The sequence below is a fragment of the Sapajus apella genome, unplaced genomic scaffold (assembly GCF_009761245.1).
Source record: "Sapajus apella isolate SASKATOON/1434 unplaced genomic scaffold, GSC_monkey_1.0 scaffold90, whole genome shotgun sequence".
In the NCBI taxonomy this organism is placed as follows: domain Eukaryota; kingdom Metazoa; phylum Chordata; class Mammalia; order Primates; family Cebidae; genus Sapajus; species Sapajus apella.
In genome coordinates this window covers 8611571-8755749 of record NW_022437030.1, presented here as the reverse complement: position 1 = coordinate 8755749, position 144179 = coordinate 8611571, and the positions used below count along the sequence as shown (strand labels likewise).

At 44.0% G+C, this 144179-nt stretch overlaps 1 protein-coding gene and 3 long non-coding RNA genes across 4 annotated transcripts in view; 2 read left to right on the top strand and 2 right to left on the bottom strand.

The window, feature by feature from the left end:
• Positions 1-13648, bottom strand: part of MMP2 (matrix metallopeptidase 2) — a 27260-nt gene extending 13612 nt beyond the window's left edge. Inside the window, exons 1-8 of the mRNA XM_032255748.1 lie at positions 12979-13648; positions 9539-9765; positions 8495-8643; positions 7247-7375; positions 6887-7060; positions 3976-4149; positions 2872-3045; positions 946-1101 (exon numbers count right to left, since the gene is read on the bottom strand). Of these exons, the coding sequence (XP_032111639.1) occupies positions 946-1101; positions 2872-3045; positions 3976-4149; positions 6887-7060; positions 7247-7375; positions 8495-8643; positions 9539-9765; positions 12979-13131 (1336 nt within the window). The 5' untranslated portion in view covers positions 13132-13648. The remainder of the gene's footprint in view (positions 1-945; positions 1102-2871; positions 3046-3975; positions 4150-6886; positions 7061-7246; positions 7376-8494; positions 8644-9538; positions 9766-12978) is intronic.
• Positions 13649-48897: 35249 nt separating this feature from the next.
• Positions 48898-131583, top strand: LOC116534943. Its single transcript, XR_004261962.1, has 4 exons — positions 48898-49101; positions 49504-49612; positions 129820-130599; positions 131033-131583. It is a non-coding gene; the product is annotated as an uncharacterized LOC116534943 (long non-coding RNA).
• LOC116534945 lies at positions 73469-95244 on the top strand. Its single transcript, XR_004261964.1, has 2 exons — positions 73469-76603; positions 93872-95244. It is a non-coding gene; the product is annotated as an uncharacterized LOC116534945 (long non-coding RNA).
• Positions 100566-107190, bottom strand: LOC116534944. The gene is made up of 3 exons (XR_004261963.1): positions 107053-107190; positions 103156-103248; positions 100566-100857 (listed from the first exon to the last, which is right to left on the bottom strand). It is a non-coding gene; the product is annotated as an uncharacterized LOC116534944 (long non-coding RNA).
• Positions 131584-144179: the final 12596 nt, after the last annotated feature.

Here is a 144179-nt window from a genome sequence, read left to right as displayed (position 1 = left end):
TCACCCAAATCAGTCCTCTCTATATCCCTGGGAGTGGGGTATCATTATTGCACCATTTCACAGGTGAAGAAACTGAGGCCTAGAAAAGTTGAGTGGCTTCCCCAAACTTTCAAACCCAAAGCTCAGATTCTTACACCCACAAGAGCAAAGGCAGTCAGGGGACCACTGATTTGTCCAGCATTGAGAGTGTGGCACTCTTCGTGATAAGCGATCATTTCAGAGATGAGGAAACCGTGTCCAAAGAGGTATAAAGACTTGTACAATCTCTTGCAGCCGGTGAGGGGCAGAGGCCACACTTGAACCCAGCACTCCTCACAGCAGACCCTGGGCTCTTTCCTGAGTCTAGTGATTCCCAAACATCGTCACTCAAGCACCACTTTCACCATTTTGACCTGGCTCAGTTATCACCAGGACCATTAAATATTTAATTTATTTTAAAAATGAACTGACTTTTTAAACTCTAGCCTCACTGTAAGCACTAACAATAAATAAATCATTGGCTTAAGGCACTGGTTGTTCTGCTTCTATTACATACTAAAATCAAAGCTTATTATGAAAACTAGAAACTTCCACCCCCGTATTGTTAAGGTCATTCCACATGATGGAAAATTCTGTCCTGTACTTGGCGACTCTCCTGGATTCTGAACCCCACTGGGTTGCTCAAACCTGTGTAACCTTGCACCAGGTGACCTTACTCACCTAGAAAACGGGAGACTCAGAAATGGAGAGCCAAGAGGGACACTGATATTAGCATTGTTTGGAGAGGGAAGGGTTAGCTGAGTATGCCCTTGGAGAGCTGCTGTGACTTTCCAGGACCAGGTCAACACTCCTGCTTCCTGCCCTAGTCTCCAGCAGTCCTGGCTGGATGAGATCTTGCTGGTCCCACCCCCTGGGCCTCCAGCCCAGGCTGCATTACCACGCCGAGCCCCCAGCTCTGAGGTTTACCATAGAGCTCCTGAATGCCCTTGATGTCATCCTGGGACAGGCGGAAGTTCTTGGTGTAGGTGTAAATGGGCGCCATCAGGGCTCCAGGGTCCTTGGAGTGCTCCAGCCCCATGGCGTGGCCAAACTCGTGGGCTGCCACGAGGAACAGGCTGTACCCTGAGGGTCGCAGGGAGGAGGGAGGGTTGAAAGGCAGGAAGAGAGATGAAAGAGAAGTCAGGACCTGATCCAGTGAGGCAGACTTTTGAGGACACAAAAATCCTGCTTCCTGGCTTTTTGTGTCTCTCTATAAAAGATGAGGGAAGAACCCCGCTTCTCAGGCTCTCTAAAGAGGTAAGAGAGTGGGGATCAGCTGGCCCCATATTACCACCATTTCTGCCCAAGCAAAAGCAGTAAAAACCATTCCCACTTAGCGTGGTTGCCCAGGCTGAGCCACAGCCAGTGAGTAAAAACTGTCACACCTGTCACACAGCAGGGTGTCACATCCTGTTATGGTTAAATGCATCCCCCCCAGAAAAGATTTGCCCAAGTCTTAACCTTAGGGACCTGCGAATGGAATCTTATTTGGAAACAGGGTCTTTGCACATGTTATTAAGATGCAAGTTACAATGTGGTCAGATTGGGCCCTTAATCCAATATGGCTTGTGACCTTATAAGAGGAGAGACAGGTAGAAGGGGAAGAAGGCCATGTCATGACAGAGGCAGAGACTGGAGGGACACATCCTTCAGAGGGAACATGGCCCTACTGACACACTGATTTTAGACTCCCAGCCTCCAGAAACATGAAAGAATACATTGGGTTTGTTTCAGGTCATCAGTTTGTGGCACTTTGTCATGGCAACGCTAAGACACAATAATATTTGCCCTGGGTGAGCCACTGAGCTCTGGATCCTGGAACCACTCAGCAAGCTGGAGAATCCCAACTTTAGGTAGAAGGTTGGTAAAATCAGAATGTGTCCTAGGAAGGAATTTAGCAGGGGATGAGAAAACCTTCTTCGGCCAGCCTCTGTCCACTGACATGGGCCAAGTTTCATCTCACAATGATGAAAAAGAATAAAAGTCACATAAGGACAGGCTGGCCTAATTCTGACTGGCCCTGGATCTTCCTACTGACCTGGCCATTGTGAACCATCAGGGAGCTTTAAGCCCTGTAACCCTGGGCCCTGAAGTCTGGAGTGGGTACAGGGCCCTAAACACCCTGCTCACTGCACGGAGCACACAGTAAGGTCACAAGCTGTCTCCTGGTCACTCTCGCCCCTGAGCTTGTGAGTCCTAGGGGGCAGAGAGCTGTCCCAGCCAGCTGCATCCTCAGAACCCAGGACTGATGAGGACCCACCATTTACACCCTGGTAACAGATGGTGCTGACTGATGGGGGAGAGAGGACTCTGAGGACTCCCCCAGGGCTGCATGGACTGTGGGGTCAGATGAAGCATGAGGCTGTTCCTTTTTTCCTTTCTTCTGCTGCCCACCAGCTCCTTGAAGGCCCCACTTTGCGTAGTGGGAAGATCTCTTAGAAGAATCGTCTCTCTGGTAACCTGTGCTCAGGACTCAGACATTTCTGGGTAGTCACAACCCTGCCTGGAGCGTGACTAAAGGGGAAGGGAAGAGCAGTGACCCCCTCAGGAGGGCCGGTTCTTACCCGGGAGGCAGGTAGCAGCATCTGGTCTACCAGGGTCTGGTCTTGGAGGCTGTGCCTCCACCTGGATGGGCAGGACCTAAGTAGGGACCTTGGCTCCACCAGAGATGGGCATTAGCTCAGCCCAGGCAGGCGGGTTTGGGAGGGACCACAGTGTTGCTATCAGGGCAGGTGAGTGTCTGGGGGGCAGTGTCTATGCTTGAAGTGGGTGAGGTCTCAGGGAGGTTTTTGGTGCAGGTTTAGGGGCAAGGGCAATGTCCAGGGTCTCCGTCCAATGGCCGGAGCCTCGTACCTTGGTCGGGGCAGAAGCCCCACTTGCGGTCGTCGTCGTAGCTGGCTGTGGTCGCACACCACATCTTTCCATCACTGCGGCCGGCGCTGGTACAGCTCTCATACTTATTGCCCAGGAAGGTGAAGGGGAAGACACAGGGGGCACCTTCTGAGTTCCCACCAACAGTGGACATAGCTGTGGGGTTAGGGGTATGGGTCAAGGAGCAGCAAAGAGTCTGAGGTTACCCAGAAAGCAGTGGCATGAAAGTGACCTTAACAAATTACACTTAAGGTAGACTCCATCCCAGGCCCTGTATCTTTAGAATCATCTCACCCTGCCCCTGGCAACAGCCCTGTGCAGGAGGGACCGAATGGTACCCGCAGTTTCATGGATGGGAAACTGGAGATCAGAGAGATGATGCAATTTCCCTGAGCCAACACTACTAGGAAGTATCAGAGCTGCAATTCAAACCCAGGGAGCCAGGTTTCAGAGTTCTAATGAGCCACCCATGGAGGGGGCAGATGGACTAGGGGCAAAGGGGGTTGGATGAAGCTGATAACACCAGCACATGGCCCTCAGTGGTGAGCCCTCTGGGCCGGGCTCTGCAGAGACCAACCTCTGTGTCTGCTGCACAAAGCAGGCACTCAGTAAATACCTGTTGGAGGAAGGGAAGAAGGAAAGGAGGGAGGGATGGAGAGAAGGAGGAAAGAAGGGGAACTGGGAGGCAAGCAGGGAGCTCTTAATGAAAAACAGACTAAGAGGAGATACAGACCAGGAGCAACAGGGAAGAGAGACTGCAAGGTCAGAGAGGAGGAGAGAGAAGCATCTGTCAGAGAGCCTGAGAGAAAAGGGATGCAGGTCGGTCAGAGGTCCTGAGTAGGCCTGAAATTTAGGTGTCGCCAATTCAGCTGTTGATGCCCACTGTCTGTTCTGATTTCAGTGCCCAGGCCACACCAGGTGTCACATATCCTGACTAGCTGCACAGGTGTTCTGGGTGTGGATCATTCGCACAGATGCCTTAGCACCCCTGTCTTGGGGAAAGGAGGTTGGCACAGGGAGTCTTGTGAGTTTTTCATCAGACAGCCAGTGCTGGGCCCTGATGGAGGGAGAGGGAGTGGCACCCACCAGTCTCAGGGCAGAAGCCATACTTCTTGTCACGGTCGTAGTCCTCAGTGGTGCCGCACCAGCGGTAGCCATCCGTGCGGCCCTCAGTGGTGCAGCTGTTATACGATGTGCCCTGGAAACGGAATGGGAACTTGCAGGGCTGTCCGTCAGCGTTGCCGCCCATGGTGAACAGGGCTAGGGGTGGGGGAGAGAGAGACGGATGTGAATGAGAGATACCTCCGTAGGCATAGGGCTGGCTGGCTGCCCACCTGCGGGTTCACACCAGCGAAGTTGGCGCATTGTTAAAATATTAAGACAACATCTCTATTGGTTGGTAAGGAGCTGCTTCTCTGAGCTCCCAGAGAGAATCCCTGCTTCCCTGGTTAATCCAATCCCTCCCCGGGACTTTATGGACCACCCGACAGCAAAATGGTTGACACCTGGTACACAACAAGGGCTTCGAGAACCCCGCCTCAGCCCCAAGGTCACTGTCCACTCTGCCTGGTCCATGCCTATATCATGCAAATTTCATGTAATAATGATATATGACATGAATATGTCAGTCATGGCAGGCAGGACCACAAGCGTCTCTCTCCACTTGATAGATGGAGAAATCAAGGCTAAGACAAAGCTGGTTCTCAAACTGCTCAGGGTCACATAAATGAAAGAAGTGAGTGAAGGTTGGAACTAAAAACTATAAAACACACGAATCTCAATCTCTCTTGCTCAGTCTCTCTGTCACTCTCAGGCATGTATGTGTGTGTGTGTGTGCACACACATGCACAGAAAGAAAGCTTTACCTCCTGTTAACCCCAGGCCCCTTCCTGGATGGCCTTGTTGCAGTCCCTGTAGGAGGGAGAGAAAGAGAGAAGAGGAGGAGGGAGGGAGAAGGAGGTGGTGCCTTCAGGTACCTTTTACTAAACACTCTGGGCTCTTACTTTGACATCCTTAAGACAGGGGCCATGGCTGGAGAGCTGGGGGAGGGAGCGGGGTTCAGAGCCTGGCCTGTCTGTCTTGGATTCTCCCCCTCCTCCCCTCATCCACCCAAAGCTAAAAAATGGTGTGTCTCTGGAATTGCCAACCAGCAAAACCACAAGTCCGTAACAAGGACCATCTGTGCACAACGGCGCCAGAGGTGACCTCACCAGCCCCCGTTAACTCCACGATGGCCAGAATGGAGCCCAGTCCCTGGCCTCCCACCACAGAACTTGGGACTCTGTATCCTCACTGCTCCCCTCTCTACCAAAAGACCGTGTCCTGCAATGCCAGAAACAATGGCACCTAGAGAAAAGGCAAGACGGAGTCCAGATACCTTTGTGGCCTCAGAGTTGAGAAAGGCAAAGTGTTAACTTAGACCAATGCCAGCCCCCTGCCTCTGACCTCCGATCAGATGATTTCTACCACCCAGGAAGCCCCCGTCTCCTCCCAAATCCACCCGACAAGGATGGCGAGAATCAGACACTGACTCAGCAGTCAGCAGGGGCTGAGTAACAAGAACCTCTGCCTCAAGACCCAGACACGTGTGTGTTGTGCGTACTTGCATCTGGCTAAGCACAAAGTAAATCGCTAATGTCCAATGCAGGGAATAACCCTTCCCAAACTTATGAAATACAGCTGTTTCCACTTCTATCATCAAAGGATTCTGTTCCTATCAGAGGGGTGACACAGGGAAAGGTTAATGCCACATGTAATCCCTACTGGGAAACACAAGACACAGAAAATATTTCTGTTTCAAAATTCTGACTTATTAATGGTGAATGGCTTGAACTCTTGCTTAATATAAAGCTTAGCTCTGGTAATAAAAGCGTAAACAGGAAGGCAATTAACTAGCTCTTTGTTTCTTTCATTCTGTCAAGATAGTGCCTAGTGCTTAGTTACAATGGGGTTAGAGAGATTCACAGACGTAAAATTACAGACAAAAAGACAGTCCTTAGTCTAGGTAGACTAAAGAATCTTTGCGAGATGGGAAAGAAGATAGTGTTTAGAAAAATTTTTGACTTGTTCCTATTTTTCCCAGGTTTTCTGGGCTTTCAATCTCCAGAATTATCAAACATGACGACTTCATAGAATATGAAGTTACTTACACATGGTCTTTTTGTGATTTATGACTATGAAGTGTGTCAAGGATATTTTTAAAAGGAATTGAGTGCATATGTCAATATCTGCACCCCTTTTTAAAAGGTTTTCCCCATGTAGCTTCAAAATCTCTGAAAATTTTGTGTCTTAGGCACTGATAAGCACACACACACAAATACTGAGTGATGCCTAACATCTTTATTAAGACACAGGGATGCAGACACAAGCTAGACTGGAGGCAGAAAAAGACAATGTCCAAGAGAGGTAGATGGCATAGCCCCTGTGCCCAGACACACGCACGTGCACACATTAGCAGAGGCAGCATCAGGACCAAGACCGGAGCAATAGCTGAAATTCCTGGGGTTGAAGTCCCCAAACCAGATTGGGTCCAGCCTTGGTCTGAGTCTTGCCTCCCAATCACACTGCTAGGTTTCCAGTTACCAGCAGGCCGTTCCTCATGCCCTTGAACTACCAATCTTGATTGAAGTGTAAAGACTGGTTCTAGAGAGAACCGCTGGGTATTTTAATAGTGCTAAGTTCACTCCAATATAGGTTAGAAATAAATAATTAACACATCAAATCTGTGACTTCATAAGTATGATTACTAATGGGGAAACTTTAAAAAAAACTACTGACTTGATTTAATTAAAGCATTAAGTTCACCATGGCATTGGTGGAAGAGAAACAGCAATGGCTCAGATCAGGATGGGGAAACTGAGCGAAGGGCGGTGGGGAGATTCTCATTGGCTGGCAGTGGCAGCCAGTCTTGGAGAATGTGGAGTGCGGAGCACAGTGGGGAGCCGGGGAAGCTGGAAGCTTGGGGTGGAAAGCCTTGAGGGCTAGAATGGATGCTCACCTTCGTGGGGACAGAAGCCGTACTTGCCGTCCTTTTCAAAGTTGTAGGTGGTGGAGCACCAGAGGAAGCCGTCGCTGCGGCCTATGTCAGTGCAGCTGTTGTACTCCTTGCCATTGAACAGGAAGGGGAACTTGCAGTACTCCCCGTCGGCGTTCCCATACTTCACACGGACCACTAAAGGGCAACATGGAAGGGGGAGGTTGGACTTCTCCAGGTCTTCTTTGGAGAGCAAGATTATGATGCACCCAGGTGTGTGACTTTCCTCCCCTTCCACCTCTCAGGTCTAAGCAGATGCAGTGGGTGGAGGTGTCCAGGGTTGCCAGGGAAGCCACAGCTCTTGGCTGCTAGGGGACAGCTCACCTTGTCCTTCTCCCAAGGTCCACAGCTCATCGTCATCAAAGTGGGAGTCTCCCCCAATACCAGGGCTTGGGGAGAAAGCATGAGCCAGGAGTCCGTCCTTACCATCAAAGGGGTATCCATCACCATGTTCTGAAACACACACCGGGTCTTAGCTTCTAGCTGTGCCAGCCAGACCCCTCCGCACCCCATCTACGTGTGGGGTCTGTCAGCCCACTCAGGATCTGCCCCTTCCCTCATCCCAGTAGGGTTATCCAGGACCGGAAACACAGGGGCTCAGTAGAGATCTGCTGACCTTGTTGTTACCATCCTATGGTCTACACTGCTCTCCCAGGTTTACATGACTCCCAGTCTCCACACTCCCTACCTTCATTGTCTACACTACCACCGTGACACTATATCAACCACATACTCACATTGTCACACTAGTGTCCTCACCCCTTACCCTCATCATTCCCAATGTCTATGCCATCCACCCTCCTGTCCATACTGCCCTCTTAACCACACTCTTGCCTTCATGTCACACTATCACCAATATCCACAATGCGAATCCTCATGCCCGCCTTGTCATGCACCACTCACTCACTTGTCTACACTGTTTCCCATGCTCCTTACCTTTACCACTTACCACTCAGTGTCTACACCACCTACCTTTCTGTCTGCGCTGCTTCCAGTGCTCACATCATAAACTCAAATGGCCACCTGACCCCGGTTTCTGTGACCCTTACTCTCATGTCTACGTTGCTCCACTGTTTTCAAATCACTCTCCTGTCTCTACAGTTCCTCGGTATCTACCAGCAGCATCCAACATAACTTTCTGTTATTAGAGGAATATTCTTTGTCTATGCTGTCCAAAATCAACAGCCACTAACCTCATGTGCCTTTTGAGCACTTGAAACGTGCCCAGAGTGACCAGGAAACCAATTTTAAACTTTTAACAAATTTAGATTTAAATAGCCGTATATATCATACCAATGGCTACCATATCGGACATCACAGTAGACCACTTGCTTCAGGTTTACATGGCCTCCAGGTTACACCACAGCACAGCATCTGCCCCCATGTCCACGTGACTCTCCAGTACCCACTCCATGTTGTGCTCTCCCTATCTACACCACCCCCAGGGTCTACACCAGCTACTCTCCTATCTAAGCTGCCCTCAGGATCCCCATGCCCCTCTAATGTCCATCTTGCCCCTTTGTCTCGACACTCACCCCTGCTGGCCACTCTTCTACCCACTCTTTTGCCTACCCCAGCGGCCAAAGTTGATCATGATATCTGCCTCTCCATCATGGATTCGTGAAAACCGCAGGGGGGTCACATCGCTCCAGACTTGGAAGGCACGAGCGAAGGCATCATCCACCGTCTCTGGGTCCAGATCAGGTGTGTAGCCAAGGATCCTGGAGGTGGTAGGAATGCATGTGAGTGTGTATGCACGTGCATATGTGTGTGTATATACAAAGATGTGTCTGTGCACAGATATGTGAAAAAGTTTGAGTGTGTGTGTATGCAAACGTACAAGTATATGCAAATGCATGGGAACGGTACACAAGTATGTGCACGTATATGTGAGCACGTGCCTGCATGTCTGTGTTAGCAGGTTGAGCAGGGGTCACTGCCAAGAGCAATTTTCCCAGAATGCCTTGAAGACCCAGGGAGTCCCAGACCAGCCAACATTTTCAGACCCTGACTCAAGAGTCACACCTCTCACTCTGGCTGGTGGGGGAGGGTCATAAGTAGTGCAGTAGTGCCTTATGGGGCACAGGGCAAAGATCTCACCATTGGAACCCAGCAGCAGCCATACAGAACACAGCTATATTGGCCCAATTATCAACCAATGATAACCCACTTGGGCTGCTAAACTCCTAATTAGCAACCAGTGACCATGTTCCTTCTGCCCATCCCAGTGACCTTATCAAAAACAGTAACAATCACTAGCATTACTACACTCTTGCTCTGTCAAACATCATCAAAGCCCTTTATACTAGTTCAGTCTAGCTTAGTTCCCCAACCAACCCTACGAGGAAGGGCATTTTTAAGTCCCATTTTATAGACTGGAAAGCCAACATTCACAGCATTGAAAAGTAACCCAGTGCCTCCTGGCTAGCAAGTGTGAAACTTAAGTTCAGGTCTGTCTGCCTTCATTTTCTAAGAACTGTGTATTGAAACTCCCTAAGATGCCAAGTCCTCACAAAAGACACCTCATGGGTCCCCCGAGTGGAGAGAATGCATGGCTCAAGGAGACTCGTGTCCCTCAGCCCAATGGCCCTGCGTCCCCAAGCCCTGCTCCAGCACCTGTATGTGATCTGGTTCTTGTCCCACTTGGGCTTGTTGGGGAAGAAGTTGTAGTTGGCCACATCTGGGTTGCCGCAGCGTGGCTTCCGCATGGTCTCGATGGTGTTCTGGTCAAGATCGCCTGTCTGGGGCAGTCCAAAGAACTTCTGCATCTTCTTCAGCGTGTCCTTCAGCACAAACAGGTTGCAACTCTCCTTGGGGCAGCCGTAGAAGGTGTTCAGGTATTGCTGAAAGGATGGCATAGCATTGACCAAGGCAGGCCGCAGCAGTCAGCCCCCCGACCCAGTGCCATAGTCCAGACAGGATATAAGCCAGGGGTCCCAGAGCACTGAGTGACAGGGCATACAGCTATAGAGAGCATGGCTACCCCTTGTTGGTGCTGGGTGCTGGCTATATGCCAGGAGCTAAAGTCAGAATATGTTAACTCACATATTCTATAATGTAGGTATACTATCATTATATAGAGGAGGAAACTGAAGCACAGAGAAGTTAAGAAACTTGCTTAAGATCACACAGTTCACAAATGGTAGATCTGGATTTGGGACAAAGCAATCTGACTCCAGAGCCTGTGATGGGAAACTGAATACTCCAGCATCCTTCCTTTACATCTATCAACTCATTTATCTACCTCACAGCTGGGGACTTAGGGGCTTTTTTCCTTCTTTTTTCTTATAAAGAGATTCAAGGACTACATGCATGGGCTCTGGCAGCAGACAGACCTGGGTTCAAATCCTGAATCGGCCATTTGCAAAAAGAAGGGAGTCCTGTCCTTCAGGTGCCATCCAACTGGCCCTGCCCAAACTGGGGCCAAAATCGAGCAGGTCCCTGCAGAGGTTCCGGGAGCAATCGACTCATTTACTTACTCAACAAATACTTTTTAACACCTACCATGTACCAAGCCTGGTGCTACTGCTGAGGATAAACTGGTGAACAAGATAGATGGTTCTGTCTCTAAGGTTCAAATCCTAGCAGGGAGGCTGACAGATCACAAATAAAAGCAAAATGAAGTATGTGGTAAGGGCTGTGTTGGAATGATGAAAGTAGCCAGGAGAGCTTAAGACAATGGTCCTAGCCTTGTTGGAAGTCGTTAGGAAAAAGGAAATCGAGGATATAACAATAATAATAATAATATAACAGGAATAATGGCTAATGCTTATTGAGTACTTACCACGTGCTAGGTAAGCACTTAAGATTCCCTCTCCTTTAACCCTGAGATAGGAAATTTCTCAGTTTGCAGATGAAGAAACTGAGAAGTTAAATCACTTGCCCAAGATCATCACTAGGCCAGCTTGTTGGCTCATGTACTCTTTGATTTGAAACCAAGTGATCTAAGTCTAGAACTAGCTTCCTAAGCCCCCAGAGCATTACCTCTTGACACAAAGAGTCCCATTTGTCAGAGGTGTTCAAACCAGAGTAGCCCCATCTTGAGTAGGGGCTAGGTAAGATGCGGCTGAGACCTGCTGTGGTGGATTCCCAGGAGAGCAGGCATTCTCAGTCAAAAAATAAGACAGAGGGTCGGCACGACTGATTTCACAACATACAGGTCACAAAGACTCCGATGATAAAACAAGACACAGTAAAGAAGCTGGACGAAGCCCACCCAAACCAAGACGGCAGTTAAAGTGACCTCTGGTTGTCTTCAGTGCTCATTATATGCTAATTATAATGTATTAGCATGCTAAATACATTAGAGGCTCCCATCAGTGCCATGACAGTTTATAAATGCCATAGCAACATCCAGAAGTTACCCTATAGGGTCTAAGAGGGAGAAGAACCCTCAGTTCCAGGAAATCCCCCTCCCTTTTCCTGAAAACTTATAAATAATCCAACCTTTGTTTAGCATGTAATCAAGAAATAACCATGTGTATACTCAGTCAAGCAGCCCATTCCCTGCTCTGCCTATGGAATAACCACCCTTTTATTCCTTTACTTTCTTAATAAATTTGTTTTCATTTTATTCTGTTGGCTCCCTCTTGAATTCCTTCCTGTTTGAAGCCAAGAACCCATGTGGCACCCTAGGCTGAACCCCAATTTAGAGGTTCATCCTGTGATCCATTGGCTGGAAAAGGTGTAGGAACCCAAGTAGCTTTGTCATTGTCCCAAAACTCCACTCTCATCCCCCACACAACAGCGACATCACTGTGCCAGCCAGCTCCAGACCCTTGAAAAAAGTAGCCCTCTAAACATGTGTGGAGGTCTCCGAAGCCATCTGTTCAGAGGGGGCTGAGACCTAGCGGCTTGGAAAAGGTGGGAGTTGGGAGAGGGTAGGTGTCACCTCCTGAAGGAGTTCCTAGAGTGACCAGAGGCCACGGGAGTCTTCTCCCGGACAGGTTGAGGGGGAGACTGGAGGGCAGGGTGGCTGAGCAGCAAGGGACAGAGATCCCCTGGGCTGGAAAGGACATCTTGAAGGGTCCCTGGCTTGCCTCTCTCCTTAGGCTCTACTTATGCAACACGGAGGCCAGGGTGCCCCTCCAGCCAGGCTTGCGCACGCTCACAAGACAACATCTGAACCGCAGTTTGGGAGCCGAACCAGGAAGGCGGGTTCGCTGGCCGCAGAGGGTAGCGCAGTCCGCCCCCGCCCCACGCGCCGGGCCCTCCTGCGCCTGCTCCCCTCCCCCTCCCTCCTGCCTGGCCAGCTCTCTCCTTCCCTCCGACCCTTTGGAGAAGTTCGTCCTCCGACCCTTTGGAGAAGTTCGAGGAAACTTTCCGAGGCCTAACCCTTGACCAACTTGTCCATTAAGCCAGGCGAAAAAGATGTGTTCTCTGCTTCCCTCCTGCCCCAATCACTTCTCAAATGGTCCCCTCCAGCTGTTTAAAGGCCCCTCTCCAGATGTGTGCCAAAGGCTTCTAGAAGTTTGCCAAACTCCGCTTTGGCCAAGCTCCTTCCCATCTTTATGCAAAAGTTTACCCAAATTGTGTGCCAGAGCGCCCCATTCGTTCCCAAAGCCCTATATTAGAAACACACACAAAAAACAAACAAAACAACAACCCTTTAGCTGTTTGCCAAAGGCCTACCAAGATGCTTGACGAGAGCCCTTAGCAACTGCCCAGATTTGTCCAAAAGTTGTTTACAAAGCCCGAACCCCCTAGCCAAACGTCCCATTTACTAGAGGAGGTGGTCCCCGCTATTTACATAAGAATCCCTTGCCAGTAGTTAGCCGGGTCACTCCTCTTCCACTCTGGCTTGTTTCTCGTCCCCCTGCTGTATCCTGAAGGTTGCCAAATTGTTTATTAAAGGTCTTCTCTGCTTACAAAAGATCCCTCACCGTTTGCCAGAGATCATTCCAACAGCTTGCCGAAGACCCCCCAAACTGTTTACCGAAGCCCCTCCCCCACGCTGTGTGTGGGACCACTGCCGACGGCAGGGGGAGAGACACCCCCGTCCTTTGCCTCCAAAGTTTGTCTAAACTTGGTTCCTTGAGGCCAGCGCGGCAACTCACCACTGCCAACTCTTTGTCCGTTTTGGGGGCGACATCGCCAGGGAACTTGATGATGGGCGACGGCGGGGCGGCGGCGTGGCCCAGCAGGCAGCCCAGGAGGCAGAGCGTCCTCAGGGGACCAGCGAGAGCGCCCTGGGCCTTTAGCGCCTCCATCGTTGCGCTCCCCGGCCCCGCGCGTCGCCCGGGGGTCGCTGGCTCGGTGCGTGCAGCCGCGACGCCGCCTGGTTGGAGCCTATTCCGCGGCGCAGGGCTGCGCTCCGAGGGTCCGCTAGGTCGGTCTCCTGGGCTTTGCCCGGCTCAGCGGCTCATGGTCCAGCCCTCGCGCCCCAGCCCCCGCCGCCACCGGCGCCGCAGGTCCTGGCAATCCCTTTGTATGTTTAAAGCCCCAGATGCGCAGTCTCCAGCCACCACCGGAGAAGTCTGGAAGCAGCGGAAACAAAGGAGGGCAGCCGCCAGATGTAGCCGGCTGGGCTGGGAGGGAGCTGGCAGTGCGGGGCTGGGGGCGGGGGGCGCGCTCGGACCCGCCCTCTCTGCCCCACCCCCTACTCTCGCTCCTCTTTTCTTTTTTCCTTTCTCCATCTCGTTTCCCCCGCCGCCTGCTACTCCTGGCCTCCGCGTCTACCCTCAGTGCACGACCTCGCCACCCCACTTCCCTTTCTCGCGATCTGGGCTCACAGCCTCAGACCCCCCTGCTGGGAAACATCTGCCGCTGTCGCTCTAGGCCCCTGAGTTTCTGACGTTAGAGAGCGGTACTCTGAGGTTGGAGGGACGCCGGCTGGGCCAGGACACCCTGCGCTCCCTGGGGTCAGGAACGGGAAGGAATGGTCAGAAAGAGATGATCCGCCACGTTGATAGACGGTCAGAGATAGAAATTTTAGATATTTAGAGATGGAGACAGAGAGGAGTGAGATGAACTGAGATGGAAAGAGATAGAGAGATGGAAACAGAGACAGTGGAAGGTCCCAGGTTGCTTCCTTACCTCTTTCCTTCTACGAATGTGTAAACCTTAACTTGGCCTTAGCATAGTGCTACATGCTAGATACACCTCGGGAAATAGAGCAGTCATGGGCCCCGTGTCAGAGGCGTCTGAACCAGAGCGACTCCATCTTGAACAGGGGCCTGGGTAAAATGAGACTGAGACTTGCTGAGGGCCAGCATTCTCAGTCACAGGATGAGATAGGAATTGGGCAAGACGGCTTTCATAAGAGAGAGGTCACAAAGACCCCATGGATAAAACAGGATGTAGTGAAGAAGCCAGCCAAAATCAAGATGGCAAAGAAATCGACCTCTGGTCATCCTCACTGCTCATTGAGTGTTAATTATAATGTATTAGCATATTAAAGGAAGTACCCACCTGTGGGAAGAAAGTTGCCCAGGTGCCAAGGCAAGAGACTGAAGGCACAAGCTGTCTCAGTATAATAAATGGTTACCCAGTTTTAGCAATGATACCAAATATATTTAGTAACAGTCACATAATCAATTACATAATCAACCTTATTAAATCATTATTCTTTATGAATCTTTGCTTTAGTATTATAGCATAAAAACATTCTAGTCTTATAGTATAGAAACAACCAGGTGAAATATAGTTAGGAACTGAAGGGACATTGTGAGACTGATCAGGAGGCAGGAGTGAGAGCTTTGCGGTAACGCCAGTGCCTGGGAAGGTGCCCGTTACTTAGCAGGCGGGCCTCGTGGTAACGCCAGTGCCTGGGAAGGTGCCCGTTACTTAGCAGGCCATGAAGGGGAGTTTCCCTTTCACTGGGGGAGTCCAGGGAATACTGCTCTGTCCGGCTCTTGAGGAAGGCCCGACATTAGCCAGGCCTGCCCACAGACATCCAGGGGCTTAAATGCCTCTCTGTGGTGCTGTGCTCCCACGGTCACCATCCTTGTCACTTTCATGTTCTGCTTTCTCACCCGGTGCTCTTTTTAAGTTCTTAGAAGTCATGAGAAGTAAGAATAGAGGAATCCTAAAAGCCTTTGATCTTTCTGATGAGTGCATAGAGAGATGCTGACCTAAGTGCCTCCCCTCCTTGCAGCGGCTCCCTGAGAGGGAGGGGTGCCCCGTACTGTAAGCATGTGATTTGCTTGACCCTATCCATCATGTCAGATGAGTCACTCTCCTTACCCTGCCCCCCACCCTGTATACAATAAATATCAGCGCGTCCAGGCATTCGGGGCCACTACTGGACTCTGCCCTTGGTAGTAGTGGTCCCCAGGGCCTGGCTGAGTTCTTCTCTTATCTCTGTGTCTTGTGTCTTTCTTTCCTGCGATCTATTGTTTCTGCACGCAAAAGAACACCCACTGGACCCTGCAGGGCTGGACCCTGCACCCACCAGTGCCATGGCAGTTTATAAATGCCACAGCAATATGAGGAAGTTTACCCTTTATGGTCTAAAAAGGGGAGGAGTCTTCAGTTCCAGGAACTCCCCACTCACTCTTGAATTCTTCCCTGTGCCAAGCCAAGAATCCATGTGGCCTCTCAGGCTGAATCTCAATTTCGAGTCTCTGAGGAATGTCCTCTCCCTCTCTCAGGAAAGACAATTAAGAGATAAACTGTGATGGGAAGCTCCAGCAGGCCATTGGAAACACCTAACTTCAGCCCCTAAACTAGTAAAGACAATTAGGGAAGGCTTCCTGGAAGAAGTGACTTCTGAGCTGAAACCTGAAGAGCTAAAGAGGTTGAGGGCTGGGAATATGGGAAATGTTTTAGGCCCAATCTAGGGAACACAGACAATGGCCCAGAGATGAAAAACAGCAAAAGGCACTGGAGAAGGAAGTTTTTCTATCTGAAAAAGGTGGGGCACAGGGTGAGGGGATGCAGCTGGAGGGGTCAGTAAGGACCAGCCTAGGAAGCGGGTAGATAGGACTGGAGGTCAGCAGGGAACAGTTTAAGAAGTAAGATGAGGGGCTGAAAGAGTCAGGAGCAATATGATTGTGGAGAGAACTGCAGGTCACGGTTATGAGTTGTGATCATCATGGCCGGAAAAGCCTGAGGCTTGGGTCTCAATGGGCTGCAGACAAGTTCAAGCTTGCCTGGTGGGTGTGTGCCACGGGCTTGCCGAGTCAGTTTAAAAGGAAACTCTTGGGAGGGACTTTGCCCCGCAGGAGGGAGCCAGGCCCTTCAGCCTGACCCAGTGAGAAACCTCGGCTGTTCTGGAGAGGGCGAGACTGAGGTCGGCTGGGGAGGGGGATTGCCTCCTGGCCCAGCCCCACTGGGCTCATGTCCACATCCTGTGGACAGCCAGAGAGCCAAGTTGGAGAGCTAAGAGTGAAAATGGAAAAAGTTGCCTCACTAAAGCAGGGGTTGCAAACTCGTGGCCTGTGGGCTGAATCCAGCCCGAACAGCATTTTGAAATTTGGGAAACTTCATGTAAAAATCTGACTTTCTGGTTTTCTTTTTTTTAAAAAAAAAACTTCCCTAAGATCTGGCAATACTGGATGCCAGTTTCCATATGGCAATAATTTGCCGAAGCTGAGTAGTGGCTGATCCTTTTAGAGGAGGCACATACTTCGGTTTGCCACAGTCCTCACCACTCTCTATTGTATTGCCTTGCATGTGGCTCCCTTCACTAGCTGTTGCTCACTTACACTTGCCCAATTTGAGTTTTAACCTTTTCTGAAAAGTCTTTGGGATCTACATAACATAGCTTTGGGGCCCCTGTGGCAGAGGGCAGCTTTGACTGCATCTCTTCAGAGCCTCTGTGGTTTTGGCATTCCTAGGGCATCGGTTTCCAGGGTACGGGCTTGGTGCCCATTCAGAATGGCAATGGCTGCAGAAGAGAGAGAGCACTCAGTGAGAGAGAGGCTTCTGTGCCCAGCAGTGGCTATGTCAGAGGCACTGGAACCAGAGCAACTCCATCTTGAACAGGGGTTAGGTAAAATAAGGCTAAGACCTGCTGGCCTGCATTTCCAGTAAGTTAAGGCATTCTTAATCACAAAATGAGATAGAAGGTTGGTACAAGGTACAGGTCATAAAGACCTTGCTGATAAAACAGGCTGCAGTAAAGAAGCTGGCCAAGACCCACCAAAACCGAGATGATGATGAGAAAAATCTCTGGTCAGCCTTACTGCCACACTCCCACCACCACCATGACAGTTGACAGATGCCATGGCAATGTCAGGAAGTTACCCTATGTGGTCTAAAAGGGGGAGGCATGAATAATTTACCCCTTGATTAGGATATGATCAAGAAATAACCATTAAAATGGGCAACCAGCAGCTCTTGGGGCTGCTCTGTCTATGGAATAGCCATTCTCTTATTCCCTCTTTTTTTTTTTTTTTTTTGAGACGGAGTTTCTCTCTTGTTACCCAGGCTGGAGTGCAATCGTGCGATCTCAGCTCACTGCAACCTCTGCCTCCCAGGTTCAAGTGATTCTCCTGCCTCAGCCTCCTGAGTAGCTGGGATTACAGGCATGCGCCACCATACCCAGCTAATTTTGTATTTTTAGTAGAGATGGGGTTTCTCCATGTTGGTCAGGCTGGTCTTTAACTCCCGACCTCAAATGATCTGTCTGCCTCGGCCTCCCAAAGTGCTGGGATTACAGGCATGAGCCACCGCACCTGGTCTATTCCCTTACTTTCTTAATAAACTTGCTTTCACGTTACTCTATGGACTCGCCTCAAATTCCTTCTTGTGCGAGATCCGAGAACCCTTGCTTGGAGTCTGGATTGGGACCCCTTTCCAGTAACAACCAGGGCCCGCCCAGGGGACTAGGAGAGAGCAGGCAGTATCTGATGATAATGGGCTTATTGGTGAGCACAGGTAATATGCCCCAGGGCCCCTGTGCACTCCTGTAAATCTCTCTTCCCTGCCTTGGTAACTGTGGGAGCCCTGTGTTGATCTGGCAAAGTCATACAATGAAAGCAACTAGACCCACTACTGACTTTGTAAGTGAAAAACAAACTGTTACACAAAGAACCACTGAGCCCTAGAGGTATGTGTGTAACTGCAGCATCTTTTAGTCAATCTTAATACAGATGCAAACATGCTGGTAAGTGGACAGAATTGTGTTTACCCAGAGATATGTTCAAGTCCTAATGCCTGTGACTGCGCCCTCACATGGAAATAGAGCCTTTGCAGACACAATCAAGTTAAGATGAGTGGGCTCTAATCCATTGCCTGTTGTCATTACAGGAAGACAAAAATTTGGACACAGAGACATGCAGCGAGAAGAACTCCATGTGACTGTGGAGGCAGAGGCTGGAGCAAAGCAGCTGCAAGACAAGGAATCCCTGCAAGACCACGAATTGCCTGCAACCCGGAAGCTGGAAGAGACAACAAAGAATTCTTCCCCAGAGGCTTCAGAGGGAGCATGGCCCTGCTGCCATGTTGATTTTGAACTTCTAGGCTCCAGAGCTGTGAGAGAATAAATTTCTGTTGTAAGCCACCCAGTCTGTAGTGCTTCGTTACAGCAGCTCTAGAAACCTACGCAGGCTGTGATTAGAAGACATCGCGATATGACACGAATTCCTTCATTCACTGAGGAAGTTTTTGATGCACACTGTTCTCCGTGCTGGGGTGCAGCAGCACTAAGGTGGTGTTTGTATTGATGAAGAGGCAGAAATGACAGTGTGGGACACTAAGCAGAGGACAGAGCCATGAGGGAGATAGCGGCCATCTGCCATGTAAGCCTTCCCAAGACCCTGTCCTCCTACTTTTGGTAGCTGCCCCTTAATTTCCCACTGGGAAGCCACTTCTCCCCAACTCTAGGTCTGAGTTCTGCAGATGTGACCCACGTCCTCGCTGCACAGTGGTGACATGACCCAGGTTAGGGTAAAAAGTCAGATGCAGACATCGTGGCAAGGTGATGTTTCAGTTACAGGCTTGAGAATCCACTGGAGCCAAGGAAAATTAATTTCTGGGACTTTCGCTGGTACAGCTTACCTCATTTTATTCACTCTTTGCCTTACTGTGCTGTGCAGATAGAGCATTTTTTTTTTTTTTCAAATTGAAGGTTTGTGGCCACCCTGCATCAAGCAAGTTGATTGATGTCATTTTTCCAACAGCATGGTCTCACTTCATGTCTTCGTGTCACATGTCGGTAATTCTTGACATATTTCCAAATTTCTCATTATTATTGTATCTGTTATAGTGATCTATGGTCAGTGATCTCTGATGTTACTATTTAATTGTTTTGGAGTGCCACAAACTGTGCCCATATGCAAGGATGAACCTAATCACCCTTGTAAATGTGTGTGTTCTGACTGCTCTACCAACTGACTGGTCATTCCTCACTTCCCTCCGTCTCTGTGGGCCTCACTCTACCTGCAATCAACAGTATCAAAATGAGGCCAATTAATAACTCCACAATGGCCTTTAAGTGTTCAGGTGAAAGGAATGGTTGCACATCTCTCACTTTATATCAAAAGCTAAAAATGATTAAGCTTAGTGAAAAAGGCATATCAAAAGACTGGAGAGGCCCAAATCTAGGTCTCTTGCACCAGGTAGCCAAGTTGTAAATGCAAAGGAAAGGTCTTAAAGAAAATTCAAAGTGCTATCCCAGTGAACACACAAATTATAAGAAAGTAAAACAGCCATATTGCTGATATGGAGAAAATTTGAGCGGTCTGGATAGAAGAACAAAGCAACCACAACATTCCCTTAAGATAAAGCTTAGTCCAGAGCAAGGCTGTAACTCTCTTCAACTCTGTGAAGGCTGAGAGAGGTGAGGAAGCTGCAGAAGAAAAGTTTAAAGCTAGCAGAGATCGGTTCATGAGATTTAAGAAAAGACGCTGTCTCCGTAAGATAAAAGTAAATGTGAGCAGCAAGTGCTGACGGAGAAGCTGCAGCAAGTTATCCAGAAGGTCTAGCTAAGATCATTGGTGAAGGTGGCTACACTGAACAACAGATTTTCCATGTAGGTGAAACAGCCTTCTACTGAAAGAAGATGCCGTCTAGTACTTTCATTTCTAGAGATGGGGAGTCAATGCCTGCTTCAAAGGACAGGCTGACTCTCTTGTCAGGTGTTAATGCAGCTAATGGCTTTCAGTTGAAGCCAATGCTTACTTGGTAATTCAAAAATCCTGGGCCCTTAGGAAAATTTCCTTCAGCCGGGCATGGTGGTTCATGCCCTTAATCCCAGCACTTTGGGGGGCTGAGGTGGGTGGATCACCTGAGGTCAGGAGTTCAAGATCAGCCAGACCAACATGGTGAAACCCCGCCTACTAAAAAAAAAAAAATTAGCTGGGCGTGGTGGTGGGTGCCTGTAATCCCAGCTACTTGGGAGGCTGAGGCTGGAGAATCTCTTGAACCTGGGAAATGGAGGTTGCAGTAAGCCGGATGGTGCCATTGCACTCTAGCCTAGGCAACGAGAGCAAATCTCTATCTCAAGGAAGAAAAAAAAAAAAAGAAAATTTCTTTCAAACAACTCCTGCTTATTGAGAAGGCACCTGGGCACCCAGGAGCTCTGATGGAGATGTATGAGATGAATATTGTTTTCTTGCCTGCTAACACAACACCCATTCTGCAGCCAGGGATCAAGGAGTAATTTTGACTTTCTAGTCTTATTATTTAAGAAATGTATTTCATAAGGCTATATCTATCATATGTAGTGATTCCTCTGATAGATCTGGGCAAATTAAATTGAAAATCTTCTGAAAAGGGTTCACCATTTTAGATGCCCATGGAAACATTCACGATTTCATGGGAGGAGGTCAAAATATCAACGTTAACAGGAGTTTGGAAGAAGTCAATTGCAACTCTCATGGATGACTTTGAGGGGTTCAAGACTTCAGTGGAGAAAGTAACTGCAGATGTGCTAGAAACAACAAGAGAATTAGAATTAAAAGTGGAGCCTGAAGCTGTGACTGAATTGCTATCATCTCATGATCAAACTTGAACAGATACAGAGTAGCTCATGTGAGCACAGAAAGTAGTTTCTTGAGACAAAAACCTACTCTTAGTGAAGATGCGGCGAACGTTGCTGAAATGACAATGAAGTATTTAGAATATTCCGTAAACTTAGTTGATAAAGGAGTGGGAGGGGTTCAGAGGATGTACTCCAATTTTGAAGGAAGTTCTAGTATGCTATCAAACAGTATTGCATGCTACAGAGAAATCTTTTAAGCAATTGCCACGGCCACCCCAATCTTCAGCAACCACCACCCCGACCAGTCAGCAGCCATCCACAATAAGGCAACACTCTTCACCAGCAAAAAGATCATGACTCACTGAAAGCTCAGATGATTGTTCGCATTTTATTTTTTTAGTGATCAAGTGTTTTTAAATTAGGGCATGTACATTGTTTTTTAAACATAATGCTATCACACACTTAATAGACTATAAGGTAATGTAACTGTAACTTTTCTTTTAATTAGGATCTCACTCTGTCACCCAGGCTAGAGTGCAGTGATACAATAATGGCTCACTGCAGCTTCTACCTCCCAGGTTCAAATGATACTCCCAAATCAGCCTCCTGAGTAGCTGGGACCACAGGTATGCACTACCATGCCCAGCTAATTATTTTTTATTTTTTATTTTTTGTGGTGATAGGGTCTCACTATGTTGCCCAGGCTGGTCTCAATTTCCTGGGCTTAAGCCATGCTTCCACGTCAGCTTTCCAAATTGCTGGGATTACAAGTGTGAGCCACTGCGCCCTGCCCATAACTTTTACATGCATTAGGAAACCAAAAACTGGGTGTGGCTTGCTTTATTGCAATACTTGCTTCACTGCGGCTGTCTGGAATTGAACTTGCAACATTTAGGAGTTATGCCTATATTTGGGATGCACCCACACTTTCACCTGTTAATGAAGTTTGTCTGACCTAAGGGTGGAGCTACCCTTTAAATTTAGAGGCTTCCTAACTTAACTCACCACTGTGAGCAGAGCCAAAAAATCAGTGGAACCCCTGGACCCAGCCGTGCCTGTCGCCAGAAGTATCCTTCACTTTTTAGTTTGTGTGCCAATAAATCTCCTCCTCTCAGCTTTGAGTTTTATTTTGTTTTTGTTTAAGACTCCGTGGGTTGAGTTTCTGTCACTTGCAACCTGAGAGTCTTGATTGAAACAGTGAAAGACTTTAGCTGAGAAACCTCTTAGCTAAGAAACACCCCCATCTTAAAGGTAAGAAACTTCAAAGCTTCTCATCTTTAAGGTCTCAGCTCCAGTGCTGCCTCCTCAGTGAAGACTTCCTTGACTGATCATCTCCTAAAATGAGGCACCTCTGTGTTATTTCGTTTCTGGCCGCTACTGCTGTCTTGAAACAATCTTGTTACTTTAATTTCTGACTTCTTTATTGACTTCTGAACTAGAATATCAGTTGTGTTTCCGATACTTAGAACAGGATTTTGCACATAGTAGGTGCTCAATGAATATCTGTTGAATAAATGAATGCTTGAAGAAATGAATGATTCTCCCTACCTATGGGAAGATAGAAGGTCAGGCCCAGTAACCAGAGTTGGGCTTGTGGGGTGGTCCCCAGGTAGAAGGAAAGATTAACCGGAACATGAAGGCTACAGAGACCCTCTGCCCGAGGTCCCTGTCCTCCTTTGTTTTGTCACAGGTCCCAGATACATCTGAGAAGCATTCAAGGGGCCAAAAGTGGGCTGGGACCTACAGCCGTTAAGCAGCAGAGGCAGGGCCTTCCCCAGGGCCAGAGACTCCCAGAAGATTTAGGTTCTCTGCTGGGTGCCTCAATCCCAGGCTCATGGATTCCAAGCTCCAGAGGCTCAGAAGTCCTGGATACTGTTCTTAAAACACCTTGCCAACTTTGGCTCACTCTTAGAATAAGACCACAACTCTTTGCCACGGCCTGCAGGACCTTCCACACCCTGCCATGACCTCTCTGCAGCAATCAGGATCCCAGGAGGGAGCAGATGGCTCTCCCGGATAAGGATAATTCGAGGCGAGCTTACTGACAGATGGATTAATTTCAAAGCACAGGGGCAGGGCATAAGGGAGGCCAAGGGGTGGCATGCAGGGACCTGGGCCAGAAGCGCCAGGCCCAGAGGGCTGACCAGAGGGAGCAGCTCCTGGAACCCAAAAGGAGGGAGAATTGCACACAGCAGAGGCCATGAACGAAGCAGCCAGCCCCAGGTGGCCTCCCAGGAGGAATCTGGAAATGAACACACTGACTTTATTCTCCTCTCTCCTTCTGATCTTTGTGCTCCCCGTTGGCAGAACTCAGCCCAGGACAGAGAGCACAGGAGCTGGGCAATGCAGCCTGAGGGTGGGAGGTGCAGAGCCACCTGGGGAGGCAAAGAGGAGGGCCCAGCTCTGGCCTCTATCCTCACATTCGTTCCCTTGCTCTTTCAGCCCAGGCCACAGGGCCCTTCTCTCTGTGCCTGAAAGATAGCAACCCTGTGGTGAGGGCCATAGGGGTGGTTGCTGGGGTCCTCTTTTAAGAAAGAACTTGCAGGCTGACCGGGCACGGTGGCTCATGCTTGTGGTCCCAGAACTTTGGGAGACCGAGGTGGGTGGATCAAGAGGTCAGGAGTTCAATACCAGCCTGACCGACATGGTGAAACCCTGTCTCCATTAAACATACAAAAATTATCCAGGAGTGGTGGCGCAGACCTAGAGACCCAGCTCTGCAGGAAGCTGAGGTGGGAGGATTGTTTGAATCCGGAGGCAGAGGTTGCAGTGAACCGAGATTGCGCCGCTGCACTCCAGCCTGGGAGACAGAATGAGATCCTGTCTCAAAAAAAAAAAAAAAAAAAGGAAAAGAAAGAACTTGGCACTTGCCATTCAGCAGCAGAATGCAGTAAAATGACAGCCTCAGCCTTTAAGTCTAAGCCATTTTCCTTTCGGTCAAGCCCCAGCCAATGATTATGCACTGCACAAGGCTGCAGCCTGGTGTATCTGCCTAAATGTGGGACTCTTATCTTTTCTCCACAGTTCCCCATTGGGTAGGAGGATACTTTTCAAAGTGTCGAGGACTGAGATTCTCTCTTTCCAAATCTGCTTCATCCCCCTTTTTCTTTCTTAACCCCCCAAACTTATAGCTTCGTTTCAGACTCTGCTTCCCAGAGGATCCAACTGACACGTCTGTCTCCACTGGATTTTGCATTCAATGTTCCCTTGAACTGCAAAGCGTCTCATCTTTAAGGCTTCAGCTCCAGTGCCACCTCCTCAGTGAAGCCTTCCTTGACTGATCATCCCCTAAACACCCTTGTGTTATTTCATTTCTGGCAGCTACTGCTGTCTTCCCAAACAATCTTGTTACTTTAATTTCTGACTTTTAAAAATTGACTGTTGCACTTGAATGTCAGCTGCATCTCCAGTACTTAGAACAGGGTTCCACGGCCGGGCACTGTGGCTTATGCCTATAATCACAGTACTTTGGGAGATTGAGGCTGGCAGATCACCTGAGGTCGGGAGTTCGAGACCAGTCTGACCAACATGGCAGAAACCCCGTCTCTACTAAAGATACAAAATTAGCTGTGCGTGGTGGCACATGCCTGTAATCCCAGCTACTTGGGAGGCTGAGGCAGAAGAATCGCTTGAACCCAGGAGGTAGAGGATGCAGTGAGCTGAGATTGCACCATTATACTCCAGCCTGGGCAACAAGAGCGAAACTCCTGCCCCCCACCAAAAAATAGAAGGAAAAAAAAAGAACAGGGTTTTGCACATAGTAAGTGCTCAATAAACATCTGTTAAATAAATACATGGTTGAAGAAATGAATGATTCTTCCCTAGATAAGGGGAGATATAAAGGCAGGCCCAGTAGCTGGAGTTGGGGATGGTAGGGTGGTCTCCAGGGTTGAAGGAAAGGCTAAACAGAGCACTGAGGGCTCTGCCCTGGGCTGCACAGGAGTCATTTGGCTGACTCAAAACTCTAGGACTTTTCTTGTCTTATAAAGGCACATCTTCTATCCTAGAGCTTCCCTTTGTGCCATTTGGAGGTAAGGTAAGGATAGATCACTTTAGACTTCAGAGTCTGAAGGTAGAATTGTTTATTTGTAACCAACAGCAGGAGAAATTTAAGGTAGGCTCTGGGTGGGACTTCCCAATAGCAAATAAAAAGAATGAGGCCTTAAAGCGTTCATTAGGTAGGCCTACTAACCTGAGGGACCTCAGTGAGACAGAGGACTGGTGAAACCCGGTTTGGCCTAGCATAGACTCAGGAGTGGACTCCAGAACCTTAAGACAGCTCAAAGATTCTGGATGGGCTGGGAAGGGCAAGTCAGCAGTTGGCTTCCTTCCTTGCCACCCCCACCTTGCTCACTGTTCCTCCCGTCCCATTTTTTCTCCATCACCCCCCCGGGGGTCTCTGAATCCCCGAGTCCCTGTGTTCTCCAAGGCTCTGCCACCACCTACTTCCTGGTTTCTCCCTGTTGTGTTCTTAGCCACAGCCTCTGACTTTGCTTTTGTCCAAGTGTGTGGCCTCTGGCTGGGATGGTCGGGACAGGACAGGGTGGGGTGCTTGTGCCTGCTTGCCCCCACTCCCTGTTCCTCTTCTCAAAGCATACTAGGCTGTCCTTGAGAAAGCGCATGTCCCTACCCGCATATGCCCCAGGCCAGTGGGAGACTTGAGCCCTCAGGGAGATGGTGCTAATTTCAGGAATGGGCATAGGACACTGTCGAATGTGTCTGTCTGGGGCAAGGGGCAGTGCCTGCCTCAGAGAGGAGCAGGGGAGTAGAGGCCATGGCCTCGCCATGCTGTTTGAGATACTGAATCCGGCTGCACTGTACCTAAAACCCATCTGGCTTTGGATTTGCAGTCCAGTGAGCCCTTAACGGAGTCCAATTTGAGTAACATTTCTATTCTTTGTACCTAAAGGCTCCCTGGGCAATAGAAGTGTTCCCTTGGAAAGGCCACCACTAAGCTTCTCCCCCGGGGAAGGAGTCCTCAGTGGATAAGGCTAGTGAATTGCCGTAGGTCCTGGTGTCTGTCTGTAGGTCACCAAGTGTGGAAAGTAAATGTTCCTCTTCAAAGTTTCTTTTCTTGTAAAAAAAAATAAATTTGCTAATAGCTCTTTGTTAAGCCCTACCCCATGTAGCTATCAAACATGCCATGCTTACAGGCACGTAGTATATTCTATGTCCTTTTTTCTCTAACCAAAATATCTGTGCTGGATGTGTTCACAGGCACGTCCCAGCTCACAGCCTATGCCTCTTACCTGCTTAAAGTTTTAAGTTATGAGCCAATTGGGTTTTAGTTTAGATCGTGAGGTGAGGTCTGGATCCAGGCAGCGGAAATCAGACACAGCAGTAATGATGACCCCAAATGCATAAGGGATAAATACGTCTGCTTTTCTTTGGTCATTGTACTCTCATGGCAAAATGGCTAGTAAGGGTATTCTTTTTACCGGAAGTAAAAATTGCTTGCTAAGAAATCCTTTGACTCACTGCTAATTTTTCTTTGGGGCACCGAGTGTCTGTTTCCAACACTAAGCCAGGCAGACGATTTGCCATTTTCTGTGCTCCTGAGGGTTGGGTCTTCCTCTCTTGGCACCATGAGGTGGAAGAGATCAGAGCAGAGATCTGGCCCCCACGGAGCACCAGGATGTCAGTGAGGAAGGGACCGCATTCCTCCTGCTGTTTGAGAAACCCCAGGAGACCCGGGCTGTGGGGAGCTAGATGGAAACCAGGCAGCGAGCTCCACGTGCAGTATTGGACAGTGCTTAAACTAGCTTGGGCTCCTCTACCTGGGGAGGCAGCAGAGAGGACGCTACCCATCCCGATCTGCCTCGGACTGGAGGACCTGTGCCCAGTGTGATGCTGGCCAGCTGTCAGCCCCTTGGGACTTGCCCTGGAGGAAGAGACCAGCCTCCCTGAAGGTTGTATCCCTTCCTGGGGCCGCAGGCATTCAAGGCTGGTTGGTGCAGGATTAGAATGGCTCCACTCCCTCCACTCTCTCCTTTTCCCAATTTGGAACACTTTTTTTTTTTAAGACAGAGTCTCACTCTGTTACCCAGGCTGGAGTGCAGTGGTGCAATCTCAGCTCACCGCAACCTCTGCCTCCCTGGTTCAAGTGATTCTCCTGCTTCAGGCTTCTGAGTAGCGGGGATTACAGGTGTGTGCTACCATGCCTGGCTAATTTTTGTATTTTTAGTAGATTCAGAGTTTCACCATATTGGCCAGGGTGGTCTCGAGCTCCTGACTTCAAGCGATCTGCCCACCTCTGTCTCTCAAAGTGCTGGGATTACAGGCATGAGCCACCACGCCTGGCCCAATTTAGAACACTTTGGAAGTACAGTTCAGTTCCAGAGTGTCCCTGTGAGGTGGAATGAGGCCTTTGTAGAGACTGCACAGTAGCCCCCCTTCCCTGCCTGCCCCATCCCGCTTTCTTTTTTCCCCTTTAGAGGGTGGTGACCCTGAGAACACTCCCTGATAAATCTCTTGCTCACACTTTGCTCACAGTCTGGGCCTCCTTGGCAGTTCATCCTGTGAAGATGCCCCATAGCACCACGGGTTCCCCATGGACACTTGTTCCCCTGGATTAAGGGGTGGAGGTTGGGGACAATAATTTTTCAGAGGAGAGGGAACATGATGCCATGCATTTGTTGCTGATAGCCTTTCCGGGGGGCCTTCCTGTAGAGTGGAAGACCATAGATGGTCAGAGAAAGGAGAGGACCAGTTCGGGGCATAGCCAGGAGTGGGGTCCTAGGGCAGTTAGGGGCTGCTAACTTAAGACCAGCATGTCAGATCTGAGCAGTTCCCAGAGATGATCCAGTTCGTGTCCCTGTTGAATGACAGTCAGCACTGGGAGAGAGACTGAGCACTGACTGCATATCAGGCACCATGCTAGGTCTTTTACAGATGTTCATCCTCAGGAGATTTCTTTGAAACAGGTGGGATAGTTAGCAGTGTGTTTTCTAGTTGAGGAAGCTGAGGCACAGGGAGGATGACTTGTTCATTGCCACACACTTGATATCTGCATCAGGATACGCCTGGGGGTTCTCTAATGTCACAGCCTTTCCACCTAATCACCACATTACATAGCCTTCCTGGAGAGATGGGGAAACCGAGGCATAGAAAAGGATTTGCCTGGGCCACACAACAACGGGAGGACAACCAGCACTCATCCGGGCTCACTTTGAGCCAGGAACTGTGCCAGGTGTTTTCACACAGGTGCTTGTACTCAGTCCTCCCAATACACTCAAGGGTATACATATACAGACTATGAATATGATGGGAAAAGTGAGCCCAGAGACGTTAAGGAATTTGACCAAGGACACCCAGCAAGTCAGCACAATGCTGGCACCCACGTCATCGATCCTCTGCTGCTGCTACTACTTCCCTGCTGCTGGGCTCTCTGTCTGCCAAGCTCCCCATCCTGCTGTCACGTGCCCCTTTGTGGCATCCCTGCAGCCAACATCCCTCTGCCCCTCCACTGCCCTCAGCTCACTGGTTCTCCCTAGTTTAGGGATGTTCTCCAAATGCCTTCCCTTTGGCCCATCCACAGCTGTACCCTACTTTCAAAGCTAGCTCAAAACTCCTTGCCTCCAGGAAGGCTTCCTTGATTCCGAGCCCTTCATCTGAAGACATGTTTGGGTACTGAATATGGCTTCCTGATCGTGTGACCCCAGGTGATGTAACCTCATAGAGCCTCACTCCCTTTATTTGTCCAATAACTGTGGCTACTCTCCCTCAGGGCTGCGGCAAGAGTCTGTTGGTGTTTATTAAGCACTTACAGTGCCTAGCATGCGTGTGGCAGAAAATTAATAATTGGTCATTATCTTTATAACGTGTTCCCTACAGTGTTCACCGAGCAGGCCTGTGTGTATGTGTATATGTGTGTGTAGATATATATGTGTATATATGTGTACATGTGTGTGAATATGTGTATGTGTATTATATATATGTATATGTATACATGTGCAGGTGCATATGTGTGCATATGTGTATGTGTATACATGTGTGTAGATATGTGTGTATATATGCACTTGTGTGCTTGTGTGTATGCGTATATGTGTGTGTACATGTGTGTGTTTATATGTGTGTGTCTGTGCAGATATACGTGTTCGTTTATACGTGTGTTATACCTGTGTGTGTATATGTGTGTATGTCTGTGTGTGTGTGTGTATCTGTCCAAATCAAAAGATCAAAAGTCTTTGTTGAGTACCTACAGAGTGCAAGGCTTTTATATCTGGGGGAGGTGCTGAGACCATTGGCAGATGAGGCTCTGACAGGATGGAGTTGGATGCTCATCACCTTTAATAGAACTGGGTCTCCCTGGCCACCGAGCTCCTCCTCGGACTTAGAACTACCTGGGTAGGGAAGATCTGCGCATCTCTCAGATCACAGGCTCTCGCAGGCGGGGTGACTTCAGCCCATCCCACATTTCTAAGGCGCTCTTCCTTCTGCAGATAGGCTGCGCCATCTGGTGGGTGCTTTTGGAGAAGCAGCCTCAGGGCTCAGAGCCGCTTAGATTACACCATTCTCTGGGTTGACGGCACCATCTAGTGGCTGTGATGTACCATCACGGTCCATTAGTTTCAACCTTAGCACCACCTGCGGATGAGGTTCTTTAAAAAATTCTGGGACTCCATCTTAGAGCGACAGAGTCAGAATTTAGGGGCATGCATCCGTAGAACTTATACTTTAAACAAGATTCCTGTGTGATTCTTAACTCTGGAAAATTTGAGTTTGAGAATCGTGACCTTAAGGGGACTTCTGCGGAAGTATTTGCACCTGCTCCTCCCCCACCTCCTGTTTGCTAATAAAATCAGCAACCGCTTTACGTCTCAGAAAGCACATTTGCTATTTGTTGGCACTACTTATCCTCTTAAGAGGGGGACGGGGCAGGCTGAGGTTCTTGTTTGCGATTCAAAGATGAGGAAATGGGGACCGAGGGAGTCACATGTACTCACCTACGGCCACACAGCGAGCCAGCAGACAACTTCCCTCCTCACTCTTGGCACATGGGGAGCAGAAAGAAGGAGCATTTGCCATCAGGAGACCTGGGTTCTCCTAGCTGCACTTTGCAAACAAGAGCTCTGCAAAAGTGAGTTGGCGTCACTGGGCAGGACTTGCTGGCCTCTGCGTCATAGGATGCTCCTGTTTGTAGATTACTGTAGCTATCTGGCTTACCCATTCTTCATCCTGGTTGGGTTGAGGGTGGGATTGAGCACTGACCTGTCAATCAGAAATAAAGACATGGAAGGCTTCCAGTCATAATAGCTTGCACTTGTTGACAGTATTACAATATTGTTCTAGTACTTTACATATATTAGTTCCTGTGATCCTTGCCACAGCCCCTGATAATGCATTATTATTATGGTCATCTCTTTATACATAAGGATACCAAGGCACAGAGAGGTTAAGAAACTCACTCAAGGTTACACAGAGTGTGAGTGTTGACCCAGACAATCTGCTCTGGTGCCCACACTCTTAGGCTGGTGCCATCCTGGGCCCCTGGAGCAGGCAAGATTTGGCTTCTGCACCCTCAATGACATCAGCATTCTCTCACGGCATCCTTGGCCAAGGCACCCACCCTCTGAGGGGGTCTCTGTCTCTATTTATTTGCCTGGTAAATGTTTTTAAGCTCTGTTCTGGGTGCTGGATATACAGCAGCAATTAACCACAGTCATTGCTCCTGTGGTGTTTGCATTCCAGTGGGGAGATAGGCAATACAGAATAAACAGACTCATAAACAAGGTAATTTTAGATGGCTGGAGACTGAGGAAGGATGAGGTCAAGATTACCCGATGGGGGCAACTTGAGAATGGGTGGTCAGGGAGGGCCTCTTGGAGGCCCTTGTTAGTTCTGAGTCCTGAAGGAGGAAAATGAAGCAGTCACATGCAGAACAAGAGGAAGAATGTTCCAGGGAGAGCAGATGGCAAGTGCAAAGGCCCTGGGGTGGGAACAAGCTGGTAGTATTTGAGGAACAGAAAGAAGGCCACTGTGGCTGGAGCAGAGTGTGTGATGGGCACAACGAGCTTTTGTAGGTTTGGTTGGAGAACATGTGTCCCCACCTCCTTGGGGGCTGTCCCTCCTCCCTACTGAGGACAGTGCTGCTGGGAAGGTGGATTGAGTTACCGTCCTACCCTCTTCAGAAGTCAATAGAGTTCTAAGCCTTCCTCTTACTACCCTGCTGGGGTGGGGCTGTGAGCTAGGCTTGGCCAAGGGAATACTAATATGATTTTTTTTTTTTTTGAGACAGATTTTCACTCTTGTCGCCCAGGGTGGTGTGTGATGGCGCAGTCTCGGCTCACTGCAACCTCCACCTCCGGGGCTCAAGTGATTCTCTTGCCTCAGCCTCCTGAGTAGCTGCAATTACAGGTCATCACCTGTAATCTGGCTAATTTTTGTATTTTTGGTAGAGACAGGGTTTTACCATGTTGGCCAGGTTGGCCTCGAACCCTGACCTCAGGTGATCCTTCCACCTCGGACTCCCAAAGTGCTGGGATTACAGGCATGAGCCAGCACACCAGCCCACGCATATAATCTTGAGTGACATAGATACAGCTGGAACACAGACAGCCCAGGCACAGCAGCTGTGGGACTCCGAGGGTCTTGGGTTCCCATCTCGATGTCTGCTCCAGTTGTCTGGCTCCCTTATCCTATTCTAACAAATCCCCTTTTGCTTATGTTGGCCAGAGTTTACTTTGCTTACACCCAAATAACCCTACTGATGCAGTGGAGGAATGAAGGGAGATGAAGTTGGGCCCAGATGTGCTAGGTCTGGTTGGCCAGGCCAACGAATTGGGTTGTGCTCCGAGGAAAATCAGGTTCCTGGGGATTTTTCTGGCATTGCCCTTCTGAGAAGCTATGATTCTATGTGGGTGGTTTCCCACCTGTGGGCATGAGCTTAGTCCACCAGCCCCTGTCTGGAAGGTCTCCTCTTCCCACCAGGCCATGTCTCCGCCACACTCTACCACTAGAGAGCACTAGAGAGCAATCACCCCCCACAGGCATCCAGGCAAGGTGAGCTTGGGATTATGTGTCTATTTCCATCAGGTCTCTATATGGCTCAGATAAACACGTCTAAGATTTTATCCCCAGCACACACTCCACCAAATGAAGAGTAAAATGAGAGGGAGGGAGAAATAGACAATCAGAATATCTTATATGTGGTGGGGCCCAGGAAGGGGCTGAGGAGGGGTCAGAGAGCTAAGGTTCAGCCAGTGCCCACCTCAAATTCCGAAGCATCAGGAGCCAGTCACAGTAACAAAAGCCAGCTGGTGACCCCAATCCCTCTGCGCAGCAACAAGCCCTGGCTCTTGTTTTTCTAAGAATCTAGTCAATCCTCTTTCCTGTAAGTTGCAGCCCGGTCCTCCCCCCAGGCGGGGCTGAGGACACAGCTTCCCTTCTCAATGATGCCACCTAGAACTCTGCTTCCCCTGCTCCCTTTCTCTTCAAATAGGAAAACTGGCGCAGCTTGACCTTCATCCATGGCCCTCCCAGTCACAGCCCAGACACCTACAAACTCCCACCACAGGCTAGAGTCTCCTGGAGCCCTAACTGTGAAACCCAAAGCAGTTTCCAAATCTGGCCCTTTCTGCATTCCCAATCTGCCTTCCCAGCAACACTGTCCTCAGTGGGGAGGAGGGGCGACCCCAAGGAGAGTTCCCACTCAGCAAACTCAACTCATTCCTGTCCTTCCTCCCCAATGACCAGCCCTGAGGAACTGACAGCTAGGCAATATCCCACTCCTCCACTTGACCCTAACTGGAATAAGTACCTCCATCATGGAATCCCAGAGGGACTTAGGGTAGGGTTGTAGGCAGTGAGCCATGATTGCCCACTGCACTCCAGCCTGGGCAACAGAGTGAGACCTTCCAAGAGAGAAAGAGGGAAACAGGGAAAGAGAAGAAAGAGAGGAAAGAAAAAAAGAAAGAGAGAAAGAGAGAGAGAGAGAGGGCAGGAAGGAAGGAAGGAAGGAAAGAAAGAGGAAGGAAGGAAAGAAGCAAAGAAAGAAAGGAAGAAAGGAAGGAAGGAAAGAAAGAGGAAGGAAGGAAGGAAGGAAAGAAAGAGAAAGAAACAAGCCATTTAATATTTAAAGTTTAGATTTAACAAGGGCTTACAATGTGGCAGGTGTTTTACAAGTATTCATTGATCCATTCAAAAGACATTTTTCAAGGGGTGTAAAATGATTATCACTATTTTACAGATGAAGAAACTGAGGCACACAGAGGTGAAATAGCTTGTATGAATGTCACTTAGCTGGTAAGTAGATTAGTCATGGCAAAGTTAGGCTAGGCAGCCTACCTTCTTTTTTTTTTTTTTTTTTTTTTTCTTTGTCGCACAGGCTGGAGTGCAGTGGTGCAATCTCAGCTCACTGCAACTTCCACCTCTCAGGTTCAAGTGATTCTCCTGCCTCAGCCTCCCAAGTAGCTGGGATTATAGTCTCCAGCCACCACGCCTGGCTAATTTTTCTATTTTTAGTAGAAACAGCATTTTGTCCTGTTGGCCAGGCTGGTCTCCAACTCCTGACCTCGTGATCCACCCACCTCAGCCTCCCAAAGTGCTAAAATTAAAGTGTGAGCCACGTGCCCAGTCCTTATAGTCTTAATAACTGAAGGATAACAGCATCTAGAAGGATTCCAAAGTCTTTGCATTCCAATTTTGTAGCTGTCAGCATTGCCTACCATGTCTGTTCAGGTCAAGGCCTTCCCTGAGCAATCTCCTTTCCCGTGACAGAAGAAGTGTAGGGCTCTTGGAAGGCTCCGCAGCCTTGCTTGTCCTCTGGAGTGGTTCTCGGGGGTGGATGATGACTCAGAAGCAGCAATGCTGTAGGTTCTCACTTGGAACCTTCTGCCCAGGTCAGGACTGGAGGAGCAGCCATCCCAGGCAGGAATTTCAGGAAAGGCTGCAATCCTTAGAGAGGTCTGGAAATGAGGCTATCTTAGTGAGGCAAGAACAAGAAACTTGGGAACAAGAAGCAGAAGCCCCCTTAGATCAAGGAGAAGGGAGTCGGAGTGTGATTATAAGGACCCCAGGAGGCCAGCTGAGGGGCTTGAAAATCCCAGGCCCAGGCTGCACTCAGCTCTGTCTCCCTGTGGTCTCCCTCTGTTCCCCAAGCTCTCCTCTCTGTAGTTGCCCCGGGCAGTTCACCGTCCATGTCCCCTGGCCCCTCATGGAGGCCCCACGTGGTCTCTCGATCTACCTGTCCTTCCAGGTTCCTATGGAGAATCCCTGAGAAAGGAACATAGAAGATGTGGGGGCCAGAGGGGTGCAGAAGGTGAGGCATCATCTCATCTGTAGCAGCCATGACCAGAAATACTAGTAAATGTTTTTTGAGGCTTATTTCATCATGGGATTCTCCTCCAGAGGCCAGTTGGGAGTTTTTCAGCCCTGGCCTCTTTGGCCACTGGAAATAGGACCCCACTCTAGCAAAGGGGGGTTCTTTTTTCTTCTTTTACAATTCTGCATCTTTCCAAAGGTGATATTCAGTAAGCCCACTTCAGATGGCATCTGAGAGTGTTAGATTTTGCTCATCTGATGCTTAGCATTGTGTCTGAAAACAGTCAATGCTGAATAGACGTCGTGAGCAGGAACGGCTGGCTTCCTGCATATCCCAATGAAATCAGCCCAGGGGGCTGAGGGGTGCTTTTCAGAGGGGCTATTCCCCAGGGGAGGGAGGATCGTGGGGATCCCAGTCAGTCCTGCCTCTCTGAATTTGGCCAGCTGCTGTCCAGAGCTCCCAAACAAGGCCATTTTTTCAGCTTCTATTAAATTGGTGCAAAAGTCAATGCGGTTTTGCATCACTTTCAATGGTAAAACTGCAATTACCTTTGCACCAACCTAATAGGGCTCCAAGACCTTGGATGTCACAGCCCTAGACAAGTGGAGCTGACGGCCGGAGGGTGAGAGGAGATGGCTGGATTGGAGACTGGTGAGTGAACTGGGTGAAGACCCTGAAGGAGGGAAGCTGGGTGGGGTGTGGGCAAGCTGCTTTCAGGGATTCTGAGGCTGCAGTGGAGTCTGTGGTTGGAAACAATCCCCCAGAAAAGGACAGACTGGGTGTCAGGGTGTGAAATGTCCTTAGACCTCTCCTCTGCCTTACCCCAACAACATAGAACTCAGCTAGTTTTGATGCTTGTTGAACCAGAAATGCTGTTGACTTGAGTCTCTGACCCCTGTGTGTTTTTTTTTTGTAGGGGGAGGGAAGAAGTCACATGGAGCTGCTTTTTTTTGGAGACAAAGTCTCCTGTATTGTCAGGCTAGAGTGCAATGGCATGATCTTGGCTCACTGCAACCTCTGCTTCCTGGTTTCAAGTGATTCTCCAGCCCCAGCCTCCAGAGTAGCTGAGATTACAGGTGCCTGTCACCACACCCAGCTAATTTTTGTTTTTTTTTTTTTAGTAGAGACAGGGGTTCACCAAGTTGGCCAGGCTGGTCTCAAACTCCTGGCCTTAAGTGATCCACCTGCCTTGGCCTCTCAAAATGCTTGGATTACAGGTGTGAGTCACGGTGCCCAGCCTGAGCTGCTTTTTAAAACATGAATTAGTTACTGTATCAGTTAGCTATTGCTGCCTGACAAACCACTCCAAAGCATAATGGTTTCGCACAATATTTTTAAAAAACTAGTCTACAGCGTGGTTAGGTGGTTCTGCAGATCTGGGCTTAGCTAGGCTCTCTTTCGTCTGCAGAGCTGATGGGTCAGCTGAGCTCGGTGAGTCTAGGTAGGCCATGGGATGGCTTGACTCTGCTCCATGTGGACCCTGGTCCCCAGCAGTTCATGATATGGAGGTAGGCTTCCAAGGCAGAGGATGGAAATGTGCAAGGTCACTTGAAGCCTAGGCTCAGAACAGACACAATTTTGCTTCTGACATACTCAATGAGTCAAAGCAGATTCAGTGGGTGGGGAAATAGACTCTAATTTGCAATGAGAGAGGCTACAAAATCACTTACAAAAAGTGTAGGTAAAGAGGTGGAAGACTGAGGCTATTTTTGCAATCAGTCTACCAAGTTGCTAATATTTCTAGCTTTTCTTAACAAATTCCCAGTATCCACAGTAAACTGGAATCAAATAGGAACATGCTTTTAGGATGGTTGCTGTTAGCATGTGCTGTTTCTGGTTTACACAACTTCACTCATATCTATTACCCACTTGGCTCTGTAGCCAAATGAGTTGACCATCTCTTCTTCCAACATTCCCAACTCATGAGCTGTTTATGGCTCCGCATGGTCTCCAGGAGAAATCTAAGCTCCGCAGCCTGGCAGTAAAGGATCTTTGCCATGGACTATTCCAGGCTTATCTCCGGCCTCTGCCTTATGTCTCTATCCTCAGCTCTCCCTTACACTCTAAGTCCTTGTCACACCTTTGCAAACACAAGACCCTTGTTCTTTATGTTCTAAACCTGTCTACTTTGCAAGCTGTTCCTTCTGCCAGGAATACTCTTTCTGTGCCTGGAGAAACTTTCTTCTCCTTCAGGGTGTGGCTCAATGTTGTGCCTACTGCACCCCTCTGACACTCCGTCCTTTTGGATTTCCCTTGATGCCACGCTTCACACCTTGACCCAGCACAAATGACTCCTCCTTTCCCAGCTCTGTCTTTGAGAGCTTTATAAATACAACCCTCTATCTCCACTTGATGCGGCTGTAGATGTGCCAGACTACCCCAGAGTTTTCACCAACACACCTGCATTCACCACTCATAAACTCAGTTTCCCTGGGCAGGTTAGTTGATGATTTCTCTGAGCCTCAGTTTCCCCATCTGTGAAATAAGTTTACAGTATATCTACATTCTACATTCAGGTGTTGTTCTAAGAGGCTTAATTGCAGTGGCAGGTAGAATATACTTAGTATAGTGCCTAGAACATAGCAGATGTTCAAAAATATTTGTTGCATGAACAAATAGCCCAGGCCCAAGTCCTTTGCAGCCTCAGCACCTTCCAGCCTTTATGAGACCCTCCCTGTTTCTTTTTGGGCAATAATATTTCTGTTCTTCAATCCATGTCAACTTCTTAATCGCTTTGTGGGGATGGGAGTACGGGGCACAAAACATGCCCACAAAGTACTTGAAATTATTGCTATTCAGGGATCAGAAGACAAAGATTAGTTGCCTGTCTCCGTCTCACAAACAAATTAATGGAGTAGCAGCTTTTGGTGCAAAATACAGTTCTTGTCGAAAGGATTATATGCATTAAATCCAGCTAGAATATGCTATGACTATGTGTGTGTGTGTGTATGTGTGTGTGTAAAGCAAAGCTGCAATAATCATACATTTACAACTAATAAATTGGGTCCTTTAATTCCTCTGCAATAAGCCCTTGAAATATAATCTGTCATTTCAGAGTTACAGAACATGACTTTTCATAATTATAATTCTCCAGCACACATTACTACTTATAATTAAATTCACTTTTAGGAAATACGGAGCTTTTTTGTGGATTATCTGTTCATACGGTGTCATGATGGTAAAATTAATGTATAGTCTGTTGAATACATTTGGTTAGTTTTTGGATAAAAAACACACACTCTGCTATTGATCAAAAGCTGGAAAGATAGATAAGATGAACAAAATATACACTACTTCTCAGCAACAGGCTCAAACAAAGGCAGAGAAAACCACAGGTCCATCTCTCCCACCTCTGCCTCTCAAACAGGGCATCTAGGACAATGGGAAAAAAGCATTTGAGTTATTTGAAAGGACAGACATGTTAAATTATGGCCAATTGTCTGCTGGAGATGACACAGTGCCACAGATTTTGAATAGCAGTTGAATCAAGGTCTCTCGCTGGATGGATGATCAGAAAACAGACCCCGAAGGGCTCCAAACCATGTGCAGGAGACATATACGAATTCATGACCTAAGACACAAAGGAAAAGATAAGCAGCTAAGGAAAATGAAAACCTTGAACTTAGGGAAATAGGCACAGACAAAGTGCCACCATGCCTGGCTAATTTTGTAGTTTTAGTAGAGACAGGGTTTCACAGTGTTGTCCAGGCTGGTTCAAACTCCCGACCTCAGGTGATCCTTCCACCTTGGCTTCTCAAAGTGCTGGGATTACAGGCATGAGCTGTCACCCCCAGCCCATCTTAAGCTTTTGATCAAAGAAACTACATTGCATTTTTACAACTCTGGACAAAAATGATGAAAATGTTTTATGCAGCTTAAGATCAAGGGTGGCTGCGGCCATGAATGGGTGTGTCCCTACTTGTGTTTCAAGTGAAGTAAATGCTTCCTGAAGACTGGATTTCAAGCATGATGAGGAATCTCTCCCCACCAGTGGAAATGTCCTTCCAGGTTTATTCTTTCACCTGAGGCCCAGAAAGAAGCCCTCTGTTTAAAGGATAAGGTTTTCCTGAGAGGTGCAACTTGAATGAGAAGTCAAATATTTAGCGTGAACCTGAAGATGTGTGCAACTTTCACAGAGGTGTAGGAAAACAGGCACCTCTGCACTGGGACGATGAATTTGAGCGAGAGACCTGGGTGAATCGCTATTGATACAGGGGTGGCTTCCAGGAGCAAAAAAGGCAGGGAAAAGGTTAGAGGAGGGCATATATGTGTATATGTGTGTGTCAGTGTGTGTTATATGTGTGTCTTTATGTACCTGTGTGTACACGTGTTTGTGTGCATGTGTTTATGTCTACATAAACACATGAATCTATGTGTATGTTGTCTGTACGTGTGTGTGTCTGAGTGTATAGGCATGTATCTCTATGTGTGTCTATGTGTCTGTCTGTGTACATCTGTCTGTGTGGGTGTGCCTGTGCCTTAGTCCATTTGGTCTGCCTTAACAACATTTCATATACTGGGCTACTTAAAATAACAGAATGTATTGCTCACAGATCTGGAGGCTGGGAAGTCGAAGATCATGGCACCAGCAGATTCAGCGTCTGGTGAGGCTCCCTTTCTGGTTAACAGATAGTGACTTCCAGCTGTGTCCTCATGTAGTTGAAGAGACAGGAGGTCTCTCTCTGTCCTCTTTTATGAAGGCACTGATTCCTTTCACCAGAGCTCCTCCCTCATGGCCCAGTCACTTCCCAAAGCCCTTGCCTCCTAACTCCATCACCTTGGGAGTTAAGATTCCAACATGGGAATTTTGGGGGGACACAGACACTCAGACTATGACAGTCCATGCATATGTGTATGTTTCCAGTCTGAGTGTGTGCGTGTGTGAATGTCCACATGTGAGTGTGTGTCTATCTGGTATCTGAGTGTTTATGTGTGAGTGTGACTGTGTGAGTGTCTGTGAACTCAGTGTCTCTGTGTGTCTATATGTGACTGTGTGTGCCTGTCTGGTATCTGGATGTGTGTCGTGTGTCTGTGTCTTCCACTGTGTGTGTGTGTGAAGACAGTGAGAGGGAGAAGAGAGAAAGAGGCCTTGGGAAAGTTTCGTCTCCTTTTTGGCTCCTGAATTCTCCATCAGTGAAACAATTCTTTCCCCAGTAGGTCAGTCAATCTACCAGCATTGCACTGCTAGTTTCATCTCTGTGCAAGGCACCAGGGACACGGAAGTGGGAGTCAAGGGGCTGCCCTCACAAGCTATCTGTGGCATCAGGTGGTAGATGATTACAGCTGGCATCTTCCCAGGGGTCTCACATCAACAGCAAGAAGGGCTACCACCTGTGAGGCAGGGCTTGCCTTCCCATGTTATTAAAAGTACCTGCCCCCATCCCATGCAAAAGGACAGGGTTGGGACTACCAGGGGACAGAGGAGAAAGTCCCTCACTGGGCAATAGTCCGTCTCTGGCTGCAGCCCAGGCAGTCGCTCTCTGAGGAGGTGATGGATGCCACTTTCCTAGATTCTCCATTGGCTAAAGACTCAAAATTCTGCAATCTCAGCAACTATGGAGGCATTTCTTGTGGTTATGGTCCAGGCAGGGCACAAGGAGGAAGTCATGGGCAGATTCAAGCAGTGGGGCCTATTAAGACCAGCTCTCTAAACAGAGGTGATGTCAGCACAAAGATCAGCATTGACCTTGGGCCTGAGATGAGGTCAAGGACTGAGCAGAAATCATCACTTTGCCAACTTAAAGTCTCACAAATGTTTCTCTGGTTTGTGCTATGGAAAGGGAGAAGCCTAAAGATAGAAAGGCATTCGCTCAAGGTCACATACAACTGAGAGGCCAAGACAGGTCCAAAGACATTGACTTCTAAAATTTTTTAGTTTTAGAGACATCTCGTCTGTTACCTAGGCTGGAGTGCAGTGGTACCATTGTAGCTCACTGCAGCCTTGACCTCCTGGACTCAAGGAATCCTCCCTCCTCAGCCTCCCATGTAGCTGGGGCTATAGGCATGCACCATCAGGCACAGGTGAATTTTTTATTTTTTATTTTTTTGTTGAGATAGGGTCTTGCTATGTTGCTCAGGCTGGTCTTGAACTCCTCACGCAATCTTCCCACCTCAGTCTCTCAAAGTGCTGGGATTACAGGCATGAGCCATGGGCCCAGCCAACATTGACTTAATCCCTGGCCTGAAAAAGTATGCACCTAATATTATTTAAAACCTATACCTGCTGTCTCCCTCTCCAAAGTCAAGAATAAGATCAGGATGAGGCTGGAGAGATCAGATTGAATTTGGGGTTTGGCTCATTCCCATTTTTATCACATTATCTTACACCTGAAGGCACTAATAAATATTCAGTGGATAAACAGATGCAGGGATGGACATATAAATAGATGAATTAATAAATGAATAGATGGATGGATGAATATATGAATGAATGGATGAATGGACAGATCAGTAAATGAATGGATGGATTCATAAATGAATAGATGAATGGATGAATACATGGATGGCTGAATGAATAGATGGATAGATGAGTAAATGAATGGTTGGATGGATAAATGAATGAATGGATAGATGAATGGATGGGTGAATAAATAAATGAATGGATGAATGAATGGATAGATAGATGGAGGGATGGATGCAGGGATGGATGGATGAATATTGAAATTAAGGAAAGGGATCAAGCTGAGACCTAACAGCCCCCTCCCAGGATTGAAGGCCAGAGTTTGTCCACACACATTTTCTGTGTGTGTGTGTGTGTGTGTGTGTGGGTATGTGTGTGTAGTACAGTTGACCCTCACAAGGGTTTCAAATAATAAGTAACCGGTACAAAATCAGGAGATTTCACATCTTTAAAATGTAAATGTATGGCTTTTATTTTTTATTTTATTTTATTTTTTTTAAGAGACAGAGTTATGCCACATTGCCTAGACTGGCCTCAACCTGCTGAGCTCAAATAATCCTCCTGGTTTGACTTCCCAAGTAGCTAGAATTACAGGTAAGTACTACCACACCTGGCTCTGGCTTTTCTTGAAAAAAATCAAAAGACATAGTAACACTAGGTTTCCACTCCATATGAAAACAATCTTGAAGCTGAATAGCAGCTGCCCTTTTTGAAGGGAGAATGATTCCTAGTTCGCCACAGTCCCTAGCATTCCCTACTGTCCCCACACCTCCCCAATATCCTCAGCTACATCACTTGGTCAGCCCCATAGGTATCTGCATTTTCAACTCTAAGAAAATCTTTTGTCACTCTTCTTCCCCTCAGTTTGCTGATGCTGTACCATCCAGTCTGAGGCTGGTGTTTTCTTATTTTGCCCTAATCTCCCCCTTTATCCGGCATTCTGCATTCCTGGGCTGTGCACCCAGGTGATGCTAACCCATGCCTTAACTCCAAGTGCAAAGAAACCTCTGGAGCCCACCTCACTCCAGTCTCCCATGGAAATGGTAAAAGATCTAGGTGGCTCGGTGTGGTGGCTCACGCCTGTAATTCCAGCACTTTGGGAGGCCGAGGTGGGGGGATCACCTGAGGTCAGGAGTTTGAGACTAGCCTGGCCAATATGGCAAAACCTTGTTTCTACTAAGAATACAAGAAAAAAAAAATTAGCCGGGTGTGGTGGTGGACACCTGTAATCTCAGCTGCTCTGGAGGCTGAGGCAAGAGAATCGCTTGAACCCAAGAGTCAGAGGTTGCAGTGAGCACTCCAGCTGGGGCGGCAGGGTGGGACTCCGTTTAGGCAAGGGCTTCCCTGTGGCAGAAAAGAAAGGTGGTTTGGGTGTCTGTGTTGAGTGGGCAAGCGGGCAGATTTGAGGAAAGGATCAGCCGGCTATCCAGAAGTTAAAAAGGAATGATTTCTGAAAATGTCCCTTATGCACTTTTGTATTTCATTGACATTTTAATTAAGACTGGAGCACTCTTCGGGGAGCTCTGCTCTGAAGTTGAAATCACTTTAATATGCTACCCTAGCATAAAGCTAGAGATGAATGGAAGCCTGGGGTTCTCATATGTTTCATGGTACTTAGCAATTCTTTTTCACAATGCATTATGATGTTAAGATGGTTTATGAGTTTCTATTGGCTAAGTGCAGCCATATCAAATTATAATTTTTCTCAGTGGATTTTGCTCTGAGAAGATTAAAGAGCACTCAGGCCTTCCCCAGTGGGGGGCAGGTCACAGGATCACCTCAAGTTCCAGGCAGGCCACAGTAGTTAAAATTGTTGCTGTGGAGCACCGAGGTGAGCTCTGGTTGAGGGGCAGTTGAATGTCATGGCTGTAGGGTCACACCCCTAAGTTTAGCAGCACGTTCTGGAACTGTCCTAGCTGGGGATAAGTCGACATGTACCAGGAATTGCATCTCACATACGAACCTCCTCAACTTTCACGTGACACATTTTTGCTTACAGAGCGATGCACTTTCATATCCCGTTTTGGTATTCAAATTTTTTTCTCTTGGTAGCTGAAACCTAAACACAGTCAGAGGTGCATAATGTGCAGTATTCCCACCATGTTTTTTATTTATAACATCAGTTGTGTGTAGCTCTTTGGTTGGTGTATACTTACTGCCCTTGTCTGCCCTTGTTCTTCATCAAAGTATTTTTTATCTATATCGTCTAAACTTTGTGCAAAATGGGTCCCACAAGCATTGTGAGTGGGATTATGAGTTTGAAATCATTATATAACCTCCCAGCAATGAAACAAGTGAAAAATACTGAAATAGCAGCTGCTACTAAGGTTTGGGAATTTCAAAAACTTGGGAAAAGAAGGCTTATTTAATACATCTTTTAATAAATATTTAGAATAAGTGGATACTCATCTGGAAAAAATATGAAGTTGGATCCCTACCTCACAATTTATACCAAGATAATTCCAGATGAATCAATGTTTTTTTATACATACAATAAAATATAAAAGAATTGAAGAAAATATAGAGAAACTTAAAAATAATCTCAGAATTGGAGTTTTCAAAATATGACTGAATCAACAGAAGCCATAAAAGAAAACATTGATCAATTTACAAGAAAATCTTAATAAGCCTGTATAACAAAAAAGTAAACATTGAAGTAAAGCAAAATAAACATGGGAAAACATTTGCAACTCACACCTTACAATAATAAATTTACTGAATGTATAAAGAGTTTCTATTAATCAATAAAAAAAAGTCAAACGACTGAACAGAAAAATGTGCTGAAAATACGAACAAGCCACTCAAGGAAAATGAAATTCAGTTGACCCTTGAACAACACAGGTTTGAACTGCACAGGCCCACTTACATGAGGATTTCTTTAAAAAAAAAAAAAAAAAAAAAAAAGATACATGAAGGCCAGGTGCAGGTGGCTCATGCCTGTAATTCCAGCACTTTGAGAGGCCAACACAGGCAGATCAGCTGAGATTAGGAGTTTGAGGCCAGCTTGGCCAACATGATGAAACCCTTTCGCTACTAAGAATACAAAAATTAGCCGGGCATGATGGCAGGCGCCTATAATCCCAGCTACTCAGGAGGCTGAGGCAGGAGAATCGCTTCAACCCTGGAAGCAGAGGTTGCAGTGAGCTGATATTGCACCATTGCACTCCAGCCTGGGAGACACAGCAATCAATACTCAGTCTCAAAATAAAATAAATAAAATAAAATAAAATAAAATAAAATAAAATGTTACATGAGGCGTGCCTGCCTCTTTCGCCTTCTCTTCCATCTCCTCCACCTCTTCTGCCTCTGCCACCCTTTGAGACCAACCCCTCCTCTTCCTCCTCCGCCTGCTCAGCTTAAAGGCAATAAGGATGAAGACCTTTAATACGCTTCCACTTAATGAATAATAAATACATTTTCTCTTCTTAATGACTTTCTTTCCTCTAGCTTACATTATAGTAAGAATGTACTATATGATACATATAGCATACAAAATAGGTGTCAGTCAACTGTTTATGTTATTGGTAAGGTCCACAGTAGGCTATTTGTAGTTAAGTTTTGGGGGAGACCAAAGTTTCACATGGATTTTGGACTGTGCTGGCAGTTGGCACTCCAACCCCCATGTTGTTCAAGGACGGATTGTACAATTTTTCATTGGTCAGATTGGCAGATGTCACAACATTTGATGGTATATTCTTTCGAAAAGATTCCAGAGAAATAAGCAGACTCAACAGTACGTGCTTCACTTTCTCTGGATAGACTTGTGAGAAACAAGTCATTGTCTCTAAGCAGCGGAACTGGGTGGTTAGTCTGTGAAAGAGACTTTGTAACTTACAATTTTCCACCGCATGTATGCATTACCTACTAAAACAGAATATGCATAAATATAGGTATAGATATAGATGTAGATGAGATATGTATACAACACTTTTGACTTGATTCTTCAACTTATTTTTTCATTAGTGTTCGTCAATATGGGCTCTAGCCCAAGAATGAACATTTATGGAATCAATTATACTTTAATTAAAAAGGACTGTTCTCTCTCCTTTCTCTTCTACCCTCCAAACCCTTCAAAACCTCATGCGTAAAAGAACTAACACACAGTAGGAACCTAGTGAATGTTGTCAAGTGAATGAATACACCTGACTTGGTCTGAAGTGGGGACCAGGAAAAACTTTCTTTCTACTTTTTCAAGGTTAGAACCTGAATACTTATGCTTCCTGGTTTCAAAAAGAAGAAATTGGGTAGAATCAAACGATAAGCCACCTGGGCCAGAGGAAGACAAGAGAAAGTGGTTAAGTCTAGCTGTACAACTTCAGACACGTTACTTAAGCTCTTTCTGAATCTCTGTTTCCTGGTCAGTAAAATGGAGATAATAACTACCTTCTAGGAGATCAGATCATTGAATTGAATAGAGTTCTTGTTAGCAAAGGAAAAAAAAATGTACACTATAATTGAGATAAATAGAAGTGGGAGGTAGGAGAAGAGATCAATGTGGTGGCCTTGCAAGTGGTAATGATTGGTGGTAGGTAGGGAATGGAGCTTATTTCATATATGACTTAAAGATTTGTGGCCCAAAGAGCTTTTAATACTTTTATGCAAAGTTGAATCATGGCACAAGTAATGTAAGTAAGGTCCTATGAGTGTTCATGACTTGGTGAGCTTTTAGATACATAGTTTATTTGTGTTGCAGTATCTCTCCTTCCCTCCTTCCTTTCTTCCTCCCTCCCTCCCTTCTTTTTTCCTTCTTTCCCTCCCCCTCCTCCTCCTTCTTCTTTCTTCCCTTTCTTCTTTTCCTTTCTTTGCTTTCTTCTCTTTCTTTCCCTCTCGCTTTCTTCTTTGCTTTCTTTCTTCTTCCTTCCTTCCCTTTTTTCTCCCTTCCCTTTTCTTCCCTTCTCTTTCTTTTCTTCTTTCTTTTCTCTTATTTTCTTTCCTTTTTTGAAACAGGGCTGCACTGTTGCCCAGGTTGGAGTGCAGTGGTGCAATCACTGATTGCAGCTTCCAACTCCTGGGCTCAAGTGATCCTCCCACCTCAGCCTCCCAAGTAGCTGAGACTACAGATGTGCACTATCATGCCCGGCTAATTATTTTATTTTTAATAGAGATGAGGTCTTACTATGTTTCCCAGGCTGGTTTTGAATTCCTAGCCTCAAGTGATCCTCCTACCTTGGCCTGCCAAAGTTCTAGGATTACAGGCATGAGTCACCACTCAAGACTTGTATTTCTAATAGTCTGAGTGTGTGTGGATGCTTATGTGCATGCATGCATACGCATGTCATTTAGTAAAAAGCTTCTAAACTAGGACTCCAGTTCTATACCAGTTCTCCCAGTTAGTACCTGGAAAACCTTAGCTAAATGTTTCTTTGGAAGTGTTTGGCTTTCTTATCTGTGGTTGGAAATAATTCTCTCCTAATCTCAGTCAGCGGGTTGTTTTTTTGGTTTTGTTTTTTGAAAATCAAATGAGGTGATGAATGAGAAAGTCATCTGCAAACTGGAAAGAGCTATGCACATTAATAATTATGAGGACTTTCATATCTTTTGCTGAATTCAGGCTCTGGCTCTTATTAAAAATGCCAACTCGCTTGGTCCTTCTGCTTGGCTATTCATACTCCCTTTGCTTAATCATTTGTACCTCAATGTAAATTAACAGATTAGGCCAAGGAGAGTGTAGGAGGGAGTAATTCATAGTATGAGAAATAAGAATTACAACAATAACAATAGCAACATTTATTGAGTATGAACTTTGTGCTGGACTCAGTAGAGACCTCCCTAGAGATGAGGGATGTACAAGAGAAGAAAAGGTAAATTGTGGTTTCTCTGGCACAAGCTTGCTAATAGAGGGCTGTGATCTTTGCTCATGAGGGGTGTGTGTGTGTGTGTGTGTGTGTGTGTGCATGCCTACATGTGCTCACATGGGCATGTGCTTGTTACAGTGTTGGCTTTCCTCATTTCTTCCTCCTCAGGGAGGGGTGGGGGTGAAGACATAGGAAATGGGGGAAGCAGGCTCCACTGATCCCAGGTGGTACAATGCAGGAATTTCCAAACTGAGAGATTTGGGTCACAGCCTTGGCTTTGCCAGTGACCCTGCTGTGTGACTTTGGCCAGATTTCACCTCCTCTCTTAGTTTCATCGTCTGCTCTGTTGAAATGAGAGGGTTTGCTGTGTCACCCTGGTAATAGACACCTACGGTTTTGCCCCCACCCAGGCCTCCATTCAGTTTCCCTGGCTCTGAAGTCTGGGTAAAATGGGCCAGAAGGAATCTATCCTTCTTTCCAGGTGGGCAGGTAAACTTGACCACTGTGATTGGCTCCATGAGGGCAAGGGACACTTTCAGAGCCATAGAGATGACCCATGGCTTTTGTTCTAGGGACAGAACAGATGCTGTTTCCCAGGGGACCCAATCCCAGAAATACGTGGAGCTGGAGCTTCTGGCAGCCTTTTTGCTGCCACGAGGCATCTGTATAAGTATGGAACCAACACAGTCAAATGTGGAGCAGAGAGATAGAAACGGAGCCCAGGGGTCATTGCTGGAGCACTTGGATCCAGGTGATCCTGGCCAGACACCTCTGTACTTTTCTCTCCTATAACCGAATAAACTTGACTGCTGTTGCTGTTCTTTGTTTAAACCTATTTGGCTTGGGATTCTGTCCCTTGGAGCTGTGTGGCGACCTTATGCAGTGGTTGTCATAGCCTTTTCAGTTCAGGAATCCCAAAGCTTTATGGTTCCTATGATTCTTCCTGGAGTGAGTGGGGCTGGCTGCACGGAACTGGGTCACAAAGCCTTAGCCACAGCTCCCTTGACTCTGCTAGTGTGGTGGGGGCTTGGCCTGGTCCCCACAAGGAGAGAAAGTGTTGAGTCCTATGTCTCACCACTCTTTGTGAGTACAATTATTTTGATATCAAAGTATTAATGGACTTGGTTGTGACATGCTTTCCCAGACCCCACTTGAAGCTGTCACGTTATAAATGGTGGTCTCATTGTATAATATTTTTAAATCTGAAAATTTAAATACTGAAATACCGCTGGACCCAATGGTTTCAAGTAATGGCTTGCAGACTTGTAGTGATCTCTACTCAAAACTTAAAAACTACCACATAAAATTCCACATTTCTGGTTTCCCTGAAGAGGGAGAAGGCCTGGCATTGCTACATAGCGCCCTTGGGATGCACATCTGGGGTGACAAGTGCCTGACACTGAGCTGCTCCCAATCCCTTAGGTGGGGCCCACCTTCTGCATTCTGGCCTGGTCTCCACTGCTGTGCACACGCAGCACCCATATTAGTAAAGAATACGGAAGACTTAGACAATCCTTCTTCAACAGTGGTGCTGGGGACTGTGGCAGTCCAGGGAGTTTCCGAAAGTGCAGTCACTCCTGGATACCTCTCTCCTTCACATTCCCTAGCTGGGAATACTAACAAAAGGTGCTATGTTCTGTACCAAACACAGTGTGCAGCAGCTCGTGTCATTCTCACAGCAGTCCTGGGTGAAGGTCATTCCACCCCTTTTCACATGAAAATTCTGAGGGTCAAACACGCCCTGTATCTTTTTTTTCTTTCTTTTTTTGATATTGGCTCTTGCTTTGTCACCCAGGCTGGAGTGCAGTGGCACAGTCACAGCTCACTGCAGCCTTGACCTCCTGGGCTCAAGCGATCATCGCAGCTCAGCCTCCCAGGTAGCTGGGACTATAGCTATGTGCCACTATTCCTGCCTTTTTTTGTTGTTTGTGGAGACAGAGTCTCACTATGTTGCCCAGGCTGGTCTTAAACTCCATGCAATCCTCCCACCTTTGCCTCTCAAAGTGCTGGGATTATAGTTGTGAGCCACCATGTCTGGTGCCCACAGCATGCATCTTATCCAAGGCCACACCTGTATGGAGAGCTGGGACCAGAGAAGACCCCTGCCCCTGTGGGCTTCTTTTGACCATTATATCTGGGGCAATCCTGCAGAGGTGACTGACTGTACCATGGCACCTCACACCCAGTCCAGTTTTGAGAGGAAGGAGGTGGAGAGGAGTAGGTAGACGTAGTAAAATAAATGTTGTGGAAGCCGAATTTAGAGGACATGGAGAATGTCAAAGTGAGAAGCTGGCAGATCATTTGGTTCAATGCTCTTGCTGTCTCCGTGGGGGAAAGTGGGGAAGGTGACAGTTTCAAGGACACACAGTGGCGTTGAAAGACAGAAGGGTCATTACGGTGGTTGTGATGGTCATTACAGCAGACCAGATTCTGAGACCTAACATGTGAACCCTGGGCTTCCCCAGTTAGCATCCCTTTCCCATGAAAGCTTCATTCGCTTGCCTAGCCAGGGCAAGGGGAACTCCTGGCCATGTGCCTGGGGGCCTTTGTTCTCTCTTCCTGCTTCTCCAGAATAACTTCCCCTTGGGTAATCTTTCCATTACACTCTTCCTCTTTGGACTTTCAGAAATAAAAACCCAGCTCCCCTGGTGTGCAGTCACACTAACGCCCTGAGGAGTGTTAAAATTCAGCTCGAGAGGCACTTAGTGTCACAGAAGCCTAGATAAAGATACAAGATTTCAAGCAGGAAGAAATAATAAAAAATAAAGAGGCAGGACTTCAAGTGTCCTGTGAAACAGAGCACTCGGCCTCCGGCATACGCATCCATGGGAGACGGCTCAACTTCTTTATAAAGTGGTGAGTTTTGTGTGAGCACAGATGCATTTTGTTTTCCTATGAGAAATCAATGATTAAATTATCAGAAAGCAAGCTAAAAACCAGGCTGCCTGAATATTCCCCCACACATCCCCTGTGTCTCCCCAGCACCTCCTGCTCAGGAGGTGTGGGCTTTATCTCCAAAGGTTTAGTTTAAATGTCCAACACATCTTATTAATGAAAGTAATAAGCTGTTGTTTATTATATGCCATGATGGGGAATATGACTATTTAATATAAATCTGACATTTAAATTCCACTTAGTTCTGAGATGTGGACGATATCAAGGCATAACTCTTTACCCTGGAGTAAAAACTCCCTGGGTCTGCATTTTAAAGCATTGAAGTTTTCAAAGTAATCAGGTTCTTTTTTTTTTTTTTTCCAGAGGAACCAAATTGTGAAGACATCTGTTCTGTTATTAATTTCACATACATCTTAAGCTCCTCAAGGCCAGAAATGAGGCTTCATTCACGTCGAATTAATGAAACATGATTGTAAGTCCCTTGCATGGAAATGCTGTCACACAGTTCTGAGCTGCTTATAAGCACTGAGTAATCTCCGAAACTGCCAGGGGACGGCCACTTGAAATCTGCCCTCCCCTCCCCCTGCCACTCAAAAACAATATCTGAAAATATCACAACACTAACAATATCCTGAAAGATTAATAGCAGATAAAAATTTCTGGGAAATGAATCAGACTTTCTCAGTAAAGGATATGGAGATCTCAGGAAAAAGCAGATTGCAAAGTGGAAGAGCTCTTTGGGATACAGTTTAATAACTGTGCCCCAGGCTGCCCCTGAATACACCTAAAAGGATGATGGCAGGCCGGGAGGGGGTGGGGGAGTCTTGGAATTTCTTGCAGAGATGCCTTTTGAGGGTATGTGGGAGAATATACTGGAGGTGACACAGATTTGAAACTGGAAGCTTGAGCTGCCAAAGCATGATGCATGTGTCAGGTGTGTGGGAGAATGTGTATGCATATGGAATCTGTGTGTGCGCATGCAGGAATTTGTGAGTCTACTGACGTATGGGTGAGTGTGTCTATATCAGCGTATGGGTTTGTGCAGGTAAGAGTGTGAAAATGTGTGTGCTGTGAGTTTGTCTTGGTGAATGTGTATGAGGGTATGCGTGCATGAATATGGGTGAGTTTGCACGTGTGAAAATGTGTGTGTTGTGAGTTTGTGTTGGTGAGTGGTCATGAGGTTATGTGTGTAGGAATATAGGTGAGTTTGCATGTGTGAAAATATGTGTGTTGTGAGTGTGTATGAAGGTATGTGTGTATGAATATGGGTGAGTTCTTATGTGTGGATACTTGCATGTTGTGAGTTTTCATTGTTGAGTGGGCATGAGGTTATGTGTGTATGAATATAGACGAGTTTGCATGTGTGAAAGTATGTGTGTTTTGAGTTTTTGTTGCTGAGTGGGCATGAGTGCACTGTGTATGAATATGGGTGAGTTTATGTGTGAAAATAATTGTGTGTGTCTATGGATGCATATGAAGGGGTGTGTGTGTGTGTGTGTGTGTGTGTGTGTGTGTGTGGTGAGTGTATGCATTGACACACAGACTTCTCAGGACAGACACGAATCTGTCAGTCGGGGATGGATCTTAAATAGGAGCTCAGCACAATCCCGTGCCCATCTGAGCCAGTCTTGAAAGGAGATTGCTCTTGAGGTTTTGGGTTTGGGGGTCCTGTTTTTTTTTTTTTTTTTGGTAAAATAACTGAAAATGCTGGCAGAAAGATTGTCTGGAGGGAGGTGTGGGAGGGGGAGCCTGAGATTTCTTAATCAAACTTTCAAGTGTTATTTTTGGTCTTCTGCTGAGCTGGGACCCCCCAAAAAATCTGCATATGATATTTACATCTCAAATCTTCAGAGCCTCATTAGCTTTGATAGTTATATATTTATTTATTTGCAAAAAGGAATTTAAATCAAACAGAGAGGCACAAAAGCGAAACCTTTGAATGTGGTGCAAAATTAATTAAAACAGGCAGCCGAAGGGTAGAGTGGAATACAATGGAATTCAGGAAAAAAAAGACAATGAAACTAATTAGACTTTGATGGGAAGATCCTTCCTCATTTGGTGATCATCCATTGGCAATTAATATCACAAATATGGATGTTTGAAGAAAAATGCCAGAATTTTAACCCCTGTTTTCCCAGAAGCTTTTTAAAAGAATTTCTTTAGATTCTCATCTTCTAAACAAAATCAGTCAAATTATTGGATGGTGTATTTTACAGTCTTGTGATGCTGATGGCTGGGGATGTGTTCTGAGAAATGCATCATGAGGCCGTTTCATTATTGTGCTGACCTCATGGAGTGTACTTATACAAACCTAGTTGGTATAAGCTAAATTGTATAGTTTTTGCTCCTAGGCTACAAAAATGTATAGCTTGTGCCACACTGAATACTATAGGCAATTGTAACACCATGGTAAGCATTTGTATATGTAAATCTAGAAAAGATACAGTAAAATTATGGCATAAAAGATAGAAAATGGTACACCCGTAGAGGGAACTTACTGTGAATGGAATTTGCAGGACTGGAAGTTGCTCTTGGTGAGTCAGTGAGTGAGTGGTGAGTGAATGTGAAGCCTAGGACATTACTGAACACTACTGTAGACTTTATCAACACTGGACACTTAGGCCATGCTAACTTTATAAAAAATAACATAATTGCACTACGATGTTACAGTGGCTACAGTGTCACTAGGTGATATGAATTTTTCAGCTCTATTATAATCTTATGGAAGCACCATCATATGTGCAGCCTGTCGTTGACCGAAACGTCATTACACAGTGCATGACAATATTGTGTTTTGGGGAAAACAGACTAGCCTATACCAGCAACTGGTTAGCTCCCAACACCTGCCCTGAAAATGATGTGCAGGTGGATCAAATTCAACTGTCAGCAGATAAAGATACATCTTAATACAGGGGATGCTGGACTCCAGCAGTTAGCACTAACCCAGTGGTGGAAGCAATTTGTATATATGAGTAGATACGATCCCAGCTACATTTTTGCCCCTGTATATTTTGAGGCTTTGTTGTATGATCCACGCTTTGTAGATCTGTGAAAAACATTTTCAGGCATCCAGTTGAAAAACCCTTGACCAACAATATAAAAATGACTTCTGGCATTGCCTAAGCGTAAGGCAGCATCAAGGGGTCTGACTTCCTTGTGAGAAGTTCTTTTGAGTGAAGTGATCAGTTAGTATTTATGCTTTTTGTCCTTCTGTATTATGCAACAGCACAAATGCACAACTGCCCCAGTGGGACAATCTAATGCATAGTCAGCCTGTCACACAGTTTTAAAGTTGGATGCGTGTGTCTTTGGCACGTCCCAGATCTCCTTTCAACCTCTTTCAGAATCTCTTTTTTACCACACCCCAGCCCAGTGCTTGAGGTTCTCAGGGTGACCCTGGGTCATTTCTAGCTTAAAGAGAATGAGCTTTGAGAAATACCTTGATAAGCATAAGTGTTACTTCAATTGTTAAAGATGACTAAAATGCTAATGGTGAAATTTCAGGCTTTGTGGCAGTTGGATGAAAGGAATGTTTTTGAGCAAAATATCTTTCCCACAATCCCTCAAACCAACAATGCATAAAGTTGGTCTTGTTTAGATAGGTAAGTCAGTAAATTATGCCTGATCTCAGTTTTCCTCCATGTAAAGAGGAAGAAACTCAACTGGAAGTTGAATGATCTTTAAGATATATTAAAGCCTGTATAATTAATGGTTATAACCCATTGAAAGAGACAAAGGGAGAGCAAGAAGGGGGGGTGGGAAGAGAGAGAGAGAGAGAGAGAGAGAGAGAGAGAATGATTTGTCATGTGCACAAAAAACAAAGTGAAGTCTCTTCCTTATGAGTAGCACAGGGATTCATTCATTCATTCATTCGTTCGTTCATTTTGTGTGTGTGTGTGTGAGATCCCTGGGTCAGACCCTGTATCCACAGTTCTTTCACATTATTTCACCTACACCTTACAACAACCTTTGAGGTGGGTATTCCTAACAGGAGTGGTTGTCAATTTATTTAACTATCAATAAGCCACAGATACTTGCCAGTCAGAAAGAACACTGAGTAAAACATTAGAACAGGGTCCTGGAGGCCTCTGGCTGTGCAAGGTATTTGTTGCTAGATGGGAAAAGTGGTGGGGAGGAGCCAGGGTGTCTGGCACAATGAAAGGGAGATTGGGAAGGTATTTGCCAACTAGACTGGGCAATGCTTTAATTTTTAAACTACTGGTATGGATTTTGTACTGTTGGATATGGCTGAACATCAGCCCAGATTTTCATCCTCCCCATTCAGCAGAGGACAAAGCTGAGGCCCTGGGAGGCCAAGAAACCTTCTCGACATCAACCCATCAAAAAGTGACAGGCTTGAGTAGAAAGCTACTTTAAGTCTTTAAGACTCCAAAGCTGTTGTTCTTAAACATTATGCTGACTGTCTAAGATGACCATAGTCTGTGCCAAGCTGGCCTGGCACTTCTTTACAGAGAACCAGAGGAAAGTGGATCTGGAGGAAAGCTCTGGTTTGAGTGGGAGTATAGTTGGCAGATTTAGTAAATAAAAATACAGAACACTCAGTTAAATTTGAATTTCAGATAAACAGCAAATAATTCTTTTGTATATTTTTAGCTTATTGCATGGGATATACTTACACTAAAAATTATTCATTATTAATCTGATGTTCAAATTTAACTGGACATCTCGTGTTTTATCTGTCAACACTAAGTGTAGAGGGAGGGCCACAGAGACACTAAGACATTTCAAATACCAAGACATTTCAATCTGCAGAAACATTTTCTTTTCTAAGAACTCCCTTTTGCAAAGCCAATGATCTCAGTTGTAGTAAGAACACTTCTCACCTTTCTCTGAGTACCTCCTTGATTATAATGTCACAGAACTTCAAGGCAGAGGTCATTTAAACCAATACCCTGCCTTACTGTCCTTCTGCCTCTTTCTGTCCTCTCTCTGTACAAGAAGGCAGAACCCACAGCACTGGCGCTGTGGCTTGGCTTTGAAGCCAAGGAGCACAGTCCACGAGGCGTGTCCTCATCTCCAAAGCACATGGAAACTATTCCTTTCCTGAAGGTCTTCATGGTTAGCCTGCTGCAAGTCCCATGGCTTTTCAGCTGCAGTTGTAATTTCTGCAGCGCCTCTATCCCAGCTCAGCTGGTATTTATTAGAACACGTTGCTTTTGAAAAGAAAACTGCATCTTAATTAAAGGTTGGAAATCCACAGTCTGTTTTCAGGTGAGAAAAATTAAGCAACTACTATGAACAGGGCAGTGTGTCTCCTCTGTCGGTTAGAACATTGCTGTCTAGACAAGTGGAGTGTCTCCTGCATTTCGGGCCATCCCTGCATCTGCATCTGAGTGCACTTTTTTTGTTGGTGTTGCACAACAAATACAAATGAACCATGAGGCCAAATGGAACAGCTTTTGGAGTGAAATGGGCTTATCTTCTATTTTAATCACTCCCTGTCAGGACTGCTTTTCAAACACAATACCTGGGCTGGTGGGTGGGGGTTAATGAAAGATGTTTGGTGTCCAAAACCTAGTCCACTGTCCATGCCAATGGGTTGGCTTCTGGGGCCAGTTAGAAGCTGTGAGGCTCTGACCTTTGCCTCACTTCTGGACCAAGAATTAAGAAAACTGGTGAAGAATAAAAATACTCCTTCCAGGGGGTGAAGATTATTAACCTGGGTTCCATGGAACAGAAGCCCTCTAGGGAGTCCATGGAAGAAAAATCTTCATCTGTGAGCTTGGATGGGAAAAAGCTTTATTTTTTATTTTTGTTAACTTCTGACTGAAAGTTAGCATATCCTTCAACTCTAAATGCAGGCAACAAACCAAAATTGTATCAACGCTACATGGGACTTTGTGACTTTGTCATCAGTAGCTATCACAGATATTTTCATATCTCATTACAGTTATTACAGGAGATCTTGAAATGGGCTCATTACTGTCTGGAAATTATAGTGATGAGTAGATCCACCTTTTTGTATCTTCTTATGTCATGGTTAATAAGAGCCCATATATTATTATATCAATTTAAATAATTATTTAGGTAACCATTATGTAATATAACTTTTTTTTGTTATGCTGTTTTTTAAGTTCTATGCATGCAATAACATTATCCTGGAAGGAGCCTTGAAGACTTTATGCTAGGTGAAGTAAGCCTGACTCAGGATACATAGGATAATAAAAATGGACAAATACTATATGATCCACTCACTTGGGGTAGGTAGAGCAGGCAAATTCACACACAGGAAGTAGAGTGACGGTTGCCCCAAGATGGGGAAGGAAGAAAGAGTGAGTGATATTGTTAATGGCTGTTGACTTCCAGTTTGGGAAGATAAACAAAGTCCTGGAGATGATATGGTGGTGGCGGTACAATACTGTGAATACTTAATGCCACTGAGCTGTACACTTAAAAATAGTTAAAATCATATGTTTTATCCACGTATATTTTATCCTAATTTAAAAAATCAACAAGAACAATGCAAATATTTTCATCTCACATTTTAAAACCCACGTTATTTCATAAGTGGGTGGCAGTGGCAGGGAGCGGGTGTCCTTAGACCTCCCTGGAGGGCTCTGTAGCACAAACCTGGCTAAGGCCTCCTGATTCTAAGTGATTGCTTTTCCTGATGCCTGGCACATCTTTCTAGGTGTGTTTTGCCTAGAGAAACCTTTCTGTCTCTTCAGGGGTCAGCTCAAATGCTTCTGTCCCTTGGCTCCTGTTCTGTTCCCAGGGCTAACATGGGGATACATTATTCATATTCCTCTAGGCCTATCTCTAGTATCCCAGTTAGGCCTTACTGTCTGCCAAGAGCTTAAGGCCTTGAGGCCTTGCTCTCTACCTGATTAAAGGGTTATTTGGCAGGTGTAAGAAAAGCATTTAGGCACTATTAGTACCAGACGGTGGCTTTCTCACTGAGGTAATAGGGAAACTTGCTATATGAGGCAGTATTACTCAATGCCTTGTCTGAACATTGATGTATATCTCATGGTCACTTTTCCACATTTTGTGCAACATTACATAATCTTATGAAATCTACAGAACCCGGAGGTTAGTGCTATCAGGCACAGCATTTTGCAGATAAGGAACTGAGACTCAGAAAGCATAAGTTGATTTGTCTGACCCCAGGGATATTTTGCACCGAACAACTTCCAGAGTGACAGGATTCCTTAGGAGTAGCCCAAGACTGCATTTGATGAAGATCACTTCTCATTAGAGAATCTGCCTTTGAACCTGACAGAGGAAAATGAGACCAAATAAACAAGGACTACCGGATCCTCAGAGTTGGAAGGGCCCAGACTACACAGTTTATCCCCTCCGTTTTAGATGTGGAAACTCTTGAGTTGACACCAGGATAGTAATAATAGTCACTGTGCTGACCTCTTGACGTGGATTATCGCAATGATTCTGTAAGTTTCATCACTGTGGGTGGGCTTCTTTTATAATTTTAGACATATTTGAATGTTACTGACGCTATTATCTACTTAATGCTGTTTTCCCTTTTAAATGGACCTGGCTTTAAAACTTAAATCCATATACTTACACAGAAAATTTTATACTATTTCTGTGAATAGAAAACCACTAACCATGAAAATTATTCCAATAAAAAAGAAAATATGTATTAAGTTCTACCTAGATACTGTTGCCTGCAGTGGGACTCTGAGCACGAAGCCTTCACTCTCTTTGTTAAAACACAGAGAACAAAACAACAAAAATAATTCATACTTGTTAGGTGTTAAAGGCACAATAGCATCGACTGGAGGCTTTCTTGATGTAATTAGGAGAATTCAAAGGGAGCTAAAAAGGACGTAATACACTTACTGTTTGAGTCAGTGCTATTAATGCCTTGTCTGTGCATTATTCCAAATGATTTTCATTACTACCCGTGGTGACTTCACCTCTGGAAACACCCCATTATCTCAGCTCATCCTTGCAATAATTCTGTGAGGTAAGTACTAGTACTAGGACTAGTTAGTACTGCCCCATTTATTGGATGCACAGCCAGCCAGGCGCCCCTGCTCTGCCTGTCTCCAGGGTGCTTGACCACAGTAGTATTCTGTTCCATGGCTTCAACTACCCATAGAAAGAGCCGTTGGCAGCATTAGTGGGTCCCCATAAATGTCCCAAGTCCAGATGTCCATCCAGGCACAAACTCCACTGCATGCAGCCCCATGGTGAGAGGCACTGCAGGCTTGCAGTCCACATCCATGCGCCGGCAATGTGCCACCAGGACATGGGACCAACTCCAACTTTGGGAATGAAGATGATGTTCAGGCAGGAAAGGAGGCATGGACAGAGGAAGGAAGTGAAAGCAAGCAGTGGAGACGACAAGGGGAGCCTCTGGGTCCTCATCTGGAAAATGGGGACAAACAAGACCGGCTTCACGGGACAGTTGATTGTTGGGAGGATTTGAACACATAGCAGGCTCTTCACTCTTCCCCTCCCCTCCCTCCTCTCTCCTCCCACTCATCTCTGTCCCCCTCCCCTCGGCTCCCCTCCCCTGCCCTCTCTTCCTTTTCCCTCCTGTTTCCTCACCTTCCCTCGCTTCCCCTCCCCTCCTTTCCCCTCTTCTCCGCTCTCATCCCTTCTTCTCCCCTTCCCTCACCCCCATCATACAAATACACAGACATACATATGTATTCATGTAGTTTTAAAAGTGAAAATAGGGAATTTGTAGCCAAGGTCTGCTCTGATATGACAATAAATAGGATGAGGTAGGCAGGGGAGCCCAGGGAGACGAGTCACCTTGAGCTTCAGGGGAAGCTTCCCAGGAGCTGGAGAAAGGGGTCCCTCAAAAGCTATCATCTGACATCGACTGGGCGGTCCTTCATGGCCAAGCAAACTGTAATTTCACCATTAGAACCTCATACCTTTGAGGTAAGCACTGCCCTCTCTTCTGCAGTTTCTGTAAAGAAATACAAGAAAGCAGAAATGCCACACAAGCAGAAATGCATGTGTCAAGCACCTACTTTCCACAGAGGCCTCAGGAAAAGGGGAAACCACAAGAAATGGAAGGAAGAGGGAAAAGGACAGGACTCAGCCAAGGTAGATGCTTCTCCCTCACACATGGGCTCCAGGGTTCTGAGGCTTCACATGAACTGAAGAGTGGGAGAGGAGGTGGCCTGAGTCTGCAAAAGGACATGATTCCTGTGGCATGTGACTGTACATCAGTTTCCTCCACGCCAACATCTTTTCTCCTGTAGGCGGAGAGACGAGGCTGATGGGAAGGCCAGATTACACCCCAGACTGGGCCTGCTTCTCATCGCTGGCAAACCACTTACTTCACTTACTTGGACTCCCTTGAGCTCGGCACATCTGGCAGCCTGGTGGGCTTTTTCTTGAGGACCGAGGAAAACACAAACCCAGGCTTGTGTGGGTGTGCATGATCCGTAAAATCCCCGAGGTGCTGATGGAATTTTCAATTTGTGCCGTGTACCCGAACAAACGTGTCCCCTCCCTGGGCCTCAGTTTTTGGTACTGCAAAATTGTGGCATTGAGACAAGGCTAACTGATGTCTAAGAACTCTTCTTGTCTTGAAATTAAAACAATAATAATAATATGGACACTGCTTTCACTGCCAGGGGCAATAAGCAGGCAATGCACAGAGAAATATTTGTGGAAATTCTTGCGTACTGAAACTTAGTTTCTGCAGAGTCAAATATCTACATAGTCAGAAAAATCCAACTAAATGGCAGATTATCCATTATTGACCTAAGAGATGGAGTCATGCAGACTTAAGGACCATATTTATTTGCTCCGAGTTAATGAGGTTAATCTGAACCTATACATCAGCGTTCAGGCACTGGTGGCCTTGTTTCTTTTGCACTGTACCATGTTTTTGAAAATCGAGCAAACGGGCCAGGTATGGTGGCTCATACCTGTAATCCCAGCACTTTGGGAGGCCAAGATGGACAGATCACCTGAGATCAGGAGTTTGAGACAAGCCTGGTCAACATGATGAAACCCCGTCTCTACTAAAAATACAAAAAATAGCTGGGCATGGTGGTGGACACCTGTATTCCCAGCTACTCAAAAGGCTGAGGCAGGAGAATCACCTGAACCTGGGAAGCAGAGGTTGCAGTGAGCCAAGATTGCACCATTGCACTCCAGCCTGGGCAACAAGACTGAAACTCAAAAAAAAAAAAAAAAAAAAAAAAAAAAAAAAAGAAGAAGAAAGAAAATTGAGCAAATGTTCTAATAACAGTGGACTTCCTGTAAAAGTTGCAATATCTGACATTTCTAGAAAAGTCAGCGGATCTGATGGCAGTCATCTGAAGCCCAGGAGAGGGTGTGCCTGTTTGTCAGGGCACAGTTTGCTCCTCCCAGTCCCTGCTAGATGACATTATTCTCTCTTGTCACTTGCCTGGCCCAGATGTTTGAGTTTGAGACTTTGCATTAACAGAAAATGGTTGCTGAAGGCAGAAAAGAAGATGCCCCTGTTGGAAATGTTGTCCTGCCAGTTGAGTGATGCAGAAACACCCATGAGCCTGCTCTGCCCTAGAACAGTCAACCTTCCTGCTCTTGTTGGCTGGGAACAAGGGCCTGATGCGTGGCTGCCTGAGCCTTTTGGAGAGCTGGCTGCCCTGCTCCTCAGAAAGGAGTATCAGCCAGGGAGGGCTGGGGCCCATATACTTCCCAGAAATGTCCCAATCTCCCATTTGATCAGGCTTTCCTGCTGGATCTCTGAAGCACCTACTGCCAACTGATGGCTTTTCCTTTTCTTCTGCCATGGGCCTTTTTCCAACGTGTGAAATTGCTTTCTCTTTCTGAGAGTGGGTCTTCACGCTTGGTGAAAGGGTTCTGCTGGGTTGGGGTGGAGGTTTTGCAAAAGTGGCTTTTTCAAAAGGCTTTTCCTTCTCTTTCAAGACCCCACCTGCCTTCCTCGTTTTCCTTCTCCTCTCCTATCTCTAGCCTGCTGTGCCCCAGCGTGGGGGAGATGGGGGACAGCAGGGGACAATAGAAAGAGGAGGTTTCCAGAGGAGGGAATACTTGGCATGGCCATGGTTCTATGACTAAAAATGGCAGGAAAGTAATGTAAAGATGAGAAAAGAACCCATAGCAGGCCACAGAGCTAGGGAGATGCCAGGCATGTTAAGGGAGTGTGTGATGAGTAGGAATTTAGTGTACCCGCGAGTGCAGGCTTCAGGGGAGTGTTGGCAAAAGGAGGAATGGTGAAGAAGGGTAGGCAGGGCCCAGAGTGCGAATGCCATGCTCCACTGCTGGCTTAGATCTGATGTCAGTGGGAGCCATTGGAGGTTTAAACCAGAGAGCAATGTGGTCAGATCTGAGTTTTGGAAAGAGCATTGGATGGACTGGAGGAGAGACGAGAGACAGGAGGAGCCGAGAGAAAACAACAGCAAGAGTCCATGCAGGAGACCAAAGTCTGATTGGCAGAGGCATGGCTGGGGGGCCAGCAAGTCAGTGCCAAGAGAGGGACCCTTCCCTGGGTCACATATGCAGGGAGAGGAAAAGGGTAGAGCTAGAGGCAGCACCAAAATGTGTAATCTGGCCTGGACGCTGGTGACTCCAGGAAGACAGAGGAGGGGAAAACAGCTCTGGGGAAAAGTCCAAAATCCAACAAGTCTGGTTTTACACCTAGATAATTACAGGTTGAGTATCCCTTATCTAAAATGCCGGAGACCTGAAGTGCTTTGAATTTCAGTCTTTTTTGGATTTTGAAATATTTGCATTAGGCTTACCAGTTGAGCATCCTAAATCTGAAAATCTGAAATACTCCGATGAGCATTTCCATTGAGCATCAGGTCAGTGCTCAAAAAACTTCTGATTTTAGATGTTTGGATTTGGGATACTCATCCTGTAATTAATATGTGAGACAAAGATGGTTTTGGGGGTTGTAGGATGAGTTTGCTCACTCTTCAATTTATGGGAGTTTATGCATGTTTTCCAAACTCATAAAAGATTCATGTTGTATTGGTCTACAGAACACTTTGGAAACAAGGAAAAGTCACTTTTGTTCTGCCTTTGCTGCCTGGGAGAGTAACATTGAGCCTTCAATCTCTGGTTGAAGCATCATCTTTTCCAGGGAGAACTACCGGCCTTCCCCTGTGCTCCCTTTTCTTATTTCACAGCTGCTCTTACCCTGTGGACCTAGACTTCACAGTCTAGCATCTCCATCACTCAATGATAAGCATATTGATTTAATCCTTAAATCCCCCATCTGGCACAGTGTTTAATATATAGAAGTTGTTGCTAAAAGTTGAAGAATGAAAAATTAATATTTTTCATATCCTTCTTGCAGCTTTAGATTCATGGCACAGAGAAACCCGAGAGTTTGTCCTAGATCACAAAATGATCTTAGAGCAGATTCCTAGGACCTTTTCTCCAGCTTGGCCATTTCCAGAAGACTTCATGCTCAGGGTTTCCAAAACATGTATTTAGCCTATGCAGTTATTTATAAAATTAGAACTCCATGGAAATTTGAAGATATCACAACTAAATCTAAGTTTTTGTTTCTTTTGATAAGTCAGGAGATCTGGAAACATTGGACAGGCTCCTCTTTCCAAATTGCCACACTCCCCACCATGCCCCAAGACTTCCCCAATACCAGGGGATGTGTTATTATGTAATATTGTGCTTGCCCTGTTATTTTTTCCTTATACAGAGGACCACAGTTGTATGGCTGTAGTTTCAACAGACATGGAAGCAGAATGAACCTAGAATGAGCCTCATGATTGGAGAAGAATGAGAAGGGACACATTTTTTGGTGGAAGGACAAGTATTCCTATGTGCTGTCTTTAAGGTGCAAAGGATGCCTTACTACACTCATTTTTGCATGCACCCTCTTTCCTGTGACTCCTGTGCCCAAGTCCCCAGGCATTGAGACTCATCCCTTAGAGAAGCAGCAGGGCACAGTGGTTAGGAGCATGGCCTTTCTGGGTTTTCTTTGGCTAAGTTAGCTTGGGTAAAGTTAGCTGTGTTGGTCTGGGGTTAAGCTCCTTAACCTCTCTTTCCTTCAGTTTCCTTATCTGCAAAAGGCGGTGATGATGATAGTAATACCTATCCTTGTAAGTGATTGTAATGATTGAAACAAGAAGTGTAAAGAATGAATGAGGCCAGGCGTGGTGGCTCATGCCTGTAATTCCAACACTTCAGATGGCTGAGATGGGTGGATCACTTGAAGTCAGGAGTTTGGGACCAGCCTGGCCAACACGGTGAAACCCCATCTCTACTAAAAATACAAAAATTAGCTGGGCGTGGTGGGACATGCCTGTAATCCCAGCTATTGGGAGGCTGAGACATGAGAATCGCTTGAACCTGGGAAGCAGAGGTTGCAGTGAGCTGAGATTGAGCCACTGCTCTCCAGCCTGGGTGACAGAATGAGAATTTATTTCAAGAAAAAAAAAAAGTGAATGATAGCACCTGACACCTAGTGAGGGGGCAGAGGACATTATGGTGAGTGACAACATACAGACTCATTCACTAGTTAATTTATTTGGTAAATAATGATTGATTTAGTGGCTAAGAAGGCTGATGCCTTTGAGAGGTGCCAAATCAAATATTTTGAGGGTTTCTTGGTCCATGTCAGTGGTTTTCAATCCTGGATATGCATGGGAGTAATCTGTGTTGCTCCCCCCAAATACTAGTCTGGGGGCTCACCAGACACTCTGGGGACAGGATTTGTGGCCCCCAGAATGTTGACAACATGCCAGGTTATAGTCAGGGTGGGGAACTCTCCTCAAGTCAGATCAAGGTCATCCACAACCCTGAGGGCAGGTGCCTCCTTACATTACACATCCTAAGTGCTTCATTTACCTGCCCTGTTCCCTATCCTGCCTCAAACCACTAAAACAGAAACTCCATGAGGGCAGGGATTTTTTCCCCCTATTTTTCTTTCATTACTATCACAGTGCCTGAAACAGCAGTGTGCATATAATATGCTCTTGATAAAGACTTTGAAAGAATGAATAAATGGATAAATGAATAAGTTCATCTTCCAAAGGTTTGGATTGCAGTTACCTCTTTGCTGGAGACTGCTGGATTTGCTCTACACAAACCAGAAGAGTGGAGTCCTAGACTTTGGATGCTTAATGTTTCCAGAAGGGCCCTTCAAGGTCAGCTGGGACAGTTTTCCTTTTTTTTCCAAACCGTGTCTCATCATCATGATATTTTCCATCTCTGCATCCCACTGGAGCTGTTATTTCCTTAATGGTGGAAACATCAATTCGTGTTTACTTAGAAACATTTGTCTGACAAAGAAAACTTAAAAAGATCAGTTCTGCCATGGAAAAACCACTGTCCCTTGCCCTAAATAGAAAGGCAACTGTGAAAGTAAGTACAAAGGAAAGAAATCAGGTTATAAAATGGAGTTGGATGCTGTTACCTGCTGAGGATGTGAGGCTGGGCCTCCCCCTCTTATCATTATGAAGAGAGGGTTGAAAACATTGCAGAGATGTTAAAGAAATATTTGTAATTGATTGAGACTTTCTCTTAGAGAGAATCAGAGGCTAGAAGGAGTTCAAAAGCATGAGATGGTGTCTCAACACCAGTTAGAATGGTGATCATTAACAAATCTGGAGACAGCAGATGCTGAAGAGGATGTAGAGAAATAGGAACACTTTTACACTGTTGGTGGGAGTGTAAATTAGTTCAACCATTGTGGAAGACAGTGTGGCGATTCTTCAAGGATCTAGAAATAGAAATACAATTTGACCCAGCAATCCCATTACTGAGTATATACCCAAAGGATTATAAATCATCCTCTTATAAAGATACACACACATATGTTCATTGTGTCACTATTCACAATAGCAAAGACTTGGAACCAACCCAAATGCCCACCGATGATAGACTGGATAAAGAAAATGTGGTACATATACACCATGGAATACTATGCAGCCATAAAAAAGGATGAGTTCATGTCCTTTGCGGGGACATGGATGAATCTGGAAACCATCAATCTCGGCAAACTGACAAAAGAACAGAAAACCAAACACCACATGTTCTCACTCATAAGTGGGTGTTGAACAATGTGAGGGAGGGGAACACCACACACTGGGGTGTGTTGGGGGGCTGGGAGGACTAGGGAAGGGATATAGCAGGGGGTGGGGGATTGGGAAGGGATGACATTAGGAGAAATACCTAACGCAGGTGATGGGGGGTGGATGCAGCAAACCACCATGGCATGTGTAAATCCTGCATGACCTGCACATGTACCCCAGAACTTAAAGTATAATAATAAAAAAAAGAGTTCAAAAGTGATACCTTTCTCTCTCTGAGTTAGTACTGTTTAATACCCTGTCTTTGTGTATCACCCAAACCCATCCATGTGCTATTCCCAACCATCAGTGGTATTCATCCCACTGGAGAAATCCACAGTTAGTCCCACCTCCTTATTTTGTAAGACTTGGGTCCAAAGAGGCCCAAGGTCCTATTCATTTATTCATTCATGCATTTTTTTTGACATCTATCAAACACCTCCTATATGCCTGGCACTGTGAACCAGAAAGGCCAAGTCCCAGCCATCATGGAGCTACTATCCCAAGGTCAGAGGAGAGGCTATACCTCTGGTCTCCGATTCCCAGTGTGGTGCTCCTTCTCTGCCCCTTCTCGCCTGGAAGAAGGTGTTTTCATAATTCTCAGCCACACCCTGCCTGCACAGGTGACTTAGGCACTTAGTGTTGTATTAACATCATTTCCTTTTAATAAAGCAGGTACATTTTCACCCCATCCTGGGCTCTATGTTCCTGCAGCACACACGTCAAGAATGCTGCTAATTTTAGCGTCTGGCTTCCAGACCCAGACGTCAAAACAACCATCTTTCATCTCAGGTTTGTAACACAGAAAACCTTCAATATGGGGAACAGATAATCTCGAAGGTGGGTTCATATCTCTCAGCACGATTGCTGTAACTTAACCCTCCTGCACCCGATCAAGGCTTTCTCTCTGCCTCGTTGGTATTTTAATACAAATGTTCCTTTCATTTGACTGATTGAAGGTCTCCAACCTGCAATAAATGAAACATCTGATCCCCTTGAATCCAAATCACTTTTTCTTTGATTTTCTTTTACTTCTATTTCTTCGTCCTTTGTTCTACAGCCCGAGTCAAATTTCCCTTTAGAAATTGAAAGAATGTGTGTGGGTTTTTCCTGCCTTTTTTTTAAAACCAAGCTCTGGTGCAACCGCTGGTTCATGGACTAGAATATTAAGATCCAATTCAATGGCAGGCTGTCTCTAGCAATGTGGTTTCTTTTAGCCATCATTGCCCCCACCTACTTGTGGGCAATGGTCATACAAATTAGCCTCTGTGTACTAGTCACTGAAGCTGGCTTCCCAGGTAATCCTAGGCTTGAGAGAAAATAAGATTAAAGATTCTTCCCCTCCTGAAAGAAGTATATGCACAAAGGCCTACATGTTGGCACCTGGCTATGGAGTTGGGCATTTAATTGCCTTTGTAATGGACTCAGGCCATCTGCATGGTGTTGAGTCCCCAGTTTCAGGTAATGGGCCAGAGGGGTCTTGTTAGCTCTGGAATGGCCAGGTTGTGTGTATTCATCACTTCAAAAGACAAGCAGGGTCTATGAGTAGCTGATGAAGCTCTTTGTGTGCTCACTTCTCTGATTGTGCCCTGTGCCACACTTTGCCAGGACATCTATCCATTTAGTGGTCTTGGCTTTGTGTCTGGGGTGGCTTGAGCTGTGGGTAACAGTGCTGATTATTACATGCTAGTAAAACTGTCCCCCTCCTTGAATTGGTAGAAAGGTTTTTCCCTTTGGGGCGATTAGGTGAATATCAGAAGGCAACATTTTGTTGTACTTTGCTAAGGTCTAAATGTTTGTCTCCTTTCACCAAAAACTCATAGGTTGGAACCTCATCCCCAATGTGATGACATGAGGAGGTGAGGCCTTTGGGAGGTGACCAGGTCATAAGGGCAGAGCCCTTATAGATGGAATTAGTAACCTTATAAAAGAGGCCCCAGTGAGCTCATTCACCCCTTCCGTCATGTTGAGTACTCAGCAAGAAGGTACCACCTATGAGCAATGGGCCCTCGCCAGACACCAAGCCTGCTAGCACCTTGATCTTGGACTTCCCAGCCTCCAGAATTGTGAGGAACCAGTTTCTGCCATTTTTAAGTCACCCAGTCTATGACATTTTGTTATGGCAGCTCAAAAAGACTGAGACATACTCCTTAACCCTTGATCACTTCTCTTTAGGCTCAGCTAGCCTTCCTGAGCCTGTGCCTAGTCTTCCTAGCTCAAGGAACTCTCTCTACCGATATACGATCTCCTAACCCCTCACACTCATTTACCTACCCATGGTTGGTAGTCAGCCTCCAAGATGCCCACAGTCATCTGCCTCCTGGGATTCATATCCTCTTCCACATTGTACCAGGGTTGGGCTCTGTTACCCAAAAGAAAACAGGTGGGAGGATGTGTCTCTTCTGAGAATGGGTTAGAAAAGACTGTGGCTTCCATCTTGGATGGTCTATCTCTCTCTCTCTCTCTCTCTCCCTCTCTTTCTCTCACCCCCTTTCTCTCTCTGTCTGCCCCCCTCCTCCTTTCCTCCTCTCCCTTGGATCTCTTGGTCTGGGGAAAGCAAACTATGTTGTGAGGAGCCCAATGGAGAGACCCACAAGACAAGGAACTGAAGCCTCCAGCAACAACCCTGTGAAGTCAGTTTGGAAGTGGATTTTCTAGCCCCAGTTGAGGTTAAGATGACTTCAGCTCCAGCAGACAGCTTGAATGCAGCTTGAATGCAGCCTTGTTAGAGAGCCAGTGCCACCCAGCTATGCTGCATCTAGACTCCTGACCTCAAAAACTGCCCAAGATAACGTGTTTGCTGTTTCAGGCTGCCAAATTGGAGGGTAAGCTGTTATGTAGTGGTAAATACCAAGACACTGTGTAAGCTCAACTCTCGAGGGACTCTCTGAGGCTCCTGACCTTCCTGGTTGGCTTCCACAATCTGTGTGCTTGCTGTCCCTTAATAGGTATTTTCAGTTCTTCCTTCATAAGAAACACCCTTAACTTTTAAGTGGATCTTTGCCTGCCTGGAATAAGCACTACATTGCCCCGAGCTTCTCTGGCAGCTAGATGTGATCACGTGACTTGACCATATTCTGCTCAATGGGCATATGTGGAAGTGGTGTGTGCAACTTCTGGGGAGTGCCCTTACCAGGGGGAGGCACCTTTCTTTCCACTTTCCTCCTTCCTGCAGGCTGGAACTGCCCATAAAGGCTGGCGCTCCCGCAGCCACCTTGAGAAATGCAGCAATGATGCTGAGTGGCAAGGCAGAGGGCACAGGGTTCCCACACCTGCGGAGAGCCACCCCAAACCCAGACCACAGGCCTTAAGATCCCACTAGGGAGAAGTAAAGCTCTGTTTTGCTGAAGCCACTGCTATTTTGTGGGGTCCCATTTCTTGCAGCAAATTCTAAACTGAAATCAAGCCTTAATTCAATCTGGCTGGTCCATGAATAAACATCATGCCTTGTGTTCTGTGTCAGATAGATTTCTTACGGGAGAATATCACTGACTGACAGTGATTTGTCAACTCCAAAGAGAAAAAAATATGAGAGAAAGGTGAGAGAGAGAACAAGAGAGAGAGAAAGAGAGACAGAGACAGAGGCAAAGGGAGAGAGAGAGGAAAAGAGAGACACAGAGGGAGAGAGAGAGAGAGAGAGAGAGAGAGATGGAGACAGAGACAGAGACGGAGACAGAGACAGAGACAGAGAGCGCGCAGACTTATTTTCCTCTTTGCCCTTATCCGACATTTTCTGGTGTTAGTACCTTTGAAGCTTAGTACTTTTCCCAAAGCCTCCACTGTCAACGAAGCCCCAAGATTTCCCTAGAAGTTTCCCCTCCCCATTTGCCCATTACTCCCCATAAGCTTCTGCTTACCAGGACGTTCAACTACTCCCCCACAAATATTCTCCTGCCCAGCAGGCCCTAACACTCACCAGTGGCATCACCTTTCCCCCTCTGTTCTGCCCTCCTCCAGGGGCTCCCCGTTCTCTGGATCTAACATTGTCCCAGAAATTTACCCCTCCCCAGCCTACCTCACCCAGGGACCTCAAATTCTCCTAGTGGCTTCCAATGACCCAGCTGCGCCCAGACGCTTCTCCCTGCCAGCTTAGGCTGTTGCTGTCTTCCAGAGGTCTCTCCCCCATCTTAATAGGGTCTATCGCTCCTGTTTTCTAAGCCCTAGCACTTCCTCCACTCAGTAGGTCCTGAAACTGCAATGCAGCCATCTCAGGCTGAGGACCTGCTATGTGCCAAGGCCTGAGAGGGAGGTGGGGAGAAGCCAGGCAGGGGTCAGACATATTAGCTGTTTTCCTAAAGCAGTTGCTAAAATAGAGCAGACAGCGGCTACGGGAGCTGGTCAATAAATATTCATTGAGCATCTACTTTGTGCTGCAAATAATTCTAGGCATGAGGGACATAGCAGACCATAAAACAGAACAGGGATAGCCTTCTTTAGGAGTGGTCCCGGTATATTTCTGTCAATTGACATACATTCACAAATTCACGCATCCACTCAATACGTATTTATTGAGCCTCTTCTGTATACAAGGCACTGTTCTTGTTGCTGAGAATACAAAACTGAACAAAACAGAAAAACTCCTGCCCTTGGGAGCTTATATTCTAGTAGGGGAAATGAAATAAACAAACAACAAACAGTGAGTGCCTTAGGTCTTATGTTCCCAGAAGAAGATGCCGAGACAAGGGTTGCAGTGCAGGTAATTTATTAAGAAAGAGCTCCCAGGAGACATCTGTAAGGGCATAGGGAAGCAGGGCAAGAGTGGGGGAAGAAGCCAGCAAAGGTACCGCTTCACGTGAGGTTCCAACCTCTGCTTGGTCCTGTGGGAAGCTCTGGGGTATAAATTAGATCTCAGGGTCTGTCTATCTTTGAAGCAGGGGTGCCGGGCTTTTACACTCCCACATCCATTGGCTACAGGCTGGATGGGTGTCAGGTAGTAAATTGTGGGTATTTTTCTTCCTCTCTGCATGCCATGGGGACAAGGCAGCTACAGAGGTTCAAGGAAGATGCAGGTGTGAATCTTTTAGAAGGAAAACACGTAGGGCCAGGTGTGGTGGCTCACGCCTGTAATGGCAGCACTTTGAGAGGCAGAGGCAGGTGGATCACCTGAGGTCAGGAGTTCAAGACCAGCCTGGTCAACATAGTGAAACTACATCTTTACTAAAAATACAAAAATCAGCCAGGTGTGGTGGTGCAAGTCTGTAATCCCAGCTACTTGGGAGGTTGAGGCAGAAGAATCACTTGAACCTGGGTGGCGGAGGTTGCAGTGAGCCGAGACTGTGTCATTGCACTCCAGCCTGGGCAACAAGAGCGAAACTCCTTTTAAAAAAAAAAAAAAAAAAGAAAAAGAAGAAGGAGAAGAAGCAAAATGTGGTAGAGGCTGGGGGTAGGCACACAGAATCAGTAAAAGGTACGTGAGGGAGGCATCCATGCAATAGATTTATCATAATATAACAACAGGTGTAAGAAGCATTGTGGATTTCACCACACCATTGTGGATTTCCTCCCTCCATGCACGGGGGCATCCCAAGGAGCTCCATGTCTCTAGTCCCCTTACCTTACTCTACCACAAGGGAGATGGGGTGACTTGGCTGATTGATATGGGTTCTAGGAGGAATAAACTGGATGTAAGCAGCTCAGTCCTGTCCTTATTCCTTGTCCTATTTTGGTGTCTTTAAAGACCCAGGGTAGAGAAGGAAGGGTGGTGACTGGGGGTTTTCTTAGGAAGCTAGAACTCTGAAAAATAATGACATCAGCAAGAGAGTGGGAGTGGCCGGTGGTCTTCCCCTTGAGGGAAGTGAGAAAACTGCAGCGAGGAAGTGGCCATGGAGATGTTGGGGGAGGCTTAGGCCAGGCTGCGGAGCAGCTCCTGCACAGGCCCCAGGGTGGGAGTGTGCTTGGCACTTTTGAGGATTAGTCAGTGCCAGTGGAGCAAGGTCAACAAGGAAAAGCGTGGAGGAGGTGACATCAGAGAGTGAAACAAGAGCTGAGTCGGCAGGACCTGCAGGCCAAGCTCAGGACCGTGGGTTTGTGCCAACCAAGAGGGAAGCAATGGTGGCTTTTGAACAGACAATAACACAGTCATGGATAAAAGGATCCATCTGACTTCTGAATACAGAAGGGTGATAGGGGAACAGGAAGGAAGATGGGGAGACCAGTCTTCTGCAATTAGTGGTGAAAAGTGGTCAGATTTGGAATCTATTTTGCAAGCAGAGCCCACAGGTTTTTCCAGTGGAGTGGCTGTGTGGTATGAAAGGGGGTGGTGGCGATCAGGGATTCTATAGAAGCTACTGGCATGCCACATCTATAGGTCCTCTCTCCACCATGTTAGAGGCCCCACTTCCAAGGGCCAGCCTGTGCATTTTGTTGCCCGAGGGTTTCTTTTAATTGCTGGAGCCCACTCTGCCCATGTACCCAAAGCAGGCCAGAGGATCTCCCAGGGGCAGCCTCAGCTAATGACTGATGGGAACTGGTGTATAGGCAGCCCGGTTCTGGCACCCCACAGGCTTGAGGTCTGCACTGGCTCCTAGAGTTCCCAGCAGGGTGAAGCTCCGGTAGTTCATATTGATAACTTGCTTGACAACACACCCTTTATGGGTTGCACTTCTTTTCCATCTCACCTTCTCACTTCTCACCACTTCCTGAGAGCACCTCTCAGACGGACGACTCACACTCAAAGCCTTGCCCAGGGTCTGTTTCTGAGGGAACTGAATCTCAAAGAGCTACTGTTAGACCTTTTGTCTAGATTAATAGAAGAGGGGCAGTGCCATTTACTGGAATAAGGAAGACCTGGGGAAAGGCAGGGTGGAGGTCTGGAGGGGAAGCATCAAGACTGTAGATTGGCCATATTGGGTTGGAGATGTCTAGTGGCCATTCAAGCCAAGCTGTTGAGTGGACACGTGGAAATACAGGTCTGGAGAGTTGAGAGTAAAGGTCAGACTGGGGAAATAAATCTGAATACAGAGCATGCTCGTATTTTTCTGTGTCTACAGCAGAGCCCTTCATGTTCTGACTTTTTGTCACTACCGGCAGAGAAGACAACACAGATGAGTATAAGTCCAGGCAGGCACTAAGTCCAGCTTACTCTGATATTTTCAAGGAACAGCCAGGCTCAACAGGCCCCTGCTTACCCAAATGCACACACTGCTGGTGAGGGGGCAGGTGGCTCTTTTAAGGTGGACACCAGTGGGTATTATTTGGAAGGGCTCAGACTTTAAAATCAGACAGCCCTGGGCTGGATGTTTGGCGCTATCACTTCCTAACACATCATCCTTGGACAAGTCCATTCACTTCTCCGAGTCTTAGTTCCTCCATCTGTGAAATACTGCTGATAGAGTTATTGAGGTGGTAAGATTAAAAAAAAATCATGTCATATAGGATTCAACTAAAAGAAGGACCCAATGCTTCTTACTGAATTTCCCTCTCTTGAAGGAAAAAGCTGTTTTTTTTTTCCTATTTCTTGTCTGTGTATATTTCTTTGATGGTTCTTAAATAATTTTTGGTGGCTAATGTAGTTAGTAAAGATAGAAAGACCTTGCAAAGACACAAGAGCTTTGATCTTTAGTTGACACCTTTGAATGTTCCAGAACTACCGCTGTAACAGAATCAGCCCAAGGTGATTTAGACAAAAGTCTCAGGATGCTACATATTAGCCTCCTAGTTCACTGCAATTAAAAGTTTAGGTGGGGGCCAGACATGGTGGCTCACACCTGTAATCCCAACACATTAGGAGGCTGAGGCAGGTGGATCACTTGAGTTCAGGAGTTTCAGACCAGCCTGGGCAACATGGTGAAACCCCATCTCTAAACAAAAACAAGAACAAAATTTAGTTGGGCCTGGTGGCAAGCACCTGCAGTCCCAGCTATTCAGGAGGCTGAAGTGGGCAGACAGCTTGAGCCCGAGAAATCGAGGCTGCAGTGAGTCGTGATCACACCACTACACTCCAGCTTGGGCAACAGAGTGAGACCCTGTCTAAAAAAAAATTGGGAGAACTGAGAGAGAGAGGTGGAGAGACTAATTAATGAATTCCTCTCTTAGGGCCTAAATGCCACCATAACTTCTTGCTCATTACTGTGCTAACACAGCATTGGCACATGCCACACATTGAACCACAAATACCTGTCCTGGGCAGGGGATATTTCTAGATTTCTTGTTCCTGCTGGTGAAATCGATGATTGAGCTGGAATCTCCACTCCATGGTGGCACCATGCTGGCCCTGGCTTTCAGAAATCCCAGCTCAGATGTGGAGAGGTGGACTGCATCTATAAAAAGCCTTGTCGTACCCTTCCTGAATAGGTCTAGCTTTAGCCACAGAAGGGCCCTGACTCAGACTCAGAGTCCCCCGTTGCTACACCCTTTAGAAGCTCAGCCCAGGGCTGTGATGGGGGTGTTTGTAAGCTCTTTAACACGTCCTGTAGTTAATTTTAAAGGGTCTCCTTGTCCTGAAAGCTCTGTAAACAACAATCGTCTCTGTCTCTTCCTTCTTTGTTTCTTTTCTTCGTTTTTTATCTCTGGATTTGTTTCAATCATGATTGGAAACCTGCTGTTGTGAGTTTGCAAGGCGGAGGTGAAGCCTTCTCATGTCCTTCTGCTTGCTATTTGCAGGAAGGCAAACATCAAAAGGCACTGCGCTGGCTCCCCACGCGGCCCAGATCTTCCTGTATAATGTAGAGAGGAAATCGGGGCCTTTGTGCTTCCCTTGCTCAGATCATATCATTTCAGTTTTCCCCTTCACTTAATTTGTAGTTCGAGTCGTCCTCGCAGGCCCAGCAGTGGTGGGTGTGGAGGAAGGTCAGGACGGGGAGAGGAAGCAGGCTGGATGCTGGGGCTGGTAGAGACACCGAAGGATTTGGGAAATGACAGGGAGGAAAGAGCCAACCTAGTCGAGAGTAAAGCCCTAGTCAAGAGATTGGAGAGGTGCTGTGGCATTAACCCCAGATGCCCCTGACTTTCAGCCACTTTCCTTTGCAAATCCGTAAAATGAGGAGATTGGGATAAACAAGCCTCAGAAGCCTTTTCAACCCTGTGAGTCTGTGAGTCTGTGAGTCTACTCCCAGTTCTGTCTCTTAAAATATAGCCTTGGCCACATCACTTTATCTCTGGGCCTCTAGGGTGGAGGTTGTAAGATGACTTAATGAGTAACATCCATGAAGTTGGGTAGCTGCTCCTGAGAGTATGAGAGGAGCCCAATAAATGGCATTTAAATATACATCTCTTTTTCTGTACCTTTTGTGTACATATAGGAAGTGCCCAGGAATTTCTTCATGATATATTTATTATAGTAAGGCTTTTAGGCTTTGTGGGCTATATATGGTCCCACAAAGCCTAAAAGTTGTTACAGTTATCAAGTTGCCTATTGTTTTCCAGCCATTAAAAAATGAACAAACCATTCTTAGCTTGCAGGCTGTATGAAAACATGTAGTGAGCTGGAGTTGGCCTGTGAGCCATAGTTTGCCCATTCCTGCTCTAGAGACAAACTGGGTGGGTTCAAAGGCCAGCTTAGCCACTTACTAGCTGTGTGACATTGGGAAAGTCACTTAACCTCCTTGATGATCACTTTCTTTATCTGTTAAATGGAAGTTGTAACTACCTTTCTCATGGTGATACTGTAAGGATTACACATGTATACGACACTTAGAAGAATACTTGGCGTATCGCTAACATTTAATAGTGGTTATTGCTGTTGCCATAAATTTGTAGCTGGGAATTTGGGGGCTGCATAAATGAGAACTTGGTTGGGATAGAAGTTTTGCTTTTTTTTTTTTTTTTTTGCCATGAGGTTTAAGAGGGAAGGGATCTTTGAGCACAAGGCCCAAGTCATTTCTAGGCTCAAGATTCATTCATTAATTCACCTGTTCACAGACATATATTGAGGGTTTACTATGCCAGGAACTGATAAGGATTGACGATGTAGCAGAGCATAAAACAGGCAGAATTCTTGCATTTAAGGAGTTCATATCCCAGTGGCGGGAGATAGACGATACACATATAAATAAGGGAATGCCCAATATGCTAAAGGTGATAAAGACTATCAGGAAAAATAAATTGTGTAGGGGGTTTGTAAATGCTGCAGGAGGATGATAAATTTACACAGGGAGATCAGAGAAGACCTCACTGGGAAGAGTGATATGAACAGAGACCTGAAGGCGGGGAGAGAGTCAGTCATATGGATATTTGGAGGAAGAGAATTCCTGGCACCAGAAGCAGCAAATGCAAGGGCCCTGAGGCTGGAACATGTTTGGCCTGCTGCAGAACAGCAAGAGCACCAGTGAAGCCAGAGCTGAGTGTGCTAGAGGGAGAAGGGCGAGCAGACGCCAGAGAAATGGGGACTTGGGGAAGGAGTGCATTCTATGTCAGGGCTTTTAGGTCATTGCAAAGTCTTCCTGTACAAGAATGCTGGGAAGGTGGTCAGAGTCTTCACACATTTCTATTGCAGCTATTTGTTCTTTTATTCAACTTATATTCATCACAGCAGCCACTCTGTGCCAGACAGCATTCTCATCCCTGTGCCATAGACACGCACAGAGATGAGAATCGCCTCTGCTCTCAAAGAGCTCAAAATCAAGTAGGGTTAGATAGCAATTAATCAAATAAACACATAAAAACAAGACCACTGCTTGGAAGGGTGATAGGGAGAACTGATGTGGTCTGGCTATCCAGGAAGTTGCCTTGAGGAAGGGACAGTGGAGTGCAGGTCTAGGTGTTAGGTAGGTGGGAGCACAGCCCCTTTGAGAAGCTCTGCAAAGGCCAGGGTGGTGAGAAGGTGGAAGCGAGGGGGAGCCGGGTGGGAGCATGAGGGCTGGAGTGGTGGGCAATGAATGGCTGGGTCTCACAATGAGTGGCTTGTGGGCTGGGCCAAGACCCTCTTTCCCTTCTCCTGAGAGCAAGGAAATCTCAGGAGTAGATAATGGCATAATCACATTTGCAGTTGGAAGAATTCACTGGCTGCCCTGATGAAGAGGGAATTGGAGTGAATTTGAGGTCACCAGTGAAGAAGGTATTACAATTATCAAGTTGAGGAATTATAGTTACTTTGATAAGAGTGGAGACAGAGAGGCTGAACCGAGGTAGGTAGACCCTAGAAATATTTTGCAGGTAGGATTGGGAGAACTTGGTAGAAGACTAGCCATGGGGATTAAGGAAGAAGCAGCTCAAAAAAGCCTCTGAAGTTTGGGATTTGTGTCCCCAGAAGAAGGGCGGCCAGGATGTTGGCAGGAGGGTTGGAACCTTGACAGTTGCCATTGCTGTGATCTGCCAGAACAGGGCCCCTGGAAGGTAAGGACCACGGCTAGTTCCCTGTGATGCTCCTCGCCCTGCAACTGGCTCACACAGCAGGTGCTAGATCTCTGCAGCGGTGACAGACCCTTCAAGCCAGTCCTCCTCCAAAAAGTCAGGAGAGAAACTGAAAAACAAAAGGAATTGGTCAAAGTAACATGAGATAAAAATTCTATTTGGAAATGGTGAGCACGAAGCTTAAATGTCTGTGGGGTTTCTTCAATGAGCTTTGCAAAAGTAGCTCATGATTTACTCATCAGTTTCTCGAGGTGACTTTTGGCTGCCCTGGTTCAACTCCTCCTTTCCCCATGCCCTTCTCTTCCTCTCTTCTCCAGGATCCTCCCTCCATTCCCTTTTAGAGGTCCCATTGAAAAGGACCCTCAGAGCTCCTTTCTACTTCAAGGCCAGTGCACATGCTGCCTGCTTGACTGGGAAACCTCCCCTCTCCACCACACTGCACATCCATAGCTCTTCTCTCAGTTAACTTCCTTTTGTCCTTGCCTGCCAGTTGTCACCTGCTCAGATAGCTTCCTTGATTCCCTTATTTGTGTCATTCATTCTCAAAGCATCCTGCAGTTTCCCACTGTGGCACTTTTCATGGCAATCATTAATTACTTATTCTTATTATTTTTCTCTGCCTCTCAGTAGTTTATAATCTCTTGTGCTTAGGATCATGCTAGCATATAGATGTGTCCAACGAATGGTTGCTTACAATGGTTAGGGAATGAATAAATGGGTCTGGGTTGTGCAGTCTTAGGGTTGATGCAGCCACCAACCAACTTAAATCATCCAATGGTGTTTTAGAAAGAACAGCTTCTGCTTTACATCTCCTAAGCATATCTGCATTTTATGAGACAAAATACACTTTAGACAAAAGGAATGTACCTCTTGTAATGGAGAAAATATTTTAAAGTATTAAATGCTTGTGGTTTTCATTCAGTGCCTCCATAAATCATATACCCTACAGTCATTCCACCATTATTGCTCCAGTGAAGGGTGAATGCCACCTTGAGAAGGAATACGATATGGGGCAGGAGAAGCTCAAGCCAGATGAGGAGATGGGAAGCCACTTCCTGGCCTGGCAGCAGCAGAGAAGAAAATGAAGGGCACAAATATGTAAGGGAAGCAGGCAACGTGCCACAGGTGTTCTGACTGTCCCTGCAGGGAACCCATGCCAAGGCCACAGTCTCCATGTGAGTAACAGCATCACCTGGAACGTCCAAGTGGGGTCAACCCTGGGAACAAAGTGGAGCCACCACTCTCCAGAAGGTTCCAGGGAGCACTTAGAGGGCACAGTGTAGGCCAGAGGTCTCCTCTCTCACTGTCATAAACACAAGGACTGAAAGGTACAATTTTAACTGGGAGGAGATGCTTCCAACTGAAGAAACAGAATCATCTTTAATGCACAAGCTTAAAATATCCACTTCTGAACCCACCACCAAACACACATTCCCACTGGCAAGAGGCTTGTGTAGATGATAAGCTCACTTACAGAAAATAAAACATCTATGTTTCTTTTGTGCATCTATGTAATAGCATGACTGAAATTGCAAGTTCCCCCCGACACCCTCTAATGGTGAAAGCCTAGGACTGGGCTACTTACATGACACCCCAGGACATTTGCCCATTGTGTCCAACCCAGCCACCAGATAGTACCCAGTGTGCCTTCTCTCCCTTCTCCATATTGTCCTTTTCCTCCTCATCCTCTTCCTCTTTTGTAGTAAAGAGGCCCAGCATTGAATGACTATAAAAGTTCAATAACAAATATAAAATCGGGGTGATGGGCCTGAGTTGACAGCTTGCTATCTTCCAGCCCAGCTGCTCCAGATTCTTTTATCTGATATACTAGCATACGGGAAACACCAGGAACCAAGTGTGTGTGTGTGTGTGTGTGTCTGTGTGTGTGTGCATATGTGTGTGTGTTGGAGTGGGAAGCCACCTGCTTTTATCCATACTTCTTTGTTTCTGAAATGGGTTGTCTCAAGCCTCACCTGTTCACACACAGACTTCAACTGGGACTTCAACCAGTCCCCCACAAAGGGTCTGTACTCTTGAGTTCTTTAAATGAGCCTGCTAGCTCCATTGAATCCTACTGCTAAGTGAACACCTTGTCATTCCATTTCTGGATCATCCTCCAGCTCACTCCAATTACTTCCTACTCCTCCTAGGAGTTAAATATTCCTGTTATGACTTGACCCTTTTGAAAATGTCTGATGCTTGTATCATAAAACAATGGCAAGGCAGTTTAATTGAATCTTGTTTTAAAGTGCATACTGACATCTGATGCAGAATAATAATGCTTAGCACTTGCAGAGAACTTTTTATCTTCAAAGCACTTTGCTACCATTAAAGGCCACATTTGCTGAAGATAGATTCACTTTCCTTTGTGTCACACTGAATTGCATCAGACTGAATTTGAAGGGGACAAGGAGCAAGGGACTTGCTTGGAGTGCTGAGTTGTGCTTGAAAACAATCTAAAAACAAGCACTGGAGAGTTCTCAGAATAATTGTCATTTCTGTTCTATTCCCCCTAGTTATGTCCATTTTATTTCTTGTTTCGGCAGGATCAGCTGGCTTACACTGCAGAAACAAACACACCCCCAGTCTCACACTTCATTGGCTGAAACAAGTCACATGACCATACTTACCTGCAGCTTGAGACTCATCGCAGCCTTCCTGCATAGCTCTAGACCACGACTACTTTTCTCTCCCTCCATTTTCACTCCCACCACCGCAGCTTCTCTCCTTGATTGGCTTCTGCGGAAGCTCCCATCTGATTTTCCTAAATTCACTCCTGTTTCTTTCTTCCCATCTGCCCAAGTGGCTGGACTTGATGCAGAATGAGGTTTGCAAGGCATCCCTGTTGTATGCCGCAGCATCTGGCTCTGCCCATCTCCCTGACTACATCTCCATCTCCACTTTATTTATTCCTCTCTACTCAGGACAGCCTTCCAATACAAGCCTATTCCAACCTCAGGCCATTTGCACTGGCTCTTTCCTCTGCATGGAATGCTCTCCTTCCAGGTCTTTGCATGACTTTCTCCCTCTCCTAATTCAGGTAACTGCTCAAATGTTACCTCTTCTTTGTTGAAATAATACCCCCACCCTTTCTCTCTATTTCCTCACTCTGCTTTAAAAAAATTGTTTATTATGGTTTTTTATAAAGGCGTTCTATATATTAATTTGTTTATTGTCTAACCCTTCACTGGGAAGCATATTCCATAAGAGTAAGAGCTGTCTCTCTTGCTTATCACACTTTCTCCAGCCTCTGGATGGGTGCCTACCACAGAGAGGTTCAATGAACACCAGTTATTGATTATGTTGTCAATGAATTGGCTAGTTTTGTCACCGAAGGAAATAATCAAGAGATTTAACTTGATTGATGTTTTAGTCATATTGTAATAGATATTTTGTCATTCCCATAAAAATGGGAGGAACTGTCTTGAAAATCCAATTTGTTTGCTCTCTATTACTCCCTCTGTTTCTTTCTCAACCAATCGAAGTCATATGCATATATACACATAGAGCACATACTCAAAATAACTTTATTAGGTCATTAGTTGGAGGGATGGAAAGTTGATAGTCTTTGATTTTGTTCTTCATGTGTTGTAGATTTCAAGTAAATTAAGTTAGTCACAAGAAAACAAAGTACGAACTTTGTAATTTTCTGAGAATTATTGGAACCACATCTTGAACACGAGATGTGAGTCTATAAATATTTTCAGTGCTTAGTGTACTAATTACATTTTGGTGCTGATTCACACGTAAATGCTTTCATATTTTCACCACATGCCTGTTGAAGTGTACATATTTTTTTTTTCCTGGAAAAGCACATAAAATACAAATCTTTCTACTTCAAAGCAGCAGCAGAAGAGTTAGAGTTCTAAATATTCTCTGATTTGGAATGGTGTTCTACTAGCATGAAACCAACATTTCATCAAAGTGGTTTGCTTCAATCAGGCTTGTACCAGTGAGATATAAATTATAAATCATATCTTCTGTTTTACATGGGAAATGGGAGCTCTGAGGTAGATCATGCTTGAACAGATGGGCTTGAGGTAGTTTCATGTCTTCTGCTGCTTATGTTTTGCTTCTAATGTCACTTTCAAAGATTCCATCATTAACTTCAGAGACACTAGGCAAGGAACTTGCAGCAACTAAATATGGGTTTTGACAAAGGTTCTAGCAGCCAGACAAGGCGGGGTGGCTTGAGGTGCCTGGAGAAGCACAAACAAACAGCCTAGAGGGGTGGGCAGGAGAGAAGGGAGCTGGGAGAAGAGCCGGGACAGAGCAGGAACATATGTCCGCTCCCCACTTCTCAGTTCCTTTCCTTCAGAGGGTGAATGAAAGGAAAAGGCTGTGGAAGGGAGTAGCAGAACTCCTGGCTTTTAGATATAACTCCATCTGCACCCCATGGTTAATCATGAGGTTCTGTTTCTCACCTGGAATACAAGGAGATTAGACCAGGACTGCACTGATGTGCTGCAATTCTGCTGTGTGAATTGTTAAATATGGAAATCCTTGTTGGTGAAACGCCCCCCTATATCATTTTCCAGAGCTCCTATAACAACTGCAGCCTGGGGGATTTAAAACAACAGAAATGTGTTTGTATTTATCCATCTCATGCTGCTATAAGAAATACCCGAGGCAGGGTAATTTCTAAAGGAAGGAGATTTAATGGATTCACAGTTCCACATGGCTGGGGAGGCCTCAGAATCATGGAGGAAGATGAAGGACGAGCAAAGGGATGTCTTACATGGTGGCAGACAAGACAGAATGAGAGCGAAGTGAAAGGGGTAACCCCTTATAAAACTGTCAGCTCTCATGAGACTTATTCACTACCACAAGAACAGTAGGGGGAAACCAGCCCCGTAGTGGGGAAACCAACCCCATGATTCAATTATCTCCCACCAGGTCCCTCCCAAAACATGTGTGGATTGGGGGAGCTACAGTTCAAGATGATAGTTGGGTGGGGACACAGCCAAACCACATCAGTATTCTCTTGCTGCTCTGGAGGCTAGAAGTCCAAAATCAAGGTATCAGCAGTTGACACCTTGCTCCCTCTGCAGGCTTTAGGAGGAGAATCCTTCCTTGCCTCTTCCGGCTTCTGGTGGCCTTGGTGTTCCTTGGCTTGCAACAGCTTCACTCCAACCTCTGCCTCTGTCTTTCCATGGCCTTCTTATCTGTGGTTCTCTCTATACCTTCTCTTAGGCCCACCCTAAATCCAGGATGATTGCATCTTAAAATCCTTAACTGATTACACCCGCAAAGACTCTTTTTCTGAATATGGGCACCTATCTGAAGTGGTAGGTAGATATCAACGCTGTTGCGGGGTGGCGGGGACACACTATTCCACCCATCACATCCCCTGAATGACTCTGCTACCCTAGCTTTCTTATCACCTTCCTTGGGGCTCCTTAAAACCCTTCTAGATCCAGCAACTAAAGTGTTAATGCTTGGCACAGTAGGGTGCCTTGAGACTAAGCCCCAGACCTCTATGCCGGACTAGAAGATCCAAGGACCTTGTCTGTTTGGGCATCCTGACCCATACAAGGAGTGAGCAGAGGTGAGCTCAGTGAGGGCTACAGAGACTTCGGACTTATCTGGAGGGAAGACAGTGACTGGGAAGCATATTCTAGGGAGACTGGAACTCTATGTGATAGTGGTGATGGTGATGGCAGTGGTGTGTGTGTGTGTGTGTGTGTATGTGTGTGTGCATGTGTGCATGAGTGCATATAGCTGTGATGGGGATGTGTGCCAAGAATACCCACTGCTTGGCAAAACTAGATGCCCTGGGGATGTGACTGGGGGAAGTGCGTTTCCTACACCTCAACCTTTCCTCATGTTGTTCCTTTGCCTGCAATGCTTTTCTTCCTCCTCTTATTGGGGAATGCTCCCATGCTTCAAGGTTTTCTGGAATTTTGTTCAGACCTGTTGTGCTGAGGATCCGCTTTCCATCCTTCCCCTGCAGGAGAGGGAGGAGGCTGCAACCTACAGACTATGTTTCTGGAGCTGGGTCAGCTGTCCTCCAGCTGCATTCAACCAAAGGGAAGCACTGCTGGGACCTAGAAGGTGGGAGGAAGAGAGAAGCCAGGGTGTTTCCCACTTTCCCTCTGCCTCTCATGAATTCCCAGCAGCAGCTGTTTTCTCTGTAGCTCCAGTTCCCACCGGATAGACTTGCCGTAGTCCATCTTTCTCTGCTCCCATATCCTGCAGCTCAGGGGTGCAGCTCCTCCTGCCATTGTTACTATCTTGGCTGTCTCACAACCCCATGTTTGGGATACATCCTCTATTACTGGTAGCCAATTCCCTGATTCAATTCCTTCTGTTTTAAATACTCAGACTATTTGACTGATGCACCTTTGCTGTATCATCACCAATCACAGTATATTGCCATTTACCCATTGACTTCTCTGCTTCTCTAATGAGACTATAACCTTGTAGAGGGCAGGACCTGTGTCTTACCAATTTTTGATACTTCTCTCCCTAACAGAGGCTTCCTCTCCCATCCATTCTGTCCAGGGCCTTGTACATAGGAGACTTATACTAAATGTCTGTTGACTGAATGAATAAATGATAGACAAAAATGGCTTTTCAGGAGCTTGTAAATTGATAGCTAGAGATTGTCTTCTATTTCCTTGACATAACTTTCAGGAATCTGTTCTTTTCTTACATAGCACTTATCACAATGTGTAATTGTATACCTATCTGCATGTTTATTTGATTAATGCATGTATTTTCTCCCCAACTACAAGAAGCAAAGTGTGGAGCAGCTTGTTTAGTTCTGCATTATCCCAGCCCAGTGTTTAGCACATAGAAAGTGCTCATGAGATCTGTGTTAAATGGAGAACCCAAGTAGACCTCTAGTAGCCAACAGGTGGAAGCAACTCAAGAGTCCATCAACAGATGTACAGATAAGTAATGTGTAGTATAGACATCCAATGGGATGCTTTTAGGTCTTAAAAAGAAGGAAATTCTAATACGTGCTGCAACATGAATGAATCTTGAGGACATTAGGAAAGCGTAAATCAAAACCACAATATCACTTCACACATATTAGGATGGCTATTGTTTAAAAAAGATAGTGTTGGCAAGGATGTGGAGAAATTAGAACGCTTGTGCATTCTCTGGTGGGAATGTGAAATCATGCAGCTGCTGTGGAAAACACTATGACATTTCCTCAAAAATTTAAACATAGAATTACCATATGATCCAGCAATTCCACTCCTGGGTATATACCTCAAAGAACTGAAAGCAGAAACTCAAGCAGATACATGTGTAACAGTGTTCATTGCAGCATTATTCAGAACAGCCAAAAGGTGGAAACAACTCAAATATCTGTTGATGAATGAACGGGTAAATGAAGTATGATATCTATATAGAAGGCAACATTATTCAGCCTTTAAAAAGAATGAATTTCTCTTACATGCCGCGACACAACTGAACCTTGAGGACATTATGCTAAGTGAAATAAACCAGATTCAAAAGGACGAATAATGGACGATTCCACTGATATGAGCTTCCTAGAGTAGTCAAATTCATGGAGACAAGAAGGTGGTGAGTGCGGTGGCTCATGCCTGTAATCCCAGCACTTTGGGAGGCTGAGACAGGTGGATCAATTGAGATCAGCAGATCAAGACTAGCCTGGTCAACATGGTGAAACCCTGTCTCTATTTAAAACACAAAAAATTAGCCAGGCATGGTGGTGTGCACCTGTAGTCATAGCTACTCAGGAAGCTGAGGCAGGAGAATTGCTTGAACCCAAGAGATGGAAGTTGCAGTGAGCCGATAGTGTGCCACTGCACTCCAGTCTGGGCGGCAGAATGAAACTTTGTCTTAAAGAAAAAAAATAAGAAGTAGAGTGATGGTTGCCAGGGAATGTGGGGAGGGGAAAATAGTGAATTATTATTTAATAGGTACAGTTTCAGTTTGAGAAGATGAAAAAGTTCTGGAGATATATGGTGGCGATGGTTGTACGGCATTATGTGTGTACTTCATGCCACTAGCTTTATGCTTAAAAATGGTTAAAATGATAACTTTTATGTTATATATAATTGATCATGAAGGTAAGAAATGAAGACTGGAATACAATTCTCTAGATCTGCAAACTTCCAGAATGTATCATTGAAGGCACATGGGCTTTTTATAAAAAACAGATTCTGATTGACTAGCTAAAAATCATCATGTTGATTGGTTTTGCTTCAAATCAAAACCAATTAAATTCAAGAGTCAGAAACACCAGGCAGACCCTGCTTCCTCAAGACCCCTCAAGACCCTCCTTGCTCTGACGTGGGTGGATGAAACAGCCCTGAGTTCTGGCCCCCATGCCGAGCCGACATCTTACAGCCCCGCACACCACTTGGACACAATCAATATTGTCAGTGTTTGTGCAAGCAGCTCTTAATACCAGAAGTCGAGGAGGCAGGTGGATAATTTTGCAGTGAGGGAGGAGAAAAGCAGGCTGGCCAGGTATCTGTTACTCAGAGACAGATGAAAGAGAAATCAGCAGGCCTTTTTCTAAACTGAAAACAGCCTGCATGAGCTGATCATGGGACGGCCAACTGGGCAGCAGGAATTTCTTCCATTATGGTTGACCAGACCAAAAAAACTTCTCTGGCCTGCTTGTGTTAATAGGTTGTTAATGACTGATGTGGGGGTTAAGGGGGGTTTATGCCACCAAAGGAAAGGCAGAAACAGGGCCCTGACTTTGGTGTTGATGACTACACCAGCACTTCTTCCCTTGCAAAGACAGAATTTTAAAACATTTATGGTAGCTGAGCTTGAGCTGGGCTCCAAACGGCTCATGGAGCAATGAAACAATCTTGTCTGGTGTTCGCCTTTCTTTGTTCTTTCACTCAGACATTAAAAATACAGCAGCCTAAAAGGAGAAAATAAATTTCAAAGATCCTCCTAGATGTCAGGCACAAAGAAGAGGTAAGATGTGGGGTGAGTTTGCTAAACAGGTAAAGCCAGTAGGTAGGAGATGCACAGTAGATTCTTTGGAGACAAGGACTTAACTCTGTCTTGGCTCCTCAAAGTCTCCTTGGAGAATTTCTAATACACGGGCCTGGTGCACCTGCTGCCTTGTTCCCTGGGTTAGGGGATTTTGCAGAATGTTTCAGAGGGATGCTGAGTTTTTCTAGGAAAACGGCTTTTCTCTGTGTTCTTGACCCAGCTAAGCTGATCATTTTCAAAAGTGACATGGCTCGGATACTTAAAAACAATAAACATATTTATTAACACATCCTATAAACACAGAAAAGCACATAAAGCATAAATGTGCACTTTTCTACATTGTGTTGTTATATGTATGTGTTCATCAATTGAGGGCTCCATCTGCATCAGTGAACCTAACACTGGGTTAAGCATCTTGTGTTTAAAGGATCAAAATTATTTCCTTGGAACTCTCTTTCCATTGCAGATCCGTTTCTCACATACTTTGATAATGTCTAAGAACTAGAATGACTGTAGATGTTATTCTTCAAATGATAGGATTTGAGGGTATCTGTGTAAGCCTCCTTTGAGATGTGAAATACCTTTGAGAATGAAAATGTACATCAGCCATAAGCTGAAATTGTCCCAGAAAGCTGGGATGTATGTTCACCCTACCAATAACAAATAGCAGTAGACATTGATCAAGCATCAAATGTTGATTCTCCATTTGCCAGTGTCCCACCCCATCCACTCTGTGCCCCGCTCTTCCTGCTCTGTGCTGCAGGAGGTGAACTCCTGTGGACTGCACCTCTGGCTCCTTTGCCCTTGGATTCAGCCAATGGGAGGCTTAGCAGGAGATCCAGGAAGGGAGGAGAGAGAAACCAGAGTATTTCTTCCCTGCTGCCTCCCTGCACTGGTGCAGCATCCTTGGCAGTGGCTTCTTCTTTCCTGACTACAGCCCTTGTCAGGGTGGTTCTCCTGCAAACTCTAGCTCTCTCTGGCCTCCAGTAGCATCATTTCCTGTCCTTTCCTCTTCAGCCCTAGGAGATACAATAGGCTTTTACTATTCCTGGTCTTTAGGTGCCTTGATATCCTTCATGACCCTGCCACACCCCTGTTAGTAGTTCCTTTACTGTAGCCTCTTCATTTAACCCGAGTTAATTTTTTTCCTGCCAGGGTTCTGATTGACACAATTGCTTGCTATGAACCACCTTTTTATGCACACTATCTCATGGAATTCTTACAACAGTCCTCAAGCAGTTACTATTGTTGTCCCCATTTTGTAGATGAGGAAACTAAGGACAGGGAGATTAAGTCATTCTCTAAGATCCACAGCTAGACAGTAGTGGAATCAGATCATACAGGAGTGACTGGAATCTGGGCACATTGAGGTCAGTCTTGCTCAAAACCATTCTCAGCCTAATGACTTGGGAGCCTCTGACCATATCCCAGGGTAACCAGGTATCTCCAGAAGTTCAGCGCAAACGCTGAGGCTCAGAGAAGAAACTCATAAGCACAAGACTCAAGCGGGTTTTCTTCAGGCAAATAAGCACTGACTGTTTATATCTGTCTCTTTTTTGGGGGGGTTGTGATCTTAATATTGTAGACCAGTATAGTTCCCAGACCTGATGCACCAGAATTGCCTGGAAACCTACAAAAAATGCAAAATCCTAGGCCCTACCCCAGACCTCCTAAATAAGATTCTGTATGATGGGACCCAGCAATCTGTGTTTTAACAGAGATTAACTAAGCCCTTCAGGGGAAGCTGATGCTCTGGCTCTTGGGCTCTTGTGGCTTCTGGCTGAAGCCTGGCGCTATCTGGCTGAAGCTCTTTGGGATTTCCCAAAGTCTTCCTTTGTCTGATGGGATTGAGAGCAGAAGGGAAGATGACATGAAAGCCCCAGCTCCCCTTCCTCCCTGACTCCCCTGTGGACCCCCTCTCTATTTGTGCAGCTGTTATAATCATTGAAACAGTTGTTCATGAATATTTCAGGACTGATGACAAATCCTGAGCCTGATTAGCAGGGCAGAGAGGCAGGAGCTCCAGAACCAGAGGACTGTACAGCCTCTTGCTAATCCTAATGGGGCCTCCACATTGGGAAGGAGGAAGCCTTGGTAAACATGGAGCCCATATCTGATGGGCTATGTCTATGCCTGACTTTCTCCATGCTGAGAAATTTCTACAGGAGGAGTTATGGAAACATCCTCAACATCGTACTATAAGTGAGGTTCTGTTACTTGGTGATAAGTAGCAGAAACTAACTACATTAAGAGAGAAACAAAATAAGTTTATTAGAGGGTGTATTAATTTGAGCCCAAGCAGATAAATAGAGCCAGCAAAAGATATATGTTAAGAGGTTTATGGCAAGAAATTGGTTTATGTAACGTGGAGCTGGCTGGGCAAGTCCTAAATCTGTAGGACGGGCTTTCTGGAAGGGCAGGCTAGAAGTCTTGGGCATGGGTTGAACTGCTGTCCACAGGTAGAAATTCTTCTTCTGGCCTTTCACCTGATTAAATCACGCTCACTCAGATTGTCCAGGATCATCACCCTTACTTAAAGTCAACTGATTAGAAACTTTAATCACATCTACAAAATACCTTCACAGTAACAACTAGCTTCGTGCTTGATTAAATAACTAGGGACTATGGCCAAGCCAAGTTGGCATAGAAAACAGTGGGGCATGGAGTGGTTCCAAAAATATAGAAAAGGCCACACTGGGAGAATCAAGAACTATTCTGGAAGGCCAATTAGTAAAAGCACATGGAATGCTCCTGGGAGCCATCTTTATGGAGAATTATTGCAACCAATTTTGACCTCATGTCACTTCTGCTCAAGGATAAAGTTCCTGAGTTTATGTGATACCTTCAATTCAATCACCAAACCCACAGTGTCCTTTACTCTTCCCCATTTCATATCTGTATTTCCCCCTCCCACACAGTGAAAACACTGTGTTCCAACACGATTGATGTATTTATTCGTTTGCCCTATCCTATGACGAGACATGTAAAATAGTTTCAGAGTTACTACATCAATACTCCTATTAACAAAGAATACTCTAAGTTTAGGATTTCTTTATATGCTTCTCTTTCTTAGACTGTATCCCATTATAAGTGTACAGTCAGAATATTGTGTTTAAAAGTTGCTAGAATTACTTTTTGTGTGGGTGTATGGTTACGTTATCATTGTGGTATATGCTTCATTCTTTTCTGTTTGTGTTTGGTGTTAGGGTTTACTTTCTGTATTCTTTTAAATTTACTGTTGTTCTTTTAAACTATTTACAAAGTTTGAATATCTAAAACCCATGTAAGAGGAAACAAGCAGTAAAGTCTCCTTCCCATCTCAATCTCCTTTTCCTTTTTCCTACCTACTCCTTATAGGAAACTATTTTCACTCATTTCTGTTTGATCTTTCCTCAGCTTCTTTTTACAAAAATAAGTAAATCCTATATATACTCTTACTTGCTCTTCTTTCTTACACAAATGGTGGCATATTATATACATGTTTAATGTTTTTTTGGTAGAGACAGGGTCTCATTATGTTGACCAGGCTGGTCTCCAAATCCTGGCCTCAGGGGATTCTCCCACCTCAACCTCCCAAAGTGCTGGGATTACAAGAGTAAGCCATCACACCCAGACTTAACATTTTTAATTGTGGTTAAAAAAAAAAAGTATTATAAAAGTTACCATCATAACCATTTTTAAGTATATAGTTTAGTAATGCTAAGTATATCCACACCGTTCTGCAATAGATCTTTAGAACTTTTAATCTTGCAAAACAAAATCTCTGTACCCATTTAAAAGCAACTTTACATTTCCTCCCTTCTTCCAGCCCATGGAAACCACCAAAGCACTTAGTGTTTTTCTGACTTTGACAACTTTAGATAAAGCCTTATATAAGTGGAATCATACAGTATTTCTCTTTTTATGACCAGCTTATTTCACTTCGTATAATGTCCCCAAGGTCACATATACATTTGTTTGTACTTTACTTTGTTACTTAAGAATAGTTGCTGGAAGTCACTCCATACTAGTTAAGCAAGATCTCTCTCATTCTCTTTTGTGGTTGGGTAGTACTCTGCTGTATGATTACATAATAATTTATTCAACCAGTCCTCTGTGGATAGGCATTTAGATTGTTTTCAATATTTTACTGTAACAAAAATGTTGTAGCCAAGAACCTCATGCATGTGTTAATTGTATTTGTAAAGATGTATTTTCTGGGTAGATTTCTAGAAATGGGATGGCTGTGCCCAAGGGTAGCGGTATAAGTAGTCTTATTAAATGTTGCCAAATCTCCTCCCTAGGAGGCATGCTGTCTTGCATCCCCTCCAGCAATTTAGGAGAGCCCCTGCAGCATCTCTAACAAAGTGTGTCCATAAGCTTTTGAATTTTTGCTTAAGTGATAGGTGAGCTATGCTGTCTAGGCCTAATTCTAATTTGTATGTCTGTTACTATGAGTTCAGTTGAACATCTTTTTATGTACTTAAGGACTATTTATATATCTTTTTGTTGTGAATGATGAAATAGACTTCCCCATGTTGAGATTTTTAATCTTTTTCTCTCTTTCAGAGACCACACTCTTGAAAATTATACTTGTTATACATAGAAAATAACATAAAGAAGGTCAATATTTAAAGTTATTATTTATTTTTACTGTACAGTATCCAACACTTTCCTTCCTAAAAGCATCAGAATCTTTCTTTTGGGGGATGCCCCATTGTGTGGAAGCTCAACAGGCCAAATCCACCTTTTCTGTCCCTCCCTGGGCCATGATAATGGTGAGTACAATTAGACCGACGTAGTCAGGCACAGCTCCCAGGCTCTGAATCTTGAGCATACAGTTCTAGGACACAAGAAGATCAGTTGTCACAAGTAGTGATGTGTCAAGCTCTTCCATCAGCTGTGCCAGGAAGCTCTGGGAGGGTTTTTCAGTGCAGCTCTCCTGGAATTGCTGGGTATCTGCTTGTTCTCAGTCTGCTCTTTCTGGATCTGGTTGAGGCTCTAAGTCCCAGCAACCTTCCAGGTAACTAATATCTTCTGTTTACTCTCTGAAGAGTCAGTTTCTGTTGCTTACTCTTTGTGATAGCTAATTTCATGTGTCAACTTGACTGGGCTAAGGAATGCCCAGATAGCTGCTAAAATATTATTCTTGGGAATGACTGTGAGGGTGTTTCCAGAAGAGATTAGCATTTCAGTTATAGACTGAGTAAAGTGGAGCTGTCCTCACCAATGTGCATGGATATCATTCAATCTGTTGAGGGCCCAAACAGAACAAAAAGGCCCAGGAAGGGTGGATTTGCTCTCTGTTTCAGCTGGAACATCCATCTCCTCCTGCTCCTGGACTTTGGCACTCCTGGATCTCAGTCCTTCAGACCTGGACTGGGACTTACACTACTGGCTGTCCTGGGTCTCAGGACTTTGGGTTTGAACTGGAGCTACACCATTAGCTTTCAGCTTTCAGAAAGTAGATCATGGGACTTCTCAGCTTTTGCAGTTGTGTTCGCCAATCCCTCATAATCAATCTTTTTGTATGCCTCTATATATCCATGTGGTCCTGTTTCTCTGGAGCATCATGACTAATACACTCTCAATAATCCAAATTTATCTTTTCATTTGACGTTAATAATTGAGCTCCTACCAAGGTACTGTTCTGGATGTGAGAAATACAGCTATGAAAAACAGAAAAATCCCTGCCTTCCTGGAGCTTATGGTCTAGAAGGGAAGAGGGACAATACAGAAGAGAAGGAAGGAAGATATATGGAACATTGAAAGGTGGAAAGTGCTTTGAAGAAAAATGAAGTAGATGAAAGGGACAGGAAGTGGGGTGAGTGGGTAGCAATTTTAAAGAAGGTAGTTGGGGAAGGACATGCTGAGAAGTTGATTGTTGAATGAAGATTTGAAGGAGATGAGGACTCAAGTCATACAGATAACTGGGAGTAAAACGTTCAGGCTGGGCACAGTGGCTCATGCCTGTAATCTCAGCACATAGGGAGGCCAAGGTGGGAGGATTGCTTGAGGTCAGAAGTTCAAGACCAGCCTGGGGTACATACTGGGACATCACCTCCACACACACAAAAAATTTTTTTAATTATCTAGGCATGGTAGCACATGCCTGTAGTCCCAGCTACCCAAGAGGCTGAGGCAGGAGGATCACTTGAGCCCAGGAGGTCAAGGCTGCAGTAAGCTATGATTGTAACATTGCACCCCAGCCTGGGCAACAGAGTGAGACCCTGTCTCAAAAACAAAAAAAAGGTTCCATGCAGAGGGACAGAAAGGGCACTGGCACTATAGTGAAGATGTGCCTGGCATGTTTGAAGACATCCATGTGCTTAGAGGTGAGCAAACATGGGGAAGGCCATAGATGAGGGACAAGAAGGGTGGGGTGGGGCCCAACTGTTCAGGGTCCTATAGATCATTGTAAAGACTTAGGATATTTCTGTGAGAGACTTGGGAACCACAGAAGATTCCTGAGCAGAGGAGTGGGATGACCAGACTTGTTTAACAGAGCCCCTCTGACTCTGGCTCCTGAGTGCAGAATACATTGTAGGATGCAAGGTAGGAAGGCCAATGAGGAAGCAGAAGTGATGCAATAATCACAGAAGTTACAGTGCTGTAGACTAGGGTGTTGCTAGGGAGTAGCTACAATGAAAAGATATTTTACGAGTTTCTCCATGTCCCACATATAACAGCATCAGTTTTACTCACTGTGGTCTATGTGCTATACTTTCAGAACCCCTGTACTATACAATAAAGATTTCAATTTCATGCCACAGACTAGAAACGCTACTGAGTTCAAAGGAGAGGTGATCGCTGAGGGTGGGTTGGCTCAGAATGATTTATTTGTCCTCACAGCAACAGGTGGGATGGAAATGTCATTTTAATGGTGCAGATGAAAAAATGGGGATTTTGGCACTAGTGGGGGAATCAGGAAAAAAAAAAGTAAATCAATGAGAAAATGGCCAGTTGTCATGTAGGATAGAAGGAAGGAGAATATTAGACTGAGGTAGGAATTGGAAGAATGGGAAGAATTTAAGAATGTCTCTATTCTAAAGGAAGAGAAAGAGCCAGCTATGAGAAGAATAAAATGGGGGAGGTGTATCAGGCAGTGGGAACGGCATGTACCAAGGCCCTGAGGCAGGAGTATGGGGGCTATGCTGGGAGAACCGCAGGAAGGAGTTTGGATTTTACTCTAACCAGCTCCCTCTGTTCCTCGCCTATTTCACATGCATATGCATGTGCTGTGTTTAGCTCCAGTTCAGCTGTTTTGTTCTTTGGAGTAGAACGTGGAGCCATTTCTTAATTGCTCTATATTTAGCTTTGTTTAAAAATCTATAATTTAAAAACCACCAAGGGCTGGGTTGGTAATTCAGCTTCCATGGTCCATTTAATCTTTGGCCTTCACTGCTGAGCTAGCCCACCAAGGTGACAGCGTGTGCCAGTCATGATGGAAGTGTTTGTTAACAGAACATCTGCTCCCCCAAAGCTGGTTGGGGTCCAGTTGCTGAACCCCAGAGCTAATCCCAGGGCCCCTTGGTTTAGTTGCCTACACAGGGAAGCTGGAAAACAGAACAGCTGGAGCATGGTGGAAAGGAGGTGGCGAATGGCATCTTTAGTCCTGCTCAAGTCTGTGCTGTGCTATTTACATGCCTTATCACTTCTCCTCTCTAGACTTCAGTTTCCTCACTTGTCCAGGGGATTGCATCATATCAGATCCTAGATCTAGGAGACATTTTTATTCATTGTGAATAGAACTATCTATTAGCACAAGCACTTATGTGGCCATTTGGCAATATCTATCACAATTTGAAAGGCTACATTCTCTTTGATCCAGCAGTTCCACTTCTAAGAATCTTTCTTCTAGATGCATCCACACATTTGTACAGATAAGCAGGCACAAGGAATTCATATTAGCACTGTTTGTGATAGCAAAGAACTAGAAACAACCTAAATGTTTATCAGTAGAAAATTGGTGACATAGATTATGGTGCATCCACATGAAGGAATACTATGCAGCCTTTGAAAAGAATAAGACAGGTCTCTGTGTAAGGATAAGGTATGATGCCTAAAATATATTATGTAAAATGGCAAAATGTTGTGTGCATTCATGTATTTTAAAAGGGTGATGATATATTACGCATACATATTCATCTTGTATCTCTAGAAAGAGACACAGGACACAGAGAACAGTGACTATCCTGGGAGACTGCAGGTCAGGGTGAGAGGGCACCTTCTTTTCTTCTTTTTCACTATTTATTTCTTTTATACTATTTGTAGTTCCTTCCACACGCATCAGTTTCATAGCCAAAAATTAAATAGATTTTCTTAAATGTTGTAAATGCCTATGGAGCCAGATAGGTAACATAAGGAACTTTGTTCTTTATACTCAGGGAACGTACTGAGTATAAAGCCACAGGGAACCCCTGGGGACTTTGGTGAACTGGAGTGCTCAAGTTCACTCATCAGGACAGCTGTCACTCAACCCCACTTAACTGTGACCACGGGGCAAGGGACCAAGGTGGCCAGAGCCGATTTCTCCAGAGAAAGAGAAATTCGTATTTTAATACTAACTCTTCTGATGCTTAAGTGTGGATAACAAATTAAAACTTATAAACAAAACACATGTAGGTCACACAAATCTGAAGTCAGTGTTTGTTCCTGGTACACAGTTTGTGGCTGCTGATTTGTATGTTTCCTTTCGGGTTTAAGGATTCTTTGCCTGGGAAACATGCAAATATTGCAGATACTTTTGCACAGGCACAAGGGATCTTTTTGAGATTCGTATGGATTGGAGTGGATGACTCTGCCAATGGTGACCATGGCCCATGGGGCAAAGTGATGACTCCTCACCAGTCACCATGGCGAGTAGCAGAAGCTCTGGTCTTGCGTAAGCATGTGATACCTGGCCTGAGGGCAGTCGTGAGCACTTTGAAAATGGCAGAGCAAGGATACGCATTGCCACGGGGACACAAGACCTGAGCAGCCATCCCCACCTCAGCCAGCCCTTGCAGGGTTTTCAATTCCAAAGCAGTGCGGGGGGTGTTCAGTAAAGCCAATGACATGCATATTCAGGTCTCAATTCGACCCCAACAAAGTCGCCTCCCCTCAATGGATAGACATGCAGGCCCGTGATCAAACACACATCCCAGAACATACTAGAATGGAAATGCTGTTTATTAAGAGCTGTGTTTGAGCCCAGCAAGAGGTTATTTTCTACCACACTGAAATGACTTGACACAGACAAAAGAAAAGGTTTGAAGCAGAATAGTAAGGAAAATGTCTACAACAGAAGAACAATTTCTTAAAGAATGCCTGTCATTGCTACTAGTATCAATACACTTTTACTGCCTATATTAATACAACGGTGAGTAAATAGGAGCCTTCTAGTGTGTTGAAGTTATGAGTCAGACAAGAAAGATGTTAGAATTGAACAGGCGATACATAATATATTAAAAAGCAATTATTTCCCTCCGTCTAATTGTTAGTAGTTGCCTGTTGCCCCTTGAATGAATCTGTTTCTTAAACTATAGATCACAAAGAAAATAAAAACAGCATTAAAGCTGGCCTTTCTATGTCGAAAGCCTGATTATGGAGGAAGCATGGTCCTGTTGGCGAGGCTGCATGCTGCCGGTCAGCGGATCCCAGGAAGGCGATTATCTAGACACACAAGACTTTTCTGAACAATCTGGGAAGAGAAGAGAGGCCTCAAAGACACACTTGAAAGGTGATTGGAGAGGTGGAAGGCATCAGCCCTGTGAGGGAGATCATTGCAGCGTTTCCACAGTTACAGGCCTGGCTGTGAGACAGTTCTTTGTATAAAACCCACACAAATCGACACTGGAGCCTGAAAGTCCCTGCACGAGCTATTGAGATACTTCCGCACTTTAGCAAAACCTTGAGGGGAAAATGGTTCTGCGTCTCACATTGCTAAGGAATTCGCAATAGGGCATCTCTGAGCTTCTCCTCTCCTGTGTCTGCCTCATCTCTCTCCCTGTCTAGCCCATCCTCGGAAGAATCAGAGCAGGAACTGTTCATGGGTGAGGATCAAGCTCTATGTGCCAGGCTCTGAGCTGGGAGCTCTCAGACATTGCCCCTTTCCAATCTCAAGTCAACCAAACCAAGGAAGAAATAGAGATTCAGAAACAAAAAAGGCCGCTTCAGGATTTGAACCTGGGACTCTCTACCTCCAATGCCCTAGTTCTTTCCACTAAGAAAACCTTAAGATCCCAACACCCCCTTTCCCTCCTGTCTCTGCCAGCATCTCAACTCCAGCACAAGGAGCACTCTCAAACCCCTTCTGGAACATTCCTTAAACCATATTGCCCATGGCCTTTACCTGGGATCCTCTCCTCCTATCTCTCTTGTCCTGTGCATGGCCTTCCATAGCTCTGGGAAACTTGCTCTCTCATCTTTCCTGGGGGGCATCCTGCCTGGTTCTATGGTTCAATGTGTGCATATCTGTTCCCTGGCCCAGTTACTTCCCAGAGCACATCTGCAGTGACACCCCATTTCCCACAATTCTCGTTACACTGTTACACTTGGCCCAGTGTAAAAATGGATTGGTTCTGGCCCCAGTTCTAGTATTTGTCAACTCTGTGATCTTTGGCTGGTGATCCGATGTTTCCTGGCCTTGCTTTCCTCATTTTGATGGAGCTAACAATCCCTATCCTAACAGAGGTCTTTGATGAAAACGAGAATAATAAATTGAAAACAATGCCTCAAACTTGTAAAATTAGTTTTGTCATTATCAATATTTACGCCTTACATTTTCCTCTAGCACATTTTGCCCTTTGAATGCCCTCCTGAAAAGGATGTAGGAAAAAGTATTTTCCCAATTTTGATAGACGGGAAAACAAGAAGCTATAAAAGTGGAGTGATTTACTTAAGGGAAAAAGAAAAAAAAGAAATAGAACCCTGAGAGGGTCTGTAACTTTATAACTGCTTGCTTTTCCATTAGATTACAGGGCTTCTTTAACAGCCTTTCTATTTTTATTCTCAGAGAAATAATAATTTAAATAACAAATTCAGCCACCTCTCGGTGAGTACCTAGTTTGCATCAGAAAGAGATTCAAAGACCCAGATTGGCTTCTGGGTCTTTGGTTTACTAGTTCTAGCCCAAGCAATGTAGCTACAGTTAGGGAGGAGAAAGGGTGGGCCAGCGCTTGTCTCTTCATCCCTGCTGTGTCACTAGCCAGTGGGGCAACAGGGGACATTCACTAATTGCCCCCTTTGCCCCAATTTCCACATCTGCTAAAAAGTCTTTCTCATACGAACGCTCTGAGATCTTAATACTCATAAAGTGCTTAGAGCCATGCCTAGCATAAGTAAAGTTTCAATGAATACAACTGTTTACTCACCCCACAAATATCTGACAAGTGCCTACAGGCATTATTTTAAGTATTGGGCATATGACAAAGACTAGAAAAAAGTCCCTGCCCCATGGGGCTTATGATCCACAAGAAGGGGCAGACAATAAAGACATACGTGAATATTAAAAATTTAAGTAATTTGATTAGCTTTTCTTAATTACTGTAATCTTATAGATTATCACATTTTCCATTTGATTTTATTGGCAGAGAATGTGAACACTTACTGGGTCATCGATTTTAGACTTCTCTGTGACTTGTCTTCTAAAGATTCTCATTTCCTATCAATGTCTCTGCCAATTGCTCATTGGAAAGCAACTGCCCAGGAGTCAACAGTTCTATGTTAGCCTAGAACTGAAATCATTTGGGTTTTGATACTAAATTGTATAAACTTAGGATTTGCTTAATTTAGGACTTGAAAAATCAAATGTTTAGTGAGGTCAGGTGGGTATCAAATGAGAGCGGCTGTCTGGAATGGGGACTGGGACACGACTGCCCCATGAGGAAGCGGACTCGGTGTGGCTAGATTGTCTGGTATGCTTTGGGGCAAGGACAATCCAGTATTTTTGTATGAGATTTTCTGATTTTTGTTTAGTGGCAACAAATTCACCTTTAAAAACAAGACTGTTGAACTGGGACAAGTATCGATTAAACAAAACCCTCCTGTAGGCCAAGATTAGCCTGAGAACTACCTGTTCGCAAAGATCATTGGTTTTTATCATTGCACATAATTTTCAACTTTGTCCTAAACTCTCCTGGCTTTTGAAGACATTGTGATTTTTCTTCTTTTTGTCTGCTTCTTTTTCTAGCATCATCAGTGGCAGTAGGCCTTGTAGACAGATATTCTGTGTTGAACCATTGCATCACAGGAGAGCCAAGAGAGCTTGGGAGGCTGAATTCTTTCTATGGGAGCCATCGACTGCTTTTGGGTGGGCTCCAGAGTCCATTAGAGGGTGGGAAAAATAGTTGGTTCTTGGTATCCCAGCTTTAATAATCACTGACTCTTTGTAGTTTCCATCTTTCTGGTGATGTTTGTTTTCTTTGCATATTAATCTGTCCCTGAACAGAATGCTTAAATCCGAGCCCAGCAATATGCAGACGACACTAGAAGCCCACAGGCCTCCTCTGCATACCCCAGACATCCGGAGACTTTGGCTCGTTGTTTTCCAAAGATTACACGATTAAAGTAACTGGTCAGAATATAATCAGCTGCACTGCTGAGCCTGGCTGGATTCTGCATCAATGGTGAGTGACCAGCAGAGAATTTGGTGCCAGGCCTGTATGTGTGTGTGAGTGAGTCTAGTCTGTTCTCAGAGCCATCCAAAGTGGCTTTGAATAGTAATAAGCATTTTAGAGCTTTGGACCCTGACCTTCGCTAAATGGAATTCAGAGGTGATGAGTTTGTATTTTGGGTGTGTATATCTGCCAGTAGCCTTTCACTCAAATTCACCAAATACCACCACCTCTTAAGGCAGCGGTTCTGAAATTTGAGCATACATCAGAATCACCTGGAGGACTTTAAAATCCAGGTTTCTGGCCCTGCCTCCTGATTTTGAGTCAGAAGGTCTAGGATAGGCCCCAGAATTTGCATTTCTTGTGAGTTCCCAGATGATATTAATGTTGCTGGTCCAGGGACCACACTTTGAGAACCTCTGTTCTAAGGAACTGGCAAAGAGGTGTCTAAATCAGGAAATATTTGTCTTTCCATTACAGTTTTTCCTTGAACAATGCAGGAATTAGAGGCACTGACCACCCATGCAGTTAAAGATCAGTGTATAACTTTTGACTCCCCCAAAACTCAGCTAATAATAGCCTACTGCTGACCGGAAGGCTTACAGCTAACATCAACACCCAATTAACATGTATTTTGCATGTATATGTATTATACGCTGTGTTTTTAAAATAAAGCAAAGCAGAGAAAAGAAAATGTTATCAAGAATCGTAAGGAAGAGAAATATATTTATTATTCATGAAGTGAAAATGGATCATTATAAAGATAAGCATCTTCATTCTTATCTTCGCATTGAGTAGGCTGAGGAGGAGGAAGAGGAGGGGTTGGTCTTGGGTCTCGGGAGTAGCAAGGGTAGATGAAAAGCCGAATAGTGCGGAGCTGCACAGTTCAAACCTGTGTTGTCCAAGGACCAACTCTACCTATTGCTCTTAATGGCATTCAAAGGCAGCTGATCCTAGTGGAAATGGAGTCGGGAAAAGCTGAGTTCCAGCCCAGGCGGTGCATTACTGGCTTGGCGGCCTTGAGGGAACTCTGAGACACTTACCTTCTTAGAACCACAATTTTCCCACCTGGAAACTGAAAATCATAATTCCAGGCTTACTTTCCTCACCAGAGTGTGGGGAGACTCCGGTGATCTTGGGTGCACATGTGCTTTGCAAACCTAAGACCCTCCATGCAGACCTGAGGGACCTTGGGAGTTTATTTTCTAGTCTCCTCCTCTCCTTTTCCTCCTCCTCCTCCTCCTCCTCCTCCTCCTTCTCCTCCTCCTCCTCCTCCTCCTCCTCCTCCTCCTTCTTCCTCCTCCTCCTCCTCCTCTTCCTCCTCCTCCTTCTTCCTCCTCTGTTTTTTGAGATGGAGTCTCGCTGTGTTGCCCAGGCTGGAGGGCAGTGGTATGATCTTGGCTCACTGCAACCTCCTTCTCCCCGTTCAAATGATTCTCCTACCTTAGCCTCCCGAGTAGCTGAGATTACAGGCATGCACCACAACACGCAGCTACTTTTTGTATTTTTAATAGACATGGAGTTTCACCATGTTGGCCAGGGTGGTCTTGAGCTCTTGACATCAAGTGATCTGCACACGTCAGCCTCCCAAAGTGCTGGGATTTAGGCGTGAGCCACTGTGCCTGGCTTCTTTTTGTTTTTTTAATCTGATGAATTCTCAGCTATAAGATTACTTAAAGGTGAAAGACTCCGAGGATGTAAGATCAAGAGATTCATTTTCATAAGCAGTTACTCTTTTTTGAAGGGACAATGTTGTAACTTCCTCAGACTCTAAGAATTCTTCCCACCTGAGAAATGGATTTACTCATTGTAGTAGGCAAAGCCCTCAAAATAATGTCAATTTATAGATGTTCTTAACAGGCTGCTTTCCTGTTTGTGTTGGGGACGAGTTTTAAAGATTACGGGTTTTTTTTTTTTTTTTTTTTAAAGATTGTTGACTTGGAGAATAATTTAGCATCAAGGAAGAACTTAATCAGGCCAAGGCAATAAGTGGATGCTAAAATCGTGGAGAGCCACGTGCAGCCTCTTTGAAATGGCTGGGAACTTATTTGCTGAGCATAGTCAGGGTTTCCTTCCAGCACAGAGGATGGAAACTCTCCCATCATCGGCTCCCGATTCCTTCTCTGATTATAAACAGAGATTTCTTTCCTCTGTTGGCCCAGTCCACATCCATGCTGGGCAAAACTAGAATGTTTTCTCTTATGTTGCCCAGGCTTCTCTGTAACATCAACCCCTGGGCTGCGTCATCAGAAGGGTGTCTGGAGATTTGACAAGCTGTTACAAATGCTAATAGTAGAAATTAAGGTGGTCACCTGGAGCTATAACATATACGAATGTCCCAAAGTCTCAAGTTCTTTCAAGGAAAGACTAGAGAGGGCTTTTGATGCAATTTTAAGCTTTTATCTAGTTTATACCTTAACTGGACACTTGATTTCAAGCATAGTGTGTGTCTTCACATACCTCAAATAGCTCAGGAAAATATAGTGTGTGTCTAACGTGAGCCATCTATTAAAAAAATCTATAACCAGATTGATTGTTTACATCAGGTTAATATCATCCATCAACTCTCTGCTGTGGAATAGGTCATTTAATTAAAGCTAGGGGAAAAAAATAGCATTTGATCCCTTCTTCACATGATCTGTGCCACCAAGTGTCCCACATCTACAGTGTTAGCCATTCTGTAAATCAAAGATTAGTGGTATGACATTGCATGTTCTGAGCAAGTGCAAGAATTCTCAAGAGTCTGGAAAGAAGTTGAGGTGGAAAGAACTGAGTTGGAATCATAGAATAATGGTGTGCTTCAGCCAGAAGAATGTTGGATTTGGTAAAAGAATTATAAAACTAAACATCCAAGCTGGAAGGGGACTTAAAGTCATCCAGTCAATCATAGAGTCCCTTCTGCTGTAAAAGCACCTCCCAAATCCAAGGACTTGCTGCTTTCAGGGGCTTTTCATTCCTTCTTCTAATTGCTGGGAGCATTAGATAATCACTCTGCTTTAAATATGTGTTTCCATTGTTTCCTAGTTTTATCCTTGGAGGTTGCACAAATAAATCCTGATCCTTCCTCAGATTGCCGTTCTTGTAGATATTTGAGGCCATCTATGTTTTCTATACACCCCTTTTCTTCAATAAGACAAGTATCTCTCATGTCTCCTGTGATTCGGTGTCCGTTTCTCTTACCATCTAATCATTCTGTTCAGAACTGCCCATCTTCCTCTTAAACATACGTTGCCTCAAACTGAATGCAACCTTCCTGTGGTCTGATTAATACAATCATGTTCTTTGTTCCAAAGACTTCATGTCTGTCAGTTCATCCTAAGATCTCATTGGCTGCTTTCAGAATAAATCATTTAGGGTTCTTTTGGTTCCAAGTGACAAACACACAATTCTAACCAGTTTAAGTAAAAGTGGGAATTTAATAGATCACATAACTTCAAAGTCAGGGACAGAACTTCAGGTATGGCTGGATCCAGGAGTTTGAACAACATCCGCATGAGGTAGGCAGCTACATAGGTATTTGCTCAACTTTCTAATGCGTTGGCACCATTTGCAGGCAAGATAAATCCGAGCCATGTCAAGCTGAAATCAAGGTTCTAAGTACATGATAATAAAAGACAGTGGGCCTCTGTGTTAGTTTGCTAGTGCTGTTGTAACAAAGTATCACACTTTGAGTGGCTTAATGAACAGAAATGGATTGTCTTACAGTTCTAAAGGCTGGAAGTCTGAGATCAAGGTTATCAGCAGGGTAGGTTTCTTCTGAGGGCTGTGAGGAGGGAGCTATTTTGTTCTTCCCTGGCTTCTGGTGATTTGTTGGAAGTCTCTGGTATTCCTGGAAGTCTCCGATATTCCTTGGCTTATAGAAGTATCACCTCAATCTCTGCCTTCATTTTCATATGGCATTCTCTCTGTGTGCACATCTGTTTTTGTCCAAATTTCCCCTTTTAATAAAGGCACCAGTCATATTGGATTAGGGGTCTACCCTACTCCAGTGTGACTTCATCTTAACGAATCCCATGAGTAATGACCCTCTTTCTAAATAAAGTCACATTGTGAAGCAGTGGGGGTCAGGACTTCAACGTATGAATTTGTGGGGACACAGCCTCAAACCATGACAGCCTCTTTTATGACAGTACTGTCATGAACTGCCACGCCTGCCTTTTCAAGGCTCAAATACATCACATCTCCATTCCTGATCTAATCACCGTGCTACCCATTTTTCTCTGGAACCATTAGTAAAGTCAACACGGCCCACAAAGACTGATGGTGGGGCTGGAGAAAGGAAGTGATGGTGGAAGAAACAGTGTGAATAGATGTCAGACGTGCAAAACATGGAAAAACCAATACGAGGAAAACTGAGTAATCCAGTACCCATGTCCTGAGACCCGAGCAAGAGCTAAGGCTCCAGAAACAGGAAACATAAAGAACACTCCTGACTGTATCTCTTTACAAAGAAATTGCATGTTTGTTGTCATGAATTAAACTAGAAAGTTGAGCTGCCAAACTCTTTTTGGTTCTTACAAGGCATCATGGAAGCCGCTTGGCTCCTGGTAGCTTTGTGTTTTGCATTTATTTCTTTTCATATTGGAAGATTAAAACAATAGCTTCTGGTTATCATCCCACATATTATTGATTAAAATCCTTGCCCGAAGACCTTCCATCTCACTTTTCAGCGTAGTGTGATTTACTTTTCTTTTTACTCCCTGTAACATATGATTAATACTGATCTCAGGAGTCCCGGTGAGATGAAGCTGGGTGTCAGGTACGATTTGTCAGCTTGGAAGTATAGATTATTTTATGTTTCTCGAACTTTGTGGCCAAGGGAACACAGGACTTGATTGTTAAATCCATCCACACTTTCCCCTGGGCTATGAAATGCCAGAAACATTAAATAGCCCACTTAATACATAACCTCATTCTGTATGCTTGACTATTTTGTTTTTAATTTTTCTTCCCTTTCCCGGCTGCTCACATGAAATGGGATCAAAGAAAAAAATTATCCTCACTGGATTTTGTTAAAATATTAATAGGTTAGGGTTGACTGGCTAAATTGAATATCTTTGCTGATCTCACTTGCATGTTTAACTTGTGCTTAGGAAAATATGTTTCCTAGGTGATAACCTTTTATGTACCAGCCTGACTTCATTGAAATGCATAGAGATAAAAATATGTCACGCTCAGCGGCTATGCTATTCTTGTGTGGCACTGTGATTATTCAGATGGTAATTGGCCCCCACCTGTAGACAGCTCCGATTCTGTAGTCAATCATTTCATTTGATGTTAAAATATGTGAAAGTACAATTATATAATTTACATTACAAATCATGTTGAATGCCAGGGGTCTCTGAACCGCTGACAAATGCAAAGGAATCGAGGGTTGCAGGGAGAGAACTCAGGTCAATAAATGAAGTGAATTACGTCGGGCAAGGGGTTCAACTTTTCTTATTTGTGTCCACAACAAGAGCTTTTGTGCATGTGTCATTGAGAGACTGTCTATGGCCTTCTCTCGGCACTGCAAATGGCAGCGTTTTAGATGCCTTTCTAAGGATATCTGCCCCTTTCCTTGCAAAGAATTGCTCCTTGTGGCCTCCCGTTAGGTAAAGAAGTAAAGACTTGTCGAGGCCAGAAAGGGAAAGCTGATCTAGTAAAGCAAAGATGGCATCAAGTCTGGAAGGTTGCAGTAGCTGCTGGATGCCGAACCCAACACAGGCAGGGGTGGTAGCCTTGTAAATTAGGCTTGCAAGTTTCCAAACTCCAGATCTCGGCCATCAAACTTGAAGCTTGTATGAATAGTGTCAGGGGTCATGGCTGTTACTTATCTAGCTTTCAATGTGTGTCCAGTACTGGGTGAAATATTTTACATACATTATTTCATTAACCCTCACAACATCCATGTGAGGTAGTTCTACTGTCATCCCTTACAGATGAAGAAAATAAGCACAGGAAGTTCATGGGGCTTGCCCAAGGCCATTTAGTAGGAAGCTGGGAAAGTAGGAATTGGAACCTACGTCCTTTTAGTGACTGAGTCTGGGCTGGTGGTCACTGTGTTCTTCTGGATCAGGCATCAGATGCTCAGTGACAACACAGGACCAGGAAGTACGAAGGACAGAGCCTCTCCTTTTGTGGGGTTTACAGGAAAGCAGGTGGGTTGATCATAGGTAACGGGGATCCTAGGAAGTGGGGATCCTAGGTAACGGTGGCCCAAGTAGGAAACTCACCTGTCATTGGGTTCTCGATGAAGATGGAGTATCCACTTCTCTGATACAGAGTCCAGCCCTAGGGATTGCAGATGAGCAGGATTTCAAGGGCTCCTGTAGGCCAGGAGATGAAGCATAGTTATTTCTCACTTGTTTGCATAATACTCCCAACATGGGAGACATACAGACCCACTCACCCTCTTTCTCTGCCACATTCCACAGCATCTGGGCTGGGCAGTCCATGGGGCTTCCAGCTTCCAGAGAAAGTAAACTACTTGTCCAGGTACATGAAGGAAAAAGCTCTACTTCCCCTAAAGGTGATTTTGGACACCAAGGGCTGGGTTCATTTCTGTTGTGGACAACTGATTCTTGAAATGTGCTGGGAACCCTGCCGTGCTGGCTAAGAAGTGTTGCTTTGCTGCCAATGCCCCTCGTATGGTCATGAGCTGGCTTCAGGGCAACCTCCCTCAGCAGTCCTTGTGAAGAGCACATGATAGGCTCCACCCCCACAGCAGGTGCCAACCTGAGTCAGCCACCACAGTGATTTCAGCCATATCGTATCCTCCATTCCTCCTAATCACTTAGCATAATTGTTAAGGGCACAGAGTCTGGAAACAAATGTCTAGGTTCAAAACTCTGCTCTGCTGTCTGCTGGCTGTGAGATCTAGCACAAGTTAATCTCTGTGCCTCAGTTTTCTTATTTGTAAGCAAAGTAAACAATACCACCTGCCATGCAGCCTTATTATAATGATTAAGGGTTAAAAAGCAGAATATTTAGAACAATGCCTGATACATAAGATTATATGGAAGTGTTAAAAATTATTTCTTTCTTAAAAGAGAATTATCTTTTTTACCCAGTTATATGATATATGCAAGTTAAATTCACTTATAATAAACCTTAAAATAATATAATTACTAAATATTGTTTTGAATTCTATTCATGGATCCCAAGGGGACTGGACACTGCACTCTGGGAAGCTCCAAAGAGTCAAGGTCAAAGCTCTTGCCCTGTCATTCAAAGCCCTTCACACATTGTTCTACCACAAACAACTGACCAGGTAATTTATGCTCTGTTGATTTGGATACTTCCAAAAAAACCCTCAGCTGTTTTGTTATTTTTACCAGAGGCAGCATAGCCTAGCGGTTATGCACACAGGTCTAGAGTCAATGACACGGGTTCAAATCCCAGCTCTGTGCCACCTTGGCTGTGGAAAGTCAATTGCTCCCCCTCTCTGTGTGCCTCAGCTTTCTCAACTGTAAAATGGAGATAATAATAGACTCCACCTGGTACCAAAACAGAGATATAGACCAATGGAACAGAACAGAGGTCTCGGAGGCAACACAGCATATCTACCACCATCTGATCTTTGACAAACCAGACAAAAACAAGCAATGGGGAAAGGATTCCCTGTTCAATAAATGGTGTTGGGAAAGCTGGCTAGCCATGTGCAGAAAGCAGAAACTGGACCCCTTCCTGACACCTTACACTAAAATTAACTCCAGATGGATTAAAGACTTAAACATAAGACCTAACACCATAAAAACCCTAGAAGAAAATCTAGGCAAAACCATTCAGGATGTAGGTGTAGGCAAGGACTTCATGACCAAAACACCAAAAGCATTGACAACAAAAGCCAAAATAGACAAATGGGACCTAATCAAACTCCACAGCTTCTGCACAGCAAAAGAAACAATCATTAGAGTGAATCGGCAACCAACAGATTGGGAAAAAATTTTTGCAGTTTACCCATCTAACAAAGGACTGATATCCAGAATTTACAAAGAACTAAAACAGATTTATAAGAAAAAAATTAACAAGCCCATTCAAAAGTGAGCAAAGGATATGAACAGACACTTTACAAAAGAAGACATACGTGAGGCCAACAAACATATGAAAAAATGCTCATCATCACTGGTCATCAGAGAAATGCAAATCAAAACTACATTGAGATACCATCTCACGCCAGTTAGAATGGCGATCATTAACAAATCTGGAGACAACAGATGCTGGAGAGGATGTAGAGAAATAGGAACACTTTTACACTGTTGGTGGGAGTGTAAATTAGTTCAACCACTGTGGAAGACAGTGTGGCGATTCCTCAAGGACCTAGAAATAGAAATTCCATTTGACCCAGCAATCCCATTACTTGGTATATATCCAAAGGATTACAAATAGTTCTACTATAAGGACACGTGCACACGAATGTTCATTGCAGCACTGTTTACAATAGCAAAGACCTGGAACCAACCCAAATGCCCATCGATGATAGACTGGATAGGGAAAATGTGGCACATACACACCATGGAATATTATGCAGCCATCAAAAACGATGAGTTTGGGTCCTTTGTAGGGACATGGATGAACCTGGAAACCATCATTCTCAGCAAACTGACAAAAGAGCAGAAGATCAAACACCGCATGTTCTCACTCATAGGTGGGTGTTGAACAATGAGAACACATGGACACAGGGAGGGGAGCACTACACACTGGGGTCAGTTGGGGGGAAATAGGGGAGGGACGGTGGGGGGTGGGAAGCTGGGGAGAGATAGCAAGGGGAGAAATGCCAGATGTAGGTGATGGGGAGGAAGGCAGCAAATCACACTGCCATGTGTGTTCCTATGCAACAATTTTGCATGTTCTTCACATGTACCCCAAAACCTAAAATGCAATAAAATAAATAAATGGGGGGAAAAATAGACTCCACCTCATTAGAAGGATTGAGACTATTAAAGGAGTTGGTTCATGAACGTTCTGCCAGGTGCGGTGGCTCACGCCTGTAATCCCAGCACTTTGGGAGGCTGAGACGGGTGGATCGCCTGAGGTCGGAAGTTCAAGACCAGCCTGACCAATACGGTGAAACCCCGTCTTTAAAAAAAAAAAAAAACAAGAAGAAAGCTCTTATTATACTGCTTGGCCAAAGTGAAAGTTCCTTAAATATGAGCTAATTAGGCACTGGTATTACAGTCACATTTACATGTTAAATAAAAGTCATTAAGCCTGCCTATTGGACCAAAGAATGAAACAGTGGCTTTCACGCCCAGGCTGTGGGACTATTTTAGAAGCTCCAAGTGTCTTTCCTCCGCACTGGAGACTGTGCTGCAGAGAGCTGGGGATGTGGGGAGGGTGACCCAAGATTGAGCGGGCCATTTCTCCACTCAATCAGAAATTCCAGCAGCAGAAATCATCCACTTGGTGAGTAAGCCAGACACCCTGGCCAGGGAAAATTTCCCAGACATTTTCCAGATACTTATTTTGAAAGTGAATTGAGACATTATCTTTAATTAAAGTGGCAATCTGCCCCCATGAGTTTTCCTGTCCCTAGATGCTTAAATAATGGCCTCTGTTTGGTTCCCTCTCTGCCTCCCCTTCCTCCTATTAATTTCAAGCCCATCAGAGGGCCAGTTTACTAAATTGGTTTTAATGGAAATTTAGCCAACATGAATAATAATGAAATGTAAAATTATTCCTTAGCTAATGAACAGCCAGTGGCTTTGGGGTTAATTGTTTGCTTCTGGTGTCAGCTTATTTATATTGAAATAGAATTGTAATAGGACTCTAAACTAAAACTGTTTCATCTCCTTGATCATCACTTACCTTAGGGTTTATTCTTTATCATTAGTCATTGTTTAGTAATCACTCCCACTTTGGATTCACTTGTGAATTAATTAATTACCTAGTTAAACTTGAGTGCTTTTTCTTTTCTTTAAAAAATAGAAAACATGTTTTCTCACCTTGTTATCGACAGATGGTACTGTGATGGAAATATTAACAGTAGGTAGTGTCAGTGATATTTCCTGCTAGCATTGTGCTTTTATTCTAATGATAACCACATGCACTGTTTTAGTCATTTCAAGGCTGCTATAACAAATTACTGTAGACTGAGTTGCTCGAAAAAAAACCAAACATTTGTTTCTTACTTTTCTGGAGGCTAAGTCCAACACTAGAGTGTTGGAAGGTCTGGTGTCTGATAAGGGCCCTTGTCCTGGTTTGCAGATGGCTGTCTTCTTGTATCCTCACATGGCAGGGAGAGAGAGATTGTGTGCTCTTCTGTCTCTTTGTCTCTTGTAAGGGCACTAATTCTACTCATAAGGGCTCTGCCTTCATGACCTAATTACCTCTCAAAAGCCCCACCTCTACATATCATCACATTGAGGGGCTCAGAATTTCAACATAGGGATTTCGGGGGGAAACGAACATTCAGAGCATAGCACACAGAGAAATACCTTCTCCACTGATCTTTCTGCTAACAAGTCATTCTGACCTGCTGTGAATCCAAGAAGTTCTCACATCAACCATGGCTACTAATGGCCTCTGGACAGCTCCATAGATCCTCTGGGCTGCCTCTAGACATAGGGTTAAGTAGCAGGCAACAGAGATGCTGTCCATCGCTAGAAACACATCTTCCTTCCCTAGTACTCAGCGTCCCCATTTTAAAAGGTGAGGAGTTAGAGTAATGCTTCTTCTCAAACTTGTGAAGGTTCTTCAGGAGCTACTTCTGCAAATATTGATAGATCAGTGGTACATGGAGGAAAGGGAATCATTCATCCAAATTGTTCTTCGTTCTGTCACTGATAGGTTCTCTGCGTGAGCTTTGGTTTGGAAAAATTAAGGGGGAAAGTGTTATTACACTCATTTTTATTAAAAAAAAAAAGATTTAAACTATGGACAATATTAAAGGTTTCCAAATTTGGCTGCATCAAAATCATTCAGGCAATGATTTCTTAGATATAACACCAAAAGCTTAGGTAACAAAAGAAACAATAGAAAAGTTGGATTAAATCAAAATTTAAAACTTTTGTGCATCAAAAGACACAAACAACAAAGTGAAAAGGCAACCTATGGAATGTGAGACTGTATTTATAAATTATGCATTTGATAAGGAATTAATATTCAGAATATATAAAGAACTCCTACACCTCAACAACAATAAACAAACAGCCAGATACAAAAATTAGCACAGGACCTGAACAGACATTTCTTCAAAAAAGATATACAAATGGTTAATATACACATAAAAAGAAGCTCAACATCCCTAATCATTAGGGAAATGCAAATTAAAACCATATGAGATGCCACTTTACACACATTAGGATGCTTAGTATCAAGAAAAGCCAAAAAGCTCAGAAAATGACATGTCTTGGCTAGGATATAGATAAATTAGAACCCTCGCTGGGGGAAATGTACATTGGTGCAGCTGCTATGGAAAACAGTATGGCGTTTCCCCCTAAAATTAAAAATGCAATTACTTTATGATCTAGCAATTCCACTTCTGGGTAAGTATCCAAAAGAGTGGAGACCAGGGACTCCAAGAAGTATTTGCACACTGTATTAGTCCATTTACACACTGCTAATAAAGACATACCCCAAACTGGATAATTTACAAAGGAAAAAGGTTTAATGGACTTACAGTTCCACATGGCTACAGAGGCCCTACAATCATGGCAGAAGGCAAGGAGGAGCAAGCCACATCTTACATGGATGGCAGCAGGCAAAGAGAAAGAACTTGTGCAGGGAAACTCCCCCTTATAATACTATCCGATTTCATGAGACCCATCCACCACCAGGAGAACAACACCATGGGAAGGACTTTCCCCCAGGACCCAGTTACCTCCCCACCAGGTCCCTCCCCCAACATGTGGGAATTCAAGATGAGATTTGGGTAGGGACACAGCCAAACCATACACTCATGTTCAACCACAATATTATTCACAATAGCCCAAAGCAGGAAACAACTCATGAATCTGTCAACAAACAGTGATAAATAAAATGTAGTATATACATAGAATGGAATAGTATTTAGACTTTAAAAAGAAGGAAATTCTAACACATGTTTCTACGTGGTTGACCTTGAGAACATTAGGCTAAGTGAAACAAGCCAGTCACATAATGACAAATATGGAATGACTCCACTTATATTTGGTACTACCCTGGGTCAAATCTGTCTGAACCAATCACAGAAGGTCAGGGGAATGTGATGTTATGATTGGCTCCAATGCTTACAGAATAGGCTCAAGTTAACTCAAGCTCACTTCTAGATCCTACTGGAGGTGGAAGAAGTCTCCTCTAGGATATTAGCGTTGAAACATGGGGCATCAGTTGGGTCTGAGTTCTCTGGTGGTTGTTCAGCTATTTATGGACAGGGCAAGCTGGAGTTGAGTGTGATTCATTCCACCTAGGCCTCCTGGTATGTTTGTCTTAGGGCGAATTTGCTGAAGGAATTCCAAGTGGCCTCCGTGAATTCTTCCGACTTTCAGTTTTTCAGTCTATTCCTTATATTTGCCTTTCCTTTGCAGACTGAAAGATTTACTGCCTGGTTTGAGATTCTGAGAAGGCCCTGGACTGGCCTGGGAGGGATTTAAGTCTGGTTCTGGATTTTCTGCTGACTCCCTGCATGGCTTAGAATGAGGCAGTGTGCTCAGTTGCTTTTCTGTTCAATAAAGTGTTTGAACCAGTTGATTTCCAAAGTTCCCTTTGATTCCTAAGGTTTTATGATGTTATGAATTGACCACAGCACCCAGTCATTAAGAGAATGTGCTTAGGATTGAATGTGCCTGAATTTGGTTCACAGCTCTGTCATTCATTGTGAGTGTAACCCTTGGAAGTTACTTAAGTTCTTTTATCTTAAATTTGCTCATCTGAAGAATGGGACAATAAGACCACTCACCCCGTAATCCTACCTGAAAGAATTATTGTACATATTAAATTATAAAATGCATGGAAAACATTTAGCACAGTGAAACACCAAATAAATTACTAATATTTTCAATTAGTTCACTTGACACATGTTGAGCACCTGCTGTGCTAGGTGCTCTGGGTTATATGAACCATGTCCTACTAATGAGTTTGCAAGAGGGTTAGAAAAAGGTTAAATGGTAGTACAAGATTAAAAAATTTAAAAAGTAGATTGTTTCTAATGAGAGGTATTTATATTAGATTGTTTTGAATTTTTCTTTATTTGGAGAGGCCAGTATATTTTTAAAAAATCTTACTTTATTTATCAGTTTTAAAAACCGTCTAATTCCTAAAACCCCTGGAGGTAAGCTTAGCATTGACCACTTTGGAGTTGGCTCACTCCTGTTTACCCCTCCTGGAATTCACTAGAAGGCCAAAGAAACGTGCTTTACCAAGGCTCTTATTCCCAAGCAGAATTAGGCTAGATGGCCCAAAGCAGAAGCCAGGATGAGCCCTCTGCAAAGTTGCCAGGCCCTGTGAACTGTAATAGCAGAGCCTGAAGGGGCCCTAGGGACCTACTTCAACCGCTTCATCCTCTAGCTGGGGAAGCTGAGACCCAGAAAGGAGACAGATCCCCAGCATTACTCAGTAATTAATAGCACAGTAAAGAGTGCAATTGTGATTTCTGATTGTTCATTCACCTGTCATTGTGCTGTACTGTATTAAGCACTGATCCCTCCATGGGAGTCTCTGTGGCACCTTAACCCCCTCTTGTCCTTAGTTGACTTTCCATGCAGCTTTATTATTATTTTTAAATGTACCATTCCTCAGTCCTGCTATTTACAACCCTTGCTCATTTGAGTGGCATTGTCCCTTGTTGGGGACCTTTACAGCACTGTGTCAGACTGGTTGGAAGAGATCACTTAGGCTGGGGGCCTGTGCGTATTTCAAGTGACCACCCCTCCAGGCAGCACCTGTTATCTCCCACAACGCTCTGCTTCAAAGTATGGCTGGCCCTGCCTCTGTCCACAGTCATGGAATTGAAGGGCCCAAAGGTTCCGTTAGTAAGTATTTAGCAAGTTTACCAGATACTCATAATCATTTTCTCAAAGGGCACAATTCCTAAGCCCTTTCCTCAGAAATTCCAATTCAGTAAATCCCATACAGAAATGGGAAATCTGTGTGTTCCACAGCACTGAGGTGACTTTAGGATTTGTCTAGCTAAGTCACTATTTCTTCTCTCTCCTTCCTTCACTGCAGAAGAGATCACTAAATCTCAAAGATAAGAAATACTATTTTCAAGTGTGTAAAAATAGGCCTAGAGCCCACCTACCTTAAAAAAAATAATTTATCCTGCTCTTTAGAAGCCTCAGGGCAGGCTCTACAAGGATAACCCTTCCTTTGTCATTCACGACCTTGACAGCTGAACAGTTCTTTCTCTTGTCTCACCTTCAGATAAGCATTGCCATTTTCCTTTGGCAACAACTTCACAGTCACCCCACCCAGGATCTGCTCTAAAAACACCCCCATACCAGTTCACAGAGACGACTAACAATGTGCTTGGAAACAAAATCTCTCCTAAAATTATAAAACAAAAACATCAGCCTCTAAATATATCAACCATGATGAGCCTTCTATTTTTGATCCATTGTTGTAGAGCTTGAGATTCAGAGCTCTTAGTGTGCTAAGCTGAAATTAGACAGTAGATATTAAAAGCAATTAACGTTCCTCTCTTTATTTTTATTTATTTATTTAAGTTTCACAATGCAATTACTTAAGAGGCCTTCAGAAGAGATCCTGAGAATCATTTTCAATCAGCAGAATGAAAATGTCGCCTTTTGTGATTTGGCAAATAAACAATGTGTAGAAATAACTCCCTTATATGTCGCTGTGTACTATTCATTAAGGGCTAATTGCCGTGGTTGCTAAATGAAATACGGCAAACCGTTCCACCTCTGTGCCAGTTTGTTTAAAATCTGCAAAGCTTTATTATTAACACTATTTAATTATGAGAATGTCAGCCACAGAGAATTCCAAACCCACACTTTCCCTTCATCATTAGTAACAGGGCAAAAATGAAACACTTTTGACAATGAAGGGTTCATATTTCAAGCTTATACAGTAGCTGCTAAAAGGCTATACTCAGAAAATCAATTTTATTAAAGTCCTTCGAGCACTAAAGGGACTTGCATGCAACTAAGCAATTTTAAAAACATGTCCATGAGCTGCGACTTTTTGATTCATGTTTTTAGTGGGGTTATTTTTGAGTATTTTCAATATTGTCTCCTTACTGTGGGGTCAGGAGTGATTTGGGGTGGGGGTGAGCAGGAAGAAAGGAGCATGTCTTCATAATTATTCCCTGCCGCAATTTCCATCAGACATGGGGATCCAGGCAATCCAAGAAAGAGGTGAGTGACAATGTGAAGAATCTTTGTGGATGAGAATGATGAAGGAAGGAGGAGAAGCCAGGAGGACACCATCTTTCCTCTATTATTTTATTTTAGTGGTTTTTTTTTTTTTTTTCATTTAAACTGTGAAAAAGAATAGCTAATGATGGCCATAAGCCACAGATTTGCCAGCTAAGGCTTTGGAGCCTGCATGAATCTTCCCCAGCTTCCCAAATCCCACAAACCCTTCCAGAATCATGTTTTGTTCAAATCCCTCCCTTGGCAATTTAGTCATCATTTTCTAGATGACTATCTTTCTGCAGTCGTATATACCAATTACTTTTGTCTTTCAACTTATCTGTTGATGATTTGTGTGTCTTGCCTTCTCAAAAAGGTCTTGAGTATTTCGATGGCAGAGACCAGGGATCTATCTCTTGGAGCCATGAAGCCAATGCTGTCTTTATCTGAACTGTTATTTTAATCATTAATTAGTTAACTTATTGCTTGACTCTGTCTCCTCTTCTCCACCTTTTTGCAAACTCTCTGGTAGCAGGTGGCTTATGTTACTAGATGTCTGGAATTGTGCTTGTCATATAGCAGGTGCTAAACGTACATTGGTTGAATCTATTGGTACATTAATAAACTATGAGTCCATCTGTGGTTCTCATATAACCTGGCCCCATGTTTTTGTCCTTAGTAGGCATATAATGATTTATTTCTGTAGTAGTGTTTCAGTATTATTATTTTGGGACTAACTGGATGGTAGCATAGGAACTAACGTATAGGCTCCCAAGTCAATCAGCTAAGTCTAAATCCTAGTGCTGCCTATTTTGAATTATGTCAACCTCCTTGCATGGATGATGACCCACTTTATGGAGAGGCCTGGGCCTTGAGCTTTTCAGTTCCTACCCTGGTTTACAGTAGTGGTGAGGAAGCTGAGCTTTGTCATCACACAGGCCACATTTGAATAGGGATGTCCTTCTGTCCCTGTGTGATCTTGAACTCCTTACCTACTCCTTCTAGGCCTTGGTTTTTTTATGGGTAAAATGGAGATGATAAAATTGACTCTGTGAAATTGCCCCAAGGATTACATGAGATGGCTCATGTGTAGCACTTAGCAACAGATTGGGTATAGGATTAGCTCTATAAATGGACACTGTTGATAACAAGACCAAGCACATCGTGGCTAATGTTTTGGTGGGTGGCAGGGTTAAGGTTTCAGTGTAGTTTTAGGTTCGGGTGTAAATGTGTACTGGAGAAGCCAGAATATTTGAGTCTAATTCCAATGCTCTGTGTCCCTACACAAGGCTTTTCTCATCTCAGTTTTGTCATCTTTGAAATGGGTACACAATCATACTCAGCCTGTTTACATCTCAATATTGTCGTATGGCTAACAGAAAATAATAGATCTAAAAGGAATGTCCCGAGCACTACACACAGTTACTCAGTTTCTATCTAAAATCAGTATTTATTGAGGGCTTGATGCTGGCCCAGCAACTGTCATTGTGATGATGACATGTGTGAGCCAACCCCCATCCTCCAGGGTAAGGTAAGGCTGATCTTAGTCTAGTAATAAACTTAATATTTACAGAGAACTTACTTCAGAGCTGGCATTTTCCCCAGCACTACAGGTTAACTCATTTAGTCCTCAGAACAAGCTGACAGGACAGGCATCATTTCCCTCCTCATTTGTATATGAGGAAACTAAAGTTCAGACAGGGGAAGTTATTTACCCAAGTCCACACAGCTAGTAAGTAGCAGAGCTGGGATTCAAACCCAGGGAGTCTAGCTGTTGGCTACTTTCAAGTTCTTTGTTCCTAGGTAAGCTGCTTCCCTTTCCTGGGTTTCTGGCTTCCTTTTCTCCAGATGAGCAGTGCAGAGTTTTCCCTTGATCCTTCTTGGATAGAAGAAGGCCTTAGGGATGCAGGGAAGGAGAGAAAAATAGATTTTAACAATAAGGGTGAAGAAGGCCAAAGGGAACAGGACTCCATTTTAACAAAAACATAAACATATTTAAATTGTCAAATCATTAACATTTTCACACACACCTCTCTTCCCTCTGTGGATGTTTACAAAGATCCTCTCCAGTTCAAGTTCAGATAAAAATTAAAAAAAAATTAGCTTGGGATGGCGGCATGAACCTGTAATCCCAGTGGCTCGGGAGGCTGAGGTAGGGAAATTGCTTGAATCAGGAAGGTGGAGGTTGCAGTGAGTTGAGATCACACCACTGCACCCCAGCCTCGGTGAGACAGTGAGACTCCATCTAAAAAAAAAAAAAAAACTCCCTATCATCTGGTCTATTTCTTTTATTTATTTTTTTTAGTTTTACATTTATGTCTTTAATTGGACTGGTATTTATTTGGACCTGGAAAGTGAGGTGACTGCTAACCTGGTATTTTCTAAATGGTTGATCAATTTGTACTCCACAATTTCATTAAATCATTATTAATTTCCTGACTTATTGGAAATAACTCCTTTATCAAACAAATGAATATGCAAATTTGAATTGGTTTCTGAACTTTCTCCTCCTTCTGAGGAGAACTTTCTCCACCTTTTTGGGTTTTACAATGGCGGTTGCTTGTCGGTTAAAATAAGTCAATACTCAATAAAACTGAGAACTTTGGATGTGAGGTCAAAGACAGCATGGACCTATTACTGTTAGGATGTTGCATGCCTGGCAGCCTTCCATCAGAATGGTGCAGTGGTCTATCAAGGCTCTGATTGAAAACACTGTGTTTGTCAATTCGTCATTTGACTTCTTTTCTGAATGGTTGGTGGGAGGTCTTGACAGCTATCACTGGAACTTTTATAAAAGACAAGGACAAACAAGTGGTCAGGTGAAGTGCTAAGAAGGCAAGGTTCTCTTTCCTTTTTAGAACCCCTCAGAGGCACTTAGACATGGTTTTCCATGCTCACTCCCTGTCGACCCATGGTACAGATTTGGGCAAAGGTTTTCTCAATATGTGGAAGAAAACCACGTAGTTCAGGGGAAACATCCAATGAGCAAATCTTTGGCTCTTTGCCTCAGATTCTGTGCCGTGAGCATCCATCCTGTAGCAGGTATGCATTGGGAAGCCCTGGACTCCACATGGGTTTGGGAGCCAGAAGCAGTAGTGCTACATGAAGGGTCCCCATTCACTTTTTGAATAACTTTGGATAAGTCATGAATCTCTCTGAATCTCTGTTTCTTCTTCTTTCTTTTCCGAAATGGAAATAATAATTGCTGCCCATCTTATATAGCTATGAAGCTTCAATGAGATGATGCATGTAAAAACATCATACTTCGTAGCCTTGAAACAACTTTAAAAATCATAGTAAAAAGCATTACATCTGGACCATGAATCTTTTTTTTCCAGATGAATTGTTGAAAACCAGATCTTTTTCTTTCCTTATTGATCTGGAAAGAAGACAGACTGTTCGATAGCCTTTACAAGTTTAGGCAAGAGTTATAGAATCCTCCAAGCCAAATCATGAGGAGAGTGTTGGGCAGAGACCATTCACTGTCGCCAGGTGAATTTCATTTGTGTAGTAGGAGCTTTTCTACTAAAAAGAAAATAGGGCAGTAGAAATGGCCTTTAATTTGTTAAAAAACACTTATTAAAGATAGAAAGTTCTCAAGTGTAGGTACACGCAGATGCAGTGCCCAATGAGCAGCTAGTTCGTGCACTTCCATGGAAGTCTGTGCAGGTATTGTCTTTTGTCACACCATGATATGAGGTTATGAATTTCAAAGTAAGCTCCTTAATGTAATCATTGCTTCTCAGTATCTTTGCTTCAGTTCCTTGTATTCTCTTTTGAACCCACTCCAGTCAGGCTCCTCTCCACTGAGAAAGCTCTTGTTGAGGTCACTGATGACGTTCCTGTGGCTAAATCCCATCCATGTTCAAGTCTCTGACTTCGTCTTACTCAACCTCTTCACTGTGTTGGGCCTTGTTGATCATTCCCTCCTTCAGAAAGCGCTTTGTTTTCTTGGTTTCTAGACTATCACATTTCCCTGGATGTCACCCCAACTTAATAGTAATTCTTTCTTAATGGGAGGTCTTCTATATCTCCCTAGTTTTTAAATGTTGAAGCATCTCTGGGCTCAGTTCTCAGGCCTCTTTTCCCTCTTCTCCTCTCCCTTTCCTTCCTCTTTTCTCTCTTCTTCTCCCCTTTTCTGTTTTCTTCTCTGATTATACTCATGCCGTTGGTAATTTTCTTCACTGGCTGCTCACCCAATCTCATGGCTTTAAATATCATTTAAAAAAATATCTCCAGACAAGCAAGACTTCTTTCTTGAACTACAGACTTCTATACCCAATTGCCTACTCAACATCTCTACTCGAGTGTCTAAAAGGCATTCAAAATTAATTTCTGACCAGCCTAGTCCAAGCCACCAATACCTCTTGTTTGGATGACAGCAATGTTCAGCTAATGGGTCTGTTCTTCCTTTCTTACCATGATCTTTTTTATAATGAAGAGTCTGAATACTCCTGCAAAAATCTAAATCTGAACATGTCATTCCTCTGATCAAAGCACTCCTGTGGTGTCTCCTCTTACTTGGAGGGAAAGTCATATCCTTACAATGGTCTATAAGACCATAAAAGATCCCCTCCCCATGCTTCTTTAATCTTAGCTCCATCCACCTTCTCCCTCACATCTCCTGCTCTGGTCAGACTTGCCTTTCTATCGCTGTTGTTTCAGGCCCTTTGAGCAGCTGTGTTCCCTGCCTAGATTGTGAGTCCATCAGATCTCCTCGTGGTTCACACCCTTATTTCCTCCAAGTCTCTGTTCAGATGTCACTCAAACATTGAGACCATCCCTGACCACCACTTATAAAACAGCAACTCCACCCCCTTACCTTCACTATCCCCTCATTTGATTGTTCTTTCTTGAGCTTACTACCACCTGACATATATTTGTTTGTGCTGGGCGCATAGTAGGTGCTAATAGATATTTGTTGAATGAATGAATGAATGAACAAATGATACCTAGCCAACACAAGTTCACATGAAAGTATCCATTGGTCTTTTCTTTTCTGGGGTGGAGGGACATCCCCTGGCCCCAGTCTTCAGTGCCTCATCTTGGAGGGGTTTGCTGTGTCCCCTGGAATCTCCAAGGGATATAGTGGGTGAGCACAGCTTCACCTAAGCCTTTGAGGTCTGGATCCTGGTGATGGGACTGGCAGGATGGGACAGGCAGTACCAGCAGTCAGCGGCTGCTGCTTTTCACCTGGGTCAGGGAGAGCAGAGGGGAAGGGTTGGGGCTGTTGTGATGTGGCAGGTGTTTGAATCTGAGTCCTAAAAAGGAGACAGAACTACTTCACCAGGGAGACCACAGGCTACACACAGACTTCCGTCATAAACTGCCGAGTTTGCTGTCCCAGGTTTGCAGAAGATTTGTCTGAACTGATGTCCTCCAGGGAAATAGTAATGTGTGTCAGCAATTATGCTTTCAAGTTGAAATGCTATCTTATCACAGGGCACTCAGGCACTTGCTCCAAGGGTTGTATGAAAGGGAGAAGGGCAATAACTGAGCCAAGAGTCTTCAGGAGTCCTCCTTGGGCTTCAGGCAGGGATGGGGTGGGAGTGGGCATGAGGATCCCCCACCCAAGCCATCTGGAGCGAACCTCAGCCCGGAAGCTCACTAGAGATGCAAGAACACCCCTGAGTTGGAGCTCAGGAAAGAGGGCCAAGCCACCCAGGGCCGGTTTTACGCTTTTAGTTTTGAGACAGCGATCCTGCAGGAAAATTCCCTGCATTTGTGGAATCATAAATTTTTTAAGGTCTCTTGGCTCCACTTTTAAATTTAGTGCCTGAATAAAATGTTGGCTCAAGCTCCATATTCGATTATTAAAAATCATACTCAGGCCTGGGAGACGAGTATTTACACATCTGCCTGCCCATCTGAAGACCCACATATCAAAATGTGGCTCCCATCACGGGGCGGCTTTGTGGGAAGAGAGGTGTGCGAGAGCTCTTGAGTGCAGTGTTTGCTAAGTGAGGAAATTACACTAGGAAGTCTTTAAAACTCTTGTTTTACAAAAAACATTTGTAAGCACTGTAGACTACACTTTCACCAAATTCATTGTCTTTTCCCTTGATTTTTAAGAAATACAAAAATGCATATGTACATGTGCGTGTATGTGTGTAAATTAACAAAAGAAAGGTCTGGAAAGGTACAGATCAAATTGATAATAGTGGTTCTTTTTGGAGAAGGACCCAGTGTGGAAGGGAACAGGGTTGAAGGGGGTTCTAACCATATGCTAGAATGTTTATCTAGGAATGCATAATCTCACATTTGTTCTTTAATTAAAATTATTTTTTAAACTAGTGCACAATTACTATAGACAATCTGAAGCCACTGAAAGGTATAAAAACAAAAATAGAAATTAATCATATTTCTCTCACCCCAAAGACGACACTGTTAATACGTTGGCGTTTTATCTTAAGGAGTGTTTCCTAATTACCACGTTCACTTACACAAGGTGTTCCTGTCAGTGTTACCAGGACACGGTTTTCATAGGCAGGCAATAGCCTTGGCTTCATTGCCAAAAGTGATGATACATCTTTTTCCCTAAATAAAAATCAACAATAAAATACCCTGGGGAATGAGATGTTGAAAGTATCCATTTTGGCCCATTTAAAAAACATCTGCACTTTTTATTTTTTGTGGATTGTGGATCATAAGAGTTCCAGGCATGAGAAATATTTACCCAAATGAGGAGAGAGGGGGGAAATTACTAACAGAAAAGGGAGAGGTGGAAGATGTTGAGATAAGAGGAAAACCTCTAATTTCTGTTTTTAAGAAAATTTAGTTAAAAAGACAGCTTTCTCCCAGTGGCTGTATCAGGCCTACAAAAATATCATAAAAACCCCTGTAGTTCAGGCATGGCTGGTGTGGCACACTAGATACATCCCTTTAAAAAGACTGTAAACAGCTAATCTCTATTTTGGAAACTGTTTTTTCCATGAATTTGAACTGAATTTCAACACAGCAACAAAGCACACACATACATACACTTTAAAAGCACCAACCTAGTAAAAACAAACACCATTAACTAGAAAAATTATTTTTAATATTAAATGATTCTCAAAACAACTGCCTTAATATAAATGCAACGGTGGTTTTTAACATTTCAAAAAAATATATAGCAACATCCTAAAAGAAACACAACAAGAACGTTTCTGTGAACATGGGAGACTCAGTGACTCAGTTTCCATTTTAGAAATAAACAGGTGGTTCCAGGTTATGAGGAGGTGGACACAGAACAGCAGCAGAATCAAGGATACCATATTTACTAGGGACGAACCAAGAGAAGAACCCTTAAGCAGAACCCCCAGCCAGGGTCCCTGACCCTCATACAGGCCAATCTTGCAGCAAGATGTCAACCCTGCTCCCTGCTCTACCGAGCCTGTGACTGGATCTCTGGCAGCCAAGCTCCCCCGAGAGGAGGCCCTCAATGCATATGTAAGTGGCGGGTAATAGAAGAGTAGTTAAGGTTTCAGGTGGGAGTTCAGGGTCCACACTCAAAAAGCAATTTCTCTGTTTCTTTGCTTTAAACATTGACCCTGTCATTTTAAGTCATCTCCATAGTAACTTGACCCTCATAAACATATTTCCCCACTGGAGAAGCTGGGCCACAAAGAAGAAAGACTTGATTCAAACACTAACATATTCATCCTGAAAACAGACTCTTTGTAACTCAGGGATGGTAGGGATGTAAAGGGCATCTGGTCCCAGCTGCACCTGATGCTTCAATCCCTTAAATGACCTAACCCTTTAGGCACTTTCCACTTAAATGCTTCTATGAGCAGGGAGCTCATTACCTCCTCACATCTGAGAGTTAGTAACTTTTTCTTACACTGAGTTATAAAATCTAGTTCTAAAAGGCCTTCATACAATAGTCTATGTTGCCAGGTCTGCATGACAACAGTCTGTCACTCTCCCTGAAGTTGCCCTCTGTGTTTCATCAACTATTCCCTGCATGCATGTTTCCAGGTCTCTGTCTTAAGAGCTCATTGTGCTGCCAATGCCCCGCTTAGCTGTGAAGCCTGGAACCCTGTCTGGATTTGGATATCTGCAATTCATCTGTTCAAGGCAGAGATCTAACATTTGGGATAGATTGTGTTAATCATGACTCCTTCCCCAATAATGACAAAAACTGACTCAAAAGCGCTTTTGCCAAAGTAGGGAATTGATTGACCCACATCACTAAAAAGTCCCGCCATGGGCCTCGGGCATGGCTTGATCTGCAGGCCCAATAATGTCTTCAGAACTCAGCCCCATTGTCTCCATTTCTCCACTTGGCTTCTGTCTGTTGGGTCCTAGGGTAGCAAGATAACCAGACTTTCAGACCTCTATGCTCCAGACCTCCATGTTCACCATACTGGCCTAGTGGAAGGGAGGGCTCTTTTCCCTAACAGTTTGGGTCAAAAGAGTCTTGGCTCTTATTGGCCTGAATTGCATCATTCACCCATCCCTGCAAGGACAGCTGAGGCCACAAGCTCTGATTGGCCAGCCGTGTGTCAAATCCCCACCTGAAAGTCAATGTCTCCCAAAACACACATCAACCGAGAATGGGAAATTGCCAGTGGAAACTGGCAGCCCCAATACTAGAAGGAGGAAGAATGGAAGCTGGGGAGCACAAGGTCGAGCACAATGAGCCAGAGTCCGTGACACTGCCGAAGGCACGTGGCTCCTGTTCAGGGACTGCAGGCGGGACAATGAAGATCTTGAAGAATGTCAGGCATAGCATGGCTGTGATCTGTCCAGTTCAGAAATGTCTGCTACAAGCACAGAGCCAGCTTCCCCCGGGGCTTTCGATAAAAGCTTTTTCTCACACATTGCTCAGCTTTAGCACCATCATTCACAGCTCTCAGGTTGTTGACACGTTGTTTAGAGAAAAGTTGATTTTTACACTTAAATTAGGTTGCTTCGGAAAAAAACAAAAAAACTAGCTGCTCTCTCCTTTCTCTTCCCTTTGCCCCATGCCCCCACTTTATTCAAAGACAATATTCCTGGCCTCTGACCCACCAGGGCTTTTGGGTACTGAATGTAGATGTTGGGCTTAGGAAATGGAGAATCCAAGCTGCAACAGGGACAGGCCCCAGAGAGCTTCGTTATTAGACAGTAGTTGGTGCTGGGGCCCAGGGAAGTACTCCAGTGTGATGTGAGAAGAACCCTCATGGTCAGGAAACTGGAGACCTGCTGGAGTGGCTTTTGCCCTGAATGGAAAAACAGTCTTAAGAGCAGGAGTAAACATGAATGAGATTGTTTAGTCATCAATGACAGAATGTCAGGACCAGAGGGACATCATGCCTAGATCATACTCTTGCAAGATTTTGATTAAGATACTAAAAGAGGCCAGGCATGGTGACTCATGCCTGTAATCCCAGCACTTTGAGAGTCTGAGGTAGGCAGATCATGAGGTCAGGAGATCGAGACCATCCTGGCCGAAATGGTGAAACCTTGTCTCTACTAAAATACAAAAAATTAGCTGGGCGTGGTGGCACATGCCTGTAGTCCCAGCTACTCAGGAGGCTGAGGCAGGGGAATTCCTTGAACCCAGGAGGCAGAGGTAGCAGTGAGCTGAAATCACGCGACTGTACTCCAGCCTGGCAACAGAGCAAGAATCCATCTAAAAAAAACAAAAAGATGCTAAAAGGTACCAAAAAGACAATATGGGAACAATATTTCAGTAGACACAATGGCAGAACATGAGCATTCCAATTATACAGCATCCTCTAACAAATTTGATCATCTGGGACATAGTCAACTTAGACAAGCACCCTAGTAGAAAAATAAACTTAACCAGGCAGTTCATAAGTGAATAAATACAGATGAAGATTCAGCCTTCATTGCAATCAAGGTTGCAACATTAAACAACAAGATGCAATCTTTTGGGCCTATCTAAAATGGCAAAGGCATTTAAAGTGATGATCCCCAGGGTTGGTGAAGACGTGAGCTCACACACCTTTACACTGTGCAGGAGGAAATGGAGTGGTTTAATATTTTGGAGAACAATTTGGAAATTTATGTCAAAATCTTCAAAACTGTGCATGCTCTATGTCCCAGCAAATCCATGAGAAATTATCCTGAAGAAATTATCAGAATTATTTATAAAGGTTTATTGTAGGAATAACTACTAAAGATTTTTTGTAATAGGAAAAAGTCAACAAGTTGAAGTCTCCAGTAACATGGGGTTTGTTAATAAAAAACATGAAAAATCATATTTTGGAGGCTGGGCACAGTGGCTCATGCCTGTAATCCCAGCACTTTGGGAGACTGAGGTGGGCGTACCATAAGGTCAGAAGATTGAGACCATCCTGGCCAACACGGTGAAACCCCGTCTTTACTAAAATACAAAAAATTAGCCAGGCATGGTGGTGTGTACCTGCACTCCCAGCTACACTGGAGACTGAGGCAGGGGAATCTCTTGGACCCGGGAGGTGGAGGTTGCAGTGAGCTGAGATGGTGCCACTGCACTCCAGCCTGGTGACAGAGCAAGACTCGGTCTGAAAATAAGTAAATAAATAAATCATATTTTGGAAGATTTTTGTGACATAGGAAATGCTTACCATATTAATATCAAATTAATAATTTGAGTATTATTATTAGTAAACAAATTATGAGATAATGTGAAATTATGAAATAATATGTGTACCATATAATATTTACACACATACTTATGGATGTGCATGTATAAATATATGTGTGTATGTGTATGTGTGTATGTATGTGTGTGTATATATGTATACATATATATTATACAGGCTTGAAGGAAGAAGGGCTGAAAGGATAATCCATAAAATATTAATTTTGGTTCTCTCTAGTTTCAGAGTAATGGGTGATTTTTTGGTGTATTTTTCTATGTTTTCTATCATCAGAAATGTTAATGATGGCTACTATTTCTGGGGGGTTTATCATGTGCCAGACACTGTGGGAAGTCTTTGCATTTATCAGGAGATAAGACAGTAGGTTAATTTACCAGATTACAAATTATATAAAAGTATATCCGCTTTACAGATGAGGAAGCTGTGCTCAAGCAAAGCCCCCGCTCTTCTTGTAGACGATGCCCTGGTACCCCACAGCCTACTGTGCCCCACTGAAAGGGCCTTGTTATGTGTGGCCTGCAGCACAGGATCAGGAAGGAGAGTGCGAGAGATGTCTGCCTGCCGTCCAGTCGTCCTTTGATACTTAAGGACCCAATGGTGTGTGTTCTGGGCCAGTGTTTCCTTCCCTTCTTTATCCTAAAAGGAAGCAGCGGAGCACACTGGAAGGAGCACTGTGCAGAATTCCAGGCCTGGTTTGCCAGTGTGACCTTGGGCAAGTCCCTTCCTCTCTCTGGTGTCAATTTCCTGCTAGGGTTGAACTTGCTGCCCCAACACTCCATTCCCCAACACTCTAATAACTCAGGGGCATTGCTGGGACTGGAATAAGCTAGTGCTCTTCCTTCAGGTCCTACTTCCACTTCAAAACCCTTAGAGCCCACTGATGTACCAGTGATGAAATTCATTCATTCCTTCACTCCTTCCTGCAGTGAACTCCTGTGTTCCACTTTTATCTAAATGTTCTTATTCAGTCCCCACAAGGGATCTCTTGGGTGGGTATTAAATGATTTTTTGATTTCTAGAGAGAAACACATTTGTATGTAGCTTCATCAGCCATGGAAGCAGAAAAATCAAAGACAATCAAGATGCTATTGGTGTCCTTCTTTTCAAAACCTCCCAACATATTTAATCTCAGAATTAGCCCTTACTTTATTTGTCAGCATCCACTAGCCTTTTAGGGAGCCCGTTGAGCATTAAAGTGAGGTCTGCTTGCAGCACAGAGCAAGTGCACAGTCTACAGGTTCAACTCAGCCATGTCCTTGCACGTGGATGAGGCGGCTACTACCGGTGTCACTGTGTGTAAGTGCTGGGTGGGAGAACAGAGGCCTAGAAGGAAGAGCCCCTGTGAATTCACAGGACTCCATGCAATGAAAGATCCTGTAGGCCCCATGCTGAAAATGCTCCATCAGCAGACTCTTGAATTTAAACTAAAATTTCAGCTCCTTCCCTGGGGCTCACAGATCTTACCAGAGGAAGCCCTGCCCACGTCTTTGATCGTAGGTCCTGCTCCACTCTTCAGCATCCTCAGCTCCAGCATCCTGGCCTTCTTCAGACAGTCCTTGGGGTCCCTTCTGTCTGGAAGGCTCTCCTCCCAGATCTTTACCTACCTGGATCCTTCTGGGATCAATTCAAAAGCAGTGACCTGGTTTGTCTCACTCACTGCTGAGAATCCTGAGTACCTAAAACAATGCTCAGTACATAGTAGGCCCTTAGTGAATATTTGATACATGAATAATTTTTCCCAGGAGACATCCCTGAGGTCTGCCTGGAGGAGGGGATATGTGGGCCCTGACTACTAAGCAGCTCTCTGGGCCTCTCCTCCTCCAGCCTGCTTCATATATATTTTTTTTCCATCTGGACACATACTCTTTCCCAGGATGACCTCATACATGCAGATACTGGATTTCAGCTGCTATCTTGGTGCAGCCTCCCCCCACGATGCTGTCTTGCAGTCCCCTGCCTTCCCTGCTCTTTGTCCCTTCTCAGCTGTCCTATTTCTGGTGCTTAATTACAGTCCTGCTATGCAGACAATGACGATGCCATCATTCTCAAAAGATGATTGTGTCTGCTTGCTTTTTTGTCCAGAGCAGAGAGACAGCAAGATGGCCCACATCATAAAAATGCGTGCTGTGTTAGTGCAAAACCGTTTCAGAGAGCACTGGAGTGATGCTGTCTGTCGCCACGCTCATGGGCTCACCCAAATGGCTCGTATAGCATCTGATCTGCTCTGGGCAGGATGTCTTACTACATTAATTACAATTTTCAGACCTAAGCTCTGTTTTTAGAAGCGCTTTTCAAACATCTTTTGTTTTGGGGTGTGTGTGTTTGTGTGTGTGTGTGTATGAATGACGGGAACTGGAGTTTTTCCAGCCAGGAGCAAATTTAGCCAATAAATAGTTTGGGTGGAAAATGTGCTCCGGCGTTCGGCCTGAGTTTAGCCCTTGGCAAACAGAGCTGTTGTCTTCATCGGACACAACAGGCAAAAGGCCAGAGAGAAGCTTTTCAAGACCCTTTCAGCATGTTTGAGACGTGGTGAGAATGAGGGGAGAGAAAATCATTGGCTCCAAGAGGAGAAGAAAAATACCATCAACTAGAAATGAATAATAATATTATCAACCACACTAGAAAATATTCCCATTTTCAAGCAGAAAATAATATGTTTCATCAGGGGTCTGAGTGTATTTTAGTATTCTGACATGACACAGGACGGGACACCACAAAGCGGACATGCCCAGCCTGGGAAGACTTCACGAAGGCCTCGTGGGTAAATGGGGCTGCCTTTCTCTCACTGACCTCACTAGAAACCACCTCGGTTGCTCCAAAGAGAAAGCTTTTGTGGTGGGATGAGAGAGGCTTTTATTCCTCCATCATAAATCGGAGAGTTTAAACTTCACTGGCAAGAGGAAGATTTAAGAATTAAAATGAAGAAAACTTATAAAATCTTTCCAGCAGGACGGTAATTGCAGTAATAATCCCCTTTGTTATAGAAGCTACTGTATTATGGATGACCTTGACTTCCATTATGTACTGTTACCTTTAGCTCGGAATCTATAACTCAGGGGACTATTAATTATCTTGCCATAAGTGCCGGCCAGAGTGGGGGGCTTTCTGAAAGAGTAAATGCCACATCGATATGAAGTGGAGTTTCTCTGCTGCTCGACGGCTGTTATCAGCGATTAGGGTTCAGCAGTCCGTTGTCAAAGCCAGATTATTTCTGCTTAGGTTCCACACCGCCTCAAACTTTCCTGATCACCATGACCTCTCTCTGTGATTTATCCCAGCTTGTGAAACACAACAGTTTATATATACAATTTAAATCCTCCTACTTCTTCTTCAACCACATCCCTGGGGTGTGCACTGCTGCTAAAAGGTGCATAAAAATAAAACACTCTCTTTTCAAATGTTGTTTTCCTTGGGGTATTTTTTGCAATTTACGGTTTGTCCCATGGAATGATACATTCTCATCTTCCACCATGTATTGGTATCAGGATAGAGAGCATTACTTATACTATATCCAGCTCAATAAATGTTGACTATGCTATGTTGGGGGTGACACAAAGAATTTTTTTAAAATGAGCTTGAAATCAGATTAAAGGAAGGCCTTTCATTTGCCATCTTTTTCTTAAAAGGGCTAGCTCGAACCAACATTCTGACTACTCAGCATCCGTTGGAAATTTTATCCTTCGATTTCAATCTTTGGTTACAGCCAAGAAAGTATTCCGAGAAGTTCTCAGCAGTCATGACTAACCCCAAAGCAAAATTTCCATTTTCCCCCCAATGCCCTAATTGAATTTAGGGGTCGGTTATGTTTTGCATAGGCATCTACCCCACATCAAGGGCATACATTCAAAAAGAGTCTTACGGAGTGGATCAGATAAATATGGGCTGCAAATGTGCTGATTTACCCCAGCTTGTAAAACAAAACAATTTACGTATACAATTTAAACATTCTTTCTAGTTTTTCACAAACCACATCCCTTGGGTGTATAATTGAGATTTCCTTGCCACCCAGAAGATAGTGCGATAGTCCGCCGGGCTTTGTTCCCCTTCTGCGGGAGGGCGGCTGGTGCTGTGAGCGGCTGCTTAGAAACGAGCTGCCGGCGCTTTGGGTTCGTGGCTGTCAGATGCTGGACCGGCCGGCAACGCTAGAGTGCAGGCTGACATAAGGATTACGGATGTGCTGTAGACGGCCCGTCGGAAAACGCAGAAGCCTCTGCCTGTAGAGGGGTTGTCTGTTACCTTCTTTATTTGGGCTTCGGGAGAGAACCCGGAGCCGAAGTAGGTAGGCGGAAAGAGGACACGTTTGATGCTCAAAGGGCGCTGCCAGCTCGAGCCACATTGCCATGTGCCGGCTATTTGTATAAAATGCAAAAGCAGCAGCCAAAGAAAAAAGGCATGATTTTCTACCTTGTTTCTCCCTTGGTAGAGCCCTGGAGGAGGGGATGTAGTGCTTCCCGTAGGTGAGGCTGCGATCTGTCCAAGGACCTAAAATCGACTTCAGTCATCGAGAACTTGGGCATTTTTCTCCTAACTGGTGTCAGAATAACTATAGTAAGGTGATTCAACCTAACTATCCATCAGTAAGAGAAGGAGAGAGATAAAAAAGAATAAAGAAAGTGCCAGAATCACATGGTGGAATATTACACCACAGTTAAAAGGAATGAACTAGGTTGCCAGTTACAAAAAGCAAGTTGTAGAATTTACAAACACAGCACGTGATATTCCACATGGCTCCTGGATTCCTGTAGTTATAGGAAAAGCACAGAAATGAGGGCAAGAAGGAAACATACCACATTCAGTCCAGCAGCTGGAGAAGGAGAAAGGGAAAGAGAAGCGTAGGATAGAGATGGGACAAAAGAAATTTCGGATTGATGTGCATTTTTCATTTTTACTGAAGTAACCTGGAGCAAATATGGCTTTTAAAGACATGTTTTTCTTTCTGTTTTGTGGGATCTTGTTCGTTGGCATTATTCTCAGTACCTTTTTGTATTTACAGTGATTCATTTTAAAGAAAAATAATTAGAAATATGAGTGTACAAAACACAGACAGATGCTCACTTTCAACATAGCTCCGATGTTGGGTCCATAAGCCCCCAAGTCAGAATACACCTGAAAAGTTGTAGAAGTCAGTCACCTTTATAATTTTAAATGGCACCATTTGGGTGTAATTGAGTCTCTTTTCTCCCCCATCCCCCGCCCCTCTCCTTTTAGTCAAATTAAACTTATTGATTAGAGCCCATTAGTATGTAATGGATTGTTAATTTGACTCTTTTTACAAATCATATTTATCTGCACCAATAAAATATTTGGATTTAATATTCATATGTCACATTTATGGTGATGTTGATTGAGAGCCAAGCAATTTGAAGTGAAAGCAGACGCTCCGTCCTTTATTCACACAGGGAAATGCACAATTAGCTCCATGCACTCCTCCAGAGGTGGAAAACTTAAATATAAAGAAAATGAGAGAAGAAGAGAGAAATGTACCCCATTTTTTGCAGACGTTAAAGAAACTCCATATAGTGTTTGCATACTCTTCAGCAGCGGACTAGAATCGATGCATCCTCCTTGTGTGTTATTCAGGTTATTTATAATGTGGTTGCAAAATCCCAGCTAGGAACAAAAAATCAGATTTTTGGTAAACATCGATTGAGCTGTGGCCTCTTGAACTCATTTTTCTTATAGTGGAAAATAGAGCCCCAAGAAAGATCAAGTCCTTGCCTCCGTTTGCTGGTAGAGGGCACTTAGCAGGCAGTTGCTTAAAGGGAAAACGTGAATATATTTTCTGTGAATTTCAAATAAATATTAACTGAATGCTGCCGGTGACATGGCTGCTGGGAATGCAGGACAAAAATACTGAAAACTGCTACAATTTATTGAGTACCTACTCTCTGTCTGGCTCCTGGAGTGATAACAATATTTAACATGTAATACAGCATGAGCATCATCCATTTGGAGTGGATGTCAGCCGAAAACACAACTGGTAAGCTTTACTGGTCCACCAGCCAAGTTTCAGTGCTGCTTGCTGTGGAACAGGAAATGCTACATTTAAGTTTGTTTAATGCTCAATTAAGGGAGCTGCATTTGCCTGGGCTGCTAATGCATTTGATGATTTCCTTTCTCTTTTTTTGTACTCCTAAAAATGTTTAAGTCTTAATACATCCTAGTTTTTTGTTTGTTTGTTTGGTTTGTTTTTGCAAGCCACTTCAAACCTTCTGAGAAGCAGTCAGGCTATCCATTTTAAATAAATACATGATTTTCCTGATCCTGGCCAAATCTCATTACAAAGAAAACCAAGGCACCATCAGATTCCTTTGTAGCCCAGGGGGTTGTCTTATCAATATTGTATAAAGCAGGAAGGTCATTGGCTAGGCTTCAGAATTCTTTTTGTTATTTCAAGGGTTTGGGGTAATACTTGTTGTAATGAGAGCCAATCTATAAAAATAAAATTTCTTTTCATAAGGTTGGTACGAAAAGAGTCTTGCACAGTCAGTGACTGACTGTGACAATATTTGGTTCATGGTCCTTGCAGACAAAGAGCTTGGCTGATCATCATTAATGATGGTGCATGATTCCTACAACTTTTTTTTGACATTCCGCTTTCCTATAGAAACTGTATGCAGCCTATTGTCAAGTCGTTTTACTGAGCTCAGGAAATTTCCATTTGTCACTTAACAGCCATGTGTCAGAAGCAAGATGCTTTGAACATGAATTGTGATTTCTTTCAGTTATCTTCTGAGAATGTATGTTCTTTCTACCAGCATGAAATGACCTAATTTTTGAATAGGTAACCTTTATTTAAAAAAACCAAACTATTAACATTCAAGTTTTCATACTGAATATCATCGTAAGTTTTTTTCCTCTAAGAAACCCAACCCCCTTCAAGGCAGTCATTATCCTAGATAAGCATGCAGTGAGCCAGGATATAGAGAGGAAGTGGGAAGTTTCCCTGGACTCAGCAGAAATTTGGTGTCAGAAGCAGAAATAGTCCCTTGTAAGCTAATAGTTACGTAGCTCTTCCTCTTCTGCACAGGTTCAAGGGGATAGATTTTTACACGAATATGTCATGGCTCCGGACTGAACTGTAAAATTCTAGGGGTCAGGGAATAGAATCCATTTGTTCATTTTTCTCTGCAGAACCTAACAAAATAAGTATTTGTTGATTACATCGTAAATTTGGGGATTAGAAATGTCTTTAAAATTTTGATCAAGTTACTTCAAACTCTGGAAACACTGTTTTATCATATCTGGGCTGAGTGTAATAACATTTTAAGGATTAATGAAACGTTGGGCAGTTCTTGTGTTATTTGGCTATTGCAGGAAGCAAATCATAAGGCAAAAACATTTATAAAATACAAAATAATGATTTATACAGTAAGTTATACTCCCTCAGGCAAAGATGTTATATAAACCACAAAGTATTTGGCCACTGTAACACATTTAAGATGTCTTAAATACCATGAGATTTATAAATATTTTTAATAGTTAAACAAATTTAACTTTGAAAGTTACCTAATATTCAATGAGCTTTGAGGTTGGAACTTGTTTTTCTTTTTTTGCATTTGAATGTGCTTCATTTAGGTTGATGCAAGCAAGTTAGTGTGGGTACTTAATAGCATATCATAAAGGATTTAACTTAATTCCACCATAATGAATTAATTCTCTCAGTGACACTGTTTTCATTATAGATTTAATGACATCACCTTGGCTAAGATTCAGGAATTCAGAACGCTGAGTTACCCTGAACTATCTAAAAATGAAAATGGAAAGATAATTCTGCTCCATGTCTGGTGTACTCCAACTGCGGATAAGGGTACGTAGAGAATGTCTATTATTTTGAGTACTTGAGTTAAAAATAAAACTCCTAACGCCAGTGAGGAAATTGGATTCCACATTCTCTTAAACTGTCCCGAGGGACATTCATTTTACAAAACATGAAACCAAGAAGAAGAAAGCCCTAGTGTTTCTTTTCATTGGCTTATGTCATGATTATCTGTTGTAAACATAAAAGGATAAATATGCAATCTTAAATCATAATTCGGGGACAAGTTTTTGTCAGCTAAGGAAAGGGGGAATGAGTGTAAAAATATTTATGCTGCATTTTCAAGGACTGTGTTTAATTTCCTTTTGGATTTGTTTATTTTGTGGAATTAGAGGGATGTTGCATCCTATTTTTAAAGTCTTGTATTGTTATAGGAATGTTTTGGCAGATGCAAAATTAGAAACAAATTTTGTGTGTTCTCTAGTGCCCTTTAGGGCCTTAAAGGACAGGAACAAAGTATGGCGGTTTGTCATCAGAGCTCCAGGAAGCCACGAGGAAACAGATCTTAGGAACCGAATTGCTCAAGATGGGAAAGAAATGAAGAAACGTGCAGCAGATGCTCCCAGCCTGGACATGTAACCTTCAAGAAGAAGGGCCAACCAGTCATGCTAATTGGTCTTGAACAATGGCTGTTTGCACTGGGAGATGAGAGAGAGCGCCCTGTTTCTTCCTGATTCCCTTCTATAGACATCTTTCCAGGATTTGAAATTGATAATTGTAGACACAAAGATACACTTGGCCTACTTTGCCAGCCTATTTGGAATCAAATGGGTGTCACCCTGCATGTCTGGTACATGTGCAGATGGTTTCTGGCGGCTTCAATAAAATCAGAAAACACAAAATCTGTATTTGTTTTTTTTTCCAGATAATTGAAAGGAGCTGGTTGTCAGTGCCCTTGGTGTTGACATGAAAAATGTTATGCTGATTTTTTAGAAGTGTTCGTTATGCTTACAGTCCCGTAATACTGCTAAACTCAGTTATCTAAGTTCAGAGGTGATGAAACAGAGTCAATCAAAACTGGTATCAGGTTTGAATTAGTGAATGCTTTAGCGAAGTAGATATAATTTCTGATTTCCATTTGTAAACAGAATTTCCGCTTTAATCAGTTCAGTACTTATTAACTCAGCATTTTCTCAACATCACTTATTTGAGTACCACCTTTATAACATTTTTGGCCATATCTAAGTACTACTGTATGATCACTTATCTATTTTTTTCAAGCGGACCTACTTTTTAAAAATAAAATAAATTTATTTTTAAAAGAAAGTTTTTATCACTTTTATAAAAGGAAATCAACAGTCCATCAACAAGTAACTGATACAAAGTAACCATCGAAATAATTGTTGCTTATCTAAGGCTCTCTGGACCTTAGGCATTTTCATTCTTCATGAAAAGGGAGGTTACTCTGTATCAGAAAGCTGCTGTAATACCAGTGGAGAATATCTCTTTGATAATCAGAGGATGAAAAGAACAGTGAAAGAGACTAAAGGATTTGACTTTACTCAAAGTGCTCACAGTGGCTGTTTCCCCAGCTGGAACCAAACAAAAATCAACCTTACCCTCAAAGTGCTTATGTCTATTGGGTGAGAAAATACTTGCCCGTCAGATTTGAGAATATATTTCTACGTTGTTTTTCAGATATGTGCTGAATTTTGGAGCATGCACTCTAAGTTCCGTAGGAATTTAGAAAATGGTAGGCTAACACCTCCCATTTATTGAGCGCGTACGTGAAAGCACTGTGTTATGTTTCTCATGTGCGCTCTGATTTAATCCTCACAGTAAATTTAATTACACGGGCACCCCACTTTACAGATGTGGAAACCGAGGCTAAGAGAAGTTAACTGAGCCAAAGTCACACAGATATCAACCCAATGCAGGCTAACTACAGTGTAGGAAGTCTTTTTTTTTTTTGAGACAGTGTCTCACTCTGTTGCCCAGGCTGGAATGCAGTGAGGTGATCATAGCGCATGGCAGCCTCAAACTTCCAGGCTTCAGATATCCTACTGCCTCAGCCTTCCAACTGGGACTACAAGCATGTACCACCACACCTGGCTAATTTTTAAATGTTTTTGTAGAGATGGGGCCTTACATCTTGCCCAGGTTGGTCTTGAACTTATGGGCTTAAGCAATCCTTCCATCTCTGCCTCCCAAAGTGCTGGGATTATAGGTGTGAGCCACCATGCCCAGCCAGGAAGTCTTAATATCTATATTGTACCACAAATAAAGCTCATTTATATTTCATATTTTGTATTTAGGGAAATACATGTTTCCTTTTAGAAAAGAGCTTGCCCTCTGTATTGGTTAGCTATCACAACAGTGCTGTGTAACATACAATGCCAAAACTCAGTAGCTTAAAACAACAATGATTTCTTATTGCTCACACATTTGTAAGCCAACTGGAGAGATTCAGTGAAAGGCTCAGCAGCTGAGCCAACTCTGCACCGCATGCCTCTCATCCTCTTCCTGGGACCAGCAGTCTAGCCAGGGTAAGACCTTCCTGGGGTGATGCAAAAGAAAATGCCTAACTTTACAACCACAGTCATGCAAGTTGCAAGCTGTTGGTGGCATCATGGCCGTGAACATTCCACTGGCCAAAGTAAGTCACAGGGCTGAGCCCAAAGTCAAAGACAGGACAACGTGCTTCACCTTTAGCAGAAGAGACAACAAATGCATGACAAAGGGCACAGACCCAGGGAGAGGTGATGCATGAGGGCCAGTGAGGCAGTCTCCTTTTTAAGCGCAGGAGCATAATTCTCCCTGTCACTTTATTGGCAACTTGTTTATCTTAGATGCAGGGAATATCACAACTCAAGCCCAGTTCACTAGCTAGTCTATTGCACTACAGAAACCTAGAATATTGTACTACTGAATGCTATACAGTAGTCCCAATTAGTCATGGGGATACTTTCCCAGACCTTCAGTAAATGGCTGAATATATATAGCACAAAACTCTAAATACTGTGTTTTTTCCTAAATGTACATACTTACGATAAAGTTTCATTTATAAATTAGGCACAGTAAGACATTAGCAAAAATAACGAGTAAGTTAGAGCAATTATAACAATATACTGTAATGAAAGTTATGTGAATATGGCCTCTCTCTCTCTCTCTCAAAATATCTTATTGTATTGTACCCAAGGTAATTGAAACCATGGAAAGCAAAAACCAGGATAAGGGAGACTCCTGTAGTTACTAAATATCTAACACAGTTCTCTTTGTTTCCATTATGAGGAAACTGAAGTTCAAGGAGAGAAAATGCCTTTCCCAGGGTGTTGGCAGAGAGTGGGGCAGACTCTGGTCTCTCAGCCTCTGTCTAGCCTGTCTTCCACTCTACAAAATCAGTAAGATCAGAACCAGTGAAGTTTTCTTCAAGAAAACAAGGGAGTTATTGAACTCCACAGAGGAGCAAGATGTCTTATTTGAGTTAAAAGAGCAGTATCAGAAAAATGTTTACAGAAGTTACTGTAGAGATATTTTGGATTCTTCCCTCTGTTGTAACTAGATTGTAATTAGATGTTGCACATAAACACAGGCTCACATTTAAGCTAACACTTTCTGAGGTCCATGTGCACTACTTTAAAGCATTTTAAAAGTAAAAATCTTAGTAATGCTATATAATAGCACATATAATAGTGATTTCTATAACAGCAAAAATTTATAGCAAAGCAAAGTTCCAACAATAGGGACTGTTTAAGTACATGATGGTTCGGTATAACAATTTCAACAAGGGAAAAATACTTATGTGATGCAATTAAATAACAAATAAGATGTAAAACAACCTGCGTCCTTGATCACAACATGAAAAATGCAAACAAAATTTCCAAAATCCAACTCAAAATCATAAATGTGAAAAAGCTAGAAAAACAAAAAAACCCTGTACCACTTTTATGACTCACTATATTTTAGTCACTGAAATAAAATATTTCACTTTTATTTACACTTGGGACATGAAAACGTTTTCATGTTAGGCCTTCATAGTATTTTCTTTTTCTTTCATTGATAAAATAAAATTAATTTCACTTTATTTAGGTGAATTTATTTACATGAATTACTCAAGATTCACCCCTTACAAAACTAGTAAAGGAAACAGGATGTTTACTGGGAGATATGAGTCTCTCCCAAGTACTGATGCTTGCTTTGGCAAAGAAAGACCTTGGACCCAGGGCATAATGATCAAGTGTGTCTTCTCCCCAGACAAACCGTCCGTAGTGTATAGTGGCTTGTCACCAGTTACAGATGATGCAGCCAGGACTTCTGCCTCCTCTGCACCTGCACAATCAATATCATCTTACTGCTCAAGCGGTGAGCAGTTGGCCTTGTAGCATTAGAGCTATTTAAAACCCCTGCCAGAAGACAGAAGACAGGGACCACACGTCAGGGCAGAATCAGAGAACTTTCAGAACTGGAAAGACCCAAGAGATTATCTCAGCTTCTTGCTTTCAGGTATGGAAAGAGTCCCAGAGAGATACAGTGTCTTGCCCAAGGTAGCACAGCTTCTGACTGAGGGCAGAAGCTTGATTTAGGTTATTTATGGAGATGCTGTCCTTTCCACAGGGAGAGCTCCTTGAGGGCTGACTTGCTGCTGATTTCATCTCTGTCACTTTTGTTAACTTATTAGTGTCTTTAGAACTGACACAAGGATTCCCAGCTGCTCTGTGAGTTACTCCCCAGGTACTCAGCACAGTCCCATGCCTGCTGCAGGAAGGACTTGATAAATGTGAGCTGTAACCCATCCTTACATTTTCACTGCACTTTGTGGGTTTAAAAAGCATCCTATAACTAAAATTGTGTGCCATAGACTCAGTAATTCCACATTCCTTTAGAATGACTTCAAAAGGCAAAAAGTAGTAAATCTGTGTTTTAAAATATTAAAACACAAAGATGTTCATGACAGTGATTTTTATAATAGCACAAAGCTTGTAACAAAGCAAAAGTCCAACAACAGGGTTGTTTTAGTAAATAATGGTCATGCACAGCCATTTCAATGATGCAAAAACACTTATGTGATAAAATTAAATAAAAAGTAAGATATAAAACTATAAGTGCCCTTGATGGCAACATGAAAATACAAAAAAAATTTTTTTTTCAAAAATTTCAATCCCAAATCATATATGTTAAAAACCTAGAAGAAAAAAAAAAAAACTCTACATCACTGGTTGTTTCAGATTAGGTAGATTATGTGTAAGCGTTTTTAAAAACTGTGTTTGGGGATGTTCTTTTTATTAAGTGAGTGTTTATAAAAGAATCAACCTCTTATTTCAAAATAAAATCATATCACATTTATTATCTCATTTGATCACTACAGTTTCAGATAAAGAACACTTTGTCATGCCCCATTACATAAATAAAGCAACTGGGCTGAGAGATATTTTTTTTTTTAAACTTAACCCTTCTAGTAAGTGTTGGAGTTGAAATTTACACTATGATTTCTGAACCTCTCCGCCAGTGCTCCTTTACAGCCTCCTCTTCCTGGTTGGTGTATGTTGACGATTATATTTGTTCTTCATTGACTCTGTCATTCTCTTCAGTTTCACCCAACAGCACAGCATGCTTTGTGGCAACTACAAAATGTCGCCTTGTAGTCCCATCATACTGGCTGAGTGATAGGAGCTTTCCTGTTTTCCTGTCTCTTTATACTCCATAATAGTATACTTGTCTTAGTAGCAACATGTTTAGCTGTGTTGGCTAAGGCACTCACTAGGAAAGCTCTTTTAAAATAGTCTTTTCAAAACCTGGAGCAGACATTGAGTATTGGAAGCCCTATAAAATAGCTATTATTATTTCCATTGTACAGATGAGGAAGCTGAGGCCCAGAGAGGTTAAGTAAATCTCCCAGGGTCACCTACTTAGTAAAATCCAGCACTGGCAACTCCCAAGTCTATACCCTTGACCACTAGTCCAGGTTTTCCCAAACATATCTGATCAAAAGGAACCCAGATAGTCATGTAAGAATATATAGATTCCGAGCTTTCTCCTCTGTTAATTATGATCCAGGGTAAAGCCCAGTAATTTGGATTTTTAACAAATGTATCAGGTGGTTCTCATGATTATATAGCTATACTGTCTTATTTTAAGACACCAAACCCAGAGTCTGCCCAGCAAGCACAAACCTCTATTTCTGTCTTCTTTCCTCTTTCCTGCACCTGAACTCAGGCTGTGCTTTAAAAATGTGGTTAGCTAAACTCAGCATAGTTGGGGAAATGTGTGGCGGCTCTTTTCCCTAAGGAAGAAATGGTAGGTCAAAAATATCCCTTGACTGGGCATTTTGGAGAACACGTGAAAAAACAAACAAAAACTCAAATAAAACCCTCGATTCATAATTGCTATTAAATCTAGAGTTCTGCTCAAATATGTCAAAGTTTCAGAATATTCCTTAGCCCTAATGTGTTATGGGAGAAGGGATTATTGTAACTGCCATCTTTTATTTTTAATTTTCATCTGATTACCAGGATTATGATAAATAACTTATTTGAGACAACACATTGTGACAGGCAAGTCCTGAGCTGAGACTAAGGACATCTGGGTATTCCTGCTAAATGGCTATGTGATCTTTAGAAAAGCATTCCTCGCTGGGCGCGGTGGCTCACACCTGTAATCCCAGCACTTTGGGAGGCCGAGGCAGGCGGATCACGAGGTCAAAGAGATTGAGACCATCCTGGCTAACATGGTGAAACCCCATCTCTACTAAAAAATACAGAAATTATCTGGGTGTGGTGGTGTGCACCTGTAGTCCCAGCTGCTCAGGAGGCTGAGGCAGGAGAATTGCTTAAACCTGGAAGGCAGAGGTTGCAGTGAGCCAAGATCGCGCCACTGCACTCCAGCCTGGCGCCTGGTGACAAAGCAAGACTTTTTCTCAAACAACAACAACAACAAAAAAAAAAAAAAAAAAAAAGAAAGAAAGAAAAGAAAAGAAAAGCATTCCTCATGCCTGGATCTCAGTTTTCCAGCCTGTGAAATGGGAGGTAGTTGGACACAATCTTCTCTAAGGAACCTGTTATCTCTGGCAACCACAAATTAAACAAACAAAATAAAACAAATAAAATCAACAAAACAAAAACTTGCGACTGCTGTAACCAGTTCATCAGTGCTGATACGGTTTTCTGAGATGATATTCAACACATGTTGTTTGAGCTTTTTTTCTATGCCAGGCAATTGGCATAGGAGCTGGGATCAAATGATAAGCCTTCTAGAGAACTCCACTAAAATAAAACAAAACAAAACAAAATCTGACCTCAAACTGTTTACAGTCTAGTGAGAGAGGAAGACAATTAATGAATCACATAAATCAGTACAATATTGGAACAGGGGCAAGTACCATGAAACAGAGTGGTTTGGTACTATGAGCTTGTAGGTCAGGAAGGCTTCCTGGAGGAGGTGACGATGGAGCTGATGGAAAGAGGACTAGCAATTTATGGCTCATTATGCCTTCAGACATAATTGTCAGTCAAACTTGATTTAAAATGAATGGAAAATCCAGAAGAAAAATAATTCAGAGTAAAAATACTCTGTTTGTAATCAGTAAACTTGTTTCAATTCCAAATTATGACTCTGTATGTGTGGCTCAACCACTCAGGTCTCAAAAACCTGAGCAGCTGGGTGCTGGACCTAGCTTGTGCCATCCCACAAGAACCAATTGCTAACTTTTCAGGAAGTGTGTGAGCTGTTGTTAGACATGACCATTATTATTATTATTATTTTAAGTTCTGGGGTACGTGTGCAGGATGGGCAGGTTTGTTACATATGTCAACATGTGCCATAGTGGTTTGCGGCATCTATCAACCCATCGCCTAAGTAGTAATCCCAGCATGCATTAGCTACTTTCCCTGATGCTCTCCTTCCTGTCTCAACTCCCCACTGACAGACTCCAGTGTGTGTTGTTCCCCTCCCTGTGTCAGTGTGTTCTCATTGTTCACCTCCCGCTTATGAGTGAGAACATGTAATATTTGGCTTTCTAGTCCTGAATTAGTTTGCTGAGGATGATGGCTTCCAGATCCATCCATGTATCTGCAAAGGACATGATATCACCCCTTTTAATGGCTGCATAGTATTCCATGACATATATGTACATTTTCTTTATCTAGTCTATTACTGATAGGCATTTGGGTTGATACCATGTCTTTGCTATTGTAAATAGTGCTGCAATGAACATTTGTGTGCATGTATCTTTATAATGGAATGATTTACATTCATTTGGGTATACACCTAGTAATGGGATTACTGGATCCAATGGTATTTCTGGCTCTAGGTCTTTGAGGAATTGCCACACTGCCTTCCACAATGGCTGAACTAATTTACATTCCCACCAGCAGTGTAAAAGCGTTGCTATGTCTCCACAGTCTCACCAGCATCTTTTGGTTCTTGACTTTTTAGACATGGCCACTTTATTACAAATTAAAATGCATAACCTTTCAATTAAGTAAATAGTGTTAAAAATAAAGATAATTGGCTGAGCGTGGTGGCTCACACCTGTAATTAGAACACTTTGGGAGGCCGAGGTGGGCAGATCATTTGAGGTCAGGAGTTCAAAACCAGCCTGGCCAACATAATGAAATCCTGTTGCTACTAAAGACACAAAAATTAGCCAGGTGTGGTGGTGGGCACCTGTAATCCCAGTTACTTGGAAGGATGAGGCAGGAGAATTGCTTGAGCCTGGAAGGCAGACATTGCAGTGAGCAGAGATCATACGCTGCCTGGGCAACAGAGTGAGACTCTGTCTCAAAAAAATAAAAAAAATAAAAAAATAAGATAATCTAGATTAAAAACTCATAACTTTCAATTTTTTCTGTATTGATAATTTTGAGATTCTTTATACCTATTGCATCTGTAAGGTGGGAAAGTCATATACATGTGTGTTCTTTCTGCTATGTATCTCTTTCCGACTACACGATCAGTGATGCCCTGTTTGTAGCCAGAATTCAGCCGTAGTAGGAATCAGCTGTAGTAGGAATATTTACACCACAAAATCAACAAACACTAGAAATCAGGACTTGCCTTTTCTGCACCCTAGAGGACCAGTTTTTTTTAACTTCTATTTTAAGTTCAGGAGTATGTGTGCAGGTTTATTCTATAAGTAACTGTGTGTCATGGGGGTTTGCTGTACTTAATAGGTATTAAGCCTATTACCCAATAGTTGTTTTTGCTTATTGTCTTTCTCCTCCTGCCCCCCACCCTCTGATAGGCCTCAGTGTGTGTTGTTTCCCTCTGTGTGTTCATGTGTTCTCATCATTTAGCTCCCACTTATGAGTGAGAACATGAGGTATTTGGTTTTCTGTTCCTGATGTTAGTTTGCTGAGGATAGTAGTCTCCAGCTCCATCCATGTCCATGTAAAGGACATGATTTAGATCTTTTTATGGCTGCATAGTATTCCATGATGTATATGGACCACATGTTCTTCATCCAGTCTATCACTGATGGGCATTTAGATTGATTCCATGTCGTTGCTATTGTAAATGGTGCTGCCATGAACATATACATGCATGAGTCTTTATAATAGAGCAATGTAGTCCTTTTGGTGTATATCCAATAATGGGATTGGTGGGTCAAATGGAATTTCTGTCTTTAGGTCTTTGAGGAATCACCACACTGTCTTCCACAATGGCTGAACTAAATTACACTTCCAACAGTGTATAAATATCTTCCTTTTTCTCTGTATCCTCATCAGCATCTGTTATTTTTTCACTTTTTAATCATAGCCATTCTTACAAGAACCAGTCCATTGTTAAGTCACCATTGCCTGGAGGTGTTCTTCAGGGCCATTCACTCCAGCTGGCCATTGGGTCATTAGGTCAAGTCAGTGAACTGCCATAGGGAAAACCAAGAAGAGGAGTCATAACTCAGTCCCTGAGGAACATGCAGTCATCTTCAGTCACATTTGGAAGATGGGGCTTAACCTAAGTGGGGAAGAGCACAGGACTGAGATATTACCATGCTCCCAGGGGATTTCAGAAGTGGCCTTCCAACTTGGTTGAGGCTGGCATCACTGGGCAGTTTGCTGGACTGTGTGTGACCCTTCAACAGAGGCCAATGAGTGAAGTGACATTTGCTCTGTGCTGGAAAAAAATGTGGAGGCCAATAGGTGAGAGAAAAAAGGGAAGCGAGTGGGCAGTTGCTAATGAGGAAGGATAGGAGATGAGGTCTATGGCAATCTCACCCAGGGGAAGTTTATTAACCATGATTTTTAAAAAGATATTATTGTAATTCATGACAGTGGCTAGAATTTTTATACAAGCAGCAGGATTTATAAGCAATGAAAACTAGTCAGTTCCTTCTGTCCCACTCTCCAACTGTTGTTTCCGGATATTTTTATGCAGATGTCTTATTTCTTTCTCTCCCTACCTTCTGCCTTCTATCAACTCTCGGTGAGTTATTCCATAACTTATTTTGATTTCCACTTAAGGATGTAGCTAGGCTTTATAGCTAGGCAGTGCAACCTTGTGGTTAGAGCACGGCTCTGGGGCTAGACAGCCTTAGCCCATGGACCCAGCAGAAGTATAATCCTGAACAAGTTATTCTCCCTTCTATGACTCAGTTTCCTAATCTATAAAATGAGAACAGAGTAAAAGTGCCTCTCTCGTAGGGCTTTGTGAGAATTCTATTAATTAATATATGTTAAGCGTTAAATTGGAGCTGGCATGTGTTATCTTTCTATAGCAGATAATTGATCTCGCTTTATTTTTTAAGTCACTTACCATTCTATTTTATGAGTGTGCTAAAGTAGACTTAAGTAGCCCCCTTTTAATAGACAGGTGGGTTGTTTTCTAGGTTTTGCTACTACAAACACAAATGATACTGCAATATGTTCTTATGCAAATATATCTGTGTAATTGTGTGAGTTCATGTATAAGAAAAAATTCCCAGAAATGAAACTAGTGAACTATTGGATCAAAGGCGTGTGTGTATTCTCTCTCTCTGTCTCTCTGTCATACTGTCTTGCTAGCTCTCTCTCTTTATATATATATATATATATATATGTATGTGTATATATATATATATATATATATATATATATATATATATTTTTTTTTTTTTAACAGAGTCTTGCTCTGTTGCCCAGGCTGGAGTGCAGTGGTGTGATCTTGGCTCATTGCAGCCTCCACCTCCTGGGTTCAAGTAATTCTCCTGCCTCAGCTATTCTCAGTAGTTGGGATTATGGATATGCATCACCATACTCAGCTAATTTTTTGTATTTTTAGTGGAGATGGGGTTTCACTATGTTGGCCAGGCTGGCCTCAAACTCTTGACCTCAAGTGGTCTGTCCCCCTCGGCCTCCCAAATAGTTGGGATTACAGGCGTGAGCTAACGTGACTGACCAAAGGTATGTATTTTTTAACATTCGATCAATATTACTCTACACCAAATAGGTTTGCAACAAATACATGTTCTCCAAATAGAATTTGAGAACATCTATTGCATTTCAAAGGCAATAACTCTGAGCATTATCCAGTATTTCCATCTTTACCAATACAGTAATTTTTAAAAATGATAACTTATTGTTTACATTTTCCAAGTTACTAACAAGTTTAACCATCTATTCATACTTTATTATCCATTACTACTTCTCTTGAAAAAAAAAGTGTATGTACTTTGCCCATTTATTTGCATCATTGCAGATTGTCTTCTGATTTATTTATTTATTTATTTACCAAAGAGAATAGTTTTACTTTTCTGTGGTCAGATTTGCCAATCTTTTGATAGTTTCTGGGTGTTATGCAACAGTTGAAAAAGGCCTTTCACTGTGCTTTTATTAAAACAAGTTTATTTAGATTTCCATTTAGTATTTTCATGGTTCCATATTTTATATCTAAATATTTGAGACATCTGTAAGTAGTTAGAAGTGCATTAATGATTAATTTCAGTTTTCTCAGCACCGCTTTTTGAATAAACCATAGTTTCTCCATCAATTTGAAATGCCACTTTTATTTCTTAAAAGATCCTCACATGCATTTAGCTTGACTCCTCCTAATTGTCTTTCATTGTTCTGCCTCCTGAGCTCTGGAGTAGCACCATACTGTTTTAAATACTGCAGCTTTATAATACATTTTAAAATATAGTAGTACTAGCCCCTTCATTAATTTTATTTTCAGAATTTTCCTGGCTCTCATGATTGTTTTTCTATGCAAATTTTGATATCCTTATATCAAGTTGCTTAAAAAAAACTTTATCAAAGTTTTAACTGGTGATAACCTCCTTCTTGGAAAGGCTCTTTCTGACCCTTTTATTCCTCATAATAATGCTAGCCATGCCAGGCCATCTTTACAGGGGAAGGACCTGAGGCTCTGAGAGGTGATAACACTGGCCCATAGTCACCCAGCTAATGTGGGTGCCAAGTTAAACCCAGGTTTTCTGGCTCCAATCTAGTGCTCTTTTTATCACCCCTAGAGAAATAGAAACGAGGAATCATTCTGAGAAGTGAGGAAGAAAATATATTCATCTCTTTAGAGAGACTAAAAAAGAATTAGTCAATCTGAACTCATTCAGAATTCAGGTGTATGTAGAGTTGTGCAACACATCTTTTCAAATGAAGCCACCTGTCTACCTGCATTGTACAATCTTGAACTTCCTCAGCTTAGCCCCTGTGAATGGCTATGGAACAATCTGTAACACCAAGTGGCTTAGGGTTTCCTGTTAATATTATGTACTAGGCGCAACCACACTGCTGCTTTGAGCTACTTACTTAAGACAGTGAAAAAAAATGTTGAGACTTTGATCTCATGTTTTAAATCTGGACATTATAAATAGATAGGATTTCAGCTTAAATATACTAATGATTTTTTTCACTATGCAAATTATATTGGTTCCTTAGCAACAGAACAGATAAGTGTTTCTCTTCTAATTCTGTGTATGTTAGTTTAGAGAAGGCACACAATAAGTTAATTAGAGAGTGGTTGGGGGTGATTTGTAAATGTCATATTAACATGCTGCTTGCTTTTGTAGCACTCGAAGACTTTTAAATATGTGGGTTCCGTTTCTGGCATGGTTGACTTATTTTTTTTTCTTTAGAACCTTTTTCCAACTATATTTGGAATAAAGATTTGAAAGTGGTATGTGGTGTCTTTGGCTGCAACTTCTAATTACAGATGTGCTCAGTTTTGAGGAAGACAGACATATAAAAATCTAACCAGAAAAAAAGAGAAATCAGGGCATGATTAGAATCCTATGGCATCAGAGGTAATTCTTACACAGTTGTAGCTCCTTATCCATTGCAGGGGGGCTATGTTCCAAGATCCCCAGTAGATGCCTGAAACTGCATATTAAATTGAATCTGAATCTTACATACAGAATATTGTATCATTATTAAGTTGAAAACTTTCACCTTTTCACGTAAAGGAAGCACTTTACGGCCTCTCTTTTGTGTGTCCAAATTGCCAGCATCACTACTTTTGCACTTTGGGGCCATTATTAAGTAAAATAAGGGTTACTTAAACACAAATACCATCATGATACCTCAAAAGTTCACAGGCGATTTGATAATCCAGACAACCAAGCAACGAATAGGCTGGGAGCGTGTACAGTGTGGGTATGCTGGACAAAGTGATGATTTCTACACCGTGGGCAGAAAACAGCAGGGTGC